The sequence below is a fragment of the Vicugna pacos genome, chromosome 15 (assembly GCF_048564905.1).
Source record: "Vicugna pacos chromosome 15, VicPac4, whole genome shotgun sequence".
In the NCBI taxonomy this organism is placed as follows: domain Eukaryota; kingdom Metazoa; phylum Chordata; class Mammalia; order Artiodactyla; family Camelidae; genus Vicugna; species Vicugna pacos.
The window spans coordinates 44215669-44328099 of NC_133001.1; the positions used below are offsets into that span (position 1 = coordinate 44215669).

The 112431-nt window shown below is 46.3% G+C and overlaps 2 protein-coding genes across 7 annotated transcripts; one reads left to right on the forward strand and one right to left on the reverse strand.

Annotated features, from left to right (window-relative positions):
- The first annotated feature begins 4144 nt into the window (after positions 1-4144).
- On the forward strand, positions 4145-10663 carry POMC (proopiomelanocortin). 2 transcript variants are annotated; one of them, XM_072938342.1, is made up of 3 exons: positions 4145-4267; positions 7483-7634; positions 9823-10663. In XM_072938342.1, the coding sequence occupies exons 2-3, from the start codon at positions 7503-7505 to the stop codon at positions 10480-10482; spliced, it is 792 nt and encodes a 263-aa protein (XP_072794443.1). In that variant the 5' UTR covers positions 4145-4267; positions 7483-7502; the 3' UTR covers positions 10483-10663. The 2 variants fall into 2 exon arrangements, with proteins under 2 accessions (XP_072794443.1, XP_072794442.1); XM_072938341.1 differs by lacking the exons at positions 4145-4267; positions 7483-7634 and adding an exon at positions 8903-8969.
- A 1844-nt stretch (positions 10664-12507) lies between these two features.
- On the reverse strand, positions 12508-93616 carry EFR3B (EFR3 homolog B). Of its 5 annotated transcripts, XM_072938100.1 has the most exons (24): positions 93302-93420; positions 67361-67499; positions 59544-59620; positions 58363-58490; positions 50051-50201; positions 38255-38376; positions 33592-33741; positions 32364-32498; positions 31837-31915; positions 30952-31087; positions 30499-30660; positions 29659-29770; positions 29217-29268; positions 26916-27088; positions 26329-26404; positions 25606-25767; positions 24840-24971; positions 23375-23442; positions 22381-22508; positions 21519-21610; positions 19034-19082; positions 17890-17996; positions 16542-16591; positions 12508-16087 (listed from the first exon to the last, which is right to left on the reverse strand). In XM_072938100.1, the coding sequence occupies exons 4-24, from the start codon at positions 58467-58469 to the stop codon at positions 15982-15984; spliced, it is 2349 nt and encodes a 782-aa protein (XP_072794201.1). In that variant the 5' UTR covers positions 58470-58490; positions 59544-59620; positions 67361-67499; positions 93302-93420; the 3' UTR covers positions 12508-15981. The 5 variants fall into 5 exon arrangements, with proteins under 5 accessions (XP_072794201.1, XP_072794203.1, XP_072794200.1 ...); XM_072938102.1 differs by lacking the exon at positions 67361-67499 and having other exon boundaries at positions 93302-93616; XM_072938099.1 differs by lacking the exon at positions 67361-67499 and having other exon boundaries at positions 30952-31057; positions 93302-93432.
- Between the last annotated feature and the right edge of the window lie 18815 nt (positions 93617-112431).

A 112431-nucleotide genomic window follows, 5' to 3' on the forward strand; every position in this document is an offset into this window, starting at 1 on the left:
AATGGACCATATGTTCATCCTTTAAACAGTCCCTCAAAATTTCAAAGGACTAAAATCAAAAAGGGTATGTTCAACAAACTTATTTACAAAACAAAAACAGACTCACAGACATAGAAAACAAACTTACGGTTACCAGGGGAGGAAGAGGATGGGAAGGGATAGACTGGGAGTTTGAGATTTGCAGACTAACTAATATATATAAAATAGATAAACAATAAATTTATAGTATATAGCACAGGGAACTATATCCAGTATCTTGCAGTAACTTATGGTGAAAAAGAATATGAAAACAAATATATGTATGTTCCTACGTGACTGATGTATTGTGCTGTACACCAGAAATTGACGCAGTGTAAACTGACTATACTTAAATTAAAAAAAAGAGAGTATGTTCTTTGACCACAGAGGAATTATGCTAAACTTTAGTTTCAAAACATAACTAGAAAATCCCCAAAGTTTGAAAACAGAACACTTCCCAATAACCCACAGGTCAATGAAGACATCTCAATGAAAACAAGAAGATAGTTTAAACTAAATGATAAAAAAATATATATAACATATCAAAACTTATGAGATGCAACTGGAACTATATTTAGAAAGGAATTTATAGCATTAAATACACATGTCAAAAGGATAAAGGTCAAATATTAATTATCTGAGTAAAAGCATTTACTTAATATCCAACTCAAGAGAATAGAAGAATAGCTAATGAGAAATTAGAAGGCAAGAAATAATAATAAGAGTAGAAATTTAAGAAATAGAAAAAGGTGTGCATGCTGTAAAGAAAAATCAACAAAATCAAAATTCTTTTTTGATTGAAGTATAGCCAGTTGTGTCAATTTCTGGTGTACAGCATAAGAGTTCAGGCATATATATACATACATATATTCATTTTCATATTCTTTTTCACTATAGGTATGTATACTACATTTCATATTCTATTTCATTGTATCATTACTACAAGATATTGAATATAGTTTCCTGTGCTATACAGTGTAAACTTGTTTATCTATTTTATATATAGTATAATATCTGCAAATCTTGAACTCCAATTTATCCCTTCCCACCTTCTTCTTCCCCTGGTAACCATAAGTTTGTTTTCTATGTCTGAGTCTGTTTCTGTTTTATAAATTAGTTCATTTGTCTTTTTTTTAGATTCCATATATAAGGGATATCATATGGTATTTTTCTTTCTCTTTCTGGATTACTTCATTTAGAATGACTATCTCCAGGTCCATCCATGTTGCTGCAAAATGGCATTGTTTTATTGTTTTTTGTGACTGACTAGTATCTAGTATTCAATTGTATACATATACCATAAATGCTTTATCCAGTCATCTGTCGATGGACATTTTGGTTGTCTCCATGCCTGGCTATTGCATATAGTGCTGCTATGAACATTGGGGTACATGTATCTTTTCGAATTCAAAATTCATTTTTAAAAAAATACTAATAAAATTGATAAACCCCTGAGAAAAACGAGTCAAGAAAAAAGAGAGAGAACATAAACTACCAACATCAGAGATACAAGAGGACCATAGCTACAGATTCCATAGATGCTAAGAAGATAATAAGATATAATAAACAATTTTAAGCCAATAAATTGAAAAACTTAGATAAAATGGACAAATTCCTAGAAATACATATCTTACTAAAATTGACACAAGAAGAAACAGACAATTGAAATAGTGCTATTAAGTAACTGAGTCTGTAATTTAAAACCATTAACAAGCAAACAACCATAAAGACCAAGTGGCATCACTAATAAATCATCTCAAACATTTAAGGAAGCGATAAACACCACTGCATACAAATTCTTCTACTAAATTATATTAAAAAAAATAGGACTAGGCAGAAGGATTTCAAACTTGTTTTATGAAGACAGCATAATTTTGATACTGAAATCAAACAGGAATTCTACAAGAAAGGAAAATTGCAGGCCGAGTTCATAAGAATGGCTGCAAAAATATTAAATATTAGCAAATTGAACCCAATGCTATATAATGATAGCACATCACAATCAAATCAGGCTCAATTCAGGAATGCATGGTAGCTGTAACACTAAAAATCAGCAGTGTATTTCACCATATTATCAGAATAAAGGGGAAAATCATATTATCATGTCAGACAATCAGAGGCACCAGCTCCAAGCTTTCAAAGAGGAGCTAGTGATACAAGGAAGCAAGGGCAGTGGTCAGTCCTTTCTAGTGATATTAGCCAGTGGGAACGGCAACCTCCCAACCTGGGGATAGAAGTGACATCTACGTCCAGTGCCTGCGGTGTTGACAGTGTGACTTGTGACCTCTTGTTCCCAGTGGTAGTTTGGTTTTCTTTCTCATTGAATCCAATCAGTGATCTGATTTTGGCCATGATTCCAGCCACCTTTTATTTCTGCCCACTTTTGGATCCTGGTTGCCAACCTGCCCAGTGATTCTAAATGTAATCAATGGCTTTTCAGTTCACATTGGCCCAAGTTGGTTCTAATTCATATAACTAAGAACTCAGCTGACAGAAGAGGACAGAAGCTGGGTCAGTCTGAGCTTTTCCTGGTGGAGCTTTTCTGGTACCATCAGCTGCCTCTTAAAGTTATACAAATAATACAGAGAAAAATGAAATAAAATCACAATCTGATTGAGAGGGCTCTTAAGCCTGGCAGTGGTAGAGGCAGGAGTGAGTGGAAGAGGGAAGATGGAAGACAGAGTGGAATTGGTTCCAGCAGTGAACATCATGTAAACAGATAAGATGGGAATGGGGTTCCTGGCAAAACAGAGAAAGATGAGTTTTATGCCCTGGTAGGACCAGTGACCAAAAAGGGCATTGGGGAACAGGTGATAACAGATGAGCCAAATCTTAATGTAAGAGTTTAATTTTCCCAGGTGCCTGGAAGGAGGAAGGGTGTTTTTGTTGGTGGAATAACATAGACAAAGAGATGGAGGCTCTAGAAAATAGTGTTCATGGGAATGTGAATGTTGTGAATGGTTGAAATGCCAGGATGCAAGACAGAGAGGTGGGAGATGACCCTGGAGAGAGGCAAGGCCAGGTAGTAAAGTACCTTGTTTGCTATTAAGGAGCTTGAATTTCTCCTGTGGCCCGAAAGGAAAGAATTGCTGAATATAAAGCCAATGTCACCAACCAGAAATTCTCAAGGGAGTCTTGGAGTCCAAAAGAACTTCTGATTGGGAATAAGGAAAGTTCCTGCAAGTGACAGATTAAACAAGAACCTTGATTTGAAGTTCAGTTTAGTTCCAGCTCTCCCTCCCACCCCCACCACTTGTCACAATTTACTTTTGCTTCTTTACTCTTCCATTGCAGGTATGAGTCCTGTCCTCTCCTCCCTGTCCTGACACGTGGGACTAGAGCCAAGCCAGAACTCCAAGAGCAGACTTGGAGAAGATTGAGAGTCCCCACACCACTCTGCCAGCTCACTGGCACAGGGAGGGATCAGAGGCCCCAGGCAAAATACTTCAGCTGCTCTTCACAGAGGACTCCCTCTTCCCCCATTAATATGCTAAGGTTAACAGCACTTTTTCCTTGGGCTGTGCAGCAGAGGAGGGAGCCTGCCCTGGACTAGGCCCTTCACACCCCCAAGAAGGCAATCTGTCTTGGCCTCAACTGAATGACTCCTGACCTTCTCTGCCCCCAGCCCCTTCAACCTGTAACAGAGGGATTATGATTCCCTGTGACATTTTCACATCACAATTTCCAGACATTGGGGAAATCTGAGGCATTTCCGTTGGCAGCGATATTTACAGACAAATGTGAAGGAGGCAGATGCCAGCTCAAGTACACACATAGGTAATTTCACTCTCTCCTCAACGACCTCAGCAGACGCACTAGGCCTGCCCCACACAGGGGTGCTAAGCCTCCCGTTCGTCCTAACTGAGGTCCCCAAATCATCCTTAATTAAATTCTTTCCAGAAGGCTACCAGGTGTGCCCTTCTGCAGGACGGTGTTAATTCCAGCCTCCGGGGGCATAAATTCAGCCTCTTTCCGGGCATGTCTGCCCTTGCGCTCAGCCCCTACCTGGAAAACCCCCTCCTGCGCCCCACGGCCCCCCTTTCCACGGACGGGGGGAGTTGCCTGTCACGCTGCAGCTGCCGGGAACTTCAAGTCCAGCGCCCCTCAAGTATATAAGGACCGAGGAGAGGGAGCAGGACAAGGCAGTGCGAAGGAAGAGAAAGAGGGAAAGAAAAGTGACCGAGAGGTCACCGAGAATCCTCACCCTGGTGCAGCGGGAGTCGCCCCGAGAGCAGCCTCCCCGCGAAAGGTAAGGGCGCAGCGGCGCGGAACCTCGTCTTATCTCCGGAATCCCTGCTCCGGGGCCTCGGGATGCTCTTCCCCAGCTTCCATCGCGGACTTCAGGCGCCTTTGGCTCGCGCGGTCTTTAGTTCTTTGAAAACTCTGTACTGGAGAAGAAGCCGGCAGGGGAGCGCCGAGCGCCAGCCTCCAAACGGTGGGAGAGCGTCTGTGATCGTGAAAGTGATGCCTTCCAGGGGCTGGTGGCCGCATCTCCCAGGGGGAGGGCGGCTGCTAGGACCCCTGAGAGTCCTATCGCCTTCTGGGGAGATCTCGGGAGACCCAGTCTTTCGGGTCTTCTGATTTTCTGGGTAGATGTCACTTCTTAAAAGATACCATATGCTCTAACGTAAATTAATATTGGAAATGGGGGCAGAAGAGAAAAGGCTAAAATTCACAATAAACTCCCTGCTTTCCAGACTTTTTTGGATTCAGATCCCCGAATCCTCGTTTCCCTGACCACCTTAGCCCACCCGACGTGGCTGCGCTGTGATACTGACAGTCTCCATCACAAGACCAGCGGGTGTTAAAAAGAGGTAGCCCGCATGGGAACTGTCCACGGTCCTGAACCACCCTGACACTGCCCTCCATAGGACCGCAGAATGAACTTTCTGTCCCACAGACCTTAGCAGGTCAGAAGCAGCTGCAGGAGTTGATGGAGGCTCAGGCGAAGTGGAGGTGGGGTGAGTTCCCACTGAGGCAGGGAGAGTCAGCAGAGCATGTGGATCTCCCAAATTCTTCATGTATAAATGGGGAGGTGGTTCTCACAGAACAGTTGGAAGAAGCAAGAAAAGTAAAAGTGTGCATTTGTTGTGTCCATTGTTAAGATATGTACAGATTATGGCTTATTTAATGACTTAATATTCCTTTGACATTTTGCTTTGGGACTTGATGCATGTGTATCATGGTGCAAGGACAAAACTCTGCACCTCTGCTCTTCTAATCTCTATGGAAGGGCATGGTCGATGTGTAATTTTAGAGTAACAAACAAAGCGTTTTGTTTAGCTCATAGAGAATTCACCTATACATATGAAGTTCTAATAAGTGTATATAAAGTTACTGTCAAGATTGGCAAATAACAAATTTCTGTTTATTTTTCCAGTCTTTCAATTATTGGTCACTCTACTTACAAAAAGCACACTTGACATCTCCCCATTACTTTATTGCTTTAAAAAATGACACAAGGTAATATTTGTTTATTGTAGAAAAATAGAAAATACACATAAGCAGAAAGAAAACAAGTTACTTTCAGGAAGCTATCTAACTTTTTAGCAGGAGAATGCAGCTCTAAGAGGGTGGGGAGTGAGAATGTTACCATGTTGTACAACTTAGCCAATGGGGAGGAAAGAAAATGCTCTCTGAGGCTTTTCAGGAAGGCCTGAAATCATGAGGTAGGTTTTTAGAAAATGGAAATCATTCCAGAATGGCCAACTTTGAGGAGAATTGAAATATAGTTGAGGGGACTGTCAGACCTGTATGATTTTACTACTTTCTCTAGTAATATGTTAGTTTACACTTGCCTACAGTGATAAAAAGCTACCCTTTTTCTGCTTCTCTTGAAAATCTTGGAATTTTTTTTTTCTCACTGAAATGTGCTGTGTGGTCTCAGAGCTTTAATATAAATTGCTTTGGCCACCAAATTCATGCTTCACACTTGAACTGAAGCACCAAAAATCTACAACAGGAGCAGCCTCTCCCTGGTCACTAGGTTGACCAATGCTCCCCCAGCGGCCCCTTCAGCCTGAGATGCTGATGGGCTGGCTCCCTGGCTGCCAGCACCACCTAATGGCTGCTCCAAAAACAGGCAGTGCCTGACAACCATTCAGAAGGAGCCTTGAGCTGGCAAAGGAGTGGGGTGGGACAGAGAGAATGAAGTGGCTTCCTGAAGTAAACAATGAGAGCCAGGGGAAACTTTCACTTCCAAAGCCTTCCCTATAAAAAAGATTTGGCCCCTGCCTCCACAAATATGAGATTTCTTTAGGCAAATATTTTTAAACTAGGAGAGACAGTCATCTACACCTTAATGTGAATTACTTTTCTTATCTAATTAGGTTTCTTCCTAACAGCTGGTTGAAAATATCTTAAATCCAAAATGATTGTGGGGTTGGTTGTGAGCTGATGACAGAACTCAGGGTCATTTCAGATCTGCATGAGGGCAGACATGGCAGTGTGACAGCTAAAGGGCTGGGGAAAGGGTTGGGCACAGGGTGCAAAAGGCAGCATTTATCTTCCCCTCTTTACTGTATCCTGACCTCTTGAGCTCAGTATCTGTCCACAGGTACTTCCTGACTTCTCTGAGAAAGTATTTTTGGTAGGTGTCCACAGTGAAAGCTACTTTCCTTCTGCTCTGTGTGACCATCCCTTCCTTTCCATCCCTTCAAGTCCAGCTATTTCAGACTACATTTGAGAGACTTAGAGAACAAGAGGAGGTCTGACATGTAATGTGTTCAGAAGATGAGCCAGTTTTAAAAGAATGGGGATCTGCTTTAAAAATAAGTATCTCCAAGGTTACAGGGGTCTGGGAAATAGTGATCTCCTGAGTGATTTGTGTACAGGACATCAAGCTGGGGTTGGCTGATGTTTTGGCTAAATTGGCCAGAGGTTTTATTTGCCTTTACACAAAACTACAATTCATAGGAAATGAATTTCTGAGGAATAATAGAATCATGGTAGACGAGAAGCAGATCATCTTGAGCAGGAGTTTCAGAGTCCTTTGTCTTTCCCAAGTTATTCCTTAGATCTAGAGTGTTAGAACTATAGCTTCCTGAAGATGATGAAATGGAAAAGCTCTGTGCTGGTAACAGGAGAACTTACCCTACCTCATCATAAACACCCAAGTCATTGTCTCTCTCTGGGCCTCAGTTTCCTCATTTCTCAATTAGGCGGCCAGAGCAAATGACTCCTAAAATAGTCTTCAGCCCTAATATCCTTTGGGGTCTGATTTTTCATAGGTGATAAAGGGGGAAATTGGACATAATTTACCCAGGTCCCACTGCCCTCCTCTCTACCACAAGTCACACAACCACCCTGCACACCAACCTGCTCCTTGAGCTGCTCTTGTCCTCAAAAACCCTTGAGCTCCACAAGTGAGTGTATTGTTAATGTTGGCTCAGGGTCCTTCCTGATGAGTGGCCAACATTGTTCTGCTCCTAGCAGGGGTCCCACTAATCTTGTTTGCCTCTGTAGAGCCTCAGCCTGCCTGGAAGATGCCGAGATTGTGCAGGAGCCGCTCGGGGGCCCTGCTGCTGACTTTGCTGCTTCAGGCCTCCATGGAAGTGCGTGGCTGGTGCCTGGAGAGCAGCCAGTGTCAGGACCTCACCACGGAAAGTAACCTGCTGGTACGTGGGCCATGGCCGCCATCTTGGTTTGGGCATAAGATGGGACTGGGGCTGGGGCTGGGGCAGCACAAAGAAAGAGGTATGGGGAAGGGGAACTTCATTCCCAGAGATATGGGTAACTCAACCCAGGGCAGGAAAAGGCCTCTAGGCTGAATTCAGAATTGGGCTGAGGAAGGGAGGAAGCAGCTTCAGGGAGATGGGTCTGGACCTCAATTTCTGCTTGATTATCTTTACTTCCTGCCCTGTCTTCTTGTATAGAGACCCACTCCATTTAACCTATTTAGAGATAATCCTATTAAAATAAACAACACTAATAATTGCTCTCTCAATTGATCCTACATTTTCAATCTTTTCACCCCCATATTATTTGTTTTAAAAAAACTTCATATCACTTGCCATATCCATTCCATTTTTTCTTCCCTTTCTCCCTCCTACCAGTTACAAAGCCAGCTAGGTAGCACCAAAAACCCTCTCTAGAGGGAGAAGGAAAAACCCAGGTGCCACTTTCCTCTGACTGGTGCCCAATGTCTCATGCTTCTTTTGGAGGACTGACCTTCTGCAGCCTTTCCAGAAGCATATAAAGGCCCTTGTGCCAGGCTGGAACTCCCTCCCAGTCACCACTGTGTGTGTATGTGTGTGTATGTGTGTGTATTTGTATTAGAAGGCATAAATGAGAAACAATACCAATTCAAGGCTGAGGACACACTGCGGGAGCCCAGGACTGAGTTCCATCCTGCTGCCTGTATCTGCCTGATGAGGGTGGAATATAAGTCACTACATTCTGTGTGTTTTGTCAGTAGAGAAGCTGAGTTAAGGTGAAGAGAGAGACTTTCTCAGAAACAGAACAGATCACATGTGGAACATAATATAGAAACAAAGAACCCAGGGAATTCTGTGAGCCCTAGAGCAGAGAGACCCAACAGGCTTTTTTTAAAAAAAACTTTTTTGGTAACTAGGTTTATTTATTTATCTTTTTTTTTTTAATAGAGGTACTGGGGATTGAACCTAGGACCTTGTACATGCTAGAAACATACTCTACCACTAAGCTATACCCTCCCCCTCCAAGAGACTCCTAATTAGAGACACCCACTGCCCAGCCTCTCCTGTTGAAAGCTCACCAGGGAAGGAGCACTGGCCATGGTGAGAGATCATGGGTTCTAGTCCCAGCTCTGACACCAATAGGCTGTGGAACCTTGTCAAGTTCCTTTGTCCTCTCTGAGCTCTTGTTTCATCATATGTCAGGGGAGAGGAGTATGAGATAATTTATTCCCACTGTTAATATTCTGCAGTGTTATATTTCTAAATTCCCGGAGTATGAAATTCCAGCTCAACAGAGTGAGTGGGATCCTTCTGTTTCCTTCTTTGCTGTCCCAAGTAACTGAAAACTAAGACTGCAGCCTAGAGGTCATTTTCCTAAGCAAATGTGTACCACAGTTGAGTTGTCTAGTTACAGGGAGCAGAGGCACAGGTTACATGATCCCTACAATGGAAATAATCCCGACTTTCTGCCCTTCCACACAGAATGAGGTGACAGGGAAGTGAACCACTCCCTCTCAAAGCTCACTGATTGGGGAAACTACAGGATTAGCTCAGAAGACTTGAAAGAACCAGAGAAAGTACCAGATGTGTGCAGTTTTGAGGGAGATGGCTGGGGTAGGGCATGAGACAGGTTTGCAGACCACTGGGGGAAGGCTGAGGCATTACTGAAAATACAGGCCCTAAAACTCAGACTTCTACTTTTCTCACCTGCGGAGATTCTCCCCTAAATTTCAACCCAGTGGTCTTCCCAGACTCGAACTGAACCCTATTTATGTATTCAGTATTCATTATTACCACCCACCTGCCATTTATTGATGAATTCCTATATATCTGGCATATAACGATTAAGACGTTGGCACTGCCCACAAAGCTACGAGACAAGTAAACCGCCGAGGGGAAAGGGGATTTTGTTGTAGCTGCCAGGCACAGAAATCAGGGGTCCAGGAGACAAAAGAGGCGCTGGCTGAGCTGTGTCCGGGACGTGCGTGGGTGCCAAGGAGCGGGGGTGGACGGACGTCCTCGGCAGGGAAGCTACCGCGCAGAGACGCCGCGTTCGCGGTCCGCACGTGCGGAGGGCGCGGAGGGCAGGCGCGCCGCGGGGAGGGGGCGGCGGGGCGCGGGGCCTGACGTGATCGCCGCTCTCCCGCAGGCGTGCATCCTGGCCTGCAAGCCCGACCTCTCGGCCGAGACGCCCGTGTTCCCCGGCAACGGCGACGAGCAGCCGCTGACCGAGAACGCCCGGAAATACGTCATGGGCCACTTCCGCTGGGACCGCTTCGGCAATCGGAACGGCAGCGGCGGCGGCGGCGGCGGCGGCGCAGGCCAGAAGCGCGAGGAGGAAGTGGCGGCGGGCGCCGGCCCCGGGCCCCGCGGCGATGGCGCCGAGCCGGGCCCGCGCGAGGGCAAGCGCTCCTACTCCATGGAGCACTTCCGCTGGGGCAAGCCGGTGGGCAAGAAGCGGCGCCCGGTGAAGGTGTATCCCAACGGCGTCGAGGACGAGTCGGCCGAGGCCTTCCCCCTCGAGTTCAAGAGGGAGCTGGCCGGGGAGCGGCCCGAGGCTGCGCTCGGCCCCGAGGCCCCGGCCGAGGGCGCGACCGCCCAGGCCGAGCTGGAGTATGGCCTGGTGGCGGAGGCCGAGGGGGCCGAGAAGAAGGACGGGGGCCCCTATAAGATGCAGCACTTCCGCTGGGGCAGCCCGCCCAAGGACAAGCGCTACGGCGGATTCATGACCTCGGAGAAGAGCCAGACGCCCCTGGTGACCCTGTTCAAAAATGCCATCATGAAGAACGCCCACAAGAAGGGCCAGTGAGGGCGCCGCGGGCAGGGGCTTCTCTTCCTGGGAAGTCAACCCTAAAGCTCCTCTCCTTTCCTTCCTTCCTGCCACGTCGCAGCCTGGGTGTGGAGTTGCCCAGGCGGTGATGGTGGCAGGTATTCTGTCTCTTAAAGCTGTCTGTAGCTAGGAAATAAAACCTTTAAAGTTTCACTTCCTACTCCGACTTTGAATATTGATTGGGTTAATAAAATAGAAAAACATAACCATCAAAGAGCAGCACACATTGGAGGAGAGCTCGTGGTTTCCATGTGACCAAGTGGTAGTATGTTTCATAGGATATAGGGGAAGTGAAAAGAAAATGTACTTTCTTCCGCACTCCTAATAAATGGGTCTTCAAGGGACCAAACGGTTTGGGTGATGCCTCAAGGTGGCTGCACTTCCCCTTCTCCACTGGATGGGAAAAGACTGCTCAGTTAGCAGGTGCGTCAAACGGCAGGATTTCTCCAAGGTGAGAAGCTGTGGAAATGCCTCCCATATGGCTTCTAGCTATCTGTGGGGCCTTAGGCAAGTCTCTGAAGTTTTCCAAGATTTAGTTCTCTCATTTACCCTTTCCTTCCTACTGTAAGAGCTATCGTGAGGATCAATGAGAAAATGGGTATGATCTTTTTATCACCGAGAGGCTTATGTGTGAGAGCTGAGGGTTGGTATCCCTTCACATTTGACTGCCCTCCCAGCCTACACACAGATACTCTCCTACACAGGGTCTCACCCACATAGATACACACCCATGGAGACACGTCTGCATAAATACAATGCAATATGCACGGATGCTTCTTCCAGTCGCTGGGGCTCAAGCTATGAGGTTTATCTTTCACCAGTGTCGTGGTCATGCCCAAGCTCTCTCCTCCCCATGTGGTCCAGCCGCAGCCTTCTCTTCATCCTCGGTGCTCCTGGCTCAGGCTTTGACTATCCTAACGGCTTCCTAACCAACTGGTGTCCTCGTCTCCAGTTGTCTTCCTCCCCAACCCATTGTACAAATTCTTCACATCAGTGTATACAAAAACTTGCTTTTTCTGCACTCCCTGACCCAAGAGACAAAAAAGTCGCCCCACCCCACTTTTCCATCAGTTCCAAACTACTGGGCATGGCACATGCAGGGCCATTGTGGGTCAGATTCACTCTCCTTATCAAACCCCATTTCTGTGGTCTTCTCACTCTTCTCCTGATCTCTGTCACCCTCTGCCAGGAATTCCCCACCATCCCCTGCCGTTTTGAACATTACCCTTTTTTCACATGAACCCAGGCTCAAGTCCACTTCTGCTGGGAAAGTTGGGATCTCTTCCAGCCAAGCCTGCTCATTTTCAGTGTTGCTGCAGTCAGCCATCCCCCCTGTACTGGAGGGAATTCAGTCCAGCTCAGATGGCAAGTTTCTTGCTGCACATATGTCTTATGCTCTTTTCCCAGGGAAAGTCTAAGCTCCACAAGGGTGGAGGCCAGGGGTTGTGCTTCTTCTGTATGTCCCCATGGTGTTTTGACAATGTTGGGGCCACAGGTTTGTAGCCACACACATTTACAATTCACAAGAGACTCATGGACACTTGATACACAGAGAGGCACACCTCCACGTCAACTGCATCAGACCCACCAGTGGATGATACAGATCAAAGCCGGCTGGGGAATATTTCTGTATGGCCCTCCCATATTTTGATGCTCTAGGGGTTCACAATTAAAGAAAACTGGAATGCAGCTGGGGAGTCCTGGTATAAGGGGAACCAGAAAGCCAGAATCTCCCCCCAGTGTGGGTTACATGCAATGGGACTAGATTCTAGTCACTAATGAAGAAATGGCCCTGGCCTTCCCATTTGAGGATGCTTCCTTCTTGGGAATCCTGGGCCTTGTGTGTACATCTTGATAGCACACTCTCCTTTACCCTCCTTCCTTTTGAGGCAAGTTATGGTAGGTGGGAGTGGTTAAATGTTGGTGGTTAATGCTGGCGATATTTTCAGATCCTGTTCGCATCTCAAAAAACCATTTACTTTAAAGAAATCAAATAGACAACCGTGGAGTGACAACATTAACATTTATTTGAAAAGGGCATTGTGACGGCTCATTGGGAAACCACGACTAACAGTCCTAAAGAATAATCTTGCTGAGAGTCCTTCTTCCTCCCCCCTCCCCCCGCTCTTCCTTCCCCTTCCTTAAAATTAAACTAATTTGATTCAATGAGTTTAAAATACAGAAAACTGCCACAGACACTAAATCTGCACTCACATATAAATACATCAGCTATTATATACACACATCGTCAGCTATGAACTACATTACACACACATGCACACACATGGGCACACACACCCTCAGCCAGGTTGTGAAGGTCTGGATGGACATGGACATGTTACAATGTCCGTGTAATGCTGCAGCATTTCTGGATTTACAACTCTGCACTCTATAGGCCAGAACCAACAGCCTTTGGGAGGAAGAGCCCAAAAGGGGAAGGTGATGGGCTAAAACCCCAAAGTCCCCTGAAGGAGAAAAGACCTGGTCAACCTGGCTGGTGCTAAAGGAGAACACAGAAAACTGCCTTCTGGCCCTAACAGGCCACAGAGCCCCTCCCACAAGTGTGTCCCCGCCCCACTTCCCCAGCTGGCAGGCCCCATCATGACCATTCTTCTGCCAGCTTCAGACATAGGCCAGATTTGGGATAAGGGGTACTTTAACTAGAAGATTTCTAGGGCTCATGAAATGAAGAAGTATCACACTGCTTTAAGCCTTCTCCCCAGATGTAAGGAAGATGCCTTGTTTCAGCACAAAATTAGATTTCAGCTTAATTTACCATTTAATTGTTTGTTCCAGTTAAGGCTCACCTTAAACTTTCTGATTCTGAAGCATATTTGGGCAGAATCTAGATTCTACTCCATGTCACTGGGCAACCTCCTATTCTACTGAGTTAAAGTTTAAACTGAAACTGTGAAGAGGGGCACTGAAAATTTGGCCAGGTCTCCAAAAGAAGCACATGTTTGCTAGGGAGTGGTGATATAAAGAAAAAGCTGCTTTGGACAGACACAGAGGAGACAGCACTGGAGTGCATGAAGAATGGGAATCCTGCCCCTTTTTCTACCCTCTAGTCCCCGGATGGGGATGAGGGAGAGACAGCTGAGTGGCCCTGGAGGTCCCTGGTTCTAGTGCGGGCTCTAAAAAGAGGCTTCAGGAATGACCCCCAAGTCCCAGAACCAGGGCCCTCGGGCAGTGCTCAGGCTGCAGGTGCCATGGGGTGGACCCTAAAGTCAGACAGACACGAGGGAGAAACAGGGTTTCTCACCCAATCTGAGTAGGGGAGAAAGACGGGACAATCCAGTGAATAAAGACATATTTGTGGCTCAAGGTTTAGATTTTCTGTAAAGTTTCTTCCAAAGGTTATTTGTCTTTACGCTTGTTTCTAGTTATTTTAAATTTGCTTTCTTAATAAACAGATATTAAGGTAAAGAGAAATCTCAGTTCATGCTTATAAAGTTGAGTTGGCATTAGCCAAAAGCCATAGAGCAGAGCCAAAGCCGTGGGGGGGAGCAGAAGCCCTGCAATCGTGTAGCCCATCTGGAAGCCACAGGCTCACAGCACAGAGGCAGTGACCAAGGGGGGAAACTATAGGAACGAGGGTCAGACAGCCCCCCTGCCCGAGAAATGTATTGCACGTGTAATGGGAAAGTACGTATGTTGAGATACTCCTGCTTTGGGCAAATACACCTCTCTGTCCTGATAAGCAGGCTCTCAGTGCATCTGTGCAGGGCCACGTACACGGGTGTGAACCGAGGGTGTCCCGAGAAGACTGCCCTCCCTGTAGTGGAAATCGCCTGCTTCCGACCCTACCCGATGCTGCGTAAAGTTGTGCCCTACAAAGGGGTTCCTTTGGATCAAGAAATCTACTCACCCTCCCTCTTTTCAAAAGCAAATTCTCCAGGGAGGAGACCATTCTCACTTCACTGTGAGTCATACTGGCTCAGGAAAGTCAAGGGAAGTTTTGACTGGAAAAGAAGAAAAGGGCTATTTTGGGTCACAGGTGCTGCCACAGGCAGAGGCCCAGGTGAGGCTGGGCCAGAGGTGGCTCTGGAGGCACAAAGGCCCCGGAGGGAGGGAAAGGACTGGGAGCGGGTAGAGTGGGGGACGGAGAACACAGCAAATTTGGCCGTCAAGCTCTGCACTAGCTCCTGCCCCACACAGATGTGCAGGTGGCACTCAGGGAAAACAGAAACTCAGAACCCAAAGGGGTCTCCACTGCCTCTCCCCGGGCCTCCGCTTTGCTAGCTGCGCTGATGTCCAGACTCTGTGACTGGAGTGAAGAAATCACGCCAATATTAGGTGCTGGATCCTTCTTTGCCCGAGTGAAACATCTAAAAGGTTGACTTCTGATATCCTTGAGCCCCAAAGAGCTACTCCCTCCACTCACCTCCCTTCCCATCCTCCCAGCCAGGCTGGGAGCCTCCTCTAGAGGAGGTGATGTAGGCAGGCCTAGAGCCCCTGCTGTCCCTCCTCCTTTTGAGTTGTCTAGAACCAGATTATATTGTTCTGCCCTCCCCTAGCCCCAGAGACTGTAGAAACACATTGGGATCCTCAGGAAGAAAGGCATCAAAGAGAAAGAACTCAACTCAGAAGAACATCCAGAAGAGAGAGAACCACGGGAGGGCCAAGCAAGCTCCCTCCGTACAGAGGAGGGGAGATGCTACAGATGGCTGTGGATGTGCCCACTTCTGCCTGCTACTGCTCTACAGGAGAGGGGACCATGCTCCTGCTCCCTGGTCCCGCCGCCCAGCCTGCAGAGAGCAGCCCCCTCTATCAGTGGGCTGCTGGCCCTTCATTTACCCTTAGCTGCCCCCCACGGTGTCTCTACCCCAGCCCCTGCTATAAGGACTCAATATTACTTAATGATAGAAAGAATCATGGAGAAGCAACCGATAGGGTGAGCAGGAGAGTGGAAGAGACACCAGAGTGTCAAGGGCCTTAGAATCCTCAAATGGGGAAGGAGGAAGGGGATGCTCTGAAGGAGATCAGGGCCCCTCTTCTGGCTGGCTCCCTGCCGCTTTACAGGAGGAGCCGGCCTTGCTTCCTCTTTATTGTAGTCTAAGGCTTCCTTTGAACAAGGGTGTCCCCATCTGCTTCCCTCCTGGGGAACTGGCAGCTGTGCCCCACCCAGGCCCACCCCCATGAAAGCCCTTCACTTACTACACAAGTAGGAGCTTCCTGGGATCTCAGCCTCTCTCTGGAGACCCCCACAACTCTCAGTCCCGGGCGGACACAAAGGAGGAGACAAAGGGCACAGGTGAGAAGCTTATTGGCCCCAGAGGAGCAGGTGGCCGGAGCTTCCTCGGGGAAGACAAAGAGGAAGCACGGAGGCTGAGAAGGGGCAAGACGGGATCCACCTTGCTCAGCTGGGGAAGTGCCTTTTCTCTGAGAGCCCAGTTAGATTTCCGTGTTGTAGGGGTAGGTGTGAAGGCAAGCCCCTCCCTCTAACCCCATCCCTCAGAGAAGCCTGTGTCTTGGAATTCAGTATACACACAGATCAGGAAACTTCATCTCATAGACAGGGATGGAGTGGTTCTGAGGCTGGCCGTAGGCTGCAGTGATGGTTCCTGAAGGGCTTGGTGGGGGCCTGGGGCAGAAACACATGGAGGAGAGGGCATGAGGAGGGGGTTCTGGGGTTCCTCCCATGCAACCAACAGAGCAGCTGATTGGGATTTCTCTTTGAATAGGGACCAGTGACTTTGTCACCCCATGGGGTCCCAGGTTTCAAGCCGTTCTAGAATCTACAGCTTGAAATCAAGCTTCATTGCAGCTTCTACAGTGACTCTGTTGCTTTCGAAAGTGAAGTACCAGCCTGGGACACAAGGACTCCCGGCTCTTTTCCAGGGTTCACTGAACTGTCTCTTTCTCCCTTCAGTCTCTGTCTCCTTATCTGGAGAGAGTTGGTACAACTCCAGCCCTGGAGACAGAGGCTGAAGTCAGGGAGGGCTGAAAACAGGTGCAAGAGTAGAACTTGGGGGAAGGGGGAAGTCCCTATGCTGAGCCACAGAGGTGGGGGTCCCTTGCCCAGGGCTGCCACTTACCGGATGGTGATTTCAAAGATCTGATTGAGTTTGCTCTGCAGCAGTGATGCCTAGACACAAACAGAGGGAACGAGAGCTGGGGTCTCCCTGCATCCCTGCCAGCTGACTCCCAAGCCCACCTGTCCAGAGCATGCACTGCAGGTGCAGGGCAGGGAGCTTTAGGAAAGAAACTGGTGGGAGCTCGTTTCCAGCACTTCTCTGTGGACCCTGGCAATGGGTTCAGATCAGGCAAAGCTGCCCAGCAAAGGCCTGCTGGGGACAGCACAGAGGCCAGAAGCGCCAGGAACGACTTCAGCAACAGTTCTGGAAGGACCCTGGGCAGGGGGTCAGGAGGCTCAGAGCTCCTTAACTCCCACAGAACAGCTGTGCAAAGCTGCTGTGTTAGGGAAGATGCTCTCTGGTTCCTTCTGACTCCAAATAAGCCCATGTGCGCAGAGAATGAGACTGAGTGTGTGTTCAATAACTGGGCCTCAGCTCTGAGCTCATGAAATAGGCAGCATCTACCTCTCGAGATGGAACAAAACGTTACCAGAATGTAGGCTCAGAAAAATCTATATTATACTTACATGTATTTATATATATATTATTATAATTCTATTACTATATATAATTACTATAAAATATGAGAAGTATATATATTAGAAACATTTAACAGGAAAGAAAATTACATGTACTTTTATTGAGGGGGAAAAAGTACAATAAAATATCAGTTATTTGTAGATTTTGGACGTTTACAGTTATGTTTCATTGTTACTAAGATGGACACTGGGACTAACCAATCCTGGCATATCATTTTGTGCTCTTCCCGAAATTACAGACACAGTCCTTCTTTCTACTTGTCTGGTACTCTCTCTTTCAAACCTCTTTTTCAAGAGGTTCCTTTCCACCCACCAGGGTCGCCCCGTTGAAAATGGGCCCTTTTGCAAACGCTGGCCACCTTTCCTGTGACCCGGCCCCTTCCCGTCACTCGGGAATCTGAGGATCCTAATGGGGGCAACGTCCTTGCAGAGTTGTCACGAGAAGGAGATAAACTGATAAATGTAAGACTCTCCGGTGCAGAGTGAGGGCTATTTCCGTAAACTTGCTCTGACGATTATAATTATTATAATCTGTCTGCTTGGCCCTGGAGATCCTGAGTTCAGGGCTTCCTTATATGAAAACTGTGATGTCTGGAGGGGTGTGTGACTGATAGCTTTTGGTTCTGGGGGAAACAATGTAGTGCCAGGGCATTTTGGGGATCTAAACTCTAATTTCTGGATGACAACCAAGATCTCCTAGAAACTCAGTCCTGGCCTGGACCCACATCCAGTGTCTGGTCCCGGGACCGGCCCTGTTACGCCTCACTTACCCGGGCCCCGCAGTGCGCTGCAATCTCCTCAAAGGGTGCCTTCTGAAACTTCTCCACCACCTGTCGCCGCCGTTCACGCTCCTGCTCCTCGACCGCTACACTGTCCACTGGGGCACAGAGACCCAGGTCAACCCATGGATGTGGTCCGCGATTGCAGCCCTGCTCTCCCCTCTGCTGATGAGGGGCTTGGGGCATGGAGGGTGCGGTGCCATCACTTGGCCCCTGGGAAGGCCAGACCCTTTCCTGATTCTGCCTGAAGCTTCAGCACCCTTCCTTGCCTAAGAGTTTGAAAACTAGTTAAGTGGACCCTTAGGCAAGGCTAAAGCCCCATGTAGCTGCCCTGCCACTGGGACTCAAACATGAGTTCCTGGAACAGGAAGTACTCAGGGTAATTTGAAAAGAGACATCGACAATGGGAAAGTCAGACAGACCACAAAGGCCAGCACAGAGCCTCTACGGCAGAGCAGTCTGAGGCCATTTAGTTTAAGGCTTCTACATACTCCACTTCTTATCCAAAATGAATAAAAATGGCGGGGGGAGGGCATCAAATACATTCATCGCGCCAACCTTAAGGAGGAAGAGCAGTGGGGACGTTCAGAAAGAGTACCATCAGTGACGACAGAAATAAAAAAGGTTTGACATTTTGAAGGCACGATTTGTCATCGGTTATCAGAAAAATCCTCTAATTCAGGATACTTCACTGACCGATAATCCAGATGAGGTAATACTGCATCTCAAAATCTATTGCCATTATTAAATAACTATTGCTATGGTTGGTTCTTAATAGCTTTCATTGGTCAACTTGTTCTTTGTGTATCACATGCCACCAAAAAATTGTCAAACTATTTATACCAATTAAAATTGCTTTTTACCTGTCTGACTGGCCAGGACCCTCAACTGACTGCTTTTACCAGCAGCCATCAATAGAAAGAGGGTTCCTGAGATAGAAGACTGACCCCTGTGAGGAGAGGGGGACTTTTAATTGCAGGTTTGGTAGCTGTGAGGAGTTTAGAGGAAGCCACCAGCCTCTGCCCTCATGTCTGTACTGAATCGTACTTGGAGGCAGCAGATGGGGGAGCTGCACACGCACCCGCCTCCCCAGGACCCAGCCCCGCCCTCCCCTCCTTGGGGGCCCCCCACTTACCAATGGCTTTCTTTAGCGTCTCATAGGTGATCTCCTCGGCGGGCACTCGCTGAGGAGAGGGGAAGAAATGCTCAGAAAAGTGGAACTGGGGTGGGAAGAAGGCAGCTTTGGCTTCCTTAGTTACCTGGTAGTCCTTCCATTTCTCATAAGGATGTCCTGATGGGCAGAAACTCCCTCGGGACACCCATATTCTCACCAGTGTCTCCAGAAGCTCCCCGAGCAGTCACAGAGCTTCCAGTTGAAGGAGAGCAGTGAGAGGTGGACTTGGGGAGGCTGAGACCCCATCAGTCACAAGTCCCACCTAAAAGAACTCACTGCCCTCTTCTTCTCCCCTCCCTCCAGCTGGTCCCATTAAGCCCTGGGGTGGCGGGGGGTGGGGGTGGGGGACACTGTAATGCAAACAAAACTTTAGAGAAGGTAACAGAAAATATTCAAAGCAACAGAAGGTAGTTAGCAAATATAATCTCAAATGAAAATTTCAAGAACTGATTAACATTTTTGAAGACATCTGATTTTAAATTATCCACCAAGGTGATCCAAGTATTCAATAAAGGTAAGACACACTGAGGCTGGTCCAAGGACCTGGGTCACAGGATCTCAGTCCTCTGCAGAACCCATAAAAGGAGGTAGGAAATAATAAAACCCAAAGAAGGGTGCTCTATGGATGTGTTGCTTAGGTCAGATACTGAAAATAGTGAAGGAATTTGGACTAAATTCCAGAAATTCTCACTAGACTATGAATTCCTTGAGGTAAGACCCGTGATTTACTCATATTCCATCACTTAAATGTAATATTAAGTGAAAGAAGCAGACAAGCAGAGAATTATTTCACTGACACAAAGTTCAAGAAGTGACATAAGTCAGGCTAGTGGCTGCCTTTGGGAAGGGGGTGCAGAGGCAGGGGGCAAGGCAACGTCCTAGTCCCTGATCCAGGTGTGAGTACACGAGTATATTCACTTTGGGAAAATTCATTGAGCTTGGCATTCCACAAATGCTTGTTTGAGCAGGAATGGACAGAAGTGTAGGTATGGGACAGTCATTCAACAAATTCTAAGTGAGCACCCACTATGTGTAGGATTCTTGGCTAGTCACTCAGTTAAAATGGCAAAATTTGTTATTGTAAGAATTACATGCAAGAGAGAGCTGTACTGAGCATCATTCACTCTGAAGATTCATCTTCTATATGTACATCCACCCATCCATCCACTGTCAGCACTGACCAACATCAGATATTCACAGGTAACCATGTGGTGATGAGAGAAAAAAAGGAACATAGATCACTGGATGAAGGCAGGTAGAAAGCTCATGGAGGAGATGGACCATAAGGTGGGCTTTAAAGAATGGGAAATTCACGAAAGCAGAGGTGGAGAGGAAGGGTGATTTCAACATGAGATTCCATACTAGCAAACACGTGGAGATGGATGAGAGAGCATGGGGGAGACAGAGAGCAGACCGGCCAGCGTGGGGCCGTGGAAATGCACCAGAGAGGAGGGAGAGAGGAAGTGAAATGGTAGGGCATTCCTGATAAATGGCTCTGAATGCCAGGCGTTGGGTTTGGAATTTGACCAAACCAGCATTAATTAATCACCTGCTATAAGCTTAGCGTTTGAGGATACAGGGAGCCACCATGGGATTCCAGAGGGGTGGGCATGGGGCACAGTGGGCTGGAAGTGGAGAGAAGTGTAGCACAGCAGAAGGGTGGAGGCCCCCACACCCCTGCTTTAGCCCTGGGCTAAGCCGAATCTCGAAAAGGGGAAGGAACCCATGTTGGTGACCCAGGAGGCCACGAGGGAGCAGGTGGCTGTGTCCCCAGGTAAGCACTTCTCCTCCTCCTTCTGCTTCACTTTACTTACCAATTCCTGAGGGTCTCTCAATTCTTGGGAAGGGAGAATTACAACAATGGAGTGGACAACAACCAACTCAAGCTGTGACCCTAACACATGCGAGGTTCCCAGTCTTGCATTGCTGGAAGGGCCTTGGAGGACACTGGCTCAACCTCATTTTACTTCTCCAATTAGCTTGAGTCTGAGCTTCCTTCTTTCCATGGGAAGGTTCCAGACCAAGGAGCTGCGGGAATAGCTGAGGGCGTTTAGAGGGAGGCCTGATCTTGACCTAACTGACTTCTTGCTCCAGGCTCATTTGCGGCAAGACTGGGTGTCCAGGCTCTTCTCCATGGCTGTGCCAGGCTGTCTGGACCCAAGGACCCCGAAAGTGTTCTAGTCCCAGTCCCACCCAGATGTGCATCCTCCTCACTTCTTGTTAAGTTTCCCCGCATCTCCATCAATTCCCTTAATTGGCAGAGTCACCATTAAAAACAAGCATATTAGAGGGGAGGGTACGGCTCAGTGATGGAGCACATGCCTAGCATGCATGAGGTCCTGGGTTCATCACCAGTACCTCCATTCAGTAACTAAATACATAATTACCCCCCCCTCAAAAAAAGCATCATGCATCTTGAGGACTCCCTTGTTACTGTGACACTCACCTCCTCCTTCTCTGGGCTGTTCCTGGATTCCACCTCCACCTGAAGGGAAATGGTTTCTCCAATGCTCTTCCTCTTGGATAAGCGATCCTCATCTGGGAAATGAGAAACCCAGAAGCTAGAGCTGCCAGCCCTTGGAGAGAGAGCCAGGATCACGCCTCCAGCACCATCTCCCAACCCCTCTGCCTCTGCCTGGTCCACAGTCCTCCGAGGGCTCAGTACACACTGAGGATATAGCTGGGGTTTATGGAAGCACCTTTCTCTGCCCATCTTAGAGTGGTGAATTTTGCTCTTTGGGGCTAAGATTTTGAAATCATTGATGGTCACAAAAATGCTGCTTATGACCAGAGAGCGTGCCTCAACTTGCACACACGCCATCTGCTGATGGCACCAGAGGCTGTCATTTGTGTAGCATCTATACGTGCATTTGCCTATACCCTTTAGGGCAGGTGCTGTTAATATCTCTATTTTATGGTCAAGGGAACTGAGACTCAAGAGATGCCAAGGGAACTGAGACTCAAGGGATGCCAAGGGACTCATCTAAGATTTTTCAGGGAGTCAGTTGCAGAGAACCGGGTCTCTGATTCCAGAGCCTACGTGTGCTCTTTCCGGCACAGTGGGGCCTCTCCCGTGCACGGGCCAGGCTACCTCGTGGGCTGGCTACTCCAAAGGGTCCTGCACTGAGGAGGAGTGGTGGGGAAATCAAGACCTCACCATAAATTTGCACTGTGTCTTTCAGCTCTTGTATGACATCCGAGGTGCCATGGAAGGCGACCGAAGGACTCTCAAGTCCCTGACATTCAGGCTCTTGCCTGGCCAAGAAAAGCCAGAGGCAGGGTTGGACGTCCTCGAGCAGAGCTCATACCTGTCAGCTGAGGGACATAGGGCAGGCAGAGCCTGTCTGAATTGTAACCACTGCCCCCCAGGACTTCACTGATCTTGCTCTGGCGGAAGAGAAACTCAATCACCACTCCATCGAGGTTTTGAGACAGCCTGGGGGACAAAGGAGGGAGGGAGCAAGTGAGAACCATGGGTGGTGAGAATGATTTCCTAATGACTTTCTTTATTATAAAAGTAACGTCCATTATACAAAATGACAGAGAAGCAAAAGGAAAAAAAATCAGCCACAGTCCGACTTTCTTTCTTTTTTCCTTTCTTTCTTTTTTAATGGATTTACTGAGGATTGAACCCAGGACCTCGTGCATGCTAAGCATGTGTTCTACCACTGAGCTATTTCCCTCCCTCTTTACAGTCTCACTTTCCAGGGAGAATTGCATTCACATTTTGTGCAGAATCGCTCAGTCACACGCACGGATGCACACACACAAACACAGCCCTGTCCCTCACAGTCCTGTTACAGGATCTATTTTTCTCTCCTATTATATAGTGAATATTTCACATGGACTATTCTTCCAGAACACTGTGGATGGGCTACCAGTTGTCAATGGTGTGAATGGGCCATAATTTATAAAGCCATTTCCTATTGTGGGATTTGCGAGATATTTTGTTTTTTTCAGAGTGTCTTTTCCTTGAGTTCCTCTGATGCCGAAGTGATACCGGCCCACAGAATACAGTCTGAGAAGGCCACTTGGATTGATGGCAGTGTCTTGTCAGGAAGGACTCCTCCAGGATGTGTTCCCACGGCCTTGGCCAAAGTTCCCAGAGGATGTATCCCATACTTTACAGTACAACATTCCAGGAAGGCCTAAGGCATGGATTACAGTCATGTAAGGGGACCCAGGACGTCCTGGCCACAGGCAGGGTCCACTTTCTGCTCCTGAGTCCCTGACCTCCCACTGCCTGCCTTCTTGCTCAGCTGCCTGGGGTGCCTTTGACCATGTCCCCGGGGTGCTCCTCACCTGGGCCTCTCCACAAACACATCCTCAGGGAGCATGTACGGAGCCTCTTTCTTCCTGGTCTCTATCACCTGAGGTTTGGGAGGAGTCACAGGAAGAGCTGGGTTCAGCAGGGAGAGGGAGTTCGGAGCAGGAAATGAAGGAGCTCCCACCCACTAAGGGCTTCCTCCCTCCCACAAACTCCCAGCAGAGCACCGACAGCTGGGCTTCTGAGAGAGCAACTCAGACCAACAGGGACCCTCAGGGCAGCCTAAGAAACCCTGCTCAAGCTGTCCCCAGGGACACACATGCGTTAAGGGTCCTCCCCATGCAGAGGTCTTAGCTCCCAAGAGAATTCTGTTTCTTGCTCCCGTGCTCTATTTTCTTGTTGAAACACGAAAAGGAGAGCATAGGTCACACTGTTCCCCAAACCCAGGGGTGCTGCAAAACATCCTGATGAAGAGTGACATGCTGAGTTTCCCTCAACATCCTTTGCAAATTTTTGACAAGGAAGGTGACAGCTATTAAGATGGTGAGAAGTGGCAGGACAGCTGGCATGCAAGTTCGTGCAGGAGGTGAGTAAGCCTCGATGCTACTACTTTTAATGAGGAGGATGTCGGGGCATTCCCTGTCCTGCCCTCCTGTATCAGCCCAGCGGCCAGGGATTCCCTGCCTCGCTCAGGACGGTCTCGGGCACAGCAATATCTCACCTTCCTCTGTGACCCCAGGCCAGGCCAGGCCAGCTGAGACGTGGGCTTCCTTGTTTAGTTTTATTTTGTTTTGCTGGTGTATTTTAACGTTAATCCTACACATTATATGATTCCACTTATATATAGTTTGGTGTGTTTTAAGATACCTTTTCGCAACAACTAAGAACATCTGATTACAGACTGGGTACAAGATAACAACACCAAGGGATAACTGATCATTTAATTAGGCATATAAATCACATGGAAATTATGTAGGAAGGTGTCCATGTTTTTTTAGCCATGAATACTGATATATATAAGGGTGAAATGACATGATAGCTGAGGCTTGTTTGAACATATGTCAGCAAAGAAAAAGCAAAAGAAAAGGAGACAGATGAAGCAAATGTGCAAAGTCTTCCTAACTGCTTAACCTGCGTGATAGCTGTGCAGATGTTTATTGTTTTACCCACGCAGCTTTTATGATATTTGAAAACTTTCATAACAAAATCTTTTTTTAAAGTAGCTTTAGTCCCAGATGACCTGAGGGTGTGTGCATATGCACTTCCAGGAGCGGGGGAAGCACAGAGGGGCAGGAAGTAGAGGGGGGCAGGTAGCAGCTTGGGAAGGGGTACAGGATACTGCCCTGTGCTGTGTCGTCTCCTACAGGAGGAGATGCCGCCTCTTTCTCACTATCATTAGTTCGCACGCCTAGACCATGCACAGGGCTCATGCAATTAAGGAAAAGCTGTTCTGGGGAAACCCCAAGTCAAGGGCCCCCCCGAACTCTCTGGGTAGCCAACCTCATGGATGTGCTGGCAGAAGGCAGGCACGGTTGTGAGCTGGCTGATGAGGTTCAGGTAGGCGGCGCCCAGCGCGTAGAGGGCACAGCGGTTGTAAACAGGCAAATTCTCTTCGTTGACCTGGGCCACGTCCTGTGGCGACACATTGAAAATCTATACTGGTGCCCCACCCTCAGCACCCCAATTCCCAGCACCCTGGGGAGTACGCGTCCACCCAGGCAGACCTGGAAAGTCTAAAGGCCTATCTAGTGCCACGCTGGCTCCCTAAGACTCAACGAGGGGGGCTTGTTGAGTCTCCAGGTCCCCAAGCTTGGGGACAGAACTCCGAATACATATTTTAAATAAGTGCTCAAGGCGATTCGAAGCACAGCCAGATTTGGGAACGAGATGATCTTTAGACAAACAAGTTTGTTTCAGGATCACTCCGGGCTTACAGGTACCCTCTCGGTGATTCCCGGAGTCTCATTCAGAACCTTGCAAGAGACCTGACATACTAGGGGTGAAAGGATGTTTTTAAAAGACCCTATTTCCTGGGTCTCCTTTAGTCTGAAGATGAGGCAAAGTCGTGAATGAAGCACTCTTCGGTGGGTCCCTAAACAGGACCCTGGCTTGTGGTCTTCATGGAGGAATGGCCAACCAGGGTGTGACATTCCTGGGCTCCAAAACAACTTTTAAGGGGTGGCTACCTGGCACTCAGTAGTGCTTGGCCAACACAGGTCCCCTCCCCCGACCCCAAGCTCTATGTCCTGCCCACACCGGACCCCACCTGAACGGCCAGCACCAGGCGGATGAGGTCTACCACCACCTCCTCGTTGGCCAGCTCGATGCTGATGAGCGCCAGCAAGCCGTAGAGCGCCTCGTAGTGCTTCTGTATGTTCGTTTCCTCCTTACAGCTCAGGTAGATGTGTCTGTAGAGCTGCTGGGAGTGCTGGAGATGGGGCAAAAGTGGGGGCAAGGCCATGGCGGGCGGGATGGGGACAGGGAGGCACGAGAATAGGAAGATCAGTCCGATGGGGTGGCACAGCTGTGTGTAACCCACCTCCACCTCGGGGAGAGGATGCCCTTAAAGCAGACCGCGGTGGAAGCCAGGACATGCAGGAGGACATGTTTAGGGAAGGGCGGGTCCAGTGAAACCAGCAACAAGAGCTGCTGCTGAAATCTGGTTTTAGGAGAACACAGTCAAGGGGTGATCCTCACTCTGGCTCTAAATATGACCCAGGAGCTTGATCCCCTAGTGGGGTTGGCTTGTTGTCTGGACTAAGCATAGTCAAAGGGCGGTGTGGAGAGTATAGCTCAGTGGTGGAGTGTGTGCCTAGCATGCACGAGGTCCTGGGTTCAATCCCCAGTACCTCCACTAAAAAAAGAAAAAGAAAGAGGAGGAAGCAGGCTTTGGGGGCCTGGTCTGGGGTGATCTGGGGGCTGGAAGGCTGGGATCCAGAGGGCCTGGCCCACCCAGGGTTTACTATGTCTTGAGGTCACACTTGCTAACCTTCTTCATGAAAATGGTGTCCTGTCGGGAGCACTTGTCCACTTTCAGCTTCAGGATAGAGATGTCACTGAGGGTACTGCGAGGGGACATGAGAGGCCACCTTAGCCCTTGTATGAGGCCAGCCAGAGCTCACGTGGCATTGGTTGTTCCAACGCCTCCTAGTGTTCCTCCAGCCCTGGTTCTTAGCCTGATCTCCACTTTCTACCAAGTTCTCAAGTGCCTGCCTCTTTTTCTTAAATACTGATCCAGATTACTCTCTCCTTCGTCTCTTTCCTCCCTTTAAGCTCCCCTCCCCTAGTCTCTACTGATAATCCTGCATCCCCTTCTTTCCTCCCCACCTGAGAGCTCCTTTTGGTACCTGCTCTGTATCTCTCAAATTTCCAATCCCTCCCTCTGCTTCCTCCCCGCCAGGTAGAAGAGCCCTTCCAGTCTCTCCTGCCCTTGCAGGTCCTCAGGGTCCATATCCATGATCAGCTCCCTGGTGGGTCCCACTGAAGAGCTGAATTGTCCTCCCACCTAGGTGTGAGGTCCTAACAGGAGTCTTCTCCTTCATCACACATCAGCTGGAGGGGAGACTCCAAGTTCACCTGATGGTAGAGAACTTGTGGCGGTTGCCATGACGATCAATGAAACTGATGAGAATCTCTAGAACGAAGAGACGGATCTCTGCATCCTCCATGAGGGCGGTGGAGAGAAGGCGGTCAAGGAAGTTGCTGGGCAGAGCTGACATCATGTTGTTGCACTGGAAACCAGTGGATACCTGCAAGGGAGCCCAGGAGAGTGTGCTTAGGAACTTTCTTGGCAGCAGCAAGGAGATAGAGGAGCAGCCAGCAGAAGTTGGGTCTGAAGCATCCATCCTCTCTAAACATCTCCCATCCCAGCTCCCCGCATCCTCCACCTTAGGCAACTTTTTTGAACCCTCCAACATCTACCCAGGCAACCTGCTCAGCTCAGTTTAGCTGACCTGGGGGTTGGTGGGGACCGTATGCAGAAACATTACGCTGTTAAAAGCAAGCAAATGATGAGCACGAGAGGCGGGCAGAGGCCAGGGAGCTTCGGAACCTAATGTTCCAGCCCATTAGGGCACAACTGACGAATATTCACCACAAACACGCCTCATTTGGAGCACGGACAGTCACAAAGAAATGGAGAGACAGCGGGAGAACTTACAGCTGGGCCAAGGAATCAGAACCCACGCACAAGGCAACAGCCAAAGCGCGCACACTGCACTTGCTTACACCTCTTCCAGCCTGGCCATGATGCAGGGCTTCTAATTAAAGCCAGTTGGCACAAACAGACACTTCATCCATGATGTTGTCAAAGCAGTCAGAAGCAGCAAAACATATTTACTGTTAAGTCCATATTGCAAAACGATGCCTTTGATGATCTAACAGGCCGCTGAGGCTCTAGTAAAGGCTAGTGGCATCAAGAGTAAACATCAGTGTTCACTGAAGGGGGCCGCATGTGTGTGTGTGCTGCAAACTGTCACGTTGGTGACAAGCTGGGCACAAATTAATGAGGGCAAACTCAGTAAAGAAATGGTAGGAGTACATAGACCCACAAGGTAACCAGATATGTGAGCACAAAAAGCCTTTATAAAAATAAAGTGATGCTGAGGGGTGGGAGCAGCTCAGTGGTAGAGCGCATGCTTAGCATGCATGAGGTCCTGGGTTCAATCCCCAGTACTTCCACTAAAAAAAAAAAAATAGAGTGATGTGAACAGTGGGGCTGGGTAGAGGGAATAGAGGGAAGGGAAGGCATGAGGGAAAGAGGGGGTGGGCAGAGTGGCATGGTTAGAGCAGAGACGGGCTAGGTGTGATGTAGGGGAGTCTCAGGAGGGAAAAGTGACTGGGGACCTTCAAATTCAGTCTGAGAAGTTTGAAATCTGAATGCACATCAATTAGAACCTGAGACTTACTCTTTAACAAGGAGCAGCATGTGGGGAACCTCATTTCTAGAAAATTCTTCTTGGTTGTATTTATGATAGGTGAGGAGAGGTGGAGCAACTATGAGAATAATAGTTGGGAGATATCCAGAGTTTAGGCCAAGGCTGTGCCTAAGAACACCTGGGGAGCTTGTTACAAAGACACATTCTAGGACCTCACCCTCTCAGTGCAAAATCTCTAGAGAATCCATATATTAAATAAGTTGGTTATATGAACAGCATTTGAGAACAGTAAATCTAGGCTCCATTGATGGCTGCAAAGAAGGAAAGAAGATGAATGTAAGGGGGGAGGGTATAGCTCAGTGGTAGAGCACGTGCCTAGCATGCACAAGGTCCTGGGTTCAATCCCCAGCACTCCATTAAAAATAAATAAAAACCTAATTACCTCCCCCCAAAATAAAATAAGAAGATTAATGAAAAAAAATTAATAAAGGATATATGTATAACTGAATCACTATGCTGTACACCACAAATTAATACAATATTGTAAGCCAACTATGCTTCAATAAAAAAAAATAAAATTAAAAATACTAATAAAGGGAAAGATGGTAGCTGGGAGACTGACGTGGGCACAGGTGCCAAGGGAGAAACAGGTGGAAGGGACCTGGGGAGGTCCTTGGAGGGAAAAGGGGCAAGAATCAATAGATTCCATCTCAATACAGAGATAACATTTGGGTGACAAGGCCATCAGTAGCTGAGAAGGTACCTCTGTGAAAGTTAGAAAGAGGTGTCCTGCCTGTTTTGGATAACCCAGCCCTGTGAGTACCCAGCCTGGCTAGTGAGTGGAACACAGGTTGGATTTCAGCCCCCACTCACCCCTTTGGCCGGGCATATTTGTACAGTGTGCCACCTGCACAACTGTATGTGGTAGCCTTCTCTTGGTCCCTTGGAAGGAGCTGCCTCCTGCAGAGGCAGAGCAGGAATGGGGACAGGAGAGGCTCACCTGAAGGAGGGATTTCAGCAGCATAATCTGGGTCAGCCGGTTCCTGTTCTCCCTATAGACCAGAGACACAAATACTCACCAGGATGGTGATATGGGCAAGTGAAGACCCCACACTTGCCTGCCCAGTTCTCTCTCGTGATTAGATTCTCTATGAGGCTTATCTTGTTGGGTTACCCTGGACAGTGACCTCCAGAGCCAGGATGCAGACTAGGGAATTAATGGCTCCCCTCCTTATTGGCAGGACAGCCTGAGGAACTGTTGTGGGATCCAAAGGCCCACGAAAGCCTGCTGAGGGATCTGAGAGTAGAATGAGAGAAGACAGTGAGGGCAGCACCAGGAAAGTTGAGGTGCAGAAAAGAGAGAGCTGGAAAATGTGCAAAGGGGAATCTGGGGTGGAATCTAGGCTGGGAGAGGAAGAGGGGGAAAAGTGTGGTAGACTCACCCCGTCCTCCCCGTCTCCACGGGGTGATGCAGGGAAGGCAGCGGGACCTTGCTCATGATGAAGAGGATCACCTCGGAGCGCTGGTACGTGGGCAACGTGCTGGCAAAGGAGCCTGGGGAAGCAGGGAGGGCAGAGGGAAGGGAGGAGAGGGTTGGCCCAGGTAAGGCCGCCAGCTGCCGGGGTCTCAGCTCAGCCTTTCAGCTGAACAAACTACTGCAAAGAGTGCAGGCTGCTTCTCTAGAGAGACGATTAAGACTCAGAGGGAGACACCTAGGTAACTGCAGAGGACTCTTCCCGGCTCCCGTTCCTTCACTTGTTATTTCTGAGACTGGTTAAGGTCTCCGGGATGGAGAGGGGAAGCTCCAGTGACACAAGGACAGGAAGGATCTGAAAGTGATGAGCCCTTACGTGCACGCGGGGGCTTTACAGTCCTGTTCCACATCCACGTGCTTATCCACGGCCTTCTCCCTTTCCTATTCCCTTCTTTTTCTCTTCCTCACTCCCACCTCCCCTCCAATTACTCCACTGTGGAAGCATCAGGCAGGCCTAATAGGGACTGGGGTGCAGGAAGAGTTCGCCTCTCTTAGCCTCTGATCTGAAGTCCCGGCTGAGAAACCCAGGGAGATTGTTCTGTGCACTCACTCAAGTCAGGCCCAGGCCACTCTGTACGCTGTGCGCACAGCGGATTAACTCCATTTTCCTCAGTGTTCGTGAGTAACACGATATGAATGGATGACAATCCTACGCCGCCCTGCCGCCCCTCTGTCCCATCCTCCGCGGGTCCAGGCCAGGGCCCCGCCCCCGCCCTCGCCGGGGCCCCGCCCCTCGCCCAGGGCCCACCTATGGTCTTGATGACTGCCTCCTGGAACATGCGCTCTTCGTGCTCCTTGATGATCTTGGTGCCTAGGCTGATCGCCCCATCGTAGCTCCCGGTCAGGGCGTAGTCGATGCTGAGCCGCAGCTGCCTCAGCAGAGTGTTGAACATCTCCAGCACTGTGGGTCCTGAGCGCAGCGGGGTGGGAGACCCGAAACCCCGGGCTGGCACCCCTCGCTCCTTCTCCCCTGCCCTGTATTACCCGGCAAGCCTGGGCCCACTTCTAGCCAGGGTCTTCCTCTGCCTGCCGACCTTCCCTGGCTGATATCTCCTCCTGAGGAAAACCGGCTCTGACCCCTCCCTATGGTGCCTTGCCCTTTTCTGGAAGGGGAGGCAGCCTACTACTAAGGGCAATTCTTTGTCCTTGGCGGGGGGGGGGTGTCCCCAGCCCCCACTCCTTCACTGAAGACCCCTCTTACCCACAGAGCCGGTGGCGGCGATGACGGCGGCTTCCGACAGGACCTCCACGATGCCCGCCCGCACCGTGGCCGCGCTGCGGCTGTTGGCATCCAGGTGGCTCAGGAGCTGCTGGATAACCAGGTGGGAGTGCTGCGGCTGGGGGGAGGAAGATGTGCTGGTCCCCAAACAGCAACCTCCACATGGCTTCTGAGCCAGGGCCACCCTCGACAGGGACCCAGAGCAGGGTGGACAAAAGGCAGGTCCCAAAGCTAGTATGTAGGCATTGGAAGAGGCCCAGATACCCTGGTTCCTTTTCCTGAGTCCTTCCCCCCACCTTGGTCCAACAAGAAGTTGAGTCAAATCCTAGTGAAGACCTGGATTTCCACTTTTTTCTTGGGCCCTTTCACTTCAAATGGATCAAAAGTCAATTTTAAAATACTGTCTTCCTTCTCATTTTTCCCAGGTCCCAGGTTTTATTGGTAAGGGCCACGAGAGGCCACGTGGCTTAGTCCAGTGCTGCTCAAAGGGTGGCCTGTGGCCTGCTGCCAATTCAAGATCTGTCTGAGCCTGTTTACACTGAGCTAACGACGGAAATTGAGAGTAAGTGTTTAGTAAGCAATCTGACAAAGCCATGGCAGCCAGTCATGGTCTATGGGCTTGTATTTTGTGTGAGTTTTTCATTTACTATTCCTAGGAGTCGTTTGTAATTGTGTTTTATAAAGTATGGATCTGTGACATATTAGAACTAAAAACTAAACTGGTCCTTCTCCACAGCTAGGTTAGGCAGCGCCGGTTTGGACGACTAGGGGCTTAGGAGCCACAGAGGACAGCTGGCTTTCTCCAGCCATGCACCATCCCGCTCCCAGAGGTGCCCTTGGCCAGGGGGACCGGGGGAGCCACCGTACCTGAATTGAGTACATGATGATTTTAAAGCAGCGGATGGCAAACACCTTGGGTTCCCAAAGAGAATGGTTATCCAGATGGCTGTGAGGAAGAAGATATGGGGAGTGACTATGCAATGCAAGTGATGTTAAGGAGGAGAAGTTTGGTGGGAGAATGACACCTCCCGAGACATCAGGCCCCTCTCAAAGCTCCCAGGGGCATAGCAAGGGCTTTCAGGGGTAGGTGAGAGAAGGGAAGCATGAGGGACCTCAGGGCACTTCCAGCCCCAGAGTTGGAGGGTTCCATAGCTGTGGACCCAGGAATGAAGTCAGGTACCTTCCTTCAGCCTCAGGGGCTCTCCTGCCCACTTCTCTCCCCCAGACTGCACTTGGCCACCATGTGGTAGCTTTTGATGCCACAATGCAGGGCACACAGGAACAGAGAAGGGACCAACTTGGCCACAGCACCACAACCATTAACACCTCCTCCCCAAGGAGGTTCCAGACCCGAAACAGTTCAAAGCTGAAGGCTGCTGTGGTGGGGCACTCACATGAGAACAGGCTTGATGGCATTTTTGATGTTGCCAAAGGCAGCCCGGCCCAGCAGTTCCCGCAGGCACCTCTCAGCCAGTTCTGCCGGGTTCTCCTTTTCCTTCTCTGGTGCTTGGAGGGGTGAAGGGGACCGGCTGTGGAAACACATAGCACACGTGTGAAAGAGGGAATGCAGAGCTGGGAGGCAGCTTTGTGCAGGCCTGGGTTTCTGTGCTTCACTCATGCAAATGGTCACAGTAGGATAAGCAGGAATTTGATGTAGGCTGCACTCAGTCATGGGGACGGGGGAGCAGTCTATGCTGTCTGAAGTTAAATGGGGTAAGGAAGCCCAGAGAGGAGGAAGACTGTGGGAGGCAGAATAAAATTCTTTTTATGGAAATCCTTAGGGATAGGCCTGATGTGCTTCTGTGGGAAAGATAGCTACCCTGAGCTCCATGGGCCTGGGTTGGGGTGGGGCGCAGACCTAGGGTGTCTTCATGTCCCCAAGGCTTTGGAAGGAAAGAGAGATGAGATCAGAAGAGATGGAGGCAGACAGTCAGAGAAAGCAAAAGAAAGGGGGAGAGAGGAGGAAGTGGAGAGAGTGAGAGGGAAAAAGGAAGGCATGGGGGTTGGCTCAGGTGTGACTCAGTGGCACTCAAGTCATGGGAGGTGAGCCCAGATCTGGACAGAAGGAGCCCCAGGGTTCCTCATCCTGAGACCACTCTAGACCACCGAGGATATGCTATTCCGGGAACAACCACCAGAGGGCACACTAACTTCCCCACCGTCTGTAGCAGCGGTGGCTCAACTGAAAGTGGGGAAACCAGTGCATCTTTTGAGTGGCCACAGGCTGGCCAAGCAGGCATGTTGAAGGCCCTGAAACTCCATTAGGAAGTGAGGGGAAAGAAAGGAAGGGTCCTCATCAGCAACTGGAACCATGAAAGGCATTAAAAAACCTCCTTGGCCTGCTGCTTCCTCTAGAAGATCCAGGAGACCCGACTCTTGGTTCTTACCCCAGGGAGCCCCGCACCTTCAGGAATACAGACCTTAGGAAGGTACAGTGGCTGGTAGAACGCCAAACCCAAAGCTCCTAGGGAACCAGCTTTGGACTCACTGTAGAACAAGCCACAAAAACCGGGATCCCTGGCCTCGGAGCTGGGTTCACCAACCAGCCCCAGCCGCGTGGTTGCCAAGCACCCGGGACGGCTGCACACAGCCACTGTACAAGCTCCTCCCTCACCTGCTTACCTCTCAGCCTCCTCCACGTGTTGCAGATTGAAAAGCAGTGATGGGACGATCTTGTCCATGTGCTGTGGGTCCCAGATATTGGCCTGCAATTCGTCATTCACTGTCTTTCTTACCACCCCTTGTAGACCTTTGATGCCCGACATTCGGATTCTGTAGGGAAAAGGGAGACATGGGGCCAAAAGTCCCCAAGCCCTGACAGGTCCAGCTCCAGTGATAAGGAGAGGCGCACAGCGTGGGGAGTAGGGATGCATTCAGCCACCAAGAGGCAGAACCGAGCCCAGCTTCTCCTCTTCGTGTGACTTGGCCTCCTGGCTGGTCAGCTTCTTGTGCTGGTGAACATGAGCCTGAAGGCTGTGCCTTCTGGTCATCTCCGAAGTTCCCAGACTGCCCTTGCCTGTATCACCCAGGCTTCATCCCCAGGGTGCCAGACTCTTTAGTACCCAGCTGGGTTTTCTCCAGCCTGAGCCCAAGATTTAAGAGCCCAAGTGCTGCCAAGAACTGACGAGGCAGAATCTAGGGCTGTGAGGAGCTTAGAGGGGGAGGGGGGCAGGAGGGGGAGGCACAGAGCTCAGGCTCTCAGGCACAAGGGGATCTCAGCTGGGACTAAGCCGGCTGAGAAACCAGAGGGGAAGTGAGTAACAGCACAGAGGGGACCACTTTTACACACCCCCCAGTCCTCACTGCACTCACCAAGTCAGCATGGCCCTGCAGGAGGGGGCCCTTTTTACTGGCTATTTATTTTAGTCTGAAGTTCCTTTTTAAAATCTAATTATAAAATAATACATGCTAATTATAGAGAAGTGTAAAGATGATTTACCCCTGCCACCACCACTCAAAGATAATTACGGCATTTTGGTGTCTTTCCTTTCTTTCATATAATACATAACAGAATTAAGAACCTATTGCATACATAATTTCCCCCCCATAGCATTCTATCACAAGCAATTTTCCACAACATTAACTCACAAACATGTTGAATAGTTGCCTGATACACTGTCAGATAAACTTTCTAAACTACTCTCCTATTGGGCATTTAAGTCATTTCTAAAATTTTTGCTTCTGGAATAGTGCTACGATGGACATCACTGTACAAAGTGCTTTACTACATTTCAGATCATTGCCATGAATCAAAAGGTAAGAAATGAAAAGTTCCCAATATTCCCTGATTCTTCTCCCCACCCCCATCGCACAAACCGCAGGAGACCGCCATCCTCACTGTTCCCGCCTCAGCACTGGGGATCTTATTTTAAACATCTGCTCTAATTTTGTGGCTCAGAAAAATCCTCACATCTTGGAGCTATTTCAGTTCATATCCTTTTGATGATTATTGTTTGTTTGTTTCTTTAATGGAGGTACTGGGGATTGAACCCAGGACCCCATGCATGCTAAGCATGCTCTCTACCACTGAGTTATTTTCCTCCCCACCTTTTTTTGTGGGGGGAGATAATTCGGTTTGTTTGTTTGTTTGTTTGTTTGTTTTTTATTTAATGAAAGTACTGGGGATCGAACCCATGACCTCATGCATGCTAAGCTCCGGCTCTACCACTGAGCAATATCCTCCTCAACCCCCTTTTGATGATTATTGGAGTTGAGTTGTTTTTCTAAATATTTCATTGCCATTTGTCTTTTCAGCTTCAGTTTTCAGTGCCGTTACCAGGGCTACTCTGGGCTTTCCCTAGCGACCATGACTGGGTGCTGGGAGGTGCCTAAGGCACCAAGATCCCCTGGCCCAGGACCAGTTAGGGCTGCTGGCAAAGGACAAGGATTCCCTGGGCAAACACTCCACTACTTTGATCTTGACCCCCAGTCAACACCCAGAGCCTGGGGCTGTCCAGACTTGAGAACGAAGTAACTGGAAAACAATTCTGCTAACTATTCTTGGCTCCAGGTTAAAAGGTGTTCCCTAGTGCTCTGTTGAAATCAATCCCAAACGTGCTGGACTCATACGTTCCACCCAAGAGAGCCTGGCTGGCAGGAAATCAAGCCCGGGGAGTGGAAAACTTTCTACCCAGGGCTTCCTTATGTGAGGCTGTGAATTAATTTTTCCTCTTTCTTTCCATCTCCCCAGAAGCCCTTCTACATATAATCCCTTCCTGGTTAAACATTTCATTCCATGATGCCCAGAACTGACCGACCCTTTCAAAATAAATTTGGAAGATCAGGCCTGGGGGAGAAGAAGCCTCTTACTGCTCCTTGGAATGAGCTCAGTGGGGGCCTGCCCATATGCAAGGGACCTGGGGAGTCTCTGAACCCAAGGGGACCACACAAACACACACACACCCCGCACACACCTATTTACAAGACCCAAGGGTAGTCCTTGGAAAGGAGCTCTGGGTTCTGCAAAGGCTGTGAATGGACAGGGCGGGGGGGGGGGTGGCGGCGCTCAGGGAGAAGCGGTACAGAGAGGGTATGGAAGAGAGACCACAAGAGGAGCCTGATGCAAAACTCCTCCCGCTCAGCCGCCTTCCTTTCATGGGTGGCAGGGGCCAGCCTGTGGGTGCTGATGGCACTGCCTGGTTGCCAGAGCAAGTCTCAGCACCCTTCTCTCGGCCTTCAGTCCACTCCCCACACTGTCAGGACAGTGTGACCGTGTCTGCTTCTGAGCCTTCTCCCCTCCTACCGTGGATTGTGTGTGTGTATCTGTGTGTGTGTGTGTAAGAGTGTATGTGATTGTGTGCATGTCATTGTACCGGTGTGTGGTTTGTATGGATTGTGTATGTGTGTGTGTGCAGCTGTGTATATGTGTGAGAGTGTGTGTGTGTGTGTGTGTGTGTCTGTAGAGTGGCATGAGGAGTGTCCCCTCCCAAAAGCGTGGCACCACCTGCATGGTCAGCACCCATTACAGCCACACCTGGTTCCAGTCCCGCACCTTCCCCATCACCTGCTTCTGGACCCTTCTGCCACCTTCTCCAGCCCCCTCTCGGCCTCTTCATAGCCATCTGGAGTGAGGCTGCTGCTGCGGGAACCAACACTAGGGGAAGATAAGGGGCTCCTTTCTCCCACGACCCACACTTGCCTCATCAGAGGCACTGCAGCAGCACAGCCCCAGGGGGCCCCTGACTCGTTCAAAAAAGGGGAGACGGGGGAGGCCAGGACATCCCGCATCAGTCATGTGGGGTCCTGCCCTGAGCCATTCACTGGCTTGGAAGCTTTGGGAACCAGCAACCAGGGGGATGGAACGGTTCACTTCCTGTTCCTCCAATGCAGACCATCATCTGCGGCCAGCAAGCACCTGACCCTGCTGTTGTACATCATGTGGCACTCGGGCCCCCACGAGGTGCTGACGTGATGCAGGAAGGAGCCGTCGGCTGAGCTCCAGAACAAACCCTTGGACAGCTGGCCTCCTGTGGGCACTCTGGGCCCCCAGCCTCAGCCCCCAGCCCCTTCCTTCTCCGACTCCTGCAGCTTTAGTTGGTAAGGGCAGCTCAGCCCTTCTCCCTCCTTCCTTCTCCTCTCCCTCTGAACACATTTTCTGGTTTCACATCGCCTCCCCAGGGGGCTAATGCACTCTCTGTAGGCAGGAGTTTACTTCTCATCCTTTACACCTTATAGTTCTAAGGACGATGCTTGACACAAAACACCGCTTTACTGCTTCACCAGCCTGATGCAAGGGTTGTGTTTTATTTGTGTGGATTTCTTTGTGATTATATTTGAGGGCTTTTATTTCTATGTCAATGAGTGTATTTCTGCGAGTTAAGTATTTTTTACAAGTGTGAATACTATGTGTGTGTAAACATGTGTTCTTGTAATTCAAGATGTTTATCTGAAAAGCATTCATGGCATCATTCACTTACTCAACAAGTATTTATTGAGAGTCTGCTGCTCTCCAGGAAATGTTGTAGCACTTGGGATGCATCAGTGAACAAAACAACAATTCCTGCCCTCACAGAGCTTACATTCTAAGTGAGGAAAGACGGATGATGAATGAGAAACATAAGTAAATTATGAAACATGCTTGAAGGAGATACATGCTATGGGGAAATGAAACAGAGCAGGGTGAGGGAGAAGGCGAGGGGATGTGTGGGGATGTTCAGGGGATGGCACTGTTGACAAGGGGACATTTGAGCAAAAGCCTGAAGGAGGTGAAGGAGTGAGCAGTACCGATCCACAGAGGAAGCATTCCAGGCACAGGTGCAAATTGTGCAAAGGCCCTGTGGCAGGAATGTTCCCATGTGCTTCCAAGACAGCAAGAAGGCCTGTGTAGCTGCAGGGGAATGAGCAGGGGAGAGAGGGGAGGAGATGAAGTCAGGAAGGCAGCAGGGATCGGCAAATGTGAGGTCTTTGGCTTTTTATTTGTGGGTGTGTAGTTTGATGGAGAGTGGTGAGTGGGAGTGTTTCTAGGGTGTATAAATGCATGAATTTCTGAACAAGAGAGCTTGGGTGGGTGCACATGTGTGTGCTGTCCCTGGCTCAGCAGACCATTATCCTATATCTCACCCTGTTTTCTGTCCCTAGAGGCGGTCCCTTTAGAAAGCAAATGCTGGGCACCCAGCTCTGCCGAAGCACTCACCGAAGTCCCGCTAGGTACTCTTTCCCCTCGCAACGTCACAGCGGAGGCAAACACCAGTGACATCAGACATGCAATCCGGACTGGGAGCCCTGCAGGACCCACTGATGCTTCTGTCATTAGAGGCGCAGCCTCCCCACCTTGCCTTATACTCACTTAGTCTTGATCTCCAAGTCCTCATGGCTGGAGTGGCACATTTCACTGAAGCGAGACACGAAGAAATCGTAGCTCCGATGGTAGGATGGGGTGTCCTCCTCGATGTTGGCGAACTTGACAAACTGTGTGGGAGGAGAGAGGGAAATGCACTGAGAGGTAACCCATCGTGCCCCTCGCCTTTGCGCTCTGGAACTTGGCCTTCCCAGATCCTTTGCCGTAGTGAAGCCACAAGAAAACACACCTTGGGAACCATGCATCCCAGGTCTACCTCCCAGAGCACACTCAGGAGCTCTAAGTTCCAAATCCTGCTCCCCTTTCCCACCTACACAATAAGACTGGAACCCCTGGCCCTTCTCAGCCCTTCCCTGCTGGGTGAGCAGAGGATGGAGAAGAGAAAATGAAGGGGGCTCATTAAGCTCTTGCACCCTCTTACATTCAGAGCTGCACCACACACTCAGGCTGAAAAGCTGTTAGGAGTAACCCTGACACTGAGCGAAAGCCAATGCCAAAGCATATAGCACCGCCCTCAAATGCGTTCTGGGAAATCAGTACAAATCTGAAATTTGATTTTAAAACATAATTACATTAAAATTTTGAGTACATTTTAAAGGTACTGCCATTTCAGTTCAGTTCATCTCGCTCAGCATCCTCAGCTGCTGGATCCTTTCTGCCATCACTGTGCTAGGGACTCGATTTCAACCAAGTCCCGCAGAGAAGCAGGAATCACAGACTGAGTGGAGTTAAATTACTAAAAGTGCAATATAATTCTTCTAGGTTATTTTATTTACTGTTGTAAATTTAATACCACAAACAACTCTAAACAGACTAGACCTTGAACAGATTCTCCACTATTCTGCCTCGTTATTATTATTTAATTTTTACAAATCTTTTTTGGTTCAAAAAGGATACAGAGTTATTCCTAAAGTATCTTGTTAGTGCACTCTCATCTTATTCAGTGTCAACTGTCAATCTACAGCCCCATCTATTTAAAAGTTGCTCATAACGTTTTGTGGCTGAAAATTAGCCACTTCCACAAACATCATTAGTTATTGTAGTGTTTTGTTCTTGCAGTTATAAGTATGCATTTGTTTGCTGCTGACTCACAGAATCCCAACATGCAAAACAGATGAGGAAACCTTGCCTTCTGAGGCATATCTAAAATGCGTACATGTATTTGGACAGGAGTATTCTGATATTAGCAATAAATCCAGATGACATCGCTTGCATTATTGATGTGGTTACGTAGACGAGGCTAGTGGTAATCCATGTGATCACAGGATAGTTGATTAGACACAAAACTCAGGAGTTCCAGAAACAGTAAGAGGGCTGGCCGTCGGCTACGTGACCTCCTAAGCCCCACAGGCTTGAACACGGACTTAGGCTGATGCTGGGGCCGATGCTAAATTTGGGTGCATCGCTGCTCGTAACCACTGACAGGATGTTCCCAGGCTGCACTCACCACGGCCGAGGTCTGGCTTGGTCCGTCTACTGAGATGGGTCATGCAGCTCCGGGTCATGCAGATCTACCTCTGACTGGCGGGGAGAGCTCTGAGTGGGACATTTGACTTCTCTCATGTTTTGGTTTTCCCATGTGTGGACTGAGCTGCCCAGTCTTCAGTCACTACATCTTTTATTTATACTGTATCCACTTCAAATATGATGAGGCAGCTTAAGATAAGCCTACGTATATGCAAGAGTGCATGCATTACAGAATAATTAAAACAAGAATGAAAATGAAAAGAGGCCAGTAATAAAGAGGGAGAAACAATCAAAGACTTTACCCCTTGGTATTCAGTGACTGTGTAGACCCAAATGCATGGCAGGAGAATGAATAACCAAACTTTATGTTCAGTGGCGTAGGAGCTTCTGGGCTAATAGCAGTGATGTTTAGAACATCCGCGTATCAGGTACTACCCTAAGCATTTTACATACATCAGCTCTTTCATTTCTTAAAATGACAGTAAGTGACAGAGATACTGTTCTTCTCATTTAACAGACAAAGAGACCAAGACCTGCAGATGTTATGTAATTGCCTGGGGTCCTGCAGGGGGAACCCGGGCCTCACGCACGGCAGGCCTGAGCTCTGCCCAGAAAACCTCCAGGCTTTCCTCCTGCTCTTTGCTTCCTCCTGTGCCTCAGACCAAAGGACCCGGGAGAGGTGCTCTGGGGATAGGGGCGGTGGATACTGTCAGAGAGAACAGAGGATGAAGAAGCCACCGGGGGTGGTGGGGGGACCTTACTTTGGCCTTATCAAGAGGGCTGGAAGAGTGAAGGTGCTGGTTTCCAAACTCTATGGTACAGAGAGTCCAGGGGGCTCCATAATGCAGATTTCTGCCTCCAGCCCCAGACAAGCTGGGCCAGCCTTGGAGGAGGCCCGGGGGTTCGCCAGCTAGATGGTCTGAGGCTCACACTGGAGAAACACAGCAGGATCTCCGGCGGGCAGCCTGGCCACCTCCCCTCCCCTCCAGCCCCTCTCCCTGCCCTGAGGCCTCTCTGAACCGACTCCTCATCTCTGCGGATGTGACAGCCAGTCGTCTTCACATTCAGCTCTGACTTTCCTCTTCCTCCCATCCGTCCTGTGAGCCACAGGCAGGGCTGGCGGCCAGTCAGGCGTGGCCAGAGCCACATTCGGGACCAGTCTGTTCTGACCGGCTGTTAGCCATGCTGTCCGGGCTGCTCAGTATTTCGACTAGGGCCCCCTGGCTGTGAGGTTAAAATTGAGATTACAAACACTGTTTAAAAGCAGAAAATTCTGTGACAGCCACGGAGGTAAGGCAGGGTAGAATACATGCGTGGAGACTCCTTTTCTAGAACCACAGAGGCTTTTTTCTAGATTAGCCCAGCAGTCGCTTCTGAGTCTCTCCCAGCCAGGCCAGTCACAGCAGCTAAGCTCACTGGAAAATTCCCTCACTCTTTTCTTCTGTGACTCTGTGCATCCTTGGAGTGTCACTCTTCTTCCCCGGAAGTTTAGTTTTGAGTCTCCTTCTCAAATTTCGATTTTAACATGATGGCTCTTCAGAGTCTACGTAAATGTCTACTTAAATATAGACTGCGCCCCCTGCATCTGCTGGGCTCACTGACACCCATCTCCTGGCTCTGCCTCTGGTCCTCTGTGCGGCTGTGGAGGTCATGTAACTTCTGAGCCACTATTTCCTCATCTGTAAAATGGGGATGATAGGGCCTATGCCACGGGGTGGTCACCAGGGTCAATGAGGGGATGTGTGCAGGGCCTGGCGTACAGCCTGCCTGGAGGAATGCCCCTCACTGCGCTGTCCACCCCACTTCGCCAGAAAAACAGCTTCAAACATGGTCACTGGGCAGCACGTTTGCTTTGTTTTGATTCATACCTTGTTCTGTTGGAAGCTTTCAAAACATTCAAAAGACCCAGGTCCTTGAGGAAGTTATTTAGAGACACAGGACTTTGCGTCAGGAGGAGCCGATGCCCCATCTTTAACACTGGGATGGCAGCAACACGTGAAAGAGGGAGTTAACACCTATTTTCTGCATAATGACAGCATTAAACGTTTCTGTGGCTCCTGCAGTTCACGCACACTGTTAGTCCCCCCAGGCTGCATCACTCCAATCTCTGCCTCCGTATTCACATCGTTTCCTCCCTTGGGGCAAATCTCCCTCTGCTTCTCTCTTACAAGACCCTTGAGATGGCACGTAGGATCCTCCTGGATGATCCAGGATAATCTCCCCATATCAAGATCTTTAACTTGATCACTTCTGCAGAGACCCTGTTTCCACAGAAGGTGACGTTTGCAGGTTTGGGACATATTTGGAGGGGCCCTTTTTCAGCTTACCAAAACATCCATTATCTGATGTAACTTTTGGCAAGCCAGGGAGTTTAGTAGGATCTGCATGTACTGCTCCCATTGCGAAGAGGAGGAAACTGAGGCTCGGAGGGAGAAACTGAATTATTTCAGTTTAACCAGAGTTGTGACAGGCGGAGCTGGGCCTTGCACTCGGGGATTCTGATACTCTGATGCTCTTCGCCTTCCACCAGTGGTTTTTCAGTTTTAACGTGTAGCAGAATGACCTGGGCAGCTTGTGGAAAATGCAGACTTTGGAGTCACCCCAGGCCTGTTGGACAAGACTCTCAGAGGGTAGGACCAAGGCATCTGCATTCTGAACAACACCCTCCGCCCCAAGTCCCACCCTGCAGGTTCTGGGGCAGGGCGTCTAAGACCCCAAGTCCTTTGTCTCTCTGCTGGTAAGCTGGACCAGTTGCTATGAAAATGACCCAAAGCAGGCTAAGAGGGAGAAGCATAAGCAGTATGTTGGCAAAGTGTGGGAAACCATGTCCTGGATAATCGAAGCCACCCAAGGCTGAAGAGATGGCCACCTCCTTTGAACTGGGGTGGTTTGGGGTTGAACCAAGGGTCAGATGGCTGGCCCTGCCATGGCTCCATCTCTGAGGCCCAGAACTGCAGCCTCCAGGCTCATTCCATCGCCTCGCTCTGTAAGAAGCTTGCTCTATTATGAGGTCTGGTGATGAGACCGCCACTCAGAGGGTGTGTCCCTCATTTATTACCTCCCAGGTGGTTCCAGGGCTAATAAAACAGGCACCTTTTGGTACCAGGATCTCTGAACATCTTTGGGGACCTCGGGTTTGATAGCTTGATGGGAGGAGCTTCCCTTCCCCGAGTCTGGAAGTGCGACAGCACAGATGACCCGCCCAGATAACCTGGTCACGGCACGTTGGCCTGCAGTGTCCCCACGGGGGCAGCTCTGAGGGAGAGCCCACCACAAGCTGCTCCTGAGTTCCCCAGGGCTGCAGGAGGAGGCCCAAATGGAAACTTTGGTAATTGTGGATCAGAGGATCAAACTGGGCTTCTTCATGGGGACCCTGCTCAAGGGACCACACCCCCTGCGGAAGTCCACCTGAGAAATGCACTAAAACCTGGCTGAGATGGAGGTGAGGCTCTAGGGCTTAAAGTAGAGACTTCATCTCTCATGTTAGGGGCAGAATAGTGTTACGATTATCAGAAGAGGTCTGGAGCCAGGCTGCATTTCTGAATCCAAACTCCCACTTAGTAGGAGGCTGATCTAGGGCAGGTTACTTCAGCTCCCTGTGCCTCAATCACCCCACCTCTAAAATGGGGCTGACAAGAGCAGCTGCCTCGTAGGGTTGGGATGACCAGCCCATTATGGTGAAGAGTTGCCACCTCATTTTTCCCCCAGTGGATTTGTGGCTTGCTGTCAACACTCCATGAGTTTTCACTGGGTCCATTTACCTGTGTGACTCACTAATGTTTTTAAATGCTTGATACAGCAGGAACTTCCTGTCTACATCACCCCTACCATTGCCAGTTCATACCTTACAAATGGCTTTTGTTAAAATGCTATGTGCCTCATGCACAAGATTGTGAAATAATAAAGTTGAGGGGTTTTATTTTTTTTAAAGATAGCGTAATGATGAGGAAGGTCTCCATAGCAACAAACTGAAGACTGTGAAGATGTGACATTTCAAAGGCCATGGGACCGCGAGGGTCACCCTTTCAAGATCAAAGTTGCAGCTTTTTGTCCACAACAAAGGTGCCAAGCTTGCTGGAGGAGATCGCCAACCCTCCGGCACAGGCAGGAAGGAGCCACAGTTGTGTGAAAACTGAGGGTTACGAAGGGGCTGGGTCAACAGAGAGAAAGCAAGCTCCAAATATTGACATTGCAAAACCACCTCTCCCCTGGTCTGGAAAATGGAAACTGAGCTGGTCGGCCTCACTTCAGCGCTAGCCAAGTCTCTCCAGGCAGGAGTCAGCCTTTCCCTCTTTGGTAGGTGGGCGTCCTGAGCCACATGACTTCCTGCCATCAGCTACAGAACCACAGCTGAAAATCCTGGGCCTAGAGCGAACCCCAGCTCTCTCATGGATGTAGGGCTGCAGGCCTTTTCTCTGTGTTTACCTACATCAGGAGAAAGGGGAACTGCTGTTTTGCTGCGCCAAGAGGAACCCTAGCTGGAACAGAGCTTGTAAACCTCATAGCTTTGACTTTAGCACCCCTACCCTGTTCTCCCAGCTGCTCTTGTTTATAGTGATTCCCGGGGGCATTTTTTACTGAAGTCAGAGGAACAGTCCTGCAGGGACAGGATCATGCCCTGCAGATCTCCTGACGGCCAGCCAAGGCGCAGCAGTTCCCTAGACCTAGGATGGATGTCCTCTCCCATCTATCCATATTATGCCCTCTCTCCTTCAAGATTCTTTGCAAAACTGACCGTGGTTTTAAAAACCCCTGGGAAAGCCCAGTCTTGCTGCCTGAGAAGGTGATCCTTCTGGTCCCAGGTAGCCCCATGTACTAGCCACCAAGGCCTGCACTCGGGAAGTGCGGACCTAGGGAAGCACCGGCTGCCTCTGCTCTAAGATCCCATCGTTTGCTGGTGACCCCCACTGGCCTCTCGGTTCTACCCTGACCTCCCTTCACGGAACCCACCTCTAGCCTGCTGGTCTCCAGTAGTGCTGATTTCCACACTGGGGTGGGAGATGGGAGAATTTCTACTCTATAGATGACAGTTAAAACCACAAGAGTTGATGAAATTGCCCAGAGGGAGCATATAGGAGAGGATGGAGCCCTGACCTTGGAGACCACAGACATTTCGGGGTGCATAAAGGAAGACAGTCATTGCAGGAAACCATATTAGTTTCCTATTGCTGCCGTAATGAATTACCACAATTTAGTGGCCTAAAACAACACAATTTTATTCTTTTCTTTTCTTTTACTTTATTTTATTTTATATTACCTTACAGTTCTGGAGAGCTAAAATGGGTCTGCAGGGTTGCTTTCCTTCTGGATGCTTCCAGGGAAGCAAGTCTTCTTGACTTTTCTAGCTTCCAGAAGCCACCTACATCCTTTGGCTCATGGCCCCCTCCTCCATCTTCATGCCCAGCAGAGGAGCATCTTCAAATCTCCTCTCTATCCTCACTTTCTGTCTGACTCTGATCTTCCTGCCTCCTTCTTATAAAGATCCTTGTGAGTACAGAGGGTCCATCTAGATGATCCAGGATCATCTCATCTCAACATCCTCAACATGATCATATCTTCAAAGTCCCTTCTGTCCTATAAGGTAACATTCATAGGTTCCAGGGATCAGGATGTGGACATATTTGGGGGACCATTGTTCAGCTAACCATAGAAACTCAGAAGGATGAACCAGGTGGGAAGGGCTGGGTAACAAGGGCAGGACGTCAAGGAAGTATGAAGAAGGTGCAATCAACAGGGAGCAATGCCACCAAAGATAAAGACATCAGCTAATAAAAGAGTGCAGAATGGGTTTTTTGCATGGTTTCCACAGATTTCTAACTGCAAAGACCAAAAAGTATATTTACAATGGAGAGAGCTGGCTGTCACCCCTTGAACCTGGCATCATCACACTTAGCATCCAGAAAAGTGGGCACCAGACACTTGCACTCCTGTTTTGACGCTCAGCGTGGTACCCAGCACCGCCCATGAAGTGTTACGGCCCAAAGTATTTAACTGCATCCAATCACACCTTCAGATCAGATTCCAGGTTGCAGGAAGTACAGGAGACAGGAGAGCAAAATGAAGGACACCATGAGGAAACAACCAGACACAGCCAGTGACCCTGTCTCTTCAAAAGGTCAATGTCACAAAAAACAAAGAGGGGCAGGAGAGGGGTTGGGTCTGGTTAAGAGACATAAGAGACACAGAAGACCAAGTAAACACATGGTCTTTACTGAATCCTGATTTGAAAGACAGCAGTAAAAGATAATGTGGGACTGTTAGGGAAATCTGAATTTGAACCAAATATTAAAAAAAAAATCAGGGAATGATTGTTAATTTTGTCAGGTGAGCTAAGGGTATTTTGCAGTTATGAAGACTAACTTTTTTTGCTGTTTGTTTCTTTTTTCTTTCTTTTTACAGTGGAAGAGACCTGAACTTATATTTAGACTGAGGGAACCAGAGAGGGAGAAAGGGCAGAGGCACGGAGAAAGAAACAAGGGCTGTAGGGAAGTTCCTGAGGAGGAAGGAGCCTTTCTGGGGAAGGATGCTTGCAGCAAGGCGAGGGACCCCTAGCTGACAGCCCCTGTTTTCTCAGTGGGCAGAAGAAGGCCAGGCTACCTCTGAGACTGAAGAAGCAGATCTGCAAAGGCACTTGAGAAAACAGAAGGTTTGCAGTGACCACTGAAAGGGTGAGAGAGGGTGTGGTCAATGAATGGAGAGGGAGCTGCCCTGAAAGCCCCAATACAAACGTAAAGCATGGAGCTGTGGCGGCCCCAGCTTCACGATGTGTGGTTTTCTGGGGCGGTTCTCTGAGCAGGGTGATGGGGCGGAGAAGGCGGGCATGGCTGCGGCGGGACCAGGAGGTGAAGGCAGGTGGACACAGAGTATGGTTCCCGCTGGGTCTGGGGTGGGGAAGCCAGGAGGGGCACCTCAGTGGGAGCTGAACCTGGGAGATAACAGAGGGCATCCGGGGAGGTGAGGTCTCAATGAGACAATAGGGGAGAGAGGACAAGAGGGGAAGGACAGAGCCTTTGGCCAGTCACCCCAGGAGGGAGAGCCCCAGGACCCCCTCTCACCCCAGCGTGCTGCAGGAAGCTGCCCTCCCCTCCTCAGGGACTCACTGTGGCACCGTCTCTGAGCGCGCTGGACTTGAAGCTGCGGTGCAGCACAAAACATGATGCCTGTATGTCAGTGGGCTACTCTGAGATCAAAATGCCATTTTTTGAAATTGGGGTAAAAGTCACAAAACACAAAATCAACCCTTTTAAAGTACACGTTTAATACCTGAACAATGTTTTCCAACTAAAGCATTTTCATCACCCTAAAAGGAAACCCACTTATTAGTCATCAATCAGTTGCTTTCCATTCCTCTCTCCCCGAGTCCCTGGCAAACACTCATCTGTTTTCGTCTCTACGGATTCACCCGTTTTGGACATCTCACATAAATGGAATCGTACAATATGTGACCTTCTGGGCTGTTTCCACCTCCGGGCTATTGTGAATAGCGCTGCTGTGAGCATTGGTGTCCAAGTGTTTGAGTATCTGTTTTGGGTATGTATCTAGGGAGAACTGCTGAGTCATATGGTAATTCTATATGTTTAACTCGTGGAGAAACCACTAAACTGTTTTCCACAGTGTCTACACCATTTACATTTCCACTAGCAATGTACAAGTGTTCCAACTTTATCCATACTCACCAAGACCTGTCATTTTATAGGATTTTTTTTAATACAGCCATCCTAGTGGGTGTAAAGTGGTATCTCATTGTGGTTTTGATTTGCATTTCCTTACTGATTAGTGATGCTGAGCCTCAATTCATGTTCTTGTTGGCCATCTGTATAACTTTTTTGGAGAAATGTCTATTCAAGTCCTTTGCACGTTTTTAATTGGGTTGTCTTTTTGATGTTAAGTTGTAGGAATTTCTCACATATTCTGGTTACTGGACCCTTATTAGATATATGGTTTGTAAATGTTTCCTCCCATTCTGTGGTTGTCTTTTCAGTTTGATAGTGTCCTTTGATGCACAAAAGTTTTCAATGTTGACAAAGTCAAATTTATTTATTTTTTCTTTTGTTGCTTTTGTTTTCATTGTTATATCTAAGAATCCATTGCCAAAGTCAAGATCAAAAAGATACACACTTAAAGTTTCTTTTAAGAGTTCTATAGATTTAGCTCTTATATTTAGGTCTTTGATCTATTTTGAGTTAATTTTTACATAAGTTGTGAGGTAGGGATGAAAGCGCAAACTTTAAATCCATGACCCTTCATAATATTTTATGATTAACTCTAGGCTGATATATTAGATTGTTTATGTAAAAGGCCTTGGCATTCTCAAAATGAGTACTTTCAGTTATCCTTAGCGAGTGACTTCAAAAGGTCAGGACACACGGTCATTGCACTGTCCTGAGACATGCACTTGGACCCATCAGGCAGCGAGTCAGGTGTCCAGAAGCAAATCCCTAAGCAAACAACTGAGCTTATTGGGCCTTGGCTCCCCATCTTCTCCTGACTTTCTTGGTCCCAAAGTGTTATCCAGGTTCAGATATTCTCACTAGACTTGAAAGTGTCACTTAAATTCTAAAAATTATACTTTACTGCATATAATGTGCAGTATTATTAACAAAATAGACTTTCTGTGACAAGTCTCAGCACAGCTTCAGTCCTTGGGGTGGCCAAGTACAAGTTGGAGAAATATCCATTAAGGATGAAGGAAGAGAGAGAGGAAGAAAGAAAAGAAAGGAAGAAAGAAGGAAAGAAGGAAAAGAAGGAAAGGAAGGAAGGAACGAAGGAAGGAAGGACGGAAGGACGGAAGGAAGGAAGAGGCAGGCAGGAAGGGAGGGAAGGAGGGAGGGAGACAAGAGAGAAAGATAGAAGGTCCCAGGCTTAGAGGACTGGAAAGAGCATCTGGTTGAGAGACGCCACTAGGAAATGCTGCCTCCAAAGCTGGGCTCTGAATCTATTGCAATTATCTATTGACTCGACTTACTTATAATCACCTGTCCTTATGTTGTCCTTGCTGTCTGCAGTACAGTAATCATTAATCAACTCGCCCTCTTGCTAATGCAGTAATTCACTGCTCTGGGGACTCTAGGAATTTGCAGGACGCTGAATTTTCAAGGCTGTAGCTAACAAAACGCCTTCCCGGGCCCGGATGTGCCGTAGGGAAAGCAAGAGCTGGCAGCCGCCTGCCTCTGTGTCCCCCCTAGGGAGGTGCCCTCTGGCCGCACGATGACTGGTTTATTTTCCATTCAGATGTTCTCTTCTAGATTATAGTTGTCTTAAACAGGGCAAGTGAAACAGTATCTGAATCCATTGCCAGGGCAACCTGACAAAAGACTTTACCCTCGGTGTGACAGTATATGTAATTTGTCAAAGGCAGCTGGCTCAGGGAGAGAGGAAGGAGAGAGGAATAGGTCGTTACTTTTGGTCTTTGAAAGGAAAGCTGAAACACTATCTTCAGGTTAAATCAACTGAAACAGAACAGGAAAGCAATTGTGACCTGTGCAATAAACACTCAGAAAAGTCAGTTTGGGAAGGCTGAGAGGCAAACCTTAAACCTTTTTTTCCCTGATGATCTCTGTAAAATAGTTGCACGTCAGGGCTTTTAAAACCAAGTGGCTTGAAGACCTGGAGCTGAAAGTAAGCTCCAAAGGGGAGAGAGGGCAAGAAATTGAAGAAAGCAATCAGGATGTTCAAGTACATTAGATGCATGGAAGCTGGGAGTTCTTGACACATCTGCTAGCTCTTCTCTCCCCAGACCATAGCCCCTCCATGAGAGCAGCCACTTGTACTGACACCAGCATCACAGAGCTCAGACCAGCTTCAACCTGCTCATGGTATCACTGAAAAGACAGGCCCATGAAAGATAACCAGCTCGAGGTTACCCAGCTAGGAAGGGGCAGAACTAAGCCCAAAGCCCTGTCTCCTGCTTCCCCGTGATCTTTCCACTTATCTGATGCCTCTGTCCTGTGAACATCAGTTTATTCTATCTTCGAAAGAAGCATAACCTGGACAGCTTTCGAAGTATGCCCCATGGAGACAGGGGCCGAGCTTGGAGGGCACCGGGCATCCCCTGCTCTCAAAGGTATACCTCCCTTTCTGTTTTTATATCTATGGGGGCCCCACTGAAAATTATTTAAGGGAAAATCATTTTTAAAAATCAGAAACCAAGAAACTTTTTCCCTCACCTACAATGAATAGTGTCATAATAAATACTTTCTACGTGTTAAAAAAAGAAATCAGAAACCAAATTGGAATGGATCATAACAATGCTGACTCAGAGGTTCTACCCGCCTCTCCCCACCGCTCCCACCTCCAGAGCCCCTTGGGCCTCCTTACCGAGTTGGTGCCCAGGATCTGCAGGTTGGGTTTCTCCGACTCAAGCAGCTTGGCCACCATCTTGAGGAAACTCTCCACGAAGAGGTTGATGCTCTGGCAGTGGCAGGCCATGAGCAGCTGGTCCAGGGCCTCCATGGCGATGCACACGTACCTGGGGAAAGTAGCACCATGGCCATCACTCCGCCTCACGCCCACGCCACCCCCGCTGCACCAGCTGGGCAGCCTCCAGGTAATGCAGCTCGTCCACAGGTTGTCAATGTCTGGAGAGCTGTTCCAACAAGTGCCCACTCCGGCCCAGCACAGAGAATCAGAAAGAATCAGAGCTGGAAGGAAGCCTAGAGGCCAATGTATTCAGCCCTTTATTTTACAGATGAACATGAGGACAGACGAGGTATAGCATTTCAAGAGTAAATACAAGCTGAGAGGATTGATGCCCTGAAGAGCAACTTCTGAACCCAAACCCAGTGGGATCAGAGAACTATTCAATCTAAGTCATGAAGTGTTTGTTGAGCATCTGCTGAGGAAAAGCTCTGTCCTAGTCAGTGCAGAGGTGTAGGTGCGAAGAAGTCCTTCAACTTAAGGAGTCTGGAGCTGGAGAGATACACGGATATCTCTTCAAAAGGGAAAATAAGAAATGCTACAAGAAAACCACGCACGATGTCCCACGAGGGTTCCAAAGAAGGAAGGAGGCTCCAGTGGGGCAGGAATGAAGAACTTTCTGCAGAAAGTGTGAAGTGGCCTGGGTGAGCAGACTGCAAAGGCTAAGGAACATCAAACTGCAAGTTTTGCACTTGCAGCCCTCAGAAGTTCTGCAATGAAGCACCGCGCAAACAGAATGGTTGACAGCACTACCGTGCCTGATGACACTTACCCGGGGAGCATTTTTTCCTCTAGAGGATGAGATAGACACAGAATAAAAATTCTTTTCTCCTTATGAAGAAGGTACTCTGTGTCAACGCTGAGTCCCTAACTACTTAATTCTTCTAAAGTCTAAAACCTGAGGGAATACGTTCAGAAACTGGGAAGACAAAACACCCAATGGAGAATAGCTTACCAATTACATCAGCCCATCCCATTTTTTGACAACCAAATAAAAACTTCTTCACATTTCAAGCAAACCCTATGTGAGCTGGTGTTGAGATGAGTTAAGGCCGTGGGACCCAAGGCCACGATCGGAGCATGTTTGTAGTATGCAGTAAATAATTGCTCCACGCATGCGTCAATTATATAAGATTTAGAACAAAGAAAATAGAAGTACACATGTGCTAGAGATATTCTGTAAGCCTAATGAACAAGAAAACTCAGACCGCACATGTGCTGACAGAAAACAGATAAAAGCAGGACAGGTGCATCACAGGCGCACCTCCCTGTGGCAATAAAGTGTTGTTAACCCCATGGTGTCTCCGGCTGAAGTCTGTCCAGCAGTATGGCAACTCCTCGTGCAGTTTTTCGTTTGGGCCGCTCACCTCCTAGAACCCCACATCAGCCTCCCTCGGCTGACACTCTAATAATCTCTATCCTAATTCACAATTTTACTTTTAGAAGCAGCGAAAAAGAGGGCTGAACCCTTCTCCTACCTGCCAGCCCTTCAACCACTGGGAAACAACTATCTTATTTTCCTTGTCCTTGTCTTCTCCATGCTAAAAAGACCCAGTCCTTTCCAGACCAGCCTTTGCAGGACAGCTCCCAGGTATCGTCTTCGCCAACACCTCTCTTAAATCCCAAGGAAAATGCCACAAATCAAATTCCTACTGAGAATTAGGAATGCACGTCTAAGCTCAAACCCAATATATGTCCCATGGCAGTGACCTAACAGGCATACGGTCAGGTAAGGTGCACCCCACCAGTTACAAAGCATCTGCAGTCTAAAGAGAACTAGGTAGACAGACATAGAAAAAGGTTACCTTACATAACTTCTAATAAGGGAGCCTCTGCAAAACTGCTCTTGTTAAAATTTTTATAGTTTTCATTAAGGAGTTAGGTGTCTGGGGCAGAATGCTAGATGTCTCTCCAGGAATCTATTTTTTTCCCCCCTTTTCCCTAGTAATTTAGAAGTTTTGCCTAGCTGTGGCTGCTCAATGGGAACATCCCCCAGCCTCTCGTGCTGCTAGGTGAGGCCACGTGATTTAAATGTTGCCATTAAAAGGAACAGAGTAGGGGAGTGAGGTGAGCAACACCAGCCCTCCTCGTCCTCTCTTCCCGCTGGCTGCAGGGTGGCAGCAACTGGACAGTTAGAGGTGAAAGCACCTGGGTGACCTCGTGGAGCAGAGCCCACTGATCCTGCCTGGACTATTGCACGAGAGAGAGAAAAAAAAAAACACTTCCATACTGCTGGAGCCACTGTGCCTTTTTATACCCTAAGTAACCCAGGTATCTGATAAGCAGGTTGCAGAGTGCTTTAGAAACCCGAGGGTACAAATAAAAGTGAATCCTGAGCAATCCAAAGCAACTCAAGTAACTGCCCTCACAGGAAAGAGAAGTCAGGCTGAAGATGCCTCCATCCTGCCAGAGGAGAGACTGCTGCAAGACTTCCTGGACGCGGGGTGAGGCTCATGTGCCCATCACAGGAGATACCTGGGTTGCTAAGGAGTCAGACCGATGCCTCTAAGTCAAAGCAGTAGCAAAAGGCTACTCTTAAAGAAGACGGTAGAGCTGTCACTACAGGCTTTTCCAATGTTAAAGCTGCCCGATGCTCTAATGCCAGGTTCATGTGCCGTGTACACCAAAGAGGATGAATGAAAAGATTTGCTCTTCTTTGTGTCTTGACCCAAATCATGTCTATCGTCGAAGGTGAGGCAGATAGCACAAAATTCTTGATTAGCTCATCTTTGTCTTTTTTTTTTTGTCTGTTTTTTTTTTAAACAAAGTTTGGTTAAATAAAAAAGAAAGCACAGAAAGCATGACGACAGGACAATTTCTGGAGATACAAGGTCACGACTCAGGCTTCACAACACAGCTTGCAGCAGCCATTCAATTTCAGACACTGTGTCTCCAAACTGCCTCGCACAAGAGCCAGCTTTGCAAATTTAAATGTATAACATAACAGCAGTCGAGATGTTTTCTAAATGACTTTTTTTTTTAAAAGACATCAGATACTATTTTTTAGGGACCTCTGGGCTAACTTCTCTACCAAGAAACCATTAAAAAAACAGCCTTTCTACTCTGAAATTTTCCTTTCTACTTTGGTAAAATGTTTATTTTGCTTACCTAAAGGAACCAAATCAACTATTATTAAATTAAAAAATTTAAAATATTATTAAATAGCTGTCTCTGGGCATATTCACAAATGGATCTGGTCACAATCATGTTCTTGTCTACAGAGTGTCTTTCAAATACAAAGACAGCACTGGGTCTCTGGGCTCTTTTGGTGAACTGGAGTCATGGTCCTCCTGCTCTGGAGGGCCGGCCAGTCCTGCTTCACTATGGCCTTGCCCTTCACAGGCTGTCCTGGTCCCCGTCCAGGGTATCTACTGTGCTTTGCAGACCCAGTCCCAGCATGTTTCCGGTCCTCTGTGCAGGCTGTGAAGCGGACTGACTCCTGCAGGTTTGGGGAAGCAGCCTGGGCCAGGGCCCTTGCAAAGGGACAGGTTTTCCCTGCAGAGGAACCCGGACACTTTCCGGCAACCAAACACGGCGGGTGGGAAATGGGAACAGGCACTGTGGAATTCTCTTCTTTTAGGAATCATCCCAGCCCTCTTCTGTAGGAAGGGTTTCACCATTATTTTACAGAGTTTAAATGAGGGAAAGGAAAGGGTGGGTGGGGCTTGGCAAGAGAAGAAACTAGAAGGCCCCCCCAAACCCCAGAGCTTAGATTGCTGCTTTTCCTTTTCCTGAAAAAATTCCCAGAATATCCTGATAAGGAAAACCATCCTTTCCTAGCCAGAGGGGGGAAAATTGGCTTCTGACCAGGAGTGGAAATTTTGATGGAAAACAAAAACTATGGTAGAAGTGAAACTGAAAAGTAACAAAGTTTAAGGCCTGCTTCTTGAATACACTCTCCTTCAACCCCCATCTTTGATCCCAGCAGTAAGGATGGAAGGACTGTAATTATGAACTTGAACTTTTCAAAGTAGCTTAGAAGGTTGGAAATCAATGGGACCTTGGACCCTTCTAGTCCAGTGCTTGCTGCATTGGTCCATCTTACCATAAGCTCCCTGGGCACGTCTTCTCCGTGAAGTCTGCACTCCTAAAGGGAATAGAGCACAGGCTTCTTGGGGTATATCCACTGGGCTTGGTGTCCTGAAAGGGGTTCAATGTCGTAACAGGTCTGAGAAACTGGCCTGACTGGGTCAGGAAGTCGCTGGTCAGGACTGGCCCACTGCAGGGGCCCAAGGGAGAAGGCAAGAGCTGGTGACGGACCACAGCAGCAAATGACAACCAAGAGTTCTGGGTCCACTCATAAAGCTTCACCCAGCAGGTGAAGAAGGCAGAACCCAAGGGATATGGGATGGACCGGGATTCGTGGGCTGCAACCAAGGTCAGGCCAGGACATTGGGCAGGTTATAACAATAGGAACTCAGGGTCATGGGCCAACCAAGGCAGAAGCTAAGGAAAATACACAGGGGGCCTGATGTTTCGGAGTGAGGCAGGAAGTACCTTGTACTGAATCCCAGAATAGGCTGCTGGTTCTGCTTGAACACCATTCACTCAGTCAGGAGTGGCCCTAGGACCCTGCGGGAAAGGGGACCCAGACTTCACTGGAGAGGAAAGGCAGATCCAGGGTCAGAGATGGGGACCAGCAGGCAGAGAAAGGGGGCAGCTTTAGTGGGGCCAGTCATTACCCAAGAATCCCTCAAAGAGCAGCAGACAAAAAAACCTCTTATTCTGGGCAATTTGAACACATTTAGTCATGTCCCCACTGCTGGACAGAATCTTCTGGGTTTTAGGAGCCCAGAAGTAGAGGCTGACCTAAGCCAAGTGGGGAAGGATGAACCCCCTCATCTAGTAGGAATCTGTGATATCTCTTTCTGAAGGGTCAGCTCCATCCTACCAGGTTCAGGATCCTTCTGGGGACTGTGCATCCCTCGGGAGCCCCACCAGGTGAGCTCCAGGGCCAGGCTCCTTGCGGAGTAGCCCATCCCATTTTGGCATGGGCGTCTCCTTCCTCCACAGTTTCAGGCACTGGGGAACCTGACAGGTTCTAACATGGCCTATTGCACGTGGTCACTGCTCTGTGGTCACTGTCTGCTGACCCTGAGTCTCACCCAGCACTGCCGTTACCTCCCCTGTCCTTGAGTTTCTAGGGGTGCTTTAGCAGTTGGGCTGAACTGGATGGGAAGAGGGCAAAGAGGAAGAAGAAAAATATCAGGAATTCTTGCTTTTTGTTGCTCTGCACATCACTGTCCATCAGAGACACACGGAGCACCAACACCGTGAAACCTGCATCTTACCCTCTCTCTGCCCACATTTGCTTTTCACCCCTGATGCTAAACACAAATGAGCAGAGTTCACATACATCTGGAATGGGGCAATTCTGCAGGGAGACAATGGGGCAGAGGAGGGTAGATCTGCCACTGGGTCCAACACCCAAGGTTCACGCCCACATGGTCAAACCATAAACACAGACGCCTGCAACAGCAAGGAGACAGCTTCTCAGGTTGCCTGTGCGTGAATATTTCGCTCCTCCAAAGCCGCCATCAGTGACGAGGAAGGTGATGATGACTGCGGCGTTGGGTAAGGAAAGACGAGGAGAGAGAGGAGAGAGAACAGGAGAACAGGTCTAACAGATTTTTCTTCTCCAAGTGTTTATGATTAGAGCCCCCGTGAGGCCGTTAAAGCTTTAAATACTTAGACGCTGCAATGGTTATTTTTAACAGAACGATACCAATTTTGAATTGCAGTTGTAAGGGCAGTGGAATGCAGGACATTTTTTACTGAGAGAACCATCACTGCAGAGAGAGCAGGCAAAATTAGCATTAAATGTTTAATGTTATTGTTTGCATATTAGTTTCAGGTTCAGTCTAGGATAAAGTCATTTTAATATGCTTAAGCCTGCTTTATAATATGTCAAGGTGATTTATATAATCAGCATGTACAGTATACTCATGCCCTTTTTATTGCGCGTGTAACCTAATTTTATTATATAAAGGGATCGTAGAAATGAAGTGTTTGGGGTCCTGCTTTTACACCCGGGATAGCTTGCTGTAAGCATGGCTGGTGGGTCCTGTCGAGGTGTGGACCTCTAGATCTTGTCAGCACAATGCAGACTTTTACACTCTGGTTCTCACTCTACCTTCCTCACCAGGCGGAAGGAGCCTTAGAGGGCGATGGGGCTGCTGGGTGGTAGGCATGGGGTGGTGCTGAAAGGGCTCCAGGGGAGAGAGTGCCGCAAAGGCTCAGAGGCCAGAAAGCCAAGGAGGGGTCGTCAGCTAGTCCGTCTGGAGCGGGCCTAGGGCAGGCACGACAGGTGAGGTGGGCAGGGCTGGGGGAAGGCAAGTTAGGGGCAGGTAGTGGAAGACCCCAGAAATCAAGGTGACAGTCTTGAATTGTATTCTGAAGGAGCCAGGAAAGTGTAGCTTTGGGTCAGTGTTGTAAAGATCACAGCAAGCAGAATTATCTGGAAGGACCAGACCAGGAAAGACGGGAAGCAGGGAAACAACTTGAAGACTACCGCCATAATCCAGAGTCTGTACCAGGAGAAAGGCAGGAGCAGAGGAAAGTAGAGGATGGATATATAAAAGGTTTCATGGAGAATAGAACAAGTGGGACTTAGGAACATCTGCCATAAAGCTACTCTTCCGTCTGCCCCATCAGCAGTGCCGCCAGGGACGTCTTGAGTTCTCTTCTCATCCAGGCCCTGCCCAAACTGTGGTGTGACGGGAGGGCAGCACACACGGTATGACCTGCGCTTCACTGGTTTCACTGTGGACATAACCATGCTCGATAGAGAATATTTAGGAAACACACAAAAAAGGTAGATGGAAAACAAAAAAAAGCAAGAATTCCAGCCACACTGCTCACAAACAAGCACTCTTAGTATTTTGGCATATTTGTTTTTACTGTATTTTCTAGTCATTGAGATTTGTTGTTGTTTTTAACTTGATTTAAACACTGTGTTTGAATTATGAATTCTGCTTTTCATTTACTCAAGGCAGTTTCCATATTATATGTGAAGTATGTTTATAAACACCATTTTCATTGACTAGATGGTATTTCCCCAAATGATAAACACCCAAATTTAGTAAACTATTCACCTCTTATTAGACATTTATTTCTACTTTTTCAATACTCTTCATTACACAATGAACATCTCTGTGGGTAAAGTTAGATTACATTTAAGATTGATTCTTAGGGCTACATGAATAGAAATAGAATTATTGGATCAAAGGGCATAAGTGTTTTTGAAGCTCTTGACATATACTTCAAAATTACTTTCTAGAAAGGCTCAATCAATTTGCACTCATTCTAGAAAAGTATGACAATGCTTCTAATTTTGCCATCCCTGGGTTAATCCTGGGAATTAGATATACTTGAAAAAAATCAGTTTGATAAGTGAATGTGGCATCTTAGTTTTTCAATCCTCATATTGGATTATAGGTTTATTAAATATTATCCCATGTTTGTAGTCAGTTCAAGCTCCTCCTCTGTAAGTTGGTTATTTGGGGCTCTTGACTCAAATCATTTCGAGTCTCAGTAGCCCACACTATCCCTTATGTGCTATATGCTACTAATATAAGAGTTTGAATCTTTTTATTTTTTAAAAATATTTCTTTTGGTTGTTCATCTTTTACATTATGATGGTTACTCTTTTATATCAAAATATATAAAATTTTAAACCATTAAATCTCTTGGTCAGTCATTTTCTTTAAGATTCCTCCTCTCTCCTAAACATAGCAAGTCCTTCCCTCTTAGAAGATTGATGACTATTTCACTTAAGTGTATTTTTGATGGACAAATTACCCCTAACTTTGTCTTCTCACTAGAATTTAGATGGTTCCTTCTTGGGTTTTAAGACAGTGAGTTGAATGAGGCAGGAGGAGTCTGATGAGGATAACGGCACATTCTGAGCTAGACAAACTTTTTAAGGCCCCAGATGGTGTGCGAGGGCTTCTGGAGGGAGACATGGGGGATAAAGGGATGCTCAGAGAGGTGCTCCTAGGAAGCCAACACCCTCTTCTTCCTGAATCTTAGCAAAGCGTCACGTTGGACCTTTTGCAAGAGCACAGGAATGCACTCATCAGTGACAGCCCCCATTTTCTCAAGCTGTTCAATAATCTGATCTACTATATTCTTAAAAGGATCCCACATTTTGCCCTAAAAATATAATATTATGTAGTTTCTGAAAATCTCTCTCCCCCTCCCATACCACGTACCCATATCGATGACGACCCACGTCGCGGATGAGCCTCTCGGAGAGGTAGGCGCCAATGCGATCGAGCTTTTCTGGGGCGGAGAGGGCGTAGAAGGTCAGCTTCTCCATGTTAGTCTTCACCAGGCCATCCTGGAAAAGACAGACCAGGCTCTCGGTGGCCATGCGATGGCTCGAAGAGTTCAAGTCTCAAGGGAAATGATCATTCAATTTAACCAGCATTCAACAGAGTGCCTATCATATATGTGACAGACATATGTGGCATGATTTCGGGGATACAGAGATGATTAAAACCTAGTTCCTGCTCACCAGGAACTCACAACTTAGCCCAAAGTGTGCTATCTATAAACAAAAATAGTGGATATAAATGTACGTATGTGTGTGTGCATACTGCAGGGATTTACACATGTATGTGTGTATGTACATGAATGTGTAGATATGTATGCATGTGTGTATAGGGAGGGCCGTGTGTGTGTGTGTGTGTGTGAATGGATGACAAGGCTTCAATGAAAGCAACTGGGAATTAAGATGTATTGGATATATGACACCAACACACGAGCAGGAAGAAGGCAGCTCTGCAGCTCTCACGGAGCTGTCCAGGGGATGCTGGAAATGGGACTCTCCACGACCCATCAAGGAGCGGTCATTGATTCCCCAAGAGCAAGTCAAGTACATCAGACCCCGACATTTTTGAACCACACAACCCGTAATGCAGCGGGACTGTGGAGTGGTGCCTTGGAAGCCAAGAAGCCTGGTGTCCTGTGTGCACACCCGACACCTGGCAGACACCAGAGGGAGCACGGAGCAGATGTGGGCTCCAGAGCCAAAACCCAAGAAGGGAAGTGCTCACACTTAAAAGCCAGGAAAGAGTACCATCAAGAGAGCTGGCTGCTCAAGGAACTATCACCCAGAGAGACATGAGTGAGAAGGATGTTCAGCAGCAGCCCAAAGCATGCCAAGACAAACTTCCAGAGCCCTCCGCAGATTCTGACTTCAGAGTGATCCAAAAAGCTTCTCAGTCTTCAGGCTCCCAACAGCTTCTGGCCATTGACCAGGGCTGTGGCCACAGTTTCGGTTCCTCTGAGTGGGTCCTGGGGGGGGCCTGCCTTCCGTTGCAGCAGCTCCCAGGGCCCTGTGTGGGGTGAGAAGGTGAGAGGCACGATGATGGCAGGAGATGTGACCCACCTCAGGATCCTCTGGGAAGATGTTGTCAACCAGCCTTTTGTACCTGGGGCGCAGGGCTCCGCAGCAGCCACACACACCTGCAACAGCAATGAGAAAAACCTGTGAGCCAAGCCTCCCTGGTCAGGCTGAGGGGACCAGGCCCCCCGCTTGTTAGAAACCAAACCCAAGCTGGAAACAGAACGGTCCCTCCCTCAGAGTGCCAGGGCCTCATCCTTCCAGGGCCTCATCCTTCCACAGCTTCCCCACCCCCACCTCCACCCCCATTCCAAGATGTGTCTTTCCTTCTTGGTGTCTTTTGCTTAGGGATCAGGCACAAGTGCCAGCAGACCAGCATTTGTTCAGGAAGCCAGGGCATAGAGCACACACATGCATGCACACACGTATGCACACAGGTACACACATGTACACACACACACACAAGCGTGCGCGCTCTGGGACAAGACTATATATAAAAGTGCCTCCTGCAGCCTAAGAATCTCCCGCGGTGTCCTGGGAGACAGATGCGGCTTGGAAGAGCGGTCGCTCTACCTACCCTGCCCCCTCGCTGGCTCCCACTTCTTTTCTACTCCAGTCCTCGATCTCCTTTACCATCCTCTCCCCTGGGGCCATTTCCATTATAGAATGTTATGTGAAACTATGACAAATTAACATGGCCATTAATTACTCACATCTGAAAATACATCTTTACTGCTGCGAGACCATGGTGTTTGAAAACTGTGGTGTTTGGGAGCTGGAGGGCCCGGTGGGGGATGGGCACCAGTCGATGGTTCTCAGTGCCAGCCCTCCCCCACCTCATGAAGTTTTCACCAGTCTGGGGCAAAATGAAAAACCGAGTATAATGTGGTACATTTCTAGAAGGCTGAACCTCTTCTGTTTAGAAGACCGACATGACCTCCTTCTTTGTATTCTGGTGCTGTGAAACGACGGTGTAGGAAATCAATGATAATAAGACAAACTTTGGGAAAATAGAAAGTGGACAAGCCTAGGTCCCACCATAAAAAGTCTTCAGTTGGAACCACCGTTCCTCCTCAACTGTTCCTCCCGATGCAGACACTCTCCGCCTGGCACATCCCAGCCGCACACTCAATATGTGTGTTGAGGTGAGGGGGACAGTGTGCCTTGGGGAAGGGGAGAAGGTGGCAGGGAAGAGTCTGGGAGCCTGGGAAAGTCCACCCCCTCAAAAAAAACATTGGCTTCTCATTCTACCAATTAATGCTTAATTCTGTTTGTACAAACAGTCTACTTGAAAAGCAAATGGATCCTGGAAGGATCAAGCCTATGGATCATTCAAAAAAGAATGAATTACTTTAGTGGGAATTACTTTAATCACACAAAGAGCTTTACTGTGGCCGGAAAAGCTGCTCTCAGGGACTGGGCAGGGGTGTGAGGCAGCAATGCCAGGAGGAGGAAGGACTGCAATCTGGGCTCCAGGGGACACTCGGGTGTTAGGGAACGGGTGTGTCCTGGGGGGCGCCCTGAGGGCAGCTTATCAGATTCATGATATCTAGGGACCCCCGTGGTCCCACCCACTCTGGGCACGGGGAGGATGGCCAAACAGGTCCACGGCTGCAGACTGGCCTCTCAGTTCAGTCTCCTGGGCTGGCCTGGCACTGGCGTCTCCTTATCTCCTCCCTGCCCCTGGCTGGAAGAAGGTGTTAGGGCCCCAGCTGGCTGGCATCCAGGGTTATTTCTCACGACGGGACAGCTCCCTGGGGTCACGTTGCTCCTCTTGGGCCTCAAGGCCCAGAATTTAAACTTGCCCTCCTGCCCTCTGCCCAGGACAGCCGCCAGCTGCCCTCCCCTCTGCATCCGCCAGGCCCAGGCGAGCTGAGTCTTTGCACAATTGCTAGCTGGTCGATGCTCGCCGGTACATCTTACTGCAGCTTCCCCACTGACCACTTACTCAGCAATGGCAACCAAGGCCAAAGGAGGGCCAAAGGCCTAAGAAGTGAGAATCTCAAAACGTTCCTTCAGAAGATCAACCCTCCCTGGCTTGTGGGTCCAAGATAATAACTTGACCTCAACTCCTAGTCACTGCCCAGCCACCTTCTCCAAGCCAATGTCCCTGAACCTTCCTGACTCAATGCAAATGTGACACATCACGAGTGCACACAGCAGACCAGAGTCAAATGCTGTCGACAGATAACGTAAGAGGCTCACTGGAGAGGATCCACAGGACTGGCCACTGGAGGGTGGCCAGGAGAGCGCCATCATGTGTAACTAACAAGCATTCCTCACGAAAGGGTCTGAGGACAAATAAACCTATGAAATCAGATACACCAAGTCTTCCTATTTCAAATTTGCAGGCATATTAGCTTATTAAAGCCCCTGAAAACTCCTAAGGTAAGGGAATTGACTTAAATTTGTTCAAATCAACATCTCCCCACTTTTCTCTGTTATAAATACCACTGCAATGAATACTTTTAATCTTCTTTTTTCAAGGTATATGTATTGCCTACTATGTGGGAATGGAAAGGTACACAATACTGTAAATTTAGTACATTGGAAGCAATGCTAATTTTAGAGTTTAAGAAGTCCTAGGTTCAAGTCCTGTTTCTCCCATTTGATCTTTGAGACTCAGCTTCCTCATCAATATAATGAGAAGATTTTCCCTAAGGTACAATTCCATAATTGAAGTCCCAGGCCATTTGACATAGACTCTAAAGGGAGAAATCACCTTGAGTTCTGATGGTTGGGAGAAGGCTTCCCAGGAGAGGAGGGACAAGAAGATGGGGGCAGGATTCATGGAGGTGAAAAGGACAGTGGACGCTTTACTCCTGTGCCAGGCGCTGGGCTAAAATACTTTATAGGCATCAACTCGTCCAATCCTTACAACAACCCTATGGGATAGGTTTTATTTTTATCCCCATTTTACAGATATGGAAGCTGAGGCACCAAAAGGTTAACCTGGCTAGAGCCTTACAGCTAATAAGTGGCGGACTAGGATTTGAACCCCCCAGGTCTACCTCTAGAGGCCATGATGTCCTTCACTACTATACCAGGGAAGGCATGCGCTAGTGCTGCCATCGAGTTAGGGAAGGCTTATACCGAAGAGGAAGGACCACCAGGGCAGTGCATCTTGAAGAAAGACAGAATATGTCACCCCAAAATATGCCTCTTTGACATAAAGATTATCTCCAGCTGAAGTCAATTAAGTAGCAGCAAAAGGCAGAAAAAGCTCTCCCTATTCTGCCTAAAGATGGGAAATAAATTCTCCTTTTACTGGAGACAAGAAGATTCTTCCTTTTAAGAAGTCATTTCTTCACCATTTACTACCCGTAGCCCAAACACCTTTGTCTCGTCAATTCTTCACAAATATATTGTTTCTTTGTCTAAAAGGTATAAAAGCTTCCTTCTCTGGTCACTTCTTTGGGTTATCCTCTTGTAAAGGCTCCCACACACACGTGAACATTTAATCAGATTTGGATGCTTTTCTCCTGTTACTCTGTCTTTGCAGTTTAATTTTCAGACCCAGCCAGGGACACTAAGAGGGCCAAGGAAAACTTTTTCCTCCCTTACAGTTTCAAACTGTAACTGTACACTTGTCATCTGGGGAGCTTATTAAAACGCAGATTCTGTTCAGAAGAACAGGGTCAGGGCCTGAGACTCTGCATTCCCACCAGGCCCCAGGTGATGCTCATGGCCCTGGTCCAGGGACCACACTTTGGGTTTGCAAAACACCAGAGCACAGTAGCTAAGAATTCGGGCTCTGGGGTCAGACAGGCTTACATTGAAATCCCAGCCCTTCCTATTTCTTACTGTTTGATCTTGAATAAGTTACTTAACCTAAATCGAAGTTCCCTCATATGAAAAATGAAGATGGTAATGGTTCCTTCCCAGGGGCTGTGGTGAGGATTAAATGATAACATCTCCCCAGCTCCTCCTTTTCTAACTCCCTTGAAGCAAAGATACAGAAGACCAGGCTGAGGCCAGACTGAGGACAGCTTTGAACAACAGGCTGAAGAGTTCAGGTTTTGCCTAAGTTAACTGGGAGCTCTGGGAACATCGTGAGCAGTGGGTGACATCAAAAATCAGTCCAGAGGTGGCATGAAGGATGGGAATGGACACAGAAATTTGAGACAGAAGTGTGTGAATGAATCACCCCTGGTCAGGGGCAAACACTCGAACTGAGTGATGTTATCCAGACAGGAGAGGAAGGGGCAGAATCAGCAAGACCTGAGGGGCTCTGTGAGGAGGAAGAGGAGGAAAGTATGAAAGATGACTGTGGGCTTTCCTGAACAAGGACCAGAGACCAGCAACCCCCATGACTGAAATGGAGGAGACAGAGGTGTCTGGGGCTGGGGGAGTGGGGACGCCTAGGTGGGAACATCCAGGTAGTCGTGAGGCGGGCTCTGGCTCATGGGAGAGACCAGGGCTGGAGCTGGTCACTGGCCCTCAGTGACCACTGGTGCTGTGAGAGAGGACCTGATTGCTCCAGGCAAAAAGGGACGGGAGGAGCAGAGCCCCCCCGAAGATGGCTGCCTTGTCCACTCCCTCTACCACTTTCTTCCTATTTCCCCACCCACTACTTTTCTATAAAGCCTTTTCCCTTTCTTTTTCTCATTTCTCTGCCCGTTTCTTAAGGCCCTACTGTGAACTTCATGCTGCCCACATGATTCCAGAAACATGCCCTTATTAGCACCCCCCCTAAAAATCAAAATCCCCTGTCTCAGTGATCTGATTATTTAATTCACAAGATGCTAGTAGCTGATCAATAGTCTTCTGAAGGGTATATGCATCTTTTAAATGTTTATAGATAAGCAAAATAATCTCTAACAGTTGAACCTTAGAGCCATTTGGGTTGGGGGAGGGTATTTACATGAGAAAACCAGTATACAAATGTCTGCAAACTGTTCTGTTATGTTGGGCTCTGGAGTTTGTTTGTTTGCTTCATTGTTTTTCACTCTTTACACACTCAGTTTTAAGGAAAATAAGGTAGGGAAGCAAAATTAATAGCCTTGTTTTTTTGTTTTTGGGGGGGATCGGGGGGAGTACAGAAAAAGTTAATAGTTTTTTTGTTTGTTTTTAAGCAACCACACTAACTTTCAAAAGAAGATGGGGTAGACAACTATGAAGCCACATAACTGACAATGTCCTAATTAAAGGAAAGAAACACAAGAAAGGATTATTAGGGAAAATAAAGCCAAAGCTATTTACCATCTTATCTGCTCTACTTTAAAAGAAATGGATCATATAACTAAAGAGATTTTTTGTAATCTCAGCCAGAAGGCAGAATACCTTGAGAACCACTCCACACTTCCTGGGTAGGTAATCAAAGCAGCAGATAAAGGTCTGCTCTCTGATAAGGCATAGAGGGCTTGGTCAGGAGCTCCTGCTCTGCGTGCCAAAGTATCTGCTGAATGAAGAATGAGTGTGTGATTGAGAGGAAAGCATTTAGCAGAAGATCTCCGGATGCTTGCAATTCTCCTAGGAGGACTCAGGGGAATGTTCCCTTTCTTCATATATATAAATAATGTTACATTTTATTTTATTTTTCAAAATGAAGGTACTGGGGATTAAACCCAGGACCTGATGCTTGCTAAGCATGTGCCCTACCACTAAACTATACCTTCCCCTGGGAATGTTTCTATTGGAGAACCGTTGGCTTGAGTTCCTGAATCCTGCCCAGCCTGTCTTCTGGGGTTGCCACCACCTGTGGCTCTTGAAGCCAGGCCCACTAGGGCCAATCTCCCTCTAAGTGTGTGCATGGGGGATGGGGAATGGGTAGCCTGGGGCCAGGGTTCCTTCTGCCCTGCCCCTGCCTCACTCCGGCCTGCTGCTGACCAGCCCCAAACCCCCCAAGCCCCGCTTGCTGGCTCCTGACTTGGCCTGATTGCTTATCAGAATCACCCTTGAGTCTCTGAGGAAGGGCCAGAGGTGATCCTCTGATTCTGACGCACAGCCAGGGTGAGAAGCACTGGCCCAGCTCTCTGCCTGGCAGCAGGTGATAGCAGACCTCATGGCTGCTGGCAGCCTCCGTGGACTCTGGACTGCTCATCTGGCAGCAAGGGTGTCCTCATGACTTCTACACACTGCAGCCCTGCTTCTCCTTTGCTCTGCTTGCCTGATCCTATTTCCTCGACTGATCTGTCCCCTTGATCACAGCTGCCCACTACATAGGGTGATTGGAGGTCTGAAAAAAGCAAAAAATTCTCAAACACTAAACACATCATGCTTTTCAACATCTAGGCCCACTTCCTCCCAATTCCCTATTTCAAACTCAGCATCATCTCCCAGGCCCCCTGAGATACATAGTTACTTCATTTAGATATAGATTCCTTCCTCTTCCTCATCACTGCTCCATCCCCTGTCATGCTGATCTTTAATATCTAAAAAATGCAAGGGTTTACCACCTCCTCTACGCAAAGCACTTGGCCAGGCACTTCACAAATATTTTGTATAATATTCATAGTAATGCACTAAGGTATGTACCATTATTCTCATTTTATAAAGAAGCAGGATCCGAGAGGTTAGGTGCCCTGCCCAAGGTCACACAGCATGTGATTTTCTGCCATAAGGCTCTCCTAATTCTCCCATCACTTTCCCCAAAATATATCCTCAATAATTTCTCAGGTTCATCCTGTGCTCTCATCTGCCACAGCCACCTTGCCAGAACACCTACTTGACACCTAATATCCAGTCCTTATAAATGTCACTTGGCCAGTTTCCTTGCTTCAATTCATTCTCTAGGTAGTTTTGAGGCAAATCTTTGCTTGATTTAGTTTGCTTCACAGCCAAGCTGTTTGTATGGCTCACAGTTACATTAAATGTCAACCCTTCCACTTAGCATTCAACAGGAGCTGTCCTGAAACAGTGGGGTCATTCTGTCTTCATATCCTTCCTCCTGGCACAGCCCTTGTCCAGCCGCCAGAGGCCACATCAGAGTCCAACTGTGAGAAGGGCTGGGCAATCTGAGGGGCAGAGTAGGGTAACCATCCAGCCATGGACAGCCCCACAGCTGCAGATGAGAGGACATTCAGGTGACAAGGAAGCTAGAGACGGTGATGGAGCCTGAGAGTTAGAGCCATGATCCTGGAGGCCTTGAAGTCATCACACTGAGTGGGGGGTGAGGGGGGATGCTGGCATACCCTGGCACCTGCTGAGTCCTCCTTGGAAGACCCTCATTAATAACACCCCCAACTCTCAGCATTACTTTCCCCTCTGCAACCTAACTTCTGTATATCCTTTGCACTATATGAGCTGACACAATCTTCTACCACTGCTTGCTCAGGCTAAGTTATTTCAGGGACTCGTATTTTCTCCCCCCAGATAAACTGTAAATTCCTCAGGTCTCATTTCCTTCTAACTTCGGTACAGTATTCTGAGCCCAGCAGGACTTGAGGAAAGCTGTCATGACGTGTGATGCCTTTGATCAGCGTGAGACCCAGGGAAGTCACCTCCTCTCCTAGACCTTGGTTTCCTTTTTATAAACATCAATGCCAGTATTCCCATTCACCAAGAAAAATGCCTTTTTGCTCAAAATAGTTCATATTTATTTTCTCAGCTTTACAATTCCTTTGTAAAGGCAAGGGTTGGGCTTGCGCATCCCTACCAAAGCAAACTGAATTCTTTTTAAACAATTTACAATAAAATTTAACCAACAGCTAATGGCACAGACACTCCTTTCAAATGAATTGGAGGAAGCAGTACAAAGTTCAGAGAGAAAGGGGCGTTAGATTCAAGTACCTCCTGTGAGGACCAGGTCTTGTGTCTAGCTGATGTTAACTGAACCTCAGCACTTTGTACAATACTTGCTGGGTGGAGTGGGGAACAGGAGGAAGTTTAAAATATACAGGTTCTGCCATCAGAAAACTTACTCTCTGGTTGAGACGCATCCACATTTAAAGTTGATGATGTATCACAATGAGACTAAGAAGTCCATAAAACTGAAGAAATCTCTTGGAGTTTGATGAGTCCAGGAAGGCTTCCTGGAAGAGGCAAGACTGAGCTGGATCTCTAGGGGTGGAGAGAGCTGGTAAGAGCTGGTAAGTACTGGTGAATCCATGAAAGGATAAATCAACAGCATTTCAAAGGGGAAAAATTTAAGAAAACCAAAAAGGTTTCCTTTGCTCTCTTTCCCTTTTTCCTCATTCCTGATATTAAAAGGAATACATGCTTGTGTATATGTTTGTAAAATAGGAAAAAATTAAAAGGAATATAAACATCACTTATAATCACACTATTCATGATTAACTGTCAAAATTTTAATGTATTTGTTTTAGTTTTATTTCTGTTTATCCATATTTTTAAAATATACACATAAACTTGGGATCATACAGTATAGTGTTAAAACCCATTTTCTTCTTCTTATCTTGTGAGCATCTATCATCTCACTAAATATTTTTCAGAACCTCATTTTAATGGTTATTTACTATTCCATCTTTTGCCCAGGCCCTGATCTAATCATTTCTCATTGCTGTTTCCAATTTTTCATTATTCTGAATGATGCAGCAATTTGCCCTTGGTAATTACAGCCAGGAATTGTACAGGGAGAGCCTGGTTCAGTTTTATCCGTGGTAAGGAAATCATATGGTGCCATGTGGCTGCGGGGCCAGTAGTGCCAGGGAGGTGGCATCTGCTGGGGCCAGGACCTGGCTCTTGTTGTCCAGGGAAGAGTCGAGATTGAAAGACCAGGAGGAGGTGCTGACGCAAATGTGTTTGGAGAAGGAGGCAGAGTCCGAGTTTCTAGACAGATTTTATTGGAAATGGAATTAAACAGCAGCTGAATTCTCCCTGGGGAGACAGTTTGGACCAGACTATGTCTGAATTCACAGACAACAGTAGCTGTCTGTAGCCCAACCTTTTGGAACCCCCTCGCTTCCAACACGCTCACTGCTTTCTGGCCAATCTTGGTTAATCTGATTGCCACCTTAATTGAGGATGGGGATTTAAAAACAGAGAAATGTGCCCAATTGATTTAATGTCAGGGCTTCTATTCTTTACTAACTGTGAGCTTCCCTGGGCTTGAGTAACAGAGAAAAATGAACAGAATGTTTTCCCATTTCTTGTCTCTTGGAACCGCTAACAGCAGGAAAAAAAATGTATCCCAACTTTTATCAGAAACCAGACAACCTGACTTCCAACCCCAGTTCCAGCTCTCATAAGCTGTGTAAATTTAGGCAAGGCTCTCTGTGCCTCGGGCTACTCATCTGCAAAACGGGCACAACAGAACTGACTTCATAAGGCTGTGGTGAAGACTAGATAAGTTAACACAAGTGAAGTTCTTAGGACTTCTTGGCATATAATAAGCACTCAAAGAACATTAGCGATTGTCATCATTGATATTATTATGATAATAATTATTAAAATCTTCCCTAACTTAGGAGAGAGGGGGCAGGATAGAATAAAATGGAATTTCAGAGCAAGAATGATCCTTAAAGGCTTTTGGTTTTATTTTACACTTGTAGTGTGAAGCACAAATAGTACAACATTGTAAATCAACTATGCTTCAATTAAAAAAAAAGAGAAATCTAAATCCAAATCCAGGTAGACATACATCCCCTCTCGGACGCTCAGAGACGAATCTCTGAGTAGAAACACAACTGAGCAAGTGTCACCATGACCACCAGCAGCAGCTACGGTGTTTCCAGTTTGTCTGTGCCAGGCACCAGGCTGTTTCACCTGCGTTCATTCATTTACTCTTTACAGAAAGTCTGTGAAACCCCTACTGTATAGAACAGGGAACTACAATTTCTTGTAATAAGCTATAATGGAAAAGAATCTGAAAAATACATATGTATATCTATAACTGAACTGCTTTGCTGTACACCTGGAACTAGCATTGTACATCAACTACACTTCAATAAAAGATAAAATTAAAAAAATAAAGTTAATGATAGAGTAGATCTGAACAGTTCTCATCACAAGGGAAAAAATGTTTTTCTTTGTAATTGTTTAAGGAGATGGATGTTTAAACTTATTGTGGTAATCAATTTGCAATAGATATAAGTCAAGTCATTATGCTATACCCCTCAGACTTGTGCAGAGCTGTATGTCAATTATATCTCAATAAATCTGGGGAAAAGGAGGGGGAAAGTCCATGAGGCCGATACAATTAACCTCGTTTTGCAGTTGGCACCAAACCTAGGCTCTTATCTAATTTGTTGATGTGTAGAAACTAAAGCATGGAGGTTTTAGCCCTCAAATACCTCGCATTGTTGAGAGGCAAAAATAGAAACGAAAGTACACACAACATGAATGTGGAACATGCACTCAGGGTCATTCTAATTAAATGTTACATGTCCACAGAACGGGATTGCTGAGGTAACTAGAGATGCGATGGGAACTTGTCAGAGGAGACTAATTTTGAACATTATTTATAAGAGAAGGATTCCATTCAATTGTGAGAAAGAGGGCTTCCCAGGTAGCAAGAGGGAAGAAGGAAAACACAGATATTTCCTGAGAGCCTATTACATTATATGCCTAACCTAAGTACAGTTTTTAAAAAATCTCATGAGGTGTTGTCACTTTTCAGGTGAGAAAACCAAAGCTCAGAGAGGCTCGTTAATTTGCCCAAGATCACACAGGGAGCATGGAACAGGGCCAGGAACAGACAGGGAAGGCCCTCTGACTTTGGAGCAATGGTGTGTATAGAGATTTGAAGTAAGAGTAAATATGTCAGGCAGGGGATATGAAGCAAAAGAAAATTAGAAAAAGCTTAAGTAGGAAAAAAACCTCCTAAGATAGGTGATTAAAAAAAAAGTTATGTATAATTGATGATGAAATCTGAACCAGGTCAGTGGATTGTACCAATGTTGATTTCCTGGTATTGATACTGAGGGAGGCTAGGGGAGAAGGGTGCAGGGGCCCTTCCTGTACATTTCTTTGCAATAACCTGCGAGTCTGTATTTCAAAATAAGAAGTTTTTTAATAGGTGGCATATAACAAAGGCAAAGTAGACCTCCTCTGAGTGGCGGTGGTACCTGGCAGAGGACCTTGACGTAGGACGCTGACCTGCTCCTGAGGGCACAAGAGCCAGTGTCATGCCAGAGCCTTCCCACAACCCCTTTCGGGGCTCTTACAGCCTAGCTGGAGAGAAAAGACACAATCAGCAAATAAAATATAAGCCAGCCTGGGTGCACTGATGTTTCTCAAGGAAAGTTTCATGTGTTACAGCGACTCAAAGGGAAGTACATGCTCCTTAGGCTGGGTTGGTTAAGGAAGACTTCTCAGGGGCGGTAGAATTTAGGCAGAGCCTTTAAGAATGTGTCAGGGAGGAGGAGGTGCAGTCCAGGCAAGAGAAACCGTTCAGTAAAGGATTATGTGTAGACGTGGTTGTGGAACTCAAGCTTGCCTGGGAGCTCTTTGGCATCTAGCTACCAGTGTAGAATGGGCATTCAATAAAACTGTTGAATAGTTTAAAAAATATTCACAGAAAACAGTTTTTAAAGATTCATCCTCAGTATTGTCAGTCCAAACAGGAATTGTATCACAATGTAGATACAGTTTTGTGTTCTATAGCACAGAAAGAACACACTTTGGAATTAAGCAAAACTGGGACTATGGGCTGTGTGACCTCAGACAGGTCATCCAAGCCCTCTGCTGGTTTCCTCATCTGTAGGAAATGAGCAAAGCACCTACTGTGAGCTGGCACACAGCAGGTGCTCCATATATGTGAACACTCTGGTCCCTTCATCTACTTCATAAGTATTTTTCCTGTTGCTGAATTGTCATCATAATTATCATTGTTAATGTGCCTTAAAATTCCACGGAGAAGACCTATAATCATTTCCTGAATGGCTTCTGTATTATTTGACATTCATCTTGTTTATAATTTCATGCTATTAAAAATAACATTGAAATTAGTGTGTATATATTACAGCTTTTTTCACTTTCTGGATTATTTCCTTAGGATAGATTTCCAAAAACTGAGTCAAGAGGTATGAATATTTTTAAGGCTCAAGAATTTGAACAGCCTCTTCAGGGACAGGAATGGCTCAGGGTAGATGCAGAGGAGGTACCAAGCAGAAGTCTTGCGAGTCCTTAGGGCACAAGAAGCTCTGACCTCCTGGGGAAGGACTCCGGACTTTATCTTGCAGGTGAGGGACAGCTGTTTGAGGGTTTGTTGAAAAGGAGGGGTGATGGACATAGAAAACAAACTGTGGTTACCAGGGGGAATGGGTTTGGGAGGGATAGACTGGGAGTTTGGGATTAACAGATACAGATTACTATATATAAAATAGGAACTATACTCGATTTCTTGTAATGAGCCATAATGGAAAATAAACAGAAAATATATACACGTATATATATATGTTTATGTATAACTGAATTGCTTTGCTGTACAAACTGAAACGAACATTCTAAATTGACCACACTTCAATAAAAAATAACAAAACAAAGTCTATCATCTCAAAAAAAAAAAAAAGAAAGAAAAGAAAAGGAGGTGTGAAAGGATGCAACTAGTGTCTTCTAGGAAGACCCATCAAGAGTAATGGGGGACGAGAGTATAGCTCAGTGGTAGAGTGTGTGCTTAGCATACACGAGGTCCTGGGTTCAATCCCCAGTACTTCCATTTAAATAAATAAAGAAACCTAATTACCTCCCCTCACCAAAGACAAACAAAAAAGACTAATTGGGCCATTTGAACCTGAGTTTAGAGACAACAGAAGAAGGAAAGCCATCAAGAAAAGGAGCTGGCACCAAGACACAGGGAAATGCAGGCAGTAGGAAATGAAAGAGAAAGGAAGAGCCAGATGGGCCAAACCTGCGTAAGAACAGCCCGCTGCTGTGACTGACAGCACAGAGAGGGGGCAGGAGTCTGGAGCTCCGAACTAGTGATGGAGATGGGGATGCTTTCCCACCCCTCAACCCAACCCACCCCAACCCCCGCCCGTGGTGACTCACTAACCACACTCGTCCTGGAAATGGGATTAGAAGCTCTTCCCACCACTGTGGAATGACAGTATCAGTAATATCACATCACCCCAGAGATGTGCAAGGTTTGGGACCAGCCAAGAGAAAGAAGGTAGGTTGGGGCCAGAGTCTGAACATTGCCCAGTAAAATCAGTGCACCGAAGGCTGATTACAAACCTGGAGGGCAAATAATGGAAGAAGCCTTCCAGCATCCGCACTGTATTGTCAGATGTCTAGTAATCACAGGCCCAGGATACACTACCACCATGACGTCTGTAAACAAAGGAACCTAGCGAAACTTTGCCAGCTGGCTGAAATACATTTGAATAAATAATTTAAGCGCTAACCTCATTGGCATACTTTTGAAGACTAGGTGACAGCATGGAAAAAATTCCCAGGATGAAGTGTTTAATGAGAACGGTATATGTGGATATACTAAACTATGTCCACATCACGGCCCTAAGCTATGATAATTATGATTAAATTAGGACAGGGGACAAGGAGAATACAGTTTGAGCTGTTAAAGTATCAAACCACCGTCAGTTTTCTCCTTGTCTTCATTTTCATGAACGCTGAATGGATATTTGCAACCCCTCTACCCCGACTTCGCTTGTCTACAAGCCTGGTGAGCAGGGTCTGTCCCCTCTGAGCCTCTGGCCCCCTTACCTGTGCTCACTTCTCTCCTCTCCCATTTCCCCAGTTCTCTGCTGCTCACTGGCCGCTTTCTGCTCCTGGCTGTGGTGGGACATTTCTAATTCAAAGGATGCTATGGGCTGTTCACCACTTCCATCCTCCATTTTCTGTCCCAGCTCAGCCATCATTAATGCCCCCAGGGTTGAATTTTAAATCACCACTGGAAAAAACTTGGGGTGGAATCTTTAATGATTTTTACTTAAGCATGCTTTGAAATTGGGGGGGGAAGAACCGCGTAAGGCCACTGCATACTGTGGCCACCAGAAGCAGGCAACCACTTTTCTCCTCACGTTAATTTACACTGACTCCCGGCCATTCCCAAGGCCTGGGCTTCCTTTTTCTCATTTAGACAGTGACTCAGGTACAGATCATACAATGAAACTTTGCTTTACTTTGCTCCACACTCAGGATCAAATGCTTGCAAATACATGGACCTTTAAACCCAGTTATCTTATATTTGTGTCCCAAGATGGGTCTAATGAACATGGTTCCAGAAATCTAACTCACATGTGGGGCACTCAGCATTACAGATTGCCCTCAAGTTGGCACTGAACTCAGCTCGCAGATGAATGCTGTCTGTGTCTGTCATCTTTCAGCTGTTATTAATGTCTTAGTATTTTCAGAGCTCATCACAGCCTGTTTGATAAAAATCTAGGTTTCAGCTTCTCAGCATGGGGAGTGAAAACAGAGATCGGAATAGAATATAGCTGCCAGCTTCCTACAAAATGACAGTAATAATAATAACAGGTCCCCTTCACTGTCCAGACGCGGGGGCTGGGAGGGCATGTCGGCCCGGACCCTACACGCTCGCGCTGGGAGAACCAGGGCTGGGAGGACCACAGTGGAATATCAGTTCTTTTCCTCTCCTTGGTTCAGAAATCCCGTTCTCAGTACCTGCACCTGCTCATATGCATAGAGAAGCACATAAGAATGGATTGGTGACTTTGTTTGGAAACAACCTAAACATTCATCAGTAGAGGACTGGTAACTAGACCAGGGACTATCCATGCAACGGACACTGCAGCAGCTGAAATGAATAAAGCAGAGCTAAGGGCATCACTCTGACAGCTCTTCAAACACATTGTTAATTTAAAAGCAGGCTGCAGAACCGCTATGGAAAACAGAATGGAGGTTCCTTAAAACACTAAAAATAGAATTACCGTATGATGCAGCAATCCCACTTGTGAGCATATATTTGAAGAAAACTCTAACTCAAAAAGACACATGTACCTCAATGTTCATAGCAGCACTACATACAATAGCCAAGACATGGAAGCAACCTAAATGTCCAACAACAGGTGAATAGATAAAGACAACGTGGTATATTTATACAATGGAATATCACTCAGTCATTAAAAAAGAATGAAATAATGCCATTTGCAGCAACATGGAGGGACCTAGAGATTATCATACCAAGTGAGGTTAAGTTAGACAGAGAAAGGCAAATACCATATATCACTTATACATAGAATCTAAAATATGATACAAATGAACTTATTTACAAAACAGAAACAGATTCAATACATAGAAAACAAATTTATGGTTACCAAAGGGAAAAGTGGGGTGGGGGAGGGATAAATTAGGAGTTTGGGATTAGCAGATATAAACTATTATTTATAAAATAGATGAACAACGAAGTCCTACTGTACAACATAGGGAGCTATTTGATATCCTATGATAAACCATAATGGAAAAGAATATAAAAAGAATACATACATAATTGAATTGCTTTGCTGTATACCAGAAACTAGTAACACAACATTGCAAATCAACTATACTTTAATAAAAATTTTTTTAAGAAGGAGGCTGCCGAACACACATGGCATGATGCCATTTGTGTGCAACACTCACTGGCCAGACTTGGCGCTTATGTAAGTATGTGTGTAAAATAGGCTGTAACTGCACAGAGACCTGTAAGAACATACAGCACAGGGTGATCAGTGGTTACCTCTAGCATGGGGCCCGGACCGGGAGGCCTAGGGATGAGGCAGCAAGGTAGCCACCAATTACTCATTGATATTTAAATTAAATAAAATTTAAAATTTAGCTCCTTGGACACACTAGCCACATAGTACATGTCCAAGAGCCACAGCTGGCTAGTGGCCACCTTATTGGACAGCACAGATATAGAACACTTGCATCTTTGCAGAAAGTTCCTTGGATGGCTCTGACTTAGAGCTTTAGTTTTTATTTGAATTTTCTCCCCCCAACAGAAATGTTTTATGTACTCCTCATTTAATTTAAAATAAATATAATTTTTAGTGTTTCTCTCATTTTCTCTTCAGGATGAAATGCCTCACAAAATCTAACGGGAACAATTTTCTGCTGAAAGATTTGGAATCCAAGAATTTCAAACACACACACACACACACACACACACACAGAGGGACTGTTTTCTGTACTTGCAGCTCAACTTGGTCCTTGCTGGAGCTGATTAAAGACTGAACAGTCATCTCATTTATTCATGCACACATACTGGCATGCAACACAAATGCATCGAGTCCATTAGACACAGATAAAAAAAAATCTGGAATGCGTGATTCCCCCTCCCCTTGGGAATGCGCTCAAGCCACAATAACAAAAAGATGAGTGTCACTTGAGTCAGAGAGGCGCGTGCTGGGACATCAGCGGGGGAGGTGTCATTTCCGTTTAGATGCTTCTCAGTAGAAATGAGGTAGAGACAACATGTTCACAAAGAGAAGGGAGGGCTTTCCAGGCAGTGGGAACAGCATCTGCAAAAGCTCGGGGGAGCCAAGTCCAAGGGAGCATTCGGAGAGCAGTCAGTGGTCCAGTTTGTCCAGGCAGTGCAAGGGAAGCTGGGGAGTTAGGGAGAGGCCAGGTGCTGAGATGCCCTCGGATGCCAGGCCAAGATCGGAGAACCATCATTATACTAAATAACCACCAGGGTCACCTTTCATTGTGACTTAGAATGTGTAAGGAACCTACTGCCGGGGGATAGATGGGTAGGGCATGGCCAGGAGGCTATGGAGAATGTGACTGTCCTGGCAGAAGAGCTAGACAAGTCCGTGAACCTGAGGTCCAGCTGGAGGTGTGGCGAACTCGGGGGAGTCACACTGGGTGGGTGTGGGACATCAGTGGGCAGAGCATATTCAGTCTCTAGCCCGCAGTGAAGTGGAAATCAGTGGAAGGGGAAGCCAGGAAGGAGCAGAGGCTTCTGACTGGTGCCTCACTGGCCCCAGAGCCAAGTGATGACATGTGGGATCAGAGGACAGAGATGGGGTGGGCTGAGTGCAGGCTAACCTTGGCCTGTCTCCCTCCCTTTACTCATGAGGCCACCAGAGCTGACAGCGAAGGAGGAGTGGAGGGGCTTTCCAGGGGAGGCATTAGAGGCAACAACAGCAGCCTGACAGCGTCTGCACGCATAGCGCCCACAGTCACAGAGGGAGGCGAGGACCCGGAGGGAACGTTGTCACGGCAGTTTGAGGGGGCAGGTGGGTTTCAAGAAGTGAAGACGGTTAGGAGAGGGAAAAACAGCGAGAACTAAGAAGGCGAAGGCAAAGGGCTCAGCACTCAGACCTCCACTGGCGACCTTCTGGGCTGGTTTCAGTAGAGAAATGATCTTGAAATCTTAACTAGAGGGAGTCAAGCGGGGAATGACTATTAAGGGAAGAGGAGAGGCGTCATCTCAGTTTCCATGACTGCTGGTTTAGAAGCATCAGAAAATAGTATATGAAATACGGATTTAAAAACAACCAGCAACCCCGGCAGCGCTTGGTCGGCCTCGGCACTGAGGCGGGGGTCACGTGGCTTTGGCAGGCTCGGCCCTGCACGTGTGAATAATGGAGCAACTTCCCATATCAGAAGCAGCACAGACCCCCGGGCCGGGGTGAGCTCCAGCCCTGAGACCTTCTGCTTCCAGAGTGGTCTTAGGACCCTGGAGGTATTCTGTAGCTTCGATGATAAAATTACCCTTAACAGTTAGAGCATTGTTGGGACCTTATCATTTAATGGATACTCACTTCATAAACATTGCTTATCAGTATAAGCAGTGTACTGGTTACATATATGGAAGGAAGTCCTTTACAACCTAAGGGCCTTTACAACCCAAGGAAATCCGAATAAACTGATCAAGTTTGTGGTGGGTAGGGGGTAGTTAATGCTTATGTGCACAGCTGTCCGTCAGGTGTTTTGAGCTCACGGTGAGAATTCATTCATCTGAAATTTATCCGTCTGAATACCTACTACTTGGCACTTTGAGGCATTTGACATATTTTTTTAAGAGCATATGAAGCATGGGGGAATAAGAAGCTTTCCAATGGATAACTCTTGCCCTCAACAAGTTTGCAGCACAGAGAATAGAATCCACCACATGAAAATAATACAGTGTTAGAAATTTCACTGGTGATTTGGTTTAAGTTTGGAGCTAAGAACTAGAAATCAGGACTTAGGATTTCCAACACATTGATGCTTTCCCCATTCCCATAATATGTCCGGTTTCCTACTGCGATCACCAGGCAGCCTATAAAAAGCAGGGTTACTCACCTCTAGCTCTCCAAATGAACACAGTGTCAAATATAGAAACCGGAGGAAGCTTCATTGTTATGGAGCCAAAATGATTGAGAGCAAGTGTGAGGGCTGTAAATATACAGATGAACTAACAGATTTAAGATGCAGACTCTTAAAGGCTAAGATTCCAAGATCAATCATTCAAAAGTCCAAATATATAATCAGAGGGTCTGTCAGTGGGAGCAGTGGTGCCAGAACACAAAACAGGCACCGTGCCCAGGGCTGCTAAAAGATAAAGCCGGGGCCCTGGTGACCGCAGTGCCAGAGGGAAGTTTCAGAAACATCACTTTTGAAATGCAAAACAGAATTAGGAGCAAGCACTAGAATTCTGCAAAAGAAAAAAAAAAAAGCAAAACAAGTGCTAGGTTGAGCCACACTAAAAACACCAAGTAAGCAGCAGGCCAGGCACAGCCAAGACCCATTTTTAAGGAGGCAGTTTCAGCATGCATGGGCATTCTGGGCATACCTGCACGGGGGAGGAAGTCCCTCCAGCAGGTCCTGCCCACGTTGCAAGAAGCAAAAAGCAGATAGACTGAGAAAGCAGCTAAGCACAGTGGATCTCTGAATGCAGAAACCCAGCTGGCCAGGGACAGCTCCTTAAAGAGCTCTAACTGAGGCGTGGAGAATGCTTCCTCCAAAGCAGATCCTCAGCCTCTGGGGAGGGTGGCTCTGTCACCGCTCTGTCGTCATTAAAAAGGATCTGCTGATAGTAAAGTATGTATTATGACCTCTCCCCCACTAACGTCAACATCAGCTAACAATAAGCTCTCCTTATGCATCAGGAACAGTTGAGAGGTTTGAATGCATTGTTTAATTTATCTTCCCAGCAGCACTAAGGTGGAGTCTAGGTCCCCATTTTATCGATGAGGAAAATGAGGCTTAGTGCAGTTAAGAAACTCATCCAAAGTCACACAACTGTTCCCTGGGACAGTGGGATTCAAACCCAGGTCTGTCTGACTCTAGGGTCTTCACACTTAACCCTGGGGCTGCAAAGGAGACACTCAGATTTACTCGTTTCCATGTGCTATCAGGGGAAAAAAAAGTCCATTTTTCATTAGGGAGATGTAGGTCTTTGTGCAGAGATGTCACAAGCCAGCACATTATTAAGAAACAGGTGAATAATAAGGCCATTAAAGGCTATGAATCCTTCAGAGAACGTCATCACTTCCAGGTCACAAAAGCCCCAAGGAGGAAATGGAAAAAATCAATCCTGCACACGTACCTGGCCCTGCTCAGTCATCAGCCGTGACTCTGCTGGTACTGAGGCAAGGCTGAAAGCCTGGTCAAACCGAGCTTTGTTCTGTCCAACGAGAGTCAGCAATGCCAAAGGCAGTGCTCAAAAGGCCTTACACCAGATGGCCCTCTTTATGGGCCCTCTGCCCACTGCCCTGCCGGCACCATCAACCTCCCAGCTGCTGACACCAGGCTGGACTTCCTGGGTCAGCCTCCTCCACTCTCTGCTCAGCACATAAGTTTTCTAGCAGCATGCGCCCCGAGCAGCAGCTCTCAATGAGCTCTTTTACTAGGGTGCTGGGGACAGTGTTGGGCTTTGGGTAAGAGCCCTGGTGCTGGCTGGCACAGGTCCCTGGCTGGCTTCTGGCAACCAGCTGCCAGAGATGCAAAACAGACCCGTGATTGTTTGCATGCATGTTTTCCCCTTTCCCTGGGTTTCCTGCTGTCTTATCACAATATAATTAACGTGTAGTAGATGCACAGATCTTACCAGTTCAGTGCCTTGAGGTACTGGCAACTGTTTATACACTTGTGTAACCAGCACCCAAACAAGACAGAACATTTGGGATGCCCTCAAAGAGTTCCCCTTTCCAGTCACTCCCCTCACACAGCCACTACCTGATTTCTCATTTTTATCAGCAGAGTTGTTTTTGCATGTCTTCTTGCCTAATCATGTCTAAAACATAATTAGAAGATGTTAGATAACCATCCACAGATCTTGGACGATGAAAAACACTTTTGATTATATTTATGTTCTGCCGTTAAAACATATGCTCACTCTACAAAATGTGAAAAATAACCAAATAGTTTTTAAAAGAAAAATTTTAAATCATCTGTGATCCTATCATCCAGAAATAACCACTGTCATTGTTCTAGTGGGCTCGTTTCAGGATAGTACACACACATTGATGATAGGCTGGCTCTCTGGTGTGGCATTAGCTTTTTTTGTAAATAAATAAAGCATGTTGCTGCTGACCTCAGTTACCATTCAGAGCTGCCTATGTGAGAGGCAGCTCCATTAAAAATCAACCTGCAATTTCAAGCACCAACCCTTGTGGTTTCTTTGGGGCTGAATTTCTGAGTTCACCATTTTGTTTTCTGCAATGGAATATGACTGGCAGTCCTTTTCCCACTGGCAGTCACATGGACCTCTCCTGGTACCCCAGTTTCACTGCTCAGAAGGACAGCGGCTAGCTCCTTGAGACGCACCTCCCCCTGCAAGGTGAATGATGCATTTGCCATTAAATCAGACCATCTGTAACATAACCTCCAAAATTGATCATCATTCCTCCAGCCACTTTCACAAAAATGTAGTAACAGACATGCCCTCATACATAAAATTTTACATAAAATTTCCTTCTTTTGGGGGAGGGTATAGCTTAAGTGGTAGAGTGCATGCTTAGCATGCACAAGGTCCTGGGTTCAATCCCCAGCACCTGCATTAAAAATAAATAAATAAACCTAATTATCTCTCCCTCACCCAAAAAAATTCTAAAAAAAATTTTTTCTTTCTTTGAAAAATGTCATTTTAATGACATTCTTAATTTAAGTTGGGATTCTAAAGATCCCAAGAATATGATGAGGTCTGTTTCTGGGTCTCCTTTTATCCACACCCCAAGCAATAAGGTGACTGAGAGGTCATCAGCCCAGCCTGATTTATGCTCTAGAACTCTTTTCATCTTGCAAAACTGATACTCTGTACCCATTACATAACTCCCCACACCCATCCCCTCAGTCCCTGGTAACTTCTATTCTACCTTCTATGAATTTGACTACTCCAGGTACCTCATATAAGTGAAATCATACAGGTTCTGTCATTTTTGTAACATTTTTGTAATATTTCACTTAGCATAACGTCCTCAGGGTTCATCCATTTTGTGGCATGTGTCAGGATTCCCTTCTTCTTTAAGGCTGAGTAATATTCCACTGGATGTATATCCCACAATTTGTTTATCCATTCATCTGCCAATATATATGCTTAGGTAGTTTCCACTTTTGGCTATTTTGAATAATGGAAGTATGTGTACAAATATCTTTCTAAGGTCCTGCTTTCACTTCTTTTGATATAAATTCAGAGAGGGGATTACTGGATCATATGATAATTTTGCTTTTAATTTTTTGAAAAACTGCCATTCTGTTTTGCATAGTGGCTGCACCATTTTACATTTCAACCAGCAGTACATAAGGGTTCCAATTTCTCCACACCCTTGCACACTCTTGTTATTTCCTGTTTTCTTGTTTCTTTGTTTTGTGTTTTTGGCGGGGGAGTGGGAATTAGATTTGTTTATTTTTAATGGAGGTACTGGGAATTGAACCCAGGAACTCGTGCATGCTAGGCTTACACTCTACTCTGAGTTATGTCCTCCCTGCCCCATTTCCTGGTTTCTTGTTAATAGCCACCTTAATTGGTGTGAAATTGTGTATCACTGTGATTTTGATTTGCATTTCCCTGGTAATTAGTGATGTTGAGAATCTTTTCATGTACTTTTTGGCCATTTGTATGTTGTCTTTGAAGAAATGTCTATTCAAGTCCTTTGCCCATTTTTAAATCGAGCTGTTTCTCTTTTGTCGAGTTGTAGGCATTCTTTATATACTCCGTATAAAAACGTGATTTGCAAATATTCTCTGGGTTGCCATTCCATGGGTTGCCTTTTCACTCTGTTGATAGTGTCCTTTCATGCACAAAAGTTTTAAGTTTTGATGTAGTTCAAGTAATAACGGTGTTTTACATGAGTCCATTTGGAATAGAAGTGAATAGTGTTGGGAGAAAAAAAAAAACCCAGACCTGGTTCTTTTCTTAGTTATGCCATTTAATGAGCTGGATGATCTCAGACAAGGCATTTAATTTCTCTGAACTTTATTATTCTTATCTGAAAATGGGAGCAGGGAAAAGAGTACCTACCACACAGGCTTTTGTGAAATGTGAATGTACGTGAGCAAGAATCTGGTGCCCAGCACCTGGAAGGCACATGCCTCTCACCGAAGCTTGCCTGGCATACTTGTCAGTGTGCATCATTCCATTCAAGAACCCCAGCACATTTGGAATGAACAAAGGGATCATCATCCCGGTCTTATCAGTGAGGAAATGGATGCATGGCGAGGTTACCTGAAGAACCGAGACCACAGTGCCCGCATTACCACCTAGATTTTTGGGAAACTCCTGCTGTGCATGCACCACCCCCCCAGTCCCTGCTGTTTTACCCACAGGATAGACCAGTCACCCCAACCCATTTGCAGATGTAAGAACTGGGAAACCCTTAAAGACCGTCCAGTCCAGCTCTCCCAACTTAAGGATGGTGAACACAAATGAGACAGAGGTTGAGAATCTTGCCCCAATTCACACAGCAACAGAGCCTGAGTCAGCCCTGATGGCCCGCCTTCCCCCTCCACCGCAGAAGTGAATGTCCTTGAGAAAGCAGACGGGAGGCGCTGTACGCAGTCCAGCACCGCCCACTCCTCTCCGGAACACTCAGCCCTGTTCTCCTCCGGGCGTGTTGTCGGGGGAGAGGAGCGCATTCCCAGCAGTGCTGGGGAATAGCTGTGGGCTGAAAGTTCTCAAGACAGTTGGACGGTCAGATGTGTTTACTATATTCAGCAGCCACGGGGCCCAGGCCTGCTGGGAGAACCAGGCCCTCCCAGGGCTTTGAGGGAAGCAAAGGGATGACCCTGGTAGTTTTTCTCTTTTCTACTCTGTCGGTATCTGCCGAGGTCACATACTTGCTATTCCATATGGTGCCCCCAAATGGAAGGCACACAAGGCTGCAGGGTCCTTTATCTAGGCATGTTCAGCCAGGTGCTTCCAAGTAACGAGAAACAGACATTTCATTGCCTTTGCCTCAAACCTTTTCATCTTTCTTGTTTTGTGAAATAATAGTGTACAAACGATATGAATGGAAATCAAAATAAAGATTTATCCATAATTACGCCACTAAGTGACCTTCCTTTTCGAAGAACATGATTGTAGCATTTATTCTGAGCCCCACAAAACAAGAAGGGAATATGTAAGAATGATTCTCTAACTGCCCAGTTTCACCAGTAGGCAAAGTGGCTGTTGTCATGATGAACACATTAAAGTCTGGAGGAAAAGCCAAATGGTTATATTCTGGTATATTCTTTATTCTATACAAAATTACGATCAATGTGGGAAGGCAGAGTAAGATGATGAAAAAGTATTGTCACTCTAGGATTCTCTCTGGCCTTAAAGAGATTCCCCAGCCTGTCATCACTGGTACCCTGGAAAAATGGGCTGCTAGGCATGTATATATGGTTGGGTGAATGATGCATATAATTATCTTTTTAATGGAGGTGCTGGGGATTGAACCCAGGACCTTGTACATGTTAAGCATCACTCTACTGCTGGACTATAGCCACCCTCTCATATAATTACAGTTCAGTGCAAACACCTGAGCTCTTACTACAAACCAAAGATCTCTCCTAGATGCTAGGAAAAACAAAGATGACAACAGAGGTTGTGCCCTCAAGAGGTTCATAGATTTAGTCTGTAAAGAAATAAGTGACATTCTGTGTGACAAATAAATGACAAAAATAACAGCAAAGTATAAGAAACAGTGGGGACACAAAGAAGGCTTGGCGAAGGCTGCAGAGCTCCAGATTTTTTCAGCATCCATCCTGTGTGATCCTGCTCTACAAGCACACTTCCTGCACAAGTAGTGAGAAGCCAGGAGGCGCTGGGAATGCATCGCTTTATTACAAGCCATTCCTTTCGAAGAGATCTTCACCCAAGGTTCTACAAGTGTTCTTGTAACTTAGGGATTCTTTATCGTATGATTTATAAATGTTATTTCAAGAACTAGTCACCTGAAAAGGAAGTTGGAACATGGAGAGAAGTCTCTCTGAATGGTTATGACAAAGCTTGGAGCCCTGCCAAGCTAAGAATCTAAGACTCCTGGTTCCCATCTGCTTGAATGTATTTGGGTCCTTCTGTAGGGTAATGAGAAAGTTAGCATTTGAACCCAGGAATCCTAATTCTCAGATTTACAGGCAGACTGCAGGACATGCATTAGAGCACTGAGCTTCACAGTCCTCATCAGTACCCATATTCCTAGATGTAAAGCCACAACTAAACTATGTGAAAGCTACTAAAATATTCAGTTTGGAATTCTTCTCTTGTGGTAAAGCTTGCTGTTTGACATAAGGCACTTATAATTGCCATTAGGTACAAAAGCAGTGGGGGTTTATGCTTTGTCTTTTTTTCTTTAACTGAAGTCTAACTGGTTTACAATGTTGTGTTAGTTTCTGGTATATAGCATAGTGGTTCAGTTATATATATATATGTGTGTGTGTGTGTGTGTGTATTCTTTTTCATATTCTTTTTCATTATAAGCTATTACACGGTATTGAATACAATTCCCTGTGCTACACAGTAGGACTTCGTTGTCTATTTTATATACAGTAGTTGGTATCTGCAAATCCCAAACTCCAAATTTATCCCCCCACCTCCCCCAACTTTCCTTCCTGGTAACCATAAGCAGTGTTTTAATCTCACACAAAGCTCTGTGAACACTTGCTTAGGAGACAATGGAGAGAATGAACTTCAACCAGCTGCATGACCCTGGGAAAATTATTGGTCTTTTGAATCTGTGTCCCCAGTTCAACCAGAGACATAATGACATCGACCACCAAAGGGTTGTTCTGAGTGGAGATAATGAATAGAATGACACACAATAAACATTGCTAAGTTTTAGTAACTTATAAGAATTTAGCATGATCTAAGGATTTAGATAAAGATGTTTGCCTCCGTCCTCTTTGTGGTCTAAAGAGATTTTTCTCATCTTTCTGGCATGCGGATGAGGGACACAGTCATGGGCGGCCAATTTGCGGATGGTTCTCTAGGAGACAAGAAAGTGCTCAACAGAATCAGTGTCAGGGCTGTCCACTCACAGGGCCCCCGTGTGGCGGGCAGACTTCCCAGGGGCAGGGACCCAGCTAGCCAAAATTGCAGCATCTCTCTGGTTTGATGTTCTTATTACCAGACCCTTCTGTCTAAGGATTTTAACAAACATAGTCTAAATATGGCATGCCCATCCTCGTCAGCAGGGATTGCCACTGTTTCTGGAGAGGGCGTGGCCATGCCCCAGAAACATCCATAAGAATTGCTTAGAGAGTGATAATATCCCCTTTCGTAGATACAGTGTTCTGTAATGCAAATAATGTATGTGGATGTTTTCTCATTTGACCCCCTCACCACACGAAGCAAACTAATTATCCCCCTTTTATAGGGGAAGGAATGGGCTGAGAGAGAGAGGAACTAACTGCCCAGAGCCCTATGGCTAGAAGGTGGCCACTGGGGACTTGGACCACTGTCCCTCTCACACGCAGTCCAGTCCTAACCCCCCTTCTCAGAGGCAGGAATCACTGCCTCCAGATTGCCTGGATCTGAAGATGCAGGGAAGGGGTTTTAATTCACAAACTATCAGAAAAGTAGAAGCTGCTCCTATGAACAAAGGTCCCAGTCTCTGGGGTCCTTTGTGGTCCTCCAGGCCAAGCAGTGACTGTGGACCACGTTTTTAAGAGCAATGCCAATCAGGCATGTGTGTGACTCAGCGCTGGCTGCGACAGCCCCACTCCACTTGCCTGTCCCCACTCCCCACCCTGCCCCGAGGTGCACGCCCATGCTTCCTTGATTTTCGTGCCATCACTGGCTTTGCGTTCTGTCTCCCAGCCTCACCACCCTACTCTCCTGACTTCTCTCTTACTTACCTTTCCTCTTCTAGGTCCTGCAGACACTTCTGAGGCCCTTTCTCTCTCTAACAAAGTAAAACAATGATAAAGGAGGTGGGAATGGCGCCAAGAGGCAGAGGCTCCAACCAGAAGTGAGACCTCCCAGCCTTCCTGTTGACATGCCTGGGGCCAAAGAGAAGGCACGTCCTCCTCAGGAGTTCACACCAACTGTGCACTCTCCTCTCTTCTTAAATTAACACGTGCGAGTCTGTGCGGTACAGTGAGCTTTGCAAAGAAAAGACCTGTATTCTCTGAAATATTCTGAATACTCTAGGGAGTATTAGTGTAGAAGGGAGGGTGAGTCCACACTCCAGAGCTGGAATGCCTAGGTTCAATTCAGCCCGATCACATAACTGTGTAGCCACAAGCTGGTCACTAAAACTCCCAGCACCTCAGTTTTCTCATTTCTAAAATGAGAATAATAATTCCCAATTCACAGAATTTGAGGAGGATTAAAGCAATAAATACCTAAAAAGTGCTTAGACTAGTGGTTAGCTTATTGTGGTACCCAAGGAATGGAAATGAAATACTAGTAATTATACTGTTATTCAAAACACAGTTGAGGCTGAAATGTGCAGAAGGTCAGAAGTTATAAAGAGGTAAATTTTAGAAATGCTATCTAGCTCAGGCTTCATCCATGCAACAAGGATTCTGAGCACCTAACCTGTACCAGGCAGTGCTCTTGCGTTCTAAAGATGTGGTAGGGACCAAGAGAAGTGAGCTCCTTGCTTTCATGGAGCTGATGGTCGACTGGAGAACATGGACAAGAGAATTACTAGATTGTGGTCAATGGCTGTGCAGTGAATTAAAATAAGGCACATGAATGACAGGGACAGACACCCCCCCTGGGTTATGGAGGCAGAAACAGCTTCTCAAGGGAGCAAACTCTCAAAAGACTCACATTCATTCGTGGAAAGAGAAATAACAACCACAGCTGGAAGGAGGGGCAAGAGCCTCAGCAAGTCCTGGCTGACGGCGAACCAGGAAGGAAGCTGAGAGCATAGTCGGTGGCAATTTCAGAGCAGAAAGGAATCAGAACCCACAAACTTGCTTTTGGACTAGTTTTCACTGTCTACTAACTGGGATACAGACAACAAAGGAACTATATTTTCAAAAGAAAATTCTAATTTAGACCAATATTTATGAAATACCTGCTCTTTATGGGGGAACTCGGGGAGGAATTACTTTCAGATCTCAGCATCTCAGAAAGCTGTATTTGTCCTAGGCAACTGCATTTTAAAAAAATTTTTATAGATGCCATAAGTCTTGCAAATGACTTTCCTCCTCTATTTTGGCCTACAGGAAGCTCAAAAATGAATTTGCAACAGGCCTCTTGGTAGGTTTGTGTTTTTTTCCTGATACACCTTTATTTTTGGCTTTGTATTTTTTCTACTTAACTCTTAGATTTTCTTTGTATTGATCTCTTTATTTATTGTAGCACAGGTGTGTGTGTGTGTGTGTGTAAAATATATGCTCCAAATCCTCTCTAGAACTAGTTATAGTTAGATCATAATACGTTTACTGCTCTAGGTAATTTAGCACCTATTTCAAAATAAACTGTCTTTTATATCTGCTTATATAACCCACATTTTATGTACCATGAGATTTTTTTTTTTAAGTTTTAATTCACCTTATCTCCACCCACACCCCTCCCACCCACCCAGTCCTACTGCTTTTTTTTTTTTAAGGGGCAAACATCTTCCACAGCATATGCACAATTGTAACTGGTCCAAAGATTTCTCACTCTTTAGGCTACCGCCTATGGCTGCAGCATCTATTTCCTCCTCTTTCCTTCATTTTCCCATCACCTACCCCCACCCCCCGCAACCATTCTGCACATTGGTCCCCAGTTTCATTTCTTTAAAACATCAATTGAGCAAATCAGCCATTTGACAGTTTTAAACTCTTCACCGGCTCCTACTGCTCACAGGCATAAGTGAAAACTCCTTATCATGACAAAATTTCCTTCTCCATCACATAATTCTCCACCTACCTGCCCAAATCCAGGTAGGCAGCTCCCCTGACTGTCCCCAGACAGGTCTTCTCTTTCTCCTGCTCCATCCACTTACACTGGTGAGTACCTACCTGGCATGCCCTTCCCCCCAACCATCCCGCCTCAGAATCCCACACAAATGCCTGCTCTCCTCTGAAGCTCTCCCAATGGCTCCACCTCCCAGTGGCCTCTTCCACGTCAAGGTACTGCTGGCTGATCATTTGAAGAGTAACTCCACTCCACCTTGCAAAACTGCAATTTTGCTAAAACTGTCTTTGTATAATTTAACTCATTTGCCCACTGAAACTGGAATCTTCTTGATAGAAGGAACTTTTATACATTTGTTTATCCCCCATGATGCCCTATATCGTATCGTACATAGTTGACACCCACAAATACTGGGTGGTTTATGTCTATTTCCCTTCAAAGCACAAAGCATCAAGCAAATGACAGGCAAGTGGTTAATATCCTCAATAAATAAAGCACTCAGACGCATATGACAATTCACTAAAATGCAAAAGGTTAGAAAAATAGGAAATGTTTAACTTCACTAGTAATAAAGAATACAAGTTAAAATGTTATAATTTTTCTATCAAATCAGCAAAGATTAGGAAAAATTCTAACCTTTAATGCTTTTCAGAGTACAGGGAGACAGGTACTCTCATAACTGCTAGTGGGAGTGTAATCAATACAAATTGAAAAAAATTTGACAATATGTAACAAATCTTTTAAAATATCTATATACCTTCATCAATCCATTTAGAGGGCTATAACGTAGGGAAATATTCCAAAGTTCAGAGAAAGCTTTGGGTACCAGGTACTCCTCCCAGGGTTATAGTACTGAATCTTTGTGAACAACTTAAAATATACCATAAGGAAATTGGACATCCATTCTGTGCACTATTACAAAGCATTAAAATGGTATTAAAAATGGCAGCCAGTGAGTTTGTACTAATTTTGGGGGGGGATGTTTATATTCTAAGGTTAAGCAGAAAAAAGTAGAATACCAATTTATGTAAAATGAGTAATTCTAACCACATAAAGAAATTCATGGAAAGAAAGATATTAAAACAGTAAAAACAATTAGTTATATTTGTTTATGGTTTACTGTGCTGTCCAGATTTTCTAGGATTGGCTGACTCCCAGAAAAAAAAAAAAAAAGATGCTTTCCAAAGTAGATTTCTCTTTTGTTTATACCAGGAACAGTATCACAAGCACTGTTATTAAGATTATGTGACATAAGTTTTTGTTTACTTTTATTTTTGTCCCTTTTTAAAAATTAAGAAACGTCGAGAAGAGAGAGTTGAAGAAAGAGAAGGAGAAAGTGGGGGCGGCTCTCTTATCTTGATTAATCCCTGCCATGAGGTAGGCGTTGTCATCTTGGAGAGCCAGGAAACAGGCTCGAAAGTCAAGCCCAAGGTTACCTGAGGGGCAGAGCCACCATCACGACCAAGGTAACACACCAGAATCAGGCAACAAAGAGACACAAAAGGGCAAAAGCAGGCGAGCACAAAATCCTAGGGGTAATTTATACAACAGGAGAAAAAGGTTGGTTCTAGAGGGTAGGATTGTGGGTGGTTTTTTCCCTCCTCCCTTCTCCAGATTTTCCATAAGGTGGTATTAACTTTTTATTTTTATTTGTGCACAAGAAGAAAACTGCAACCGTTTGAATTCCCTGAACTGTGAGCAGCAAAAGAGAGAAACGAGCTCTACTCACCCCTGCCCCCTCCTAGGGGAATAGAGTCGGGAGGAGAAAGGTAGAGAGACAGGCCACCCAGCTTCCACTTGAACTAGCCACACACTGCACCACGCGGCTGTCTTAAGATTTGGGGGACGAGGTCGGAGCGTGCGTGCGTGTGCGTGCGCATGCGTGAGCGTGCGTGTGGTGGGAGGCACCTGTGATGGGAGCAGCAGGATCTATGGAGCTTTCTGCAAAGGTGAGTCTCTGTCCCGCAGACCCACCCCGCATTTCCCCACACCGCCCAACACAGCCTCCCCCGCCCCCCTGCTCCACACGTGTGCTCTGTAACGCGCATTTACAGAAAGTTGTGCGCCACTACTATTTTCCCTACAGTCAGCTTTCTTGGCCGCAAATCATGAAGAAAGGCATCCGTTGGGGCTGAGGCAGCACATAGAAGTGAGGAGGGATTCGTCAGAGCAGCATTTGTGTTCGTGGGATTGGGCTACACAGACAGTGGTTCCGGGGAAATCCCTCCCAATCGTCTTTGTGGCCGGCTGCCCTAAATCTGGAGGCTCGTATTTCTTAGAGAGCTCGGCCTCATCTTGGTGGGTAAGGGGGATGCTCTCAGGCGGGACCACCATGGCTTCATCCCAGGGGAGAGGAATAGGAAAACTTTCAGTTATGTAATTCTAACACACACACACGCACACGCACACGCACACGCACACAAAACCTAGTGGGAATCCATTTTTTTTTTTTGCAGAGAATTTGCCCACAATCTTCCTCCTCCAGTACAAAGTGCTTTTATTTTTCCAGGTCCCTTGTCAATCTATGTTCATAAGTATAAACAAGAATGTGGAGAGTCACCTGTATCCTTTTGGAGAGCCATTTCTAGAAAGTGACTGGGGTTGAGGGGTGAGTGAGTAAGTGGTGAGGAGGCAGCTGGGTGAGTTTGGTGAAGGGAAGTCGTTCAGTGGCTTGAGTGGCTAGGTAAGTCAAGATGGTTTGTGTGTTTAAGCTGGGGTGAAAGGGGATGCAACAGGCATCTTCAGGAGCCAGTAGAGAGGAAGAGAGAAGGGGAAAGGCCCAAGAGGACCTGAAGGGCATAGGCTCTTGAGCAGTCGGTCTTGTGTGTGCAGAATCTCTTAAAATGCACTGTCACATACAGCGTCCAGCGCTGAGGCTCACAAAGACCTGGGCAGTAGACGGGCCACTCATTATTTTATATAGAGATATAATTCCACTTGTCTGAGGTGAAATAGCTGCGAACTGGCTCTAGGTTGAGATGGGCTGACCCCAGATCTAGGATCCTTTCTGTTCCAGATAGAATTGTGTCCTCTCACAGAGAGAGGAGGGGGGCCTTATTCTCCCACAGACTGAAGGAAAAGATGGGGGAGACTGAGGACTCAGGAAGGCTGGGTTGCTGGGGGCAGAGGTAAGGTGAGGAGGAGACAGAGGGGAGTTGAAGATCCATCCAGGAGCATCAAGCAGCTGAGAAGTGGCAGTGGGAGTGAGATTAGACACATTTATAATGGATCCAGTAACCAAGGTGAGTGGTCAAGGGACACCTGTACCTAAAGCTCTTAGGTGACTCTTGGTTCTACATGGGGGCCTCACTGTCCATCAGTTAATAAAATCCCTGGTGGCATTTTCTTGATGAGCATTTACCCAAGGCATCAGGGGAGGGGAAGGGCACTGGGCTAGGAAGCCCTAGTTTTGCTTTTGCCTTATTCCATCGAACTGTGTCACCTTGGATAAATCACTTGGAAAATAAGAACCAAATATAAAAAGTCTATGATTCTATGCCTTTCTAACCTCCCTATCCACATCTTTTTTCATCACTCTGTTGTCTCTGAAAAGGGAATGATAATAAGTATGACATGGAACATTTCTTTTCGTGAAAGTCAAGAAAATACTAAAATCCAGGCCAATGAGCTCTCCCCTTGGAGAGTGGGCACCTCTCACACCAACAAAGACAAGGCTTTGCACTAAGCAAGAAATTATCATCACCCAGCCAGCACTGGCGTGACTTTGCTGCAGGCAACTGCCCAGAGGATTCCTTCTTTGTAATCTTTCTATGAATGATTCAGGGGTAAAGTACCATCTCTTTGCATCTGGAGGCATAAGAACATATTACAAAGGAGAACTGAAAATCTGTGGTGTATCCAAAGATAGCACCCAGATATGTCAGCTTCCTGGTTCACCTTTCTGTACCATCCAACTCTTCGTTGACTTGCTTCATACAATACAGGCAGAGTGGGACCCCCCACCCTCACCCCAATGCTGAGGTATCCTGGGATCAGTTATCCAATGGTGTCAGACTAAATGCTTCGAGGTGACCCAGCAGAACTAGGGTTCCTAACTCTTCTTCATTCTGATGGGCCTTGTCCCAACTCCTTCCCCACTGCAGGTGCCCCTGCAGTCACATGCTTTTGTCAAGTGATCTGCAGCTTTAGGCTGCTCACTGTGCAGAAAAGAATGGGGGAAAACAGAGGGTAAGAAAATATAGCTCTCTCCTGGGAACCTCACAACCTCCTAGCTTATAAAATACAACCTCCTTGTTACCTTCCTGCAGAGTCCCCACTGGCCAGCAGAACATGCACTGAAGTCAAGCTCCCCTCCCACCCCACTCCCCAGCTTTGGCGCATCCAAGAGAAATGATACTTGCTGAAGGGACCTGCTGATGTTTTGACCTGTTCAGAAATGCACATGTGACCAAGGGGGTAGGAAAGGAAGCTCATTAAAAGGCTGAGTGTCTCTAAATAGTGAGGCCCACCGACTGCTAAGCCTTTGCACTGTGTTCACAGCTTCCTGTGCCTCCAACAAACTTCGTGACTCACCAGTCTGTCTGCAGAGTTAGGCAGCTGAGCGGCCTCAGTGATGGGTTAAATTGGGGGAATGTGCTTTTCTTCTGACACTCACCCTTCAGGTGCGGCCTGGGCCCCTACCTGGCAGTGGGGGTGGAAGCTGAGCACAGCTCTAGCTCTTTTGCTGGTCCTAAAGAGCTGCCAGAGCCCGAGTTCTGATGGACTTACATCGATAAGGATCCTCTCTCTCCTGTCTGTCTGTCTGTCTGTCTGTCTCTCTCTCTCTCTCACACACACACACACACACACACACACACACCAGCTCAGAGCATCTGGAGGCTCTATAATGCAGTTGATTTCTAGACTGGTCGGGGTCGCCACTGTTCCATTCGTCAGAGCTGCAATCTGGGACCCAAAGTGCTCTTTTCTTCACCCACACTGCCTCCAAAACCAGGGGAATTCCTGGAAATTTTAAAAGCAGAACAGTGCACCATGAGGGTCTGGCTAACTGTTGCACATCAGTTAAAGGGACAGACGGGGAAGGGGGCAAGAGGTGTCAGGGGACAACAAGAGATGGCTACCCAGAGCTGCGCGGCACCCTCAGCAGCGTCTCCCCCTTTCATCGCAGCGGAGGGCATATCTGGAAGTTCGGGAGCCTGGGTCCCATGGGCGGCAGAGGCATGCGGAGGCCAGGTCCATCCATGGGCGGCGAGACCATACACCCAGAACTGGCTCGCCGTCCAGCCCTCTGCACCGCGGGCGCCACCTCCCACATCCTCGGGACCGGCACAAGGCAGGCAGCGAGCGTCTCCCTGCAATCCCGGACCAGCTTCCCGCATAAAACTCCCCAGCACAACCCGCTTTGTTAATTCTGCGAATGCTGTCACACGACCACCTCCACCAACACTCCCTGTCTGCTCGGCTCCAAGGGAGACTCGCTCTCCCCAGAACCCAGCCGCTCCGGATCCCTCTAGGCCCCCGCCCCCTGACGGACCACCGCCCACCCGCCCCAGCGCTTGCAAACCAGCGACCCGAAAGACCTCGAAGACCCCAGGGTCCCCGGCCGTGAGCATCTTTGTCCTCTCAGCGCAGAAGCGCGCGCACAGAACCACAGAAAGAGCCTAGCTGGGCACCGCGTTCGCGCCCCCTGGGCCTCGCCGGGGCCCCACAAGGGGACAAAGGTCCGCGTCCCGCAAGTTTGCGAGCCTGGAGGCAGAGCCCTCCTTACCGTACATCTTGGCGGGGCGAGCGCCTCCCGGGAGGCCGCGTCGCCTGCAGCCAGCCCCCGGCGGCGCCGGCCTTTCATTCACAGCCGAGGCGGCGGATGGCGGCAGCCGGCGGAGGCCCGGGCTGGGCGGGAGCGGGAGCTGGAACACGGGCTGGACGCGGGAGGGCCGGAGCCGGGAGCCGCGCGCCCATTCAGCAGCCCGGGCTGAGCGCGGCCGGCCTCCGCTCGGGTTTCTGGGCAGGGCTCCGCCGAGAGGGGCGGTGACTATGCTAATTAAGGTCCCTCCCCCCGGGGCTCGGCCACTGCCTGGCCGCCCCGCCCACGTCCCGCCCCGCCCAACCTCGCCCCCCCGCACTTCCCCACCTCGGGTAAACCCAAATCCCTAGATGCGCTCTTCTCAGGCTTTCACCCCTAGGTGCTGGGTGGCGCGTTTTCCAACCTCAACGTCCCCCGGGGGAAGTGATCCACCCGAACTCCCTGCTCCGGTTGGAACGCTCAGGCCCGCAGCTGAGATCTCCCATAACCCGTGGGCCCCGAGAGTCGGAAGGGACACTGAAATCTGCGGAGGTACCCACTCCCCCAGATTTATCCAGGATGCGTTGGTTGAGCCAGGGGGCGCCAGGAAGAGGAATTGGGGGAATAACCCTCCGCTCTCCCTTGGCCTCCTTAATAACCCCCTTCCCTAATTAAGCGCTCAGTTGTGGCCCTCCCTGTCACTCTTGGCCAAGTGCCGGCTACCAAAGCGCGTCCTCCCTGAGTCAGGTACGCAGGAAACGCAGCCCTTCCCACCCCTCAAGCGCTGCAGGAAGTCAGCTTGCTTTTCTTCTCCCAGATTCACAAGGGCAAATCACAAGCTTTGCAGCCAGAATCCTCTCTACCGGTGCCCCAGGGCCGACTTCACCTTCTGTGACCGTGTGACAAACAGACACAGATGGACAGAAGGCTCACGCCTGAAGACATCTTCTAGCCCAGCTCTGAGCTTCTCTAAGGCGTCTCACTCAGACTCTACATTTCACACATTTACCTGTGCTTTCAACATCTATTCCTTAGTTTCTTCCTTGGCCCATGATTGAGGGGTTTTGTCCTCAAAATATTCTACTAGTAGAAGTTGGGGAGAGGAGAACCTTAAAGATGGTGTAATGTCTCCCATTTTAATGAAGAGAAAACTGAGGCTGTGAGAGGTTAATTTATGTTCTTTTTCCTTAGATACACTGAGCTGTGTGTCTATAGGCCAGTCATCTCCCTCTCTGAACCTCAGCTTCCTGCAGGACTGTTGGGAAATTTATGTAAAACCTATATGAAAGTACACAGTGGGCATTCAGTGTATTTATTTTCTTTCCTTCCTCACCCAAGGCAGGGACAGAGCCAAAGAGAGAATGCTGGACTTTCAGATCAGTACTCTTTTCTGTTGTACCCCAAACCCAAGTTTCCCATTTCTCTCTGGCTTCACCAGCTCTTCCCGCTCCCTTGAGGTTCCTTTTGTTCCTTTTCCTTTAACCCTTTACCTCTCTTAGCAGACATACAAGTCCTAGAGGCCCCATGGAAAACTCTGGGAAGGTTTCTGGAGCTCATATGTAGCCTGTACCCTCGGATGACATACAAAGAGTCTCTGCTTTCTACTCTCCAGTTCTAGGACCAGGTCAGGGGACTTTGAGATTTACTGAGAGTCACTTTTGCCCTTGAATCAGGGCAGCGGGGTGAATTTGGAGTCTAATTTGGTCTGGACACCTAGAGATATCCCTACCCCAACACTCTGTGAAACACAAAATATACTCATTAAACACTGCAGTCTGCAGCACAGTGGGAAATGTAGTGTCTGTCTTCACAGAAATCTCTAGGAGGGAGTACAAGACAAATACTAATAAAAACATTGCATGACAAGGAAGAATATGGTGAATTGTGCATGAGAAGCACAGACCTCTGTTTAGACCTTCAGAGAGCTGATAGGCTAATTCATTCTTTTTATCGAATATTACTGCTCTCTTCATACTATGTGCTAGACCCTGTGGAAGATGCTCAGGAGAGGGGAGACATGCAAAAACTACAATAACGTTTGATAATTACTATGGTGGAGGCCCATAGAAGAGGCAGAGTAGAGCTTCATGAAGGAAAATCATTCAAAATGGGTTTTGAAGAATGGGCAGGATTTCTAGATGTGAAGATAACATGAATAATTCCAGCCAGAGGGAATACAATTTGCTACGGTCAGAATGGTAGAGGATGGAGTCTTATCTGGCTGGAATAGGGTTGAGGACAGGGAGCAGAAATAGGAAGGGAAGCTGGGAACATAGTCTGGGGCCATGTTGAGAGGGTCTTGAGCACCCAATCCAAAGGCTTTCCTGTTAAATCTAGGGCTGCCAGATTTAGCAAATAAAAATATAGAATGACCAATTAAATTTGAATTTTGAATAAATAAAGCATAATTTTGAGTGTGTGTCCCATATTATACTAAAAATTTTTTTGTTTAGCTGAAATTCAGATTCAGCCCATGTTTTATCTGGCAGCTTTAGTTAGTGCCATCCTTTGCAAGGGTGCTTCTGGATCCTTATGACTGAACCAGATCTGGAGTTTTTCTCCCCCTCCACCATTGGCATATGGTCCCTAAGGGCACCGGGATGGGGTCACTCTGGCCAGTCTGCATCCTTTGCCATAGGTGCTTTGGCCCAAAGATTCTAGCCCCCCGGGACTATACATTCAGTGGTGAAGGAATCTGACCCAGACCCAGCTTCTTTGAGGTCTAGTTGAGATGTTTAGATAAAATATGTGCAGGAAGTGGTACTGTATAAGTCCAGGGAGTGCTATTACTCACACATGAGGAAGCTGAGACTTGAGGGGAACACAATCTTCTGGCTCACAGTTTAAAACAAAAGAGTACAACCCAAGGGCCCCAATATCCAGAATAGTGCACCCATGGAAAAATGCCAAGCAGATATCAGCTATTTAGGAGAACTAGGGAAAGGAGGGAAAGTCAGAATTAGGATTCCCACCCTAACTGGGTTCTTACTTTATCTGCAGAAATCCAAAACATGGGATGGCTATGACAGAAAGAAAAGTGGAGAAGAAATAACATTTAGTGCATGCCCACTGAGCCGCAGGATCTGTGCTAGCACCTTACACAGGTTGTCTGATGCAGCGCTCCCAGCGGCCTTGCAAGGCCGTACTAATATTCCCATTTTACAGCTGGGAAATGGAGGTTCAGCGGGGTGGGAGAACTCTCTAGTAAATGAAATGGAATTCATTTCCGGGCCCCCCGGCTGTGCCCTACATACTCTCTACCCTCTACCTTCCTGACTTTGCAAATTGTATTTCCTCTGGCTGGAATTATTATTATTTAAAAAAAAATTTTTGGTGGGTGGAGGTAATTATGTTTATTTTTTGATGGAGGTGCTGGGGGTTCTACCCAGGAACTAGACACACACTCTAGCACTGAGCTATACCCTCCTCTCTGGCTGGAATTATTTACATTATCTCCACATCAAGAAATCCTACCCATTCTTCAAAGCTCATCTTGAATGGTTTTTTTCTTCACAAACCTCTACTCTGCTTCTTCTATGGGCCTCCTCCATAGTAATCGGGAGTCTAGAAAGTGAGCAGGAACGCAAGCCCAGGAAACTCTCCCCAAGACCCATTTCTTACCACCACACCATGATGCCTGAAATAACCACTGCACTTTAAATTGACCTGCTCTTCCTAACGATTCCTAGAGTGGTCTAAAGCACAATTCCCCCTTCCCTTGCTTTGCCTGCATTTGCTCCTCTTCCTCACCTGTATTTCACTCTGCCGCTACATGGGTTTGGAGGGAAGAGATTAGAGAGCATCTCAGGCTATCCAGATCAAAGCAGGTGTTCTAATTTCCACCCCTTTCCTAGGCCATCAGTGATGGGCCCCCTGTGGCATTGGCTAACTTCAGAGCTGGAGGGGGGGCCTTCCTGGGACTGTTTGGGTCAGGCCAGAGGAACTATGCCTCAGGAAAGGTTATTATTCTTTGGCCTAAGCTTGCCCTGGTTAACACAGTCACTCTGAACAATGTCCTTTGTTGCAACAGCTCAAATGATCCCCTGTGCTGTGAGCAAGCACCACAATTCCCCGAGTTTCCTTTCGAACCAGAGGCTGAATTTCCCTGCATTACAGAGGAAGGTAGGCTTAGAAGCAGGAAGCAATCTACAACCATTGGCTAAAACCCAGGACCCTCACTTGCATCCCAGGCTCCACAAGCCAGCCTGTCCTTTAGCCCTGGAGTCTGGCTTCCTGATGCTCCAACCTCAAACAGCCCACCAGCTCTAAAAGCCTCTAATCTCCCCATCAGCCACACAACTGCAGCAGCTCTTGCTCGGGACACCAGCCTGGAGCAGTCAACAGCTTTAAAGGGCCTTCCAGAGGGAGGGAAGAGGGAAGAAAATGACAGCCTCAGGGAATCCAGCTTCAGGGTTAAAAATCATGAGACCTAATGAAGGGCTGAGGGAGAATCAGAGGGAAGAATGGGCCCTTGAGATTGTCATGTAGCTGTTAAGACTGAAATAGAACTCAGGATTCCTGACTCCAGGCCTGGTGACTTGAACCCCTGGCACTTCTCCCTTAAAGCCGGTACCTTGACCTACTTCTCAGAAGCTGCAGGGGAAAGAACAGCCTATAAAAACAATACCCAAGTATAGGAACAGGTGTGTATCCAAGGGCTGAAGAATGCATCTCCACAACACAGAAAACAGCTCAGGAGCCGGGTCAGTAGGACATGCTCTTGGCCAGGTTCCTGAGAGCTGCCTCAGGCTGCAGGAGGGACTCTGGGGGCAGAGTGGCCTGATGCCATGAGAGCAGGGCCTGAGTGTCTGAGGTGGCGAAAGCTGCTGCAGACAGATTTTACTTTCTTTAAACCAGATTTCACCAGAAAGTGAGGGAAGTTTGAGATATTGATTATTGACACATCAAGGTTTAAAAGTGCTCAGCCAGTTCTCCCAGCCACCATCCTTTTCACAGCCTCCAGTTTACCCTGTGTTCACTCTTCAGGGCAGGGTCAGGCTCCCTTCATTAGCTGCTGCTCCCTATGGTCCCTGGAGAAGGGGCTCCTCTTCCACTTGGAGCTCAAATCACTGTCCACTTGCTCCTGGTAAAAATCTCAGACATTATCATGCCCTTAGCCTTGACTCTTCTATCCTTTCACTCTCTCTTTGCTCCCAGCTGTCAGGAGGAAACTGTTTCCCACCCATTACCTCCACCTGTGGGATACTGGCCCCCACTGGGAGACCCAAGCCCACCCACACTTCGAAGGCTTTGAAAGCCCGTGGTTGATAGGCACGACTTGGAAGAGAAAAGAAGACACAGGAAGTGGATAGTTGGTCAGATAGGTGATCTCAGAAGGTCAGATCCGGCTTTCCAGGCCATGGCTAAGGAGACCTGCCTCTCACCACGGCCAGAAGCAACAGGCTTGCCCAGAAACTGGCCAACCTGGTCAAAGAACGGTTTAAATGAAATCAACGAGAGGAAGAAAAATACCTCCAGAAAAGTTGCAAACCTGGCTACTGGGGAAGAAAACAGAAGGATGTGGGAGATGCTGAACTCTAAGACCTTAAAAGTGGTGCTGGCAGAGGAAGAACCCTAGGACTTCATTGGGGCCAGATGCCAACTCTCCTAGGAAATTTCCCTGGCCTGCCTGAGCCAAACTCTGGCTCTTCGGCCTTGTCTATTCACTGCCTCAGATTGACTTTAGACCCTGAGATCACCCCTCCTTCTCCTCCAGATGATGCTGACTTATATTCATTTGCTCAGCTTTTGTCAGCCCTGCAGTTAGGAATCCTTGGCCCATTTCCCCCTTCCTGGATTCTGCTGGGCCACATGACTCCTCTTGGATAATCAGCCCCAATTATCAGCTTCTAAATCTCCAGCCCAGTTCTCACTTTTCTGGCTGATCACTCACTTCAGTCTCATGACAAGATGCTCAGCAAATCTGAGGTGAAAGTAGTGGAGACTCTCAGACATCTATATACCAACATGTGTATAATGAAAACAAATCAATTTGATTTTGAACCCATGAGTATCTGAGGTCTGTTAAAAGTCAGTCATGTTCTAATTTACGCATTTGTCGAGAGTCTGCTACATACAAGAGACTCTGTTAAAAGCGGGGAGAGAGAATTAAGAACGTCCTTGCCATCCAGAAAACTGACAGTTCGGGTAAGTCAAGACAGAAATTAAAGAAGACACAATAAATGGAAAGACACCCATGTTCATGGATTGGAAGACTTAATATCGTTAAGATGTGCAAGTATCCAAAATGACACTCAGAGTCAGTGCAATCCCTATCAAAATTCCAATGGCATTTTTCTCAGAAATAGAAAAAAATTCTTAAAATTCATATGGAACCACAAAAAAAGACTCTGACTAGTCAAAGCAATCTTGAGGAATAGCAAACTGGAGACAAACTTCCTGTTTTCAAACTATGTTACAAAATGATAGTAGTCAAAACAGTGTGGTACATAAAGACAGACATATAGATCAAAGAAATAAAATGGAAATCCCAGAAATTAACCCACACATGTATGGGCAAATGATTTTCAATAAGGGTGTCAAAGCCATTCAGTGGGGAAAGGATGGTCTCTTTGACAAATGGTCCTGGGAAAACTAGATATCCACATGCAAAAGAATGAAGTTAGACGCTTATTTTATATCAGACACAAAAATTAACTCAAAATAGATTAAAGGTTTAAATATAAGACCTGAAACTATAAAACCCCTAGAAGAAAACTGTTGAAAAAGCTCTTTGACATTGGTCTCAGCAATAATTTTTTGGATATGACACCAGACAAAAAGGTAACAAAAACAAAAGTAAACAAATGGAAACCCATCAACCTAAAAAGCTTCTGTATCGCAAAAGAAACAATAAAATGAAAGGCAACCTATGGAATGGGAGAAAATATTTACAAACCATACAGCTGATAAGGGGTTAATATCTAAAATATATAAGGAGCTCATACAACTCAATAGCAAAAAATGAAATTAAATAAATAACCTGATTTTAAAATGGGCAAAAAATCTGAATACACATTTTTCCAAAGAAGACATACAGATGACCAACAGGTATATATAAAAAGGTACCCAACATCCCTAATCATCAGGGAAATAAATGTAAACCAAAACCTCAATGAGATATCACTTCATGTCTGTTAGGATGACTCTTATCAGAAAGGCAAGTGATAACAGAAGTTAGTGAGGGTATGGAGAAAAGAGAACCATTGTACACTGTTGGTGGGAACTTAAATTGGTACAGCCAATATGGAAAACAGCGTGGGAGTTACTCAAAAACTTAAAAATAGACTTACCATATAACTCAGCAATTCCTTTCCTGGGTATATATCCAAAGAAAATGAAATCAGTATTTTGAAGAGGTATCTGCACTCTCATGTTTATTGCAGCATTATTCACAATAGCCAAGATATGGAAACAACCTAAGCATTCATTAATGGATGAATGGATGAAGAAAACCTGATACACACACACACACACACACACACACATAATTTTGTGGTCCAATATATGATCTATCCTGGAGAATGTTCCATGTATGCTTGAGAAAACTGGATCCTGGGTAGCCAAACATCCACATATACCCTTCTTCCCAAATTTCCAACATAAAAACATTCCTACATAATATAATGCAACAATTCCTTCTACAATTAAAAATATACCCATATCCTTCCCAAGAGGAGAAAGCCCTAGCTTGTCAGTTACTGAATTCAGCACCAAGTCTAGGGTCTCAGAGTGATATCCATTGTTCCTCATTTCATCATGATTTTGTCTCAATATTTGCATCCTATAAATTAAATGATAATTTTAACTAATACTAACATATTGTATATAAAATAGTGGACAAGAGAGGAAGAAAAAGGTAGAGAGAATTTACTTGAAGTAGATGAAGTATTTAGTATATCAAGGAAGGAAGCACAAGTCAAAATGGACTTGGTAGGGGAAGTTTCCCTGCAGTTGGGAAAGCCTCCATCCCTGCCACCATGAGCACTTTGATCCCTCTGAGGAAGCACTGGGGTAGCAACCTGAAGGATGCCTACAGAGTGAGTCATCTGTTCACCTGATTAACTGGGTCCATTCCCTTAGGTTATTCCACATTCTTCTTCCCCAAATGACTTGCCTCAAAGTGACAGTGTTATTTCTGACCAAGAGGTCATTCTAAATACCTCGTCCCCCAAAATTTCCTGCAGTCTTGTTCTCAGTTCTTGACCATGCAGCCGAAACACCAGATGCTGTCCATGATAACCTCAGGTTATCTCTTCTTTCGGACTGTGAGATATGCTGTGTGAAGTTCTGCCTACTAGGATATTCCATCTCAGTTGTCCTCTGGGACTAATCTGAGTGGGGTTGTTACTAGGTTTGCCTGGTGGGAACTCCATTACAAGATCATGGAGTTGAGGAAGGGGCAACAATGCAGCAGAAATTGGAATTGTGACCAAACTTCTCAAATAATTTATTGGGCTTAAGGACCTACTTGGACCTTTTCGTATATACACTACTTTCCAGTGTTCTGCTAACTGCACCCAATTTTATGGCATTGTGACTCGGATGATACAAAATTCATGATGGATATCTCAAGACAGCATTGTCGCCAGGTGCTCCACAGTTGACATTCACTGCTTTTTCAGAAGATGGCCAAGAAGGATCTCTCACAAAGATACAGTTGCTTGCTGAAGGGGTCATAGATTTTTGCAGATCCATAAGGGTCTCCACAGTGATTCTCTCAATCAGGTTTGCTACAAGCTCCATTTAGTGACTCAATCTGCCACTGATAACTCAAGTACCATTTGAATGCACTGGGTCATTAAGGCCACATATACTGCAGCCTGGAGAATATTTTCTTTCTTTGGGCCCTACTCAAAACTTGGAAGTCTTTCAAGTCACTTGGTAAACAGTTTGGAGAAGCACACCAAAATGTGCGGTATGTTACCTGGGAAGTTCAAGAAGGCCCAGTAAGCACTGGGCCTCTTTCTAGTGATGGGAATATAAGGGGCTAAAACTTGCTCTTTAGTTTGTGTGAGCTCTCCTGACACGACTTAGATCAATGAACTCTAGATGTCACTAGGGTCACAGTCCCCCATACTTTCTTAGAATTGTCCCTTTCCCCTCTCTCTTTCTTGCATGTTTCCCCCGCACCCTCCCCTCCAAGGTACCTAAGGTACCTAATACTCCTAGGTCTCCAGATCGGATCATCATGATGTAATCAGTATGCCACTCTAGCATGATGTCCTTGGGATAGAAAGACAGTCAGTGTCGTCTGCATATCAACTGTAGTACAGAAACAGAGAGATGACATAGTGTTGAGGAAGGTGGTGTATTTCTCTACCAGATGTTTTCTCTGGTGTTTTCTAATTACTGGAATAAAGAACATTAGAATCTTACAGATCAACTGCCGTCTTCTGGGTACCAGAGGCTACAGTGATTTGATTCAGCAGGAGATCCCAACTGAAACAGCAGACACAATTGGAGCATCACCTGGTTAAGCTCATAAAAAACCTAGGGTATTGAGGACCCATGTTATTTTCCAGGATCCAGCCATCTTCTTCATTAGCCTACCTAAATAGTTGAGGGAAACATCAAACCCTGTACCTTGCTTGCATCTAACAAGACTATTTTGGTGGCAACTGTACTAATGATTTCCTCGAGGATGTAGTATCGCTTTTGACTGTTTTTTGGTTGGTTGATTTGGTAGGAGGTGTTGCAGGTACTTCCACATGGCCCTGTTTACAGAAGTCTTATTCCACTGGTGAGGAATAAGAATATGCCAATTTCTCTGATTATGCCAATCTCTGAGCATATCTAGTCCCACTCTATACTCAAGAACTGAAAACAAACAAACAAACAAACAAAACTGTGGGATTTCTCAGGGATTCTAGAGCCTGCTGTGAAGTAGATTCAGGCCAAAATTCCACTTATAACCCAGCTTCCATAAACCACACTTCAACCAGCAGGCGATGGCAGTATTAAGTGTTCTGAAGGATTAGTGTTAGCTCAAAGTCAGTGCCCAATAATCCATAAAGGATCCTTTTATTTCCTCTCAAGTTACCTTGGTAAATGGCCACCATTCCCTTTGGGAACGTGCAGAGGAAGTATAACCAGTCTGGATTCATGGTGGTCCTACAGTGTTGTTCTTCAAAAGCACCCAGTCTTTCCCTTTATTCATGGAGTCTTGGGTCTGATGTGGGGCTGTCACTCTGTTGTATTGACCTGAGTCAAATGTATTTTCAGCAGACCTGCAGTTTGGTTTTTACATTTTTGAACTACTTGTTTTTTTAAATATATTTAAAATCAAATGGGATCCTAGTGGCTAATCATTTATTTTGGTACTGAGGACCAATGATCAAAAAACTGAGAATTAGATAAACAACAAGGACCTAGTGTATAGCACAGGGAACTATATTCAATTTCTTGTAATAAGATATATTGCAAAAGAATCTGAAAAAAATGTATATGTATAACTGAATCACTTTGCTGTACACCTGAAACTAACATTGTAAATCAACTACACTTCAATTTTAAAAAAGTTTCTGATTATCATGCTGGCCTTGCTGCCCCAGATGGAAATCATGTCCCCATACCACTGGCAATTAAGTGCCAACATAGAGCCTCTGCTGAGCCAGGATCTGTGCACTATGATTGAAATAAGGGAGAAGGGAGCACTTCAGTGGTAGCATATCACGGGCATTCCTGGCCTACTTAGAACAGCCACTAAAGCACTCTCAAAGATTTCCTTCCTGAGCATTTTTGGGGCCACCTTGGGGACATAGAAAAAAGACATGATAAATGCCCTCCAATATTTCTATCTTTCAATGTCTTTGAATTTCTTCCTCAACATTATATCACATTGTATCTCAGCTTCATTTAGAATTCTCTATTGTGACTGGGTTTTAGGCAACCTACCAAGAAAATATTTAGAAACACTTCCAACTACTCAAACCAATATGTTAAATTCAAATTTCTAGCAAATACACTCTTGTCGATAAATTCAGCCTGAATCTAAAAGTTTGGGTTTTTTCCTCCTTAGAAATCCATTCCCATGTGTATTTCCCCATATTCATGTAAACTAGCACATCTTGGTGTGTGTATGAGTGTATGTATGTGCCCCTTGTCCACAATGTGTGCTAATCATTAACTCCTAGGTTATACTTTATAATTGGCCCCCCAGGAATGCTGGTACCTAATTCTGGTCAAAAGTTTGGAGATAATGAGGAGTGAAGGGAGTAGAGCATAAGGATAATTGGCTTCCTTTTGCAAGGTAACTCCCTTCAGTGCATCTTCATGTAAAGCAATAATAGCTTCATTAGACATAGGAGCAGATTCTGTTTGGGCTGGTGATGGAGGCTCAGTGAGGTTCAGGGTTACACGGTTCCCCGAGTTCTTCAGATATTCGTAACATTCCCATTTTGGTTCTCAAAGTACAACAGTTTCCTGATCAATGCCCCAAATTTCACATAAGAGACTGAGTGAGGCTGTGAATTCAATGGACTTTGTAACTTGACAACTTGGCTTTCAGTAACCTCTGTCCTGTCGCTGTAAGAAACAAGTTTCTTTTTCACGGAGCCTTAGGAACATGTTACAATTTGTATCATGATCTGAAAAGAAGGATATAAGCTTGCCATTTATTTTGTTCAAGCAGACTAGATCCAATAGAAGTGACACTGCCCTGCCGCCTTTAGTGCCTTTTGACTTTCCTGTAGTTTGGCGGGAGCAAAGAGTTGCTTCTAATGAGCAGTGATGAGATTTTATCTATCATTTAATTTTTCGTACTACTGTATGTCATGGGCATATCATCCCCTTATACTAACAGGGTATTTCCTGCTCTTGGTCTTAAGTAACCAGCTAGCAGATTCCCTCTTCCATCCATTTCCCCAAGTTTCTGTTGCCTGCAACAATCTGCCAGCACCAATTTCTCTGTAATAGTCAAGGTTTTTGGTCCAAACAACATTAACTCTGGCTAACTTAAGCAGAAAAAGAGAAATTCATTGGAATGGTATAGGATCACAGAGTTAATGGAAAGCCCAATATCAAAACACAGGAACAAAGCGAGACTGGGCATCCAAATACAGTCAAATTCATGCCGCAGAATAAGGCCACCATCACAGGCACCATCACAAGTGGCTACTTGCTGCTGTCACTCCTGGTGTCACAAAGGATGCCCAATCCTCACTTCTGTAATATAGACTCCTCTACTATTGCAACAAAAAAAACTCTCACCTTCTGTATCTTCACATTCCTTCCTCAGTATTTAAAATCCTGTGCGACAGCATCTGACTCACTGTGTCTAGATCACATGCTGATACCTTTGGTAAAGAACAAGGAGAGCTGTCCCCTTTGTCTCCACCATGGGAGGTGGAGCTTTGTCTCCCACATCTTTTGGATTCCCTCAGATGAGAGGTGTGTTTGGATGCTAGGTGGTCCCACTCCACTCTCCCCCAGAAAAAGTCTACTATAGTCTTTAAAGTGAAAGGATTTAGAACAAACATTGCAAACAGAGAATTATAGCCTAAGGTAATATAATTTATTAAAGTTAATTACTTTAATAAATTTAAAATTTATTTCAAATTAATTATTTAAAACCTTCATGTCTAGACAAATTTCTTCCTAAGATGTTAAGAAGACTTGGAAAAGGGATTGCAAAGTAACTATCAATAAACTTTAAAAATTCATGAGAAACTAGAGAGGAATTAAAATTGAGTTGACCTTGTATGAAGGGAAAGAGTAGGTTCTGCTAATTACCAGCTTGGTGTGAATATTGACAATTAATAGAATCCCTTGGTTAAACAAGGTTGCTTGCTGTGAACACCTAGAAAGTAATTAAGTGAACAGTTGGAGCCAGTGTGAATTTGTTAAGGACAAATCATAGTAAGCTTTACTTCCTTTTTGAATCAATTAATAGATTTGTAGATCATTGGTAGACAACATGAGATTGTTATAGGTACTGTGTCTTTATAAAGTTAAAAATACCTTGATTTACTTTTAGTGTAAAAATAAAACTTGGTAATTATAGAAAAGGTAGATAATTTTTTAGTGAAATAACCCCAAACTATTATCTCTGCTTCCTTCCCACTGAAAAACACTAAAATTATGTTAAAGGAACAAGAAAGATAAAAACCCACAAGGATAAAGAGATTAGGAGAGGACATAAAAGGACTAGAGATGACAACAAATGTTTGGAACATGGAAAATGAATGAATGAATGGTAACTGATTTGGCAGTGCAAAAATGCTGAACGCCAGTGCCTACAGAAGAAGACGCCAATAAAAGCAAGAAAATTTGGGCAGCAGAACCCCAGGAAGGCCCAGGAAGGCACTAAAACCTCAGATGTAACAAGTAGAAATTAAAAACAGAACTGGGTACAAGCCCTGCCCATTTACATTTCTGATAATCGTTTCAGTGAGTTACTTTTTAAATGTAAATTGACAGCCAATCAGACCTTTAAGAAAACGCAGAGAAAAAAACATGAAAGGCAGAGAAAAAAACCACAAAACAGATAAACAGTATAAAGGGCTCATAGGATATAGAGACAGTGCAGGTAACAGGAGAAAACTTTACATTTTATATCAGCAAAGAGAAAAGAGAAGATTTTACATCCATGAAAGATGACTTACATTACACTGTATTTGTAGAGCCTTATCAGTTTATTGTACAGACTAGAGGTAGACAAGCAGATAGACCTCCTATGCCCAAGAGCACTCTGTTTCATTTGTTTTAATGGGATTTTTTAAATGGCTTTAATTTTTTTTTTATGGGCTCTAGAGTTAGAGTTTTTGATTGTAAGCAACAGAAACTAACACTGGATAACTTAAGCAAAAATGCATTATATGAGAAGTTTGTGGGTAGTTCACCAAATCAAAAGCATAGGTGAACAATCAGAATCAGAGAGGGCAGGAGCCAGGGGAGCTCTGGGCTCCTGGCAGCAGGAATTAATAGCCATTTGGATCAGGGCATGACTGCTGTGATGCATCAGTTCCAACTGGTCTTTGTCCTTTAAGTGCTAGAAAACAGAGCCAGCCCAATTGTCCTACGTTGGGCCAGGTGTACACACTCTGGAAGGAAGCAGAGATATTTTGTTAGATGGTTTCACTAAAATCAGCAGTGGGAAAGGGAAATCTTCTCAAGAAAGTCAGTGTGGTATCATCAGAAGAGGGAATAAAAACTAGGGAGCAAGACCCACCAAATTTCTATAGAATCTATGGCTAAAAATATGTTTGGAAGCCATGATCTGCAAGATTCTTTTTTTTTTTTTTTGGCAATGACAAAAAATAGTCCATCAAATGTACAAAAATGTATTAATCAGTTACCTTTTATTGGACATTAAGCTTATTTTCTATTTTTTGCTTTCACAAACAGTGCCTCAGCAAACATCCTGAGAGCCCAATTTTTGCAGACATCTTTATTAAGAAGTGGTAACTTTTGACGTCTTTATAGAATGATTATAGACAAGATGGAAACTTGTAGGCTGAAAGGATTACATATGAAGACTGCCACTGGTCCACTCGTGTTGATTTACAGAGACTTTACTAAAGTTACATATTACTTTATGTTGATATTGGCTTTTGTTTTTTAACAACTTAATGGATGATTTAAATATAACATTAAAAGACATATTTAACACAGTTACAGATGACATAGATCTAAGAGTGATAACAAATATGGTAGAATGTCTTCAGATTTCAGAATGAGCTAAACACTGGGTTCAAACCAACAAAATTAAAACTAATAGGAACAATTTTAAAGTTCTGTATTTGTTTAAAAAAAAAACAATCAATTGCCCAGAGACAGGAAGGGTAAATGTTACTTGGACAGAAATTCACATGAAAAGGTCTGAAGGTTTTATTAAATGCAAGGTCAATATAATTCAACAGTATGAAATGGCTGCTAAAAAACAAAAACAGTGTAATCTTAGAATGTATTAAAATAAATAAAATATCTAGATCTTGGATGGTGCTAGCCCCTTGTACCTTTTGCCCTGGTCAGGCTAAATGGAGTTTTGGGCTTAATTTTGAACTGGTTACACTTTAAAAGAGCTATTAACTAACTGGAGTGTATGTAGAGAAAGCCATCTAGAAGCTATTATGATAATATTACTGAGTGCTTACTATGTACCAGGCACCATACTGAAAACATTTCAAAACCTATGAAGTAGGCATAATTTTATATTTATTTTACAGATGGGGAAATTGAGCCATGGGAAGTTAAATAAATTGCTCAAGTTTAAACAGCTGGAAAGTGGGACTGAAACCCAGTAGTCCAACCCCAGAGAGAGCTATCAACCACCCCACTCACTGCTTCTCTATTTTGTGAAGCAAAACAGGTGATCCTGCCACATAAGTGTGATTTGAGGGACTCTGAGCAGATCCCCTGCAGAGAAATATCTCTCTGGCTAGTTGGAACATACAAACAGGCCTGTTACGCACTTGCTTTTATAGCTCTTTTATATCTAAATCTAAATGTCTAAATATTATACAAATTGAAAGTCAGCTGAGAAAAGATTTTGATAAAGGGGAGAATTGCCCATGGGTGCTAGACAGTAGAACTGATTCATTCGACAACTATTTATTCAGTGCTACATTGTACTTCACAGGGGGGTAGGCCCTGATAACAGAATGATGAAAATGGCTAACATTTCTTTGCCCGGCAGAGTTTACCTCCAATTCAGGACAAAAGAGAATAAGTGATAGTAGCAAGTGTAGTTGATGAATAAGGAAAGAGGGGGAACTATGGAATCACATGGTAGGGAAACCTTCCCCAGTCTGGTGGGGTAGGAGTTTGGGGTGGGGTGCCTTCCCTGGGACGTGAAGGCCAAGGTGAGATTTGAAGAGTGAGTCAATACTTTCCCCACAGAAAAGGATGGAGAGGGAGAGAGTTTTCCAGGCAAGGGGAGCTGCTCAGATAATTCCAGTAAGAGATGATGATGGCTAAGTCATGGGCTGTGGGGTGAAGAGAGGATGGAGTTTCCATAGAATGGTGTGCGTAGCATTGAACAAGTCTTGAGATTATTTCAGGCCCTTCACAGATATATACATCCTTTTACTAATGGTGTGTTTATTTTAATATGTATTCAAAAAATATATAACTAGCAAATCAAATCTGTGATTTCCCAGATACTATTGTTTGAGATGAAACTAGATGCTTGAGTTTTAGAAAGACAGTTTAAAATATTAAGCAAAAAAGTCAGTAAAAAATATTAAACAAATAGTGATATTGTATTTAGAGAGCTCTTGGTGGGGAGCCAGGCTGCAAAATGGCTTGGGTGCCCCACCTTGCCTAGGGTTAGTCCCTCCGTTAACAGCCATGCCCTACCCCTCCCTTTACCCTGGCTCTTGGACTCTTTCTCTACTCTGTGCTTGCCCCAAGTTATGTCTTCCCTTGTCTTGTTCTTGAAATTTCTCACTCTGCTTTTGTGTGAACACCTTTACCATCTCTTCAATACTGGCTTTTGCAGCCTTCTAATTCAGACAGTTAACATGAGTTTCAGAGCTCTTAATAGCATTTTCTTTCTTATTTTATTTAAACATTTATCATTTTATCTTAACGTTTGAGAGCATGCCTCCTTTGAAACGCAGGGTAAACAATCATCTGATAGTTCCCACACTCCTCTTCACCCCGCCCCCCAGCCACTTCCATTCTCAAGCCTGGCGTGTCTCCCAGCCTTCCCAGCATCACTGTGAGTTCTCATCCCAGCTTCTGTTGTTGACACCTCAGCAGAATTAGAGCTCCGTTCCAGTAGCGATAACCTACTGTGCTCGGACCGAGCTTGGCTGAGCAGGATGACTGAGACTCGAATGACGTTCATATTTGAACACACTCCCTCCCCGCTGCTGCTGGGACAAAGCTTTCGTGCAAACATCAGAACCTCATATTCCATCAAGGAATGTGTGAGAGGGGCTGCTCTGCAAGTGTAACACACAGCAGAGAACGTAGAGAGACAGCAACACACACACACAGTCACACTCAGAGGGCCAGGATCTGTCTCACACCTCTGGCCTCAAGCCAGGGAAATGTGCGACACCTGATTCAGGCTCAGGATAACAGGAGACAGCTGTGTCATCGCAGTGGCCTGGAGCAAGCATGCTGAGTTGAGGAAACATGCTGTCCTTGCTCCTTTCTCCCTGTGACCCACAGGCAGCTCTGGGAATAACCAGTTCTGACCCCTAACTACACGGTTTAAAGGACAGCCAGAGATTTAGTTCTGAGATACCACGATGGCTATTTTGGAACAAAGAGGGAAATGGAAAAGCAGAGTGCTGGTAACAACATCCCTGGGGACTGACAGCCCAGCTCTCAGCCACGTTTCTCACGGAGAAGGCCTTGTTCCCGGGATGTCCCAGGTTCCACTTCAACCTTGAGCCAATACTTTTTTTCTCCTCTAAGACCACAGGATTCAGGTGTTCAGAATTGCTGGGGTGACATGGAGGTTTCCAAGGGCAATAGAAATCACTGGGAAAGAGTCCATGAGTAAATTGTTTTACAGTCTTTTTAACACCTAAAAATACATCATATAAAATAATGTAACTGAACAAAGTTTAACAAAGAAAGACCACAGAATGTGAAAATGATTCATGACAAATGTGATTTGCAGAAGCTCACATTCCTAAAAAAACCCCTAGATTTAATAAAAATGTATACAGCTAATTCTTAGCTTCTACTTGGCGATCGGTCAGAGTAGAAAAGGATAAGAATAGACAATTTTATACACAGGAAAATAGATAGAAAACATCGTTTGATATTAGATAAACTATCAAATTCTAAACTATTGATAGAAATTAGGTGAATACAAATCAAACAGCTTAGAGGTTCTATTATATACTTACAAGTCTAGCAAAGGTGAAAATAAAAGCCAGGATCAATGAAACTCAAGAATCCAAAAGGAAAAATATTATTTGCACAATGATGCATTCATAGTATCACTTATTATGCTTAAAATAATTAAGAAACAACCCCTAAAGCTCTCACAATAAAGATATGGTTGAATAAATGATGGCATGGCAATAAAATGGAATATTATATAGCCATTAGAAATAGTGTGATGGGCATCAAAGTATTATATCTGGAAAAAGTGCAGGAAGCAGGGAGTATGCAGGCAGCAATTTCAAGTGAATGTGCACATTCTAACAAGGGTTAGAAGTGATTTCAGAGTGATGTTCTTGGTTTATGGGGTTTCCTTTTCTGTAAAGATAAGTGCATAATAAAAAGTGTATATAGACATTTATCTTATAAAAGAGGGGGTGGAGAGTAATTTCTTCTCTTTCCTTGCTTCCCAGGGGAGTCATAAGGATGAATTAAGTGGTTTGAACATCTTGGATCAAAATATTAGATGCTTGAATGGGTGAATGATTCAGGTACTTCCTTGGAGACATTAAAGACTATCCATCTGTCAACTGGTATGATGTTTTAAATTTAATTAATTTAATGACATTAGAAAATGTTTATGATTAATTCTGGGTTTTTTTTAAGATTCTAGAATGCATCCCCCCTTGTATGACTCCCCCACCCCTCTCTCATTCACACACACACACACACAGCATTAAAATTAGACTTCACTATTTGGCATTAGTAAGAAAGGAAGAAAAGGAATCTCCAAAGTAGTTACTATATGTGCCTCCACACCTATCATATTTAATTCATTTCCTTTCTCCTCCCACTTGGCTGTCCTTTATTGCCCACTCCGCGCACACACACACATACACCCCTTACAAATTCCACCAGCACCATCCAGAAGTGGTTCTATGGATCTGCCATTAAAGATATAGTATCATAAACTGAGAAATTCTAAATCTATTTCTTCCTCTTGTCCTTTCCCTATCCTGGTATTTCTCCAGTAGTATTGATGATGTCCTAGGCCAGCCTTACATCAGAACCAGAAGAAATGAGCAAAGTTGCCAAATCATTGGGAAAACATTTTATATGAAAACAGTCTTTTATTTATATGAGGAGATAATTATATCATCATATAATGATAAAGAAACATATTTAAATATTCAATTTTAACATTACATTTCTCAAATACATAATGTGTTTCATTATATTGAGATCTGTTAAAAATGAGGTTCTGAGGGAAGGGTATAGCTCAGTGGCAGAGCACATGCTTAGCAAGCACGAGGTCCTGTGTTCAATCC

Coding starts and splice junctions, on each gene's coding strand:
- POMC (XM_072938342.1), top strand. CDS start 7,503: ATGCCGAGATTGTGCAGGAGCCGCTCGGGGGCCCTGCTGCTGACTTTG. Junction 7,635..9,822: donor CCACGGAAAGTAACCTGCTG/GTACGTGGGCCA, acceptor GCTCTCCCGCAG/GCGTGCATCCTGGCCTGCAA.
- EFR3B (XM_072938102.1), bottom strand. Junction 50,202..58,362: donor GTGGGTCGTCATCGATATGG/GTACGTGGTATG, acceptor TACTTTCCCCAG/GTACGTGTGCATCGCCATGG. Junction 33,742..38,254: donor GACTTGGAGATCAAGACTAA/GTGAGTATAAGG, acceptor TTTTCCCTACAG/AATCCGAATGTCGGGCATCA.